Source organism: Anarhichas minor, unplaced genomic scaffold (genome assembly GCF_050575085.1).
Source record: "Anarhichas minor isolate MPS153535 unplaced genomic scaffold, ASM5057508v1 ptg000073l, whole genome shotgun sequence".
NCBI lineage: Eukaryota > Metazoa > Chordata > Actinopteri > Perciformes > Anarhichadidae > Anarhichas > Anarhichas minor.
Window position 1 is genome coordinate 9,301,918 of NW_027466519.1, and position 143,430 is coordinate 9,445,347.

Below are 143,430 nucleotides of genomic sequence, written 5' to 3' on the forward strand. Positions count from 1 at the left end.
TCCGGCAAGCGGGATGCCAAACCGTCCACTAACAGTTGTAAATCAGCATTTGGTGGGCGTGTCTGTGAGGTCTCGCTGTGCAGACCTGTTCAAGAGAAACAACACAGTTATGTGGCTCTCCATCTGCTGCAGTAGGAAAAAGAGTAGCAGGATTAAAATCTTTGTTATTAAAGGCATCAGTCGAGCAGTCAGTCCAGGTCAGTTTGTCATGCGCAGAAAGATGTTTACCATGAATCATGGATAGAGGGATGCCTCTGTTTCTGAGTGGTTTGGGATCCACTGTCATATTGTGACGTCATTCCTAAAAGGCTCATCATTTGTTTCTTAGTTTGTGGTTTAGGCACAGTTTAATTGTCTGTATTCTCTTGGGAGAGAGGGTTCTGCCCTCTGCTGTGATCGCATGTCCGAGATATGAAACTTTATAGAGAGCAAATTGCAATTTGGACGGATAGCCTTGTGACCATTTGCAGCCACAGTTTGAGGTGCTCGTGGATGCACCGATACATAAACTGCTTGTAAATCTTAGACAATCATCACTCAGTTGGTTCCCTCAAGTCTCGAATTTTCTTTACCGGAAAAATTTGGTGCGTGCACCGGTGAATCATCACATTCGATTATTATACCAACCTTCAATAAAGACTCAAGAACAGGTGTAATACCATTAATATCTCGATTGAGTGGATATTGCTTCTTGCATGAGCGGAAATCAGATTTTGAAATTGGGCGGATCACGATTTTGGGTGAACACTAGCAGCCCTCACCTGTCTTACATCACACATTTGAAACCCTGGTGTGTGTTTTCTTATCAAACATAAGTTGAGTTATTCCTTTCACTGTTGACATTGATGTACCTCTTGTTTGGTATACGTCACCCTTATCTCTGTAGAGTTTACCAGGATCCTCTGTGTTTCTGAGGTCAGTGAGTATGGGTCTGACTGTGGCCAGTCAGACATCCTCTCCATTCCTGGGCCTCATGCCAAGGACACACGTGTGATCTCCCCCTTAAACAACTCGTATTGTTTGGGAGACAGAGAAACAGAGACAGCAGCAGTATTTTCTGTCCAATAAATGTTCTTTATACCATTATACGTAACTTCTCCACTTCTCTCCCTTCTTTAAATAATACTTCCTCAAATCTTTTATAATCCACGTAATCAGCCTGCATGTGACATTCTGAACATTTTTACCTTTAATAGTGTTTGTCTTGTGGTAACTTTCTAAAACCTTAATTTGCGTACATCTGGTATGTGTTAGTAATATTCTATACTATACTAAATAGTCAGAATCTAAAGTTAACTCACCCTCTGTGTGTTAATGTGTGTGCGTCGGTGGTTCTCTCTGTGGGGTCCACTTGACCATGTCCCTCGGACAAAAATAAACCAAACAAAACAAAGTTTGGCAGTATATTTTCCTATTTTATCAATTTTATCTGTCTGTTCCCTGTTTTCTTATTTGTGTCTTTCTGACCTTTATTTCTTAATCTCTCCCTTAGACATTATTCCATATATTTCTGCTTCCCCTTTCTCCTTTTGCTTTAAACAAGTTTTGAGTTAATAACATTTTTGCAGGCTGAAACTACCTTTTTCAGGTAACCCATTTTATCCATTCTTTCAATTGTTTGGCAGTGTGATTATCTTTGTCCCGCATATATTTTAATATTGGAGGTAAGACCTTGGCATCAAGCTGCTCAGGCTCAGACTCACTTTGACTTTTACCCATTTTATCTAATTTGTCATTTACAGTATCTTCAAGACTTAGGTCAACTTGAATGGATATACCAAATCTTCTTAAATACTACATGTTAACCAGGACACATCTGTCCAATACCCTTACGAAACTTGAGTGCGAGATTACAAGTTTACCACTTCAAAGTGTCTGTTATATCACAAAATAATTTTTCACGAGTGGAATTCTTTTTTCCAGTTCCAGGATCAGAGCAGCAATCTCGAACCCCGTCTGAGGACAGCCTCTCACCTTCTGGGAGGAATCAGCTATTATTTGCGCCCTTCTGTCGTCCAACGGAGTTCAGATTACTCGTCTAATCCCCGGGTTTTACAAGTTACAATTGTGCTGTTACTTCTGATACATTATTGGATAGTTCTTATTATACTTGAAATAGTATTGTATGATACATATTTTAACCATGTCTACGTAGTTCAGGACTAAGTGTTTGAACAGCCCTTTTGGGACTGGGATGTGTAATGTGACTTTGACTATGTGTAAGCTTTATTGTTAATTGCTTGTACTCTTTTGTTAAAGAGAGATTCTTACTTTTGGGCTGCTTGTCACAGTTACAAATGTCCTCTTTATTTCACACGACCACTTTTCCACCAGAGGCTCATCAATTTTTACTCAGGGTTTTGCATAGGGAGTTATGTCTCTTCCCTTTATTCGTCTATGGATCTCTCCTTTATAGTATTACTTTATCAGTAATGTCAATAAGTTACAGTCGTGTGCACACCTTTTCAAACTGTACTACTCATTTTATTGTCTAGTTAGATATTACTTTTCCTGCTCATTAGATTTCTGCACAAAATTTCTGAGTCTCTTGTCAGCGTAGTGTCCTGCCTTAAACAGAAACCACTCTTAACAGATTCCCTATATTATAGTTAAACTATGTAAATCTAAGCCAGTCCTTTTGTACTTCTCTCGAGCTCAGAGAAGGCCCCCGTAGAGGGGTTTTTTCAGGACCTACGTATCCAACTCACAATGGAGTTCCTTACATTTATTTGCAGAAATTGCTTTATCATAAGCACACAAGTCACTTTGTCATCAGCGACTAAATCTCTTGAGCTTGAGAGATTCACGGAGCACTCCGAGTTTTCGCTTACGGCCACAACCAGGCGTCCGGCCACCACAGTGGCACGCCTCTTCTACAGAGAGCTCTCTTTTTTCAGCTGGAGGTCAAATTGAATCCATTGAACATTTCAACTTTGAGTTTTTTACCAGCAAACACCAATCTGCCTCTCTCCTCCTCCGCCAAAGAGCGTAGATTCCGTTGAGGGGACCCCAGACACTCCCTCCTTATCACACAAGCGAGAATCACGCTATACAGAAATAAATCTATGGTGAGATATGAACGTCTCCTACCTGATACGTGGCCTCTAGCGTGATTGTCGGTTGGCTGAAGAAGTGGAAGATGCCTCGGCCTCGACTCGAACACACGTTGGGGCGCCAATTATGTTGTGGCAAAATGACGAGAAGAGACGGCGAACTGATGTTGCAACCAGCGGGGAGTCTTTTAATACACACTTGCCAACATATTACAAGTTCAGCATATCGAAACAATCCCAATGTATTACTTTTCAAAGATCACTTTTATAGTCAAGATTCACCCCCCTTAAGTTACTTTCCACCAATCAAACCAGTCAGTTGAACCAAAAACAAAGCACATCTGGTCTCTTCATTTGTCATGCTCTCATGTCCTCGTCTGTGTCAAGATAACCTTTTGGCAGATCACACTCACGATCCATGTCCGGGAAATGTTTTGGTACGAATTGAAGAGATTTATTACAATTTGTCTGGCGCTCCCTAATCACTTCCTAAGAATGTTGTTATGAACCAGAATGTGTGTTACATAACACGTTATATAAACTGTTTACTTGTGAATCCAAATGTGTTCAGTTCAATCCTAAGTTATATGATGATTTTCTTCAACAGTTTCAAGTTACCAGTGTGTACACGTGCAAAAGGAAGACAGCCCGTTGGCCCCTCGTTGTCTTCTTCAACATTCTCGACGTGTCTGCATACAACTCATTTGTCCTGTGGTCTGAGATCAAGCCAGCCTGGAATCAGGGGAAGTCCAACAGGAGGAGGCTGTTCATGGAGGAGCTTGGGCGACAACTGGTGATACCTCACATCAAGCGACACATGGTCAGCATTAAGCTACATTTATGTTGCTCTTCCTTCTGTAGTGACCTCACAATTTGAACTATTTGTATTTGTACTGTGATTTGTTATAATAAAGTTTGACTTGACTTGACAGGTTATTCCCCGCACGCCAGCCGCTGCCAGAATGGTTATGGCTATCCAGCAGCTCTACTCCAGCTCTACCTCTGCAGCAGCTCCCCCTCGCCCAGCTGCCCCTCCATGCAAAAAGGGAAGGTGCCAATTCTGCCCTCGCCAGAGTGATCTCAAAACAACACAAACGTGCCAAAAATGCAATGCATACATCTGCAAAGGTCACGCCATTACTACCTGCCTTGCATGCATCTGAGGGCACATTCAGACTGTTTTTTTCTGAAAAGTTAGTTTTGAAAAGTTAAATGTTTTGGAAATGAATGTTGACATGTTTTATGTCAGTAATGAGTTGGAATAAAGTTGACTAAAAAGTTGAAACACAGAGTTGGGTGATAATTTATACTTTATAAACAGTCAAACCAGACGGGGTCATTTTTGACCCCAGAGGACAACAGGTGTTATTATTTGTCGCCATTAAAAAAATTCAAATGATTCAAGAACAGCATCCTCACTAAACTTTGATATATACCTCTCTGTGATAAGTCAAATAGTCAAAAATAATATAAAGTCAAACTAATTAATTGTTTCATTGTATTTTCACTCAAAAACAGGGTCTACTTTTATGTAAACAAGGTCTATTGGCCCTAAATTCCCAAATGAAGGTAAAAATGTGTGGTAATGTGTTGGACTGAAGTAAGACTAAAGGTGTAAAACAGAATTGATTGACAATTTATACTATATGCTTTAAAAACAGTCAAACCAGGTGGGGTCATTTTTGACCCCAGAGGACAACAAGTGTATGGCAATCGGGAGGACAACACAAGGGCTAGGTAAGAAGAGAGGCCCGAGACCTGCAGACTCACACGTGAATCCATGTGCAGTTTAAGTGAATGGGGACATATTGTTGATTGTCATAGTGTTCAACCAATCAGATCTTTAGTTTGACATGTTGGGCGTATTCTTTGATGTGTCAGAGCCTTCTAGCTGGCCTACAAGTACGTGATTGGTCAGTGGGCTAGCGTGACATGTTGGGCGGTGACAATCCCAATATCTGCTGCCTCTGTCAAGCGGACATTTTCAGCCCTCAAACGCATTAAAACGTATTCAAGAAATACAACTGGGGAGACTCGACTGTCTTCACTGGCGTCCATGAATCGAGAAGGACTTCTTACTGGAACTAAAATGCACGGATGTACTGAACAACCGTGAGATTAAACTCTTTGTTAACAAAGAAAGGAGGACTTTGTGGTAAGTTAAATGCGTTTGTTTTTACATCTACAGTAGCTTTAATATGCTTGTTTATATATTATTATTTGTACAACTTGTTTTTATGAAGATGGATTTTTGTTTGGTTTAATATGTGATCGGAACCATTGTTACATCTAATGTTGCTCTGGGGACATATTTAGCCGGTGCCAGTGTTGGCAACTTGGCGACTTTCTCGCTAAATCTGGCGACTTTCCAAACCCTCATGGCGACTTTTTTGTCAAAATCTACTAGTGACAAATCTAGCGACTTGTTCTGGTGTTATTAGAGAATTTTCTGGTGTTTTGACGTTAAAGCACATACGTTACGCAGCGGGTGCTGCCGTGAGCCCCCCCGCCGCAGCCCACAGAAGCCTCCCGCTGCAGTCAGAGAGGAGACGCACTCTCGGCAGTTAGTGTATCTACAGGTGTTGGCTTCATTTTTACACGAAACAAATAATAACCGTAGCTGTGTTTCAGCTGAAGGACAGCAGTGAAGGCCCAGGTATAAAATGCACGGCCCACCACTGCACCCTACCACGGAGGGTAGGGTGCAGTGGTTAGCAGGTGAAGGTGAGGTTGAAGAGGTGGGTTTTGAGGGCTTGTTTGAATGATGATAGGGAGGGAGCCTCACGGATGTGGATGGGGAGGGCGTTCCAGAGGGGAGGTGCAGCAGCTGAGAAGGCCCTGGGTACTTCTCACGTCTCTTAATTGTCGTTTCCTCGCTCCTCGATTGAACCGGAAGTTGTTTCTGCGCCGCCATATTGACGGCCGTCCCAAAGCTCTAATGTAGCTTGGAGGAGCGAGGATCGAGGATGGAGGAGGGACCTCGGAGGAGCCATGAGCGAGGAACCATGAGAACAGACTTCCAGGAAGTCTTTTAACGGCCGACACGCCCCCTCATTGTTCATCAGTCATGTGATTGGACGCTGCAGCCGATCGGACTGACTCACTCTGGAGTTTAACACCAGAGTGAAGACGGATCACAGATTAAACTCAAGATTTATATTTGATTAGGTTTCTGATTCACCATCTGGTTTAAATAAATGTTCATTGTAGACTGAACAACAACACGACCACAAACAACTTTCTTCATTTATTAGAAAGATTTGTGTTTTCATGATCTGATGTTTCCCTCAATAACTTTTATTATGAATATAATTAAAGTCAGAGAGAGCTGGAGAGACGAAACACGTTTTACATCATTCCTGAGTGTTTGATGAGTTTTATCATTTAAGAGAAACAATAATCATATTCTGGGTTATTTAATAATGACGCCACAGTCACAATTTCAAAACGTACAGACGCAAATAATTCATAAATAAGACGATCGCATTCCGCTGGTAGAAATGGATCCTGCGCTTACAAACGGAACACAGAACACAGTTTGTTAACAGACTACAGAGAGAAACACCTCTACAGTGGTGATTACTGTGTGTCTTTATTAGTATTATTAGTTACTATTATTAAGTACAGTGATCATGTGAACAGACACTAACTTCTCAAAAGTCTCTCCAGCTGTTAAAGCCGACTGACAGCTGATCCAGCTGTGATCATCAGCCTCCGTCATCAGAAACAGACGTCGCTTCACGTGACGCAACTGAGGAAAGGACGTCTCATGTATTTTAAAACATATTTCCTCGTTCCTCTCTCCTTGCTTGGTTTCCTCCATGCATCCCTGGTGGGAGGGACTAAGACGCAAGGAAAGGACCCAAGTGAGGGAAACGGGGATGCAATTAAGAGACTTGAGAAGTACTCCCTGTCACCCCAGGTCTGGCGCTTGGTCCTGATGGTCTTCAGAGTGTTTGCACCGGCGGACCTGAGGCAACGGGTTGGGGCGTGGAGGGGGAGGAGGTCTGAAAGGTAGGGAGGGGCCAGGTTGTTTAGGGCTTTGTAGGTGGTGAGTAATATTTTGAAGTCTATTCTGTATTTGACCGGGAGCCAGTGGAGGTTGCGAAGGGTGATAACAATACCGTTCTCTTTCTTTTCTGTTTTTTTTTAATGTAGAAAGTAATGACATTTTGGCAAATTTGTTAATATTTTTTACATAAACTGCACAATATTAAGTTTCCAATTAATTGAAAAGTATTATTTAAAGTGAAGTTTGTGGAATTGATAACTTCATAAACGTGAAGGAGACATGTCTTGCTCATTTTCAGGTTCATACTTGTATTTTAGGTTTCTAGTAGAACGTTTAATTCTTTTTTTTCTTTTTTTTTTTATATAAATAAAACGGTATATTTCCAACATTCCGTTTTAGCGCCTGTCTCTTTCAGAGCCCCTCCCCCAAAAGCCGAGTCTGCTCTGATTGGCTTGTGAGAAAAGTATGGTGCACCTTTGCAGCGGTAGCTCTCATCCTGTGGGAGGTGTATTCTAATGAGGAAGGAGAGCCAAATCTGAATGGCTTGTTGAATGTTTTCTGATCTAGAGAGCCCACAACCAACTGACTGGGTTGTCTTGTGATACTGAGAAGAGCTCAAAGGATATTAAAAGACTAAACCCACCCAGACACAACCTGTTCACCTGCTGCTATCTGGAGAGAGATACAGAAGTATCAGCTGATGAACCATCAGGCTTCAGAACAGCTTCTTTCCTCTGGCTGTGAGACTCCTTAACTCATCCTCCAACCTCCATATAGAATACAGGTTTATTTTCTTATGAAGCCAAAGGGGATGAATGTTGATGAACGTATCAAAGTTTCTATCAGCTGCTGCTTCTTCTTCTTCTTCTTTTATAGGAAATCACACTGACGGCTTTAAGATGAAATCACTGTTTATTTTGTCAACCCATTAACAATCATGAGGATGCCTGAACTCACAGCAAAATGAACAATGCAAACACATTAACATTTCTTCTGTCCTCATTCAGGAAAAAAGTTGACAAAAGTGTTAAAATGAGTCAAACCAATAGTCTCCTGAGGCCCTGCAACGTCATCAGAGCTTTAACACACACACATGTTCTACTTCTCTCTCACTGGATAGTGGACACATGTCATGCTCAACACCAACATTACTAAAACCTGAAAGAACTACAGTAGCTTCTGTCTTTCTCCATAGTGAACATGTTTCAGACCTCTAATAACATCCAGACATTTTATTATGAACATATTATTTGATAAGAACATGAGTACCAGAATGAATAAAACCTGAATGAGAACTTATTAAATAAAACACAGAAACAAGAGACAACAATGAATCAGTCCCTCTTCCATTGTCCCGTCATTTCAACTTAACTGGTAGTGCAGACCTTGTACTGTTCACGGAAAAATAGAAGTAAAACATTTAATATCTACTAGATCTGATAGAAAAATACACGTTTCTATCAATATACAATGTATGCATGTAGTTTGAGCCAGATGCTTGTGGTGTTCTGCTGCTACCTCTTATTGGTCTGGATTCCGAGAGTTTCTCTCCCACAGTAACAACAGCTGGCTGCCTGCTTGGGGCTCCAACTCCTGCATGAGACAAAAATAAAGATGGACAAAATGCAGCAATGATATTCCAAAAGCAAAGGCAGTGCATCATCCACTGGCAAAAACATAACAGTACCAACATGTGGTATTCTCTACTGACCAGCTAAATGGGACCTTTCCACTCACTATCATTGGCAAACCTTCTATAAAGTGTTTGAGGAGAAACATGAAGCAGACTGTAGAAACATATACATTCGAGCTGAAATGAAATTAGCAACAATTTGATTGATCAATTCATTGTTTAGGTCAATTATCAAGCAAACACACCAAAAGTGAAATGTTTCCCTGTTTTAACTAATTTGAAATGAAATATCTCCGTCTCAGTCAGTCGGTTGGATGAAACTTCAGCTTCATCTCTTTGACATCCCCATTTTCTGTTCGTCATTGAAAAGTGATCAATCGTAAAAAATAAAATAACTGATAGATTATTCATAAGTCAAAAGATCATTAGTCACAGCCCAAATATACAACAGCAACAGCTCAACGAAACCAGGAAATCATGTGATTGTCTGGATGGAGCAGAGGGTCTTTCTCATGTCATGATTTATTTTGTGCCTCCTCGACTCCTCGCTCCTCCGGAAATCCATCTCGAGGATCAAGGAAGCTTGCCAAAGGAGCTGAGGAAACACCGGTGTATCCTCTCTGAGGAAGTGTTTTCGGCACCCGTGATGGATAAAAGAGTCCCGACACACAGCTGAATAATCTGGAACCAGGACAGGACTCTACACGCATCTGTTCCTGTTGTTTTCATAAGTTCTACTTATTTAAGATGATCCGAGTTTGTGCAGCACCTCGTAAGGCTCGGTTTTACCCACAGTCCTTCATATTACTTATGTTTTTATAATGCATGTAGGCTGCACATACGTCAACTGGTAGAACCCTGACATGATGTTTACAAGTGACATCAAATGATGTCATTAAGAACATTTCTGTACTTTAGCTACAAATATGGAAATCTAAGACTCATTTCCCACAAAAATACCAACAACTGTCTTTGTGCTGCCTCATTTGAATGCACCTGCCACCTCTCTGTTCCTCTCTACCTGTGCACCAAAATACCTCACGGACCAGCAAAGATACTGTCACGGAGTTAGAGGCTTACTTAGAAAATACCAACCGTTGCTCCAACACAAGTACAGAGCCCTTTGACTGTGTTGAGTAGGTGTATGTCACCAACACATGACATGTAGCAAAATGGATTTTGATAAGACCAGTCTAGTAAAGACAGTTGACAGTGAATGAAGTGTTTTCAGTGTCACACACATAAGAAAGCATTGCTGATACGTCCTTGAGGAAGGTGACTTCCTGGTAGTGGCCAGGGACCCAGCATTGACCTCTTAAGAAGTACTGATCAATCAAATCAGTCGGGTGACTTCCAGCAACAGGCTGATATGAGGAAGCAGAGGGTAGCACCACGTAGCGGGATGATGGCCAGGGACCCAGAGTGAATCCTCCTAGGAATAGCGAGCATGCAACAGGTCATTCAGACCCGACATGTGCACTCCAAGAGACAGTTGAGAAGATGGCACATTTAATCTATAAATGAGTCATGGAAATGTTTGTGCGAGTAGGAAGAACGATTCATAGCCTTGTCTGAGAATGAAGGAGGCAGTGCAGGAAGGCTACAGACAGCCAGGACGTGGGCACTACTGTGCTGCAGAAGGAGCTCTGATCCAGACTGGCAACTTCAAGGAAAGCAGAAGGTCTTAGAAAAACAAGACGAAAAAAGGATGAGCAAGGGCAGCTTTTTATAAAGATCTGTGTAAATTTGCTAAGGGATTATTTAGTAAGTAGACAAGGGACACTGTAAAAGGGCCCACTTTCGAATGAGAACACTCCACTCTCCAATGAACACTCTCCACTCCCACTCCAGATGACTGTCCCTACCACAGCACATGCTGCTGTGGACAACAAGTTAAGAAAAAAAGCACAGCCCTACCACAGCAGCAACTTGTTGTCTTTGCGTCTCTATTAAAGGAGCGCTTGTGGCATTTGACAGAACACACTCCTCAACATTGGGGAAGGAAGCGTTGGGATTGGATTCATTTGTGGGGAGTGGACTTTGAGAGCATCTCTGCTCACGGCCGACCACCCAGCCAGACCTTCTGGACCAAACGCTAGTGAAGGCAGAGTCGAGAGAGAGGAGAGTCGAGATGGAAACTAAGCTAACCCAGCTAGGATCTGAGGCTAATTCACCACCCATTTGGCTCCTGTCTCGTGTTTGGTCGCAGGAAAACTCAGGCTAACCAGCAGCAGGAGGTCGGTGATCCATCGTTCATCCAGGATCAAGCTGCACTTGACAGGTGGACATCAGGACAGAGAGCAGGACTCTGGTGGACCAGAGGAGGAGGACTCTGTGTCTACATCATGATGCTTGATGCTGAAACAGTCAGAGTTGATGGTTAGTTGAACACCAACGTAAAGAGGGCTAGGCCAGAGAAATCAAGGACTATTTCAATTGTTAGGGGTGTATCATGAAGACGAGGAGCCAATCCCTACAGCAGCCGGCAGTGAGACGTTTAGGTAGGTGGTGAGATGCAGGAGCACATCCAGGGTCGAGACATGGCATCAAGGGTATGGAGATGTTCGGCCCTCCAGGACTGTGGTGCCTGCAGCTGGTCTGCTGCGTGTTGATGATGTACTTATTTCAAAGGAGAGAATGATTAGCTGCTTCATTAGACTGTAGCTGCTATCTCTTTCTATACCAGAGGCTGGTAAAGGAAAACAGCTCAAAGTTCCTCAGGAGCTAGCCTCCACTAACCCCAGCCCAGATCCTGTGCTCAGAAACATTTTGAGGACCTGACATAACCATGAGAGGTGAGGTGTTAAACCCAGCCACATGCAACGCTCAAAAATAAGCTCATATTCCATTTTCCCTCTCATAGGAACAAAAACAGAAGAAAAAAAAAGAAAACAGGAATTGACTGCAATAAATGAGGAGCAATTGTGAAAGAGATAATATATAGATGTGGCTGAGCACCCTGCTCCATCCACTATGGGACAAGGTATTAAAGTGTGTGGAGGATCCCCTTGTTCTCCTGTATTTCAGTTATGATTTAGTCTTCAGAATTATTTCTGTTGACTGTGTTCTCTGCTGGGAGCAGGATGCCACTGGGAGGCCTCACATGATTCACGTTGGCACAGCGTAACAGCTTGGATCATGTAGTGAAACAGCCTCTATAAAATAGCATAACTAGGTTCAGCTCAAAGAGCAGTACACTCAGTGATCAAGCAGGACCTCTTTCAGCCCTCTCACCAGTCCTAACAGCTACTGCCACCAGGTCGACGCTAGTAAGACCTGTAAAAATATCTACAAACAACCTGGAATTCCTTCTGTAATCATCACCCTGAACAAATGCAAATGGCTCTGACCAGTTTATACTGTTCTTGTCAAGCTTAGTTTTGACAGTTTCAGTCCTATTCTACATATGCGTGTGTGATGTTAAATATGCATTGTTGGTTGGGTCTGTCACTTTGTGACTTGTATCTAGACCAGCAGCACCGTCCTCTCACCTGTCCGTCCCTGCTGATCTGGACCTTCTTGTTGTCGTTCCACGGGTTGAGGATGTGCTGGGAGCACTGGAAGGGAAGACTCTCCTTGTGGATCCACTCAACACTGAAAACCCCTCCGAGTCCCATGAAGCCCCAGTCCTGGCAGCTCTCCTGACTGATGACTGATGTCATGCGGGCGTAGCCCTGTGAAAAAGACAAAATGCAGCACTTCTGTTTTTCTTTTAAAGATCCATATTGATAGTGGGGTTAAGATTCTGGCACACGTCTGAGCTCTATTAATAGAAACTGAAGTGCATGTAGCATTGGTCAGAGTGTTACCTGGAAGTGTCCAGAGCCCTGAACAGAGAAGATGAGGATGATAGTGTTCTTCTCCAGGAAGGCCTTGGTGAGTTTAGTCTCATTGCTTAGTGTGGTGGACCAGATACCTTTCTGCTGAGAAATGTCTATGTTCCTCACATTGCTGCTCTTCATGATGAAGTACCGCACTGAAGAGAAGACCAGCTGGGGGGACGGTGGCTTTGAGGTCTGCTAGAGGAAAACCACAGCATAGCTCACTCGACAAAGACCGATCTATTGATGAGCCAGTAAGTAGTACAATGAAACATGTCCATCCAAACACTGAAGGCTCTCGGGGTGACATGAGATGCTCTACAGAGGATTCACAACATCGTCACAAGATTTTGGCCGTGGTCTCGGAGACCTCCTCTGGCTGCTTCAGCTGTCCACAAACTGCTGACAAAGTGGTTCATGAAGTGGTGAGTTCAGGATGTTCCAGGATGATGCTCACTTTAAGGGGACAAGCAGTCGGGATTGTTTACTAAGCCCAAAACAAACTGCCGGATTTTTTCAGTTTAGGGAGACACTGATCATGTTGATAATGCTGCAATTAAGCAGATTTAAATAAAATGCACTAAAAGCCATCTTAAGCTGAGCTATTGAATAAATGGTGAAGTGAAAGCTACAGAATTTGAAGTACAGGTTGAACTGTTATTCTGCTGGGGAGAACCTTGTAGCAGCAGACAAACCCTCACTAAAGGGGAACTCCACTGGTCTCATACCAGCATGTGTTTCCATTTGGTCGGGGGTATCGTTCTACTGAGGGGCGGTAGAGCGGATCGTCAAGCAGAGGATCGGCGGTTCGATCCCCAGCTCCTCTAGTCCATGTCGATGTGTCCTTGGGCAAGACACTTAACCCCAAATTGCTCCCGAGTGCTGTGCCATCAGTGTATGAATGGGTGAATGACATGTAGTGTTAAAGTGCTTTGAAAGGCAAATATGGTACAGTCTGTATTGTCTCCAGAGGTAGCAGTGTGAAGTCTGATATTGACTCCTGTAAATAGAGTCAGTGTTGGGTCTGAAGACTACAAGTTTGAAAATAAAAGTTAGATCTCTGCAGCCAGCTCCTCATCCCTGCTTGCTTCAAACTGTCCATCATGAGGCCGGCATTGTTACACAAGAGAATTGATAAATAAACGCAGTTCTCTTTTAAAGCCCCCAGTAAATTCTAGTAGTAGTTTGAAAGAAGACTGTGTCTTCGCCGCAACACTTTGCCCCCCATGAATTCCATCAACACTGGGAAGTAGAAGGTGCCCTCAGTACAGTAGAGTGCAGATCTCAGTCAGGTGTCTCTCCCTCTCCCCTCCCAAACAGGAAGAGTCCAAACTCACTCAGGTGGCCCTCCCGGCTCCCTTACAGTCAAGATGGCAGGGAAGATAACAAAAAGAGGGATTTATTCTTCTCCTATTGTACCTAACGTCCGGTATGGATTTAGTCTGCAGATGCTCCGCTTCCAAATGAAACCAAACTTTCTTATGGATGTCAGTGAGCCCCGACGAAAGCCAAGATGTGGCCCGCAACAGACTAGGTAAGGCTTGTTTGATATCAAGCCTGACCGATATCAAGAAATGCAAAACACTTGTGGCTCCTTGTGGCCGGTTAAGAGGAGTGAGGAGTCAGCAGTCCAAAAAATAGTCCATCAAATATATGTGAATTACTACAACCATGAAAGGTCCTTGAGCATACTATCATAAATGAACTTTAGGGTGATGGGTCCAGTGGTATGCCATGGACGGACAGACAGACAACCGGACTCCCCACAGGCTTATGCCTGGTGGAAGTGGTGAAGGTCTAAAAACAACAGACTGCAACAGTTGTCACCTTTCACACAAAAACACATGCATCAATACGATTTGTCAGATGTTATTAACACACAAAGATTATACACAGAGAGGATTTAAAATGTCACAAAGGAGCAAAGGAAAATGGGGAGGATCAACAATGCTCAACAGACAGTGGATACCTTTTCTGAGGAGGAAGGACAGGGGCTGTAAGAGGGACTGTCCAGGGTCACAGAGCAGGAGGAGCTGCTGGAGGAGTGAGGCTCATCAGAGAGCTGCTTGATGGGCAGTGAGGCCTCCTCTCTGTGCTGGCCTTTCCCCTGTAGAAGGCTCCAGGTTGCTGGCATCCTACGAGACCTGATAGGAAGTGGAAATATAGAGCAGTAGTGTGAGCATGAAGTGAAACGTTAAAATATAACATGAATGATTATTATCAAACACCAGTGTGGGAGTTTATTAAGTTAAACCGCAGAGAGAACCAGGCCTTAAAATGAAACAGGCTTATATTAGTGAGCAGCCTTTAGTTCTGATTTCTACGGTTTTATATTGTAGATGTGTTCTCATATGTAGATGTCTTCCCGTTTTCTGGTCTGATAAATTCCAATTGGCTTCTATAGTGTTTTTTCCAGGCAGCCTCCCTCAATGAAACTCCCACCCTCACATCTGAAAACATGGAAGTCCTGGAGCGGGTGTTCCTTGTTATGTACTGAGTTAACCAGTGCACATCAGTGTTGCCAACTTTCCAAACCCTCATGGCGACTTTTTGTCAAAAGCTACTAGCGACAAATCTAGCTACTTTTTCTGGTGTTGTTGGAGACTTTTCTGGTGTTTTGACTCTGACGTGAAAGCACGCGGGAGCTGCCGTGAACAAGCAGCGGGAGCTGCCGTGAGCCCCTCCGCCGCCCCAAAGGACTCAAAGGCAGTTAGTCTCACAGTAGCCCCTCGCGCAGCAGTCCCAGCTGCAGAAAGAGGAGACCCACACTCTCCGTGTCCAGACTGCAAATGAATCGCGCATGCGCAAAGCCGCCGCTGTTCCCGCCTCTCTCCTACAGCGCTCATTACAATTATGCAGATTAGGCGATGACGTCATTTAGCGACTTTTAGGACAGCTACTTATAGCTACTTTCCTTACTGAGGAGTTGGCAACACTGGTGCGCATGTGTGTAACGCTTTCGGTTCTAGAGGAACGGAAGACGTGTAGCCATTGTTGTTGATGTCGTGCATACGTTTTAAGTAAAGTCTTAAACATGTACAGTTGTTGATGTAGTTATTGATTTAACATGGTAGCAGATGATGGCGGCTGGCAATTACAAAGTTCCGCCGCCGTTTGACGAGAAGAAGTCTTACGAGAGCTGGAAAAATGAGGTTGAAATTTGGAGGCTGGTGACGGACCTTGAGGAGAAGAAGCAAGCCTTCGCGGTTGTTTTATCGCTGACGGGAAGCGCGAGGGATTAGTGCACTAGAAATTGCCACGGTGGATTTGAACGACAATGAAGGAATGAATATACTTCTCACGAAATTGGACGCTGTGTTTTTGAAAAAGGAAACGGATCGCCAGTACGAGGCATACACAGAGTTTGACCGGATCACAAAAGAAAATGGGTCGATTACATTGTCGAGTTTGAGCGCTGGTACAACAGAATACGTAAATTCAAGATGGAGCTTCCAGATGCTGTGTTAGCTTTCAAGCTACTAGATACTGCAGAACTCAATGTTAAAGACAAACAGTTAGCACTTACCGCGTGTCCAAACCTTTCGTTTGTAAACATGAAGTCAGCCTTGAAGAGAATCTTTGGCGATAATTCTCCACAAGAGGGAGTTAATGACCTCCGTGTGTGTGGGGGTGCTGCCGACTGTGCCTACTACACACGGTTTACCGGCAAGCGTGAAAGTAATGTCAGGTCAAGCCCACACATCCATACGGCTGTTCAAGGGACGAATCCACTCGACAGATATGGTAGAAGATCAAGCTGTGCAGTCTGCCAAAGCACATATCACTGGACAAAGGATTATCCTCACAAAAATGAACGTGCAAAATTAACAGAGGATTAAAAAGTGACAGATGTAGAAGAATGCAACATTACTATATTGTCAAAAGAATGGTTGTCTGACACAGAGATATTCATGGAGTCTCTAGGATCAGCTGTCATTGACACAGCTTGCACTAGAACTTTGTGTGGAGAAAAATGGCTTGATCATTACACGAGTGGACTAACACAACGTGAGTTATTGAAAATGGGGGACACAAAGAGTGTAAGAGCATTCAAGTTTGGTGATGGGAGAGTTGTTCATTCTACAAAGAAAGTGAAAATCCCAGCCATGATAGGATAGACTGGATGTCAAATTGAAACAGAAGTGGTCCCAGTAGATATCCCATTGCTTTTAAGCAAGACTTCGCTGAAAACAGCAGGTGCTGTTTTAGACATTGAAAATGACAAAGCCACAATGTTTAAACAGCCAGTGAAACTTGAACTAACATCTTCAGGACATTACTGTGTGAACATCAGAGATGAGAGTAACCCAGATGAACATGAGCTCCAGAATGAGGATGACATTCTCACTGTGACAGAAAACATGACAACAAAAGAAAAACCAAAAGTTCTGTTCAAACTACACAAGCAATTTGGACACGCCTCTGTTGACAGACTGAAAAAACTACTGGCTTGCTCAGGTAATGCTGATGATGAATGCACCACAATCCTTAAGGACATTGTAAAAAACTGTGAGACGTGCATCAGATATAGCAAACCAAATCCAAAGCCTGCGGTGGGTTTGCCCATGGCCTCAACCTACAATGAAACTGGAGCTGTGGATTTGCATGAGCTAGAGCCGGGAGTGTGGTATCTGCATGCAATTGACCACTTCACACGCTTCAGTGCAGGATGACGGCAAAGACCTCTATGTACAACGTGCATGGCTTCAGTCCCTACCAGCTGGTATTTGGACAAAACCCAAATCTGTCTTCAGTTCTCACTAACAAGCCGCCAGCTCTGGAAGGTACTAATATGAGTACTTGGATAGCCCAGCATATCACAACATTACATGCTGCAAGGAGAGCATTTACAGAAGATGAGTGCTCTGAAAGGATCCAAAGAGCCCTTCGTAAACAACTGCGGCCCATTGATGACCGATACGAAACAGGGGACAAAGTCTACTACAAACGGGTGGATTGTACAGAATGGAAAGGTCCAGGTGTGGTCATCGGCCAAGATGGTGCGGTGATATTTGTGAGGCATGGAGGCACTTACGTTCGTGTACATCACTCCAGGCTTCGAAAAGTAGATAGCCCACAAGCAGTGCTGGGAGAAAGGGACATTCAGCAGGAAGGGACTGAACATCATACAACATTACCAGAACCTGGCTTTAACGAGAATAACTATGACACTGAAAATGAAAGTGAGGAAGAGAGGTGAGGAGAACAGTGAACCCCCTCACACACAGCCAGAAGGAGATAGCCATGGTCAATCGGACGCATCACAGAACAACTCAACCACAACTTGTGAAGGCCTTAGTCTGAAAACTGGACAGGTAGTTACATACACAGATAGGAAAAATCCTTAGCAGGGCAGGAAAAGCCACTGGAACATACAAATACTGGTATAATTTGGAGTACATTGAGCCTGAGGACATTTCTGGCACTACTAGTTCTGTTGACAGGACAGGGGTCGGCAACCTTTACTATACAAAGAGCCAGTTTGCCCTATTTTCCACCAAATAAAATTTGTCTGGAGCAGCAAAAGCTATTTGATATCACAGCTTATAAAGTTTTGTATATAGTTATATTATTTATTTAAACAAAAACTATAGTTTGTTGTATTTATGAAATTATAGAACAAGAATAAAGACAATTCTTGACATTTATTGCTATTTTACCTGTTAAAACTATATCAAACTCTTATGAAGAGGAGAGTTTGCTGCAGCAGTTGAGAAATCGCTCTTTGTCGCTCATCTCCAGCTTGATACTTTTCAGCATGCTGTGTGTTTGTTCTGGAAGTGTCTTTCAACATTACATTTTTTGCACATTTCAAGCATACAGGTAAGCCAGCATCGTTGGCAGTGAAAGCAAATGAATACGTCCACGCAGAATTAAACTCTATTTTCCTCCGTGACTTTTTTCTTTTTTTGGGATTTATCCACTGATAGTTTTGTTCAGGTGATATTCGATTTCAGGCGTTTAAGTCTGGACGGAGATCATTTAGAAAACGATGCTGAAACGCTGTGTGAACGGAGATCGTTTCAAACGAAAACGTATTAGTGTGGATGTAGACTCAGGGAGCCGCAACAGAGGGACTGAAGAGCCGCAGGTTGCCGACCCCTGACTTAGGACGAGTACACAATCTTCAAGTGGTCCCATCTGAGCATGTCGAGTTATGTGCTAGCTATCCTGAAGAAGACATACTTATTGTGAATGATGATGCCTTCATGTCTGCCAAACACAGTGAACTCAGCAACTGGAAAAAGAATGATGTGTTTGAAGAGGTGAAAGATGAAGGCCAGAAATGCATCTCTACGAGGTGGGTGTGCACATTCAAGGAGACACCCGATGGTGTTGTACCTAAAGCTAGATTAGTTGCAAGAGGCTTTGAAGAAATGAACACTCAGGAGCTCCCTAAAGACTCACCTACATGTGCCTCGGAGTCTCTAAAAATGATTATGTCAGTGATGTCAAAAGAAATGGCAGCTAAACTCTATGGACATTAAAGCAGCCTTTTTACAAGGCAAAGAGTTAACCCGAAATGTCTATATTTGTCCCCCCCCAAGAAGCTCAGAGCAAAGGAATTCTATGGAAGTTAAAAAAGTGTGTTTATGGCCTAGCAGATGCTTCTCTGTATTGGTACAACAGAGTGAAAGACACTATGGAGCAATTGGGAGTTACTGTGTCACAAGTTGATCCAGCAGTGTTCTACTGGCTGGATGACTCCTACAATGTGAAGGGACTCCTTGCTTGTCACGTGGATGATTTCATCTGGGGTGGTTCAGAAACATTTTCCACAACAGTCATCCCTCACTTGAAAGTTGCTTTTCAAGTTGGACGTGAAGAGCACAACAGCTTCAGCTACAATGGAATGGAGGTTCACTCTTTAGAGGATGAGATACAAGTGCAACAAAGTATCTACATAAAGAATCTACAACCCATTCCTGTGGACCCCAACAGAGCCACACAGCGAGAGGCTCCTCGAACAGACACTGAAACTAACATGTTAAAGTCAAAGATTGGCCAAATATTGTGGGTACCAAGGTACAGTAGACCCGACAATGTGTGACATATTCAACCTAGCATCAAGTGCAAACATGCTACTGTTCAGACTCTGCAAACAAACTTGTCAGGAAACTGAAATCAGAAGAGGTGACCTTTCAGCACTTGGGAAAAGACAGCTCGCTGAAACTAGTGGTGTTCAGTGATTCCTCAATGGGAAACCTTCCAGACGGAGGCACTCAAGGCGGACACCTGGTCATGATTATGGGAGAGAATGGAAGATTTTCACCCATATGCTGGCAGTCAAAGAGGATCAGGAGAGTTGTCTGAAGCACCTTAGCAGGAGAGACTTTGGCACTTGCAGATGGCATTGACAGTGCAGTCTTTTTGGCTACACTCTACTCAGAACTTACCACAGGTGATTGCACACGGAACAATTTGCCCATTGTGTGTGTAACGGACAATCACTCTCTTCTTGATGCTGTCAAGTCCACCAAAACAGTCACTGAAAAGAGACTCCGCCTCGAAATCAGCAGCGTCAAGGAGCTCGTCCACTCTGGGACCATCCAGCAGATCATATGGTCAGCCTCCAAGGAACAGCTTGCTGACTGCTTGACTAAGAAGGGGACATCTGCACTTGTTCTGCTGAGGGCTCTCAGCGAAGGTGTATGGCAACTTAAAGGCTAAACGAGCTAATCAACAAAATCCTTACTACCCTCAAACTCTAGTCATTAAAGTTGCAAGTTTAAACCTGTGTTTATATGTTTAAGGTTCTAAAAAACAAATGTTTGTTTTTTGTGACTATGTTTTTCTTTAAAGAGAAAGGGGAGTTTGTTAAGTACTGTGTGTAACGCTTTTGGTTCTAGAGGAACGGAAGACGTGTAGCCATTGTTGTTGATGTCATGCATAAGTTTTAAGTAATGTCTTAAACATGTACAGTTGTCGCTGGAGTTATCGAATTAACATTCCTGGCCCACCTCAGACCTCATGTGAGGCTCAGTGTCTGAACAGGTAGTGTAGCTCCTTTCCTCCTCACCCCTGACTTTCAACTCAGAGTCCCATCGTATGCAGAACTGTTCAGACCGCCCAGCAGTTGTGCATCAGCTATGGGCAAAGGAGGAGTATGGAGACATGACGGACCGCTATGTGGAGTGGTAAAGGAAGGAATGTGATGAGGTGCAGATCGGGAGACTGAGACAGCAGGAGTATAGAGACCTCAGGCCTTTATTATAAAAAGGAAAAGGGACGTGGGCATGATGTGACTGTGATGCAGGTGGATGCAAAGAAGTACGACAGGCTGCTTTTTCAGCTTGGATTTCTAGGGTAGCCAGGGGGGCGTGCTCTAGATGGAGCTCAGAAACAGAACTCCCTCGTTCTCTTTGCTTGGATTCCAGACAGCGAGAACGGCCTCCCCAAAATATAAGTGAAGAGGATGTTCTGGACGAGGAAACATTTGACAGTGGTTTGGCTGACTCAGATATTCGGCCATATATATTGGAGCCAGAGCATACAGCCAAAGAAATGCAGTGGAGAGGACGAGGCTGCGGCTGCATTAGCCAAGCAAGAGGATGTGGCCTGCAGGGACCCTCTGGGCGCCACAAGTTTGCCTGCAATGCATCCTGGTACATGTAGGCACTGCTGGCACGGCTCCACGAGCAGGAGAACTCTGCTTTCTGTGTCAATAGAGCGGCACTGCAGAATTGCTTCAGAATGTGACAGTATAACCAAACGCTGAATGAGAAAGCAGAGAGGATTGCTTTTATCTGTCTTTTTACAGCCCTGCCAGGGAGGACAGTCTCATGTCAATATCTTTAAGCACCACAATACATCACACTGCAATCATCCATCCATCCATCATACTTGTCATTGCTGGTGTTGGTGGGAAGTTGGGGGCTGTTCTTGGAGCTCTTCACTGAAGCCTGGGGCCCATCCTCTGATGACATGGGACGGGGCCGCTGGCCAATCCCTGTGGGCTGCTGCAGGCCTGCCGCTTGTTCCTCTGCCGCGAGCACCTGAGGAACATCATGGTAAATGGATTGTACTTGTATAGTCTTTTGATCACTCAAATCGCTTTTTACACTACATATCATTCATCCATTCATACACTGATGGCACAGCCTTCGGGAGCAAGTTGGGGTGAAGTGTCTTGCCCAAGAACACATCGACATGGGGATCTAACCGCAGGTCTTCTGATTGAGGGACGACCCGCTCTATCTTCTGAGCCACAGTCGCCCCATCAGTTTGAGTTCCAGTCATTTACCTGCACCCTGGTGTCCATATTGCAAACTATACTGCCAAAGGCATTCTATCCACATATCAGTCATTTTAACAAACAGATGGAGATCCAGACACCCCACCTCATGAATGAAGTGCACACATTAACATACATGTCAAGTCCGAACATGATCTATCCATCTTTACTCTTGTGGATGGTGAAAAGATAGACCGACTGTCAATCGTCAAACAAGGTAATAATATGAGAGACTTGCAAAGGGCACAGAGATCAGAGTTTGAGTCGGGGTCCAACAGTGTAGTTATGGAATGGAGCCACAGTTCACATGCATCCTCAGTCAGGAAAACACTGGAACTGCACCATTTTGGTAAGTGTAAATTCTGAATATTGACCAATATTTCAATCTGTCACTTCTATTATCCATATTACAAGAGTTACCCTTTGTTCTCTTATTACATACAGCTTACACATTGATTGTTGGGTTATTTTAACATGTATTACAACAATTAAGTGAGGCAGCCATTTGTCAAGTTTAGGCTAGAAGGAGCACATGAAGACATAAATGATTATTATTATTTAAAGGTTTCCTAAAAGCACTATAAATAAAACAGAAATCCTCAATTGTTTGAACGTGTGGCTGCATCATCAACTAATGCAATGACTATAGTACAACTGTACACAGCCATAGTATTCTAAAAAGAAGAGGAGGATGACAACTTGTCTGAGGCTGCTCATGCGATATTTGACACTTACATACACTAGCATTGCTCTACGTTGGTGTCGTTAAGTGAAAGTACGAGGAAGAAAAGAGAATGTGACATACAGAAACCAGCGTTCGGATGACGGCCTCGTCTTGTTGAGACCAAGGCTTTGAAGGACAACGGATCCTCTTGATGAACAAATTTTGCCACTTCTGCCTCAGTTCAAACACCAGTCCTGCAGCCTGAAAACATGATACGCAACATGAGATTAAATGGTATGTAAAAAGGAAGAGATTCAGTACAAAATGTCAAGGAGGCGGGGCGGAAACAAACAAGAGCAACAGTGTAGACCTAACAAAAGAGAAACCTTTATCTATATCGCCTACTTTCTCCAAAGTATTGGAGGGAATTGTTTCTAGCAGACGTAGTGATGTCCCATTACAACATCTCAAAGTAAAAGCATTAAATATGGGGTGTCCTCATACTGTAGATTAAGGATTTTGGTTCTCTAGCATTCTCCATTAAGTAAAATTTGCTGACGATACAAATATTTTGATCTCACACAAATGAAATGATCTGAAAAATAATCTAAATGAGGAACTAATTAAGGTGGATCCATGGCTTAAAATGCAGTAAATCATTCTTAAATAGAAGCAATGCAAGCTTCACTGTATTTTGCTCAAAGTGATCTTGAACATGTTCGTAACAAAATAAATGGTCAGGTTATTGAGAGAGATTCCTGGAGTACACAAGGATGTTTTTTAAAAGTGTTTCCAGGTTCATATTGATGAACTGGCAAAAACACTGTCCAAATACATTGGCTTGTTTTTAAAGTTAAGGCTTTTTCTTCCATTTAGAGCACTTGTAACCTTATACAAGTCTTTATTCAAGCCTTATATATATCACTGTAATGTTATATGGAGCAACATGTTTCACAACACCTGTATAATCTAAAGTGTTATATACGTATATGCTCAACAACAGACTGACTCATATCAAAATACTTTCCCTCACATACATATAAGACTAGGAGGAAGTATTTTATAAAGGGTAAAACACTTCAGTGTGGTTGGCAGAGGTTCACAAGGTATGGAATGCTTTAAAAAGAGCTTCAGGCAGCAGTTGCTACAAACATATGTTAACGCTTGAATACACTGACTTTAGTGTGTTCTTGAATTGCCATCTATCATCCTGTTTTACATATATTTAGTGTTTGCAGTTATGTTAAGTTGAGGATCTGGTAGCAGATATCGCCACTAGTCGGCGCTGTTCAGGCAGCTGGAGGTTTCAGGGTTAAGAAAGTTTGAGGAGAAGTGGGTTTGGGTTTGTCTGGTTCGGTGTTGGGACTTCTCTTAAGTTGTGAGGAAAACCCAGAACGAGTTGGACTGATTTATTCCTCATCACACACCCACGTCACTTACATCATCTCCACTTGCCATATGTCTCTATTCAATGTATCGTACCTTTGTAACCAATGTCTGACCTGATGTAATTAAGGTTTTGAGACCATTTAGCAGTGAGGGTGAGGCTAGTTAGATTATATTTGGGTCTTTGACTAGTCTTATGTGTGTTGTAAGTTGAGAGTGTTATGTTTTCAAAATTTGTATTGATTTGGATGATCACAAGTTATAAAGTAACTACTCCTAAATGTTGGGGCAAAGACAGCAAACATACAGTATGCCTTCCTTTTGGGAACACGCAGTAGACATTGGTTAGCCCACTAATTCTGTAGTCAAATTATAAAATATGTTAATATTTGAAAAACATTTCTTTATTGTAAAAAGCATGATTGTTCAAGTTTCTACAGAAAAATCGAGACAATATTAAAATGTGACACCTAAATTCTTAGATGCAGAGGGTTGCAGCTGAACCAGGAGCCTCTCAGCTCGAGGACAGCAAACCTCCAAGAAGAAAGTGGGACTGGAGCATGCTGATGATTTGAAGCCTTTAATAGTCCAATGATGTGACCCCAATGTGAAATCCTTCATAAAGTGCAGCAGCACGCATGCCGTCTACAAGCTGAAACGTCCCTGTGTCAAGTATTGAAACGTTGGTCTGTTTGCACAATTAAAGGCTGCAAATCAATTAGTCTGCTCCAGGCCCTTTTTACAGATGACTGATAGATTACAGCTTCCAGAGACTGAACAGACGTTTGAGGCAGATCAGAGATGCCATCGCCAACTGCTACTGATAAGCAGAGTCAAATAGGCTAAGACTTAGTCTCAACCTGTCAAGAACCATCCTGTGATCCTGTGTGTAAAGGGAGGCTGAGCTAACCCAAAACTTTTCCATTTCCTAATGTCAGGGATCCTGTCATGAACATATTTACATTTACAGCTTTGTAATATTTACTAAGCCAAAAAGTTTTGGACCACTAACATAGAACACACTACAAATGTTGTCGTATGAGGAAAGTCGCATCAAAATTCATAAACTAGGAAAAGGTGGAAAGGTCGGTGTCAGCAGCGATGTTCTCTCACCTCTTTGTCCAATTGAAAGATGAGCCAGTCATCTATCCTCATCTCAGCTAGGTCCTCTGTCTCACTGTCACTGAGGTCAACCGGAGGACTGTCTGAAAGGAGCAGGAAGGCTTCTGAATCAACCTCCATCATAAAAACACTCAGGAGAGAGTGCCATGACATTTCAAACATTAAATGTCTTCAAACGTTATTTTAATAATGGTCAAGATGTGAGAAATTTGGGAAGGGCATGTCTCCTTTCCATTGGCCTCAGAGAATAGTGAAAGAAATCCCATTGTTACGGGAGGAAGCAATGTTTGGGGGACTGAAGGGAAGCACGACCCCTCTACATCTCTCTGGGAGAGACTGTATCTGGATAGTGTTGGGATGACTTGGTTTACACCCAATTCAGTTATCAGAGTATGCTTAGCCCCCCGGGAAAGCTTATCAAAATCAGAATCAGCTATATTGGCCAAGTGTGTGTCTGAATGAGCTCTGATAACTTTGTCTTGTAGAAAGTCTCTTTACTAATAAATTAACAGGCTGGCATGAACTTTAGTAAAGCTCTTCTTCAGACTTCACCATAGAAACAGAAGGTTAGTGAAGGGTTAGCACTGTTGGAACATCAGATGAGCTAACTACAGTTTAAACCTCCTCACTCAATATTTACAGTTCAATAATTAAACTAATTTAACATCAACTTTAACAGGATTCTCCTGTCATGTGACACTGAGGAACTCCACTGGATGGAAGTTTGAGTTGTTTCACTCTTCTTCTTTTGTGGACAAAACTATTTCAAATGTAAATAAAACATTTGGTGTCTAAATTATACAGTTGTTTTTTTTAAATCTCAGTTAAAATAGTAATTTTTAAAGGAAAGAAGAAAACATCAATATATCAGGTGACCACAAACTTTTGAACGGCTGTGCCGATTCAGGAGGAAAAGTGCAGGTTCTGTCCTGGTCATGGAAGAGTGGAACAGCTTCACTTCTGGAGAAGTCGTGAGAGTTTGCTCATCGTCAGCCTGCATGTGGTTTGTGGACTTAGAGAAGGCTTGTGTCCACGTCCCTCAGGGTACTTTATTGGGGATGCTGGGGCTGACTCTATGAGTCATCATTGGTCTGTGTCCTCCTTTTTGGTAGGAAGTTAAGCATGTTATCAACCAGTGTTTGGTTCAACCAGGGCTGTGCCTTGTCACCCATTAGTTTGTGGACAGAATCTCAATGTAGAGCTTAGGACGGAAAGCTTTTTGCCAAATATTCACAGTGCACACTGGTCCGCAGTGTTAAGGTGACATCAGGAACCATGCTGATTTCATGGCAATCTGACTAATAGTCAAACTATATTGCTGTGGAAAACAGCTTTGAACAGACAGACAGAGATCACCATACTTAAATAAATATTCATGAAGAACAAAGTCCTGAGATTTGAATTGTTTGTTTACCAGTAGCTGTCTGTGCAGCAGGTTCCTGCAGGGCAGAGTTGGGTAGTTTGGCACACCCTCCAAATATAGCCACAGTGATGGCAGTCATGATGGAGCAACAGCGGACACTGGCCATCCTGTGGCCTCGGCTCATCTCGTCATAGATCAACCAGTCTGTGGGAAGGGCCTGGGCCAATTTAGCTGGGCTGTTCTAAACACACACACACACACACACACACACACACATAAAACCTTTTGTCTGTTAATCCGTCTGTCGGTGCTGTGTATAGGGGCTGCAGAGAAAGTAAAGAAAATATGCACCAAGCCATAGTTGCAGGGGATCCATGTGTACATGCAGTTCCCTCCTCTGTGGCTCACTAACTGTGTGGCTTCAGAGGACAAACCTACATGGATTTGACTCTTTTAAAAAGCTAGAAACCAAAATGCTTAAAGGCTTATATCCGTGTCCTTTCTTTCTCTACAGAATTTTTTGACAAGATATGTGTTCATAATGTGTGTAATAACTAGGCATGGATTCTGCGGGTCTTGTAAAGCTCTGACACCTCTGGACAGCGCTCAGTGGATAGAAAGGAGAGTTAAGATCCTTCTAGTGATGAGACCACAATGTAAAGACAGGATTACGTATTAATGAAATCATTTTTCCCCCTACCTCCTTGAACTGGGACTGGCTCAGGATAGATGTGGGATGAAAGTGGACCTTCTTCTCCCGGTTACTGGAGAGCAGGGAGGTCTCCTGGTTGATATTGACCAGGTTTGGATACATGCCAGCCATCAGAGCTGCCTTCACCACGGCCCAGTTCTCAGAGTTCAGATTCACATCCCGGATGTCACTGCCCCCACGGGCTCGCACGAAACCTGGGAAAAAACAGGCCGCTTTAAATCCAGTCTTCATTTATGCATGCGACAAAAACTACTTCAATAACAAATGTGTTTTCTTCCTTCAAAGTCAGACTTCCATGTTTGTACTTTTATATGTCGGGACGTATTTACTGGGAGTAGGGGCCACAATTGTCCAATCGATTCAAACTTTCGATTTAAATGTCAAGATTTGTTTTGGATCTATGCCATCGTTAGACTATGGGGTCTTGCTTCATAAAGATCAACAGATCATTGGTTTTATTTCCTGACAACTGTCATTTTCTTCTTTAAAATGAGAGGCTACGTGGTTTCAAGGGTGCATGTTTTAGGAACGTACCACACTAACGCCATGTGCTGACATTTAAATGATGTATTTAATATATGATAACAATAACTTATTTCACCAGCAAATTGGGAAAAACTGTTAAACAACAAAAATAAGATGGCAGGAGGGTTTACAACAGCTTGAGTTTACGAGGTGAACCTGAATGCACCATGAAGTCTCCGTCTCCGCCACATGCTTTACTGTACAAAGCGATATAGACACACAATGGATGTTAAGTGGATAACAGGCAGTCTGGTGATGGCGGGTCAAACCACACACGTGGTTGGTGTGGAATATAAAATGAAAATGAAAGTGGAACGGACCAATGGCTCGGAGCTGTCCCAGCAGCTGTGTCCTCATGCCGAGTATCATGTCCATGGTGGCCTGGGACAGGAAGTTCTTCTCACAGAAGGATCTCTCCCAGCCTTCACTGCGGGCCTTCTGCCATGCCTGACACCACACAGGACAAACATGAACTCCATTCAGCTGGGGAATATCACTTTATATGTGCATCATGATTAATTGTCACACATTACTTGATAACAATACTCTGACTAGACTGCGACCATTATGTCACATTTTGTGACCATTTTCCTCCTACATTTCATAACTAGGAGTACCAGTGTGAGTTGTTGATATTTCCCCGATTTTTTCTTCTTCTTTAAATCATCATATATCATGTGACACACACACACACACACACACACACACACACACACACACACACACACACACACACACACACACACACACACACACACACACACACACACACACACACACACACACACACACACACACACACACACACACACACACACACACACACACACAGAGAGGGGCAGACAGACACAGAGACAGAGCGAGAGAGAGAGACAGACAGACAGAGACAGAGAGCGAGAGAGAGAGATCCACACTCAGGTTTGCAGTGGTGCTACTTTCATTCATTGGATACTTTAAAATTAAAACAATACTGGGTCGTTGTAACTGCCCCCAGACAGAGTGCACCCGAGAGATGCTGAAGTTATACTTTGCAGAGCTCACAGCGATCTGTCCAATATCCAACTCTTCCATTGTTTGTTTTCCAGCCATGGAGTTGTGTTGTGCCAAACTTATGTGTAACTATTGAATCACACCTATCAAATAAACTAAAGAGCGCCTAACAAAGGATTGGAAAACCGTAGTCTAAATCAAAAAGAAAGTAACATCTCAGCTCAGCTCAGCACAATTACAATAGCCCACTTTTATAGGACATTCCCGAAAGACTTGACCGCACAATTTATTATTTGGTGTTCATGTTCAAAAAAGCACAATTTCACAAAATTTCTTCTGTTAATAGTGTATTACAAAGTCAGGGTCATAATACAGTTAAGATGGAAACAAATATGGGTGTGTTGCGTTACATGTCGATTAAGTGGTGCGACAAAATGTTGTTCTGGTGCTCCTAACATTTTCAGTAAGGCCCTAGTGGAAACAGTGAGTCGGGAGCCCTGTTTTGTTTTCTCCGTTTTGATTTCTTTGTCCAAAATAACAACTATATGACCAGTTGAAAAAAATATATATATATTCTGCTTAAAAAGAGGTGAGAATAAAGTATGTGATATTGATGATGAATGACTGAATGTCTATGCTATCTTGTAGCTTACAGCCTATTGTTTCAACTTCATTCTCTCCACCAGAAGGATCATGCAATCGGTTGCGTGAGTGAGTGTGTGAGTGACTGTTAACCTCTGTATCTGTCCACTAATCTCTCATTCTGCTGCAGCAAACTGCATCATATTCTGAGGGTGTAGTTATGGCTGCATGTTCAAGGACCTCTAGCGGTTAATGTGACTCACACTTTCATAGAAAAAGTTTTATACTGCCACTGACTGCCTGCTGCTCATCACTCACTACTCTTAAAGGCCCCCGTCTGGTAGGGGCCACCAGTGATGACACAGCTGAGAGCATCTACACCCCCCAGTAGCTGCCGATAATAAAGGACAAGAGTTTGCAGTGTGTTTGGCTAACAGCTAACAGAACTACCAGCACAAACAACGCTGTACTTCTCCACCACCAGCTGGCAGAGATCTGCACTATACCGCACCGCTAGATATGACTAAATCCTACACACTGGTCCTTTAAGTGGGAAAAAAAGTGGCAAACTAGGGTTGGGCGATATGATATGTACCGTGTGACAGTAGAAATGAGTCTAACAGTAGATATTTGGCAATACCGCTTCAACCGCAGTAGCTATTCTCCTGTGATACAAATGTGTGTGATTTTTGTATTGCAATAGGCTGGTATTTATGTACGTCTGTTAATTTTAGAAATCTGTTACAATTGAAATTATTATTCTCAAGAAATTTAAAAGCTTCAATTTTGAAAGTATTTTGGTTTTACTGTTTTGACTCTGTTGTTTTTAACTCAAGCTTTGTCTCATGTGAGTCAGTTGTTTTTGTTTGTATGGAAGTTCTAAATAAAAGTAGAAATTAATCAAATGTGATGAAGTACGTTATGATTATTTTAAACCATTTCTTAATTGAATTTACAGAACAACTACTGTATCGTCATCTAAAATGACATATACGGTGATAGAAGATCTTGACCATATCGAACATCCCCCCTGTCTCAAACAGTGTAAAAGGCCCAGATATCCAGCAGCAGTTATCCAATTGCCCATCTTGTTTTGAAAAAAGCAGCCTGATAATGGGTAGATAACAAGTTGCTGCTCCCTCTAAACCACAGCAATAATGCATGAGCAGTTTAACTAAACAATAATCAGGCATTCAGGCATGCTGTATTTTCAATTCATAGAGACCTGAGGAGGTAAAACTAGAATGTATTTCACAGGAGAAAAAAAGATAAGATTACAGGAAGCATCCCATTACATCTCCCCTCAAATCAAGGGCTTCCCATATTCATCCCCCACCTACCTGGAAGGCTCTCAGCAGGGCCATGTGGTCGCTGAAGGAGGTGGAGGTGAAACATTTGCGGTTGTGTAGTGCAGCTCTTTTCTGAGATCCCTGAGCGGGAAGGATGAAAGGGTCTCGGTAGGCCAGTGTACAGGCAATGGTTAGAATGGGGTCCAGACACTTGAGCACCACAGCGCACAGCACCATCTTGCCCAAGTGGGGATCCACGGGGAGATCAGCCAGGTGGTAGCCCAGATCAGTCAGGTCTTCATACTGGTCCATAGCATCTATTGTCTGCAGAGAACGGTGCTATGTATCGATACCAACTCCATGACTTTTTTTTTTGACTGTAATACTGAATGTGGATGTGTAGGCTTGTATGTGCTTGAGTAGTTGCTTGTGTCAGAGATCAGGAATAATTGAGGTACATAGTAATATTTGTTACCTTTAGCATCTGCACAGCGTTCCTGATGGCATGTGCAGCAGGAGGCTGTGGAGCTTTGGACAAGAACTCAGCTACTGGACAGGAGGAGGGGGCCAGCAGTTTGGTCTGCAGACACAGTTCCTTACACACACAACATATTATCACTATTACAGCCCATTACTAAGGCTACTGCATTCTAAGTAGGTCTCTGTTGGTGCTCATCAAGATCTACTTAATTCTATTACAATCCTCCAATAATAACAAAGAAAATACCAAACTTTGTCATGTTAAGCCCAGAGGAGAAACTGTCAGGGGACAGCTGCTCCTCTGGCAGCTGAATATGTATCTGCCTGCCACAGCCTGAGAAACACACAGTCACTAATAGATCCACAAAATTAAGTAACTCTATTAAACTGTATAATATATTTCATGTAATATATTGGACTGTATCAGTATAACCTGCATATGAATCCTGTGTATTTAATATGCAATATGTGTATTCTGTAAAATGCTATCGCAACATATTTTTGTTCATGCGAATAAAGCTAAATTGAATTGAAAACATATTAATAATCGAGGCAGTGAATGTAATAGAATGATAATAATAATAAGCAGTTAATGATGAACACTAAGCAGAGCATTCATTTTGTGGAAAAACTGAGTGTAAATCTTAAAACGCTTGCTGTGAAGAATGTCTTGAAAGCAAGTACGTCCACATGTAACAGGCTATGAAGGGTGTGTGTGTGTGTGTGTGTGTGTGTGTGTTTGTGTTTGTTGCTACCTGCAGTGGCATCCGCAGTAGCTGTGGAACCTGGAATTCCAGCATGTTGTTGAACCTAAGTCGACTGAAGAGGCGGAAGCAAATCCCTGGTCTGCAGCGGCCGGCTCTGTGGACAGGTCACACATTCAGTAGATTCTTTAACACCGACATTAAGAGCAGACATTGAGTGTATATGAGGTCAGATATAAGATCAAGAGTGTAGACATTGTTGGTTACCTTCCCTTCCTTTGCAAAGCGCTGGCTTTCGAGATCCAAACCGTCTTTAACATGGAGACATGACTGAGGGTATCAAAGGACTTCTACAACAGGAAAAACATTTAGGAGTTCATTACCAACCGCCAAGTGTGAACTTTTATTTGCTGTTAGACCTCATTTTACTCTTGTTTTGTAAATCCAATTCCAGTGAGTGTACCTCTTTGACCTTTCCTGAATCAATGACGAAGATCACATCGCTGATAGTGATGCTGGTCTCAGCAATGTTAGTAGAAAGAATCTGAAAGGAAAAAAACATTTTTAAATGTTATTCTTTAGTCTGATAGTGAGTTAGTATCCTACAAATTTCCTGTAAAGTTCCATTCGAAAGGCAAACCCTACTGGTCACCAGCTACTAGTCATAGTGTAGACAGGATGCAGCTTTGGGTGTCCTGAGTGACACCAGTGACTCACTATTTTCCTGATACCAGGTGGAGTGTTCTTCATGGCTCTCTTCTGATCCAGAGTCTGCATGTCTGAATGTAGAGTGAACACCTGGTACCTGAGAGAGGACACACCTCCGTCAAAGACACACTACATAATATGCTGCTGTGCTAAACTATGCTCAACACAATCAACTCAACACATGGCAATAAGGCCCAGATTAATCCAGGACCAAGTCTACATCTATACGTACAATATTTTGTTGATCATATATTTTAAGAATCCTGTATTTATCTGAATATTACAATACCATTAAGAACATCTTTAACTTATCATGACTTCAAGTCAACATATCTTAAAAACGTAGAATACTATAGATGTTGCATGATGTTCAAATGTCTTACATTCTTCTTATGGAAAGTATATGTTTCACCTTTCAGAGTGGGTGGAGAATCTCTTATCGTCATATAGGATGCGGTCCCTGAGTGTCACAATCTCATCATATCCAGGAAGAAAAATCAAGACAGCACCTAAAGACCAACAGATAAAAGCACAGAATGTAATAATCCTGAAATATCATCCGTGTTCCCTGAATCTGCCTGTGATTAATAGTCACGTTCGTCAGGCAACGGTTCGACTCGGTAGTGAGAATCATACAGTAAACAGCTATGTTGTTCAAATGAAGTGCTGAGGCTCACCATCACTGGTGGTGGAGCAGATGTTGTGCAGCAGATCCATGATGAGGTCCAGGTCCACCCGCTCATCGTCAAAGCTGTGGTGGTACAGCTTGAGCAGCTCCTGCTCTTCAGGGCTCAGCTCTGCACTGCCACACTGCATCAGAGTGGACTCATCCAGGCTGCTCACCTCTCCCAGAGGACTGCACAGTACGCATTTATAAAACCTTCTCAAACTGTATTTCAATTTAGACAAGCCTTTACTTTATGTGTAGCTTCTTTAGGGACTGTGCAAAAATGATTGGGGGCAGATGGGCTGACCATTGCACATTTCATGGAGATTCATTTCCATATAGCCACAAATGCCACTGCAGCAAAGGGAAAATCAGCTATTCCAAATGTATGTTTAATATATTGAGAATGATGCATTTTTACACTGAACATTCCAGAAACTCTTTCTGAAACACCAAATAAATGCTATTAACACTGCCTCTCTTTAGAAAAAAAAAGAAACTGATTACTCCTTTTCCCCTTTTTAGAAGAGTTAGATTAGTTTTGCACATCGTGGTCAACATTACACTCACATGGAAGATTTGAGTAGATCCATAGCATCTGTCTGCTGGAAGTGTTTGGCAAAGTCTAAGGCTGTCCTGAAATGAGATGAACACTGACACTCAATGCATTGGATTGGAGGAATATTAAAACAATACAATGTGGTATGTACAGTACATGTACTTCTGGCTCCTTCATGTCCATGGACAATGAGAGGAGCACTAATAACAATGGTCCTGACTCACAGTAAACATCACGTCATTTAACATAGCGGCCTAACGTCAGCTGGGTAACAACATGGTGGACGTCCTACCAGCCATTGGATGCCTTCATGTTGATGTCTGCCCCCATGCTGAGCAGCTGCTCCATCTGTGTGAGGAACCCTTGAGCTGCTGCCACCATCAGAGCAGAGGCCCCTGTGTCACTGTGCCTGTAGTCCACTAGGTAAAGAAAACAATACGAGCCTTCATATATCCATTCATTTTACACTACACTCAGGACAGCACAGGGCCAGCACTTCAAAATTATCAGCACAACATTTTGGGAAAACACTTTTTTGCAGAGTCTGATGTAGGGCTGCACAATTAATCGAATTTTAATCGCGATCATGATTTTGGCTGCCACAATTAAATGATCATGATCGTCAGCGATATTGACGTTTAAAATGCATGCTCTGCTACATATCAAATCAAGCGCTTCCTCAACTAACAGTCAGCCGACCACCAGGGGGAGAACGAGATGGGAGGTGTCATGCGCGCACCCTGCAGCGGCAGCCTCAAAAAAAGTTCTGTCTGCAGTCGACTCCGGTATTAGTAGAAGAGTAGCGAGACAGACAACAGAACAGAGAGCAGACAGTCATTTATATTTTGCTTCAGGTGAATAACAACCGTATAAGTTTTATTTTGATGCAAAGACGTGTACATTAGCTGGAATGTAGCACAACATGGAAGTGAAAGCAGTGCTCTGTTGATTTCATTTTGGGTAAAAAGTGTTGATACTATTTTATTCATATTTTCCTTCTACGAGATGCACTGTGATAGGACCAGTCTGATGCAAAGATTTGTACATTAGCCAGAATGTAGCACAACAATGGAAGTGGAAGCAGTGTTCTTGTTCATTTAAACGTGAAAGTGCAATAAAAAGATGTCCATAAAATTAATGAATAATCGTGATCTCAATATTGATCAAAATAATCGTGATTATGATTTTGGCCATAATCGTGCAGCCCTAGTCTGATGTTTTGTGCTGAGAGATAGAGGAGAAGATCAATACCATTATCATGTCTGTGAGGTAAATATGAAGCCGGAACCAGGAGACGGATTAGCCTAGCTTAGCATAAAGACTGGAAGCAGGGGGAAACAGCTAGCCAAAATTCTGAAATACACACACTAATACCTCAACAAGTTGCATTGGGGAGTTATTCGCTGCCAGCAGTTATGGGCAATAAAAGTAAGCTTATCTTGATATATCTATAGTATATCATAATGTAGATGTTTCTGGAAATTCAAACTATTGATGGATATAAAAAAACAAAAAACAGACAGGAATGTCTAAGGCCCTGTCCACATTACTCCGTTTCTCCTTGGATGCAGATTTGTCAAATAGAAACGATCTCCGTCCACACGGGAGTTTCAGCATCATTCTCGAGTTGATCTGCGTCCAGACGGCAGCCTTCGAAGGCGGACAGCACGTGACCATTTACGTACACTGGGCATGCGCGTGACGGTGTAAACAGGAAGTGGATTGCTTGCTTAGTTAAAAAAAAATAAAAATACGACAGAGTAATAAAGTAGTTTTTAATAATGAAAGGTTGTATTTGATACTTAAGATCTTCCTCTAAAATCTCCCTCTATAAACTCAAACAGACACAGTTCGTGGAAAGTTTTAGAAGTTTTATTTTTCAGACGTAGTTACAGCGCTGCGGGTCTCACTCTCTCTCTCTCTCTCCAAATTTACTTTAACATCAACACTTACACATAAACGTTTACTAGATTATGGGTCCATCAATGTGGTCTCTCACTCGTTTCCTACATGTTGTTGATGACTGTTCTCACTAGTAGAACGTCATGTCCGCCTAGCTAGCTTCTAAGCTATTTTAACATTACCGCCAATGGAGAAATGCTAACCGCCATTAGCATTTAATACAACACAAATGTTATACTAAACACGCGAATAGAATATATCTATGTACATCTTTTCATGCTTCATAAATACATACTTACAGACTAAGGTCTCTCAAGGCTACCAAACGGAAGAAGTAAAACGTTAGTGTAGCGTGTCTTCTCATTAGAATCTAAAAACAACGAGCTGCTCCATAGGGCTGATGCCGGTCACGCTGCTCGCTAATCACTCCAATAACAGCTGCTTCCTCCACAGATATGCAGACTTTTACTGCACAACAGCTGCTAGCTGCTGCTAGCTGTTGTGCTAGCAGCAACATCATGTAGCTGTTGTGCTAGCAGCAACGCTTGCAATTAGCTATCCATGTTGAAATGAATCGCTGGTAGCCCAGTTTGTTTTCTTCCGGGTACGGGTCACGTGATAGTGAGTGTGACGAATCAGGGACGGAGACGTCATGGTTGCCAATAACCAATCCAGTAGCGAACACAGGTGTGGGCGTAATTTTTTCTAAGCACCTCCGTATCCGACCGTCCACACGCAAACGCAACCCCGGAGTTCTCAAATACCTCCAACCTCGGCGGAGTTTTCAGATTCCTCCGTTTAGGGTGCTCCAAAACTCCGGCGTAGTGTGGCCGCTCAGTGTAAACGTAGCAAATACGGAGTAAAAACGGAGTAATGTGGACAGGGCCTAATCCAGTGAATTATATACCTGACAAATAAAGGTACATGATATGAGGGGTGTAAGAAATCACAGATGTGTATCACATGGATATACATCATCCACAGGAATTTGTATCTCCATAGTACCATGTGCAAAATGATTACCATTCTAATAGCATTTAAATGGCACATTTACAAAATTGCATAATGCATGAGTGATTTCAGAAAGGTGAGTGAGAGCAGAGATCAGCTCTGAGAGTCGTACCGTTTACACTTTCATAGAGGATGAGGTTGAAGAGCTGAATAAAAGCATCCTGGTCTTCATTGAGGAAAATGTTGGAAATGCATGAGTCCATCTCCTTCAGCAGCCACGGCTCCAGCTGTTCTGTGTCATTCTCAGCCTGCAACACAAAATAGTACACCGACTCAACCGGGTACCAAGCATCAACAGTCAGGTTTCATACAACACACCCACACTCAACATAACTTGTTTGGATGAAACACTTACCAGATAGAGATATGTTAAAGCTGTTGCAGGCCTTAATAATAAAAAACTAAAAAATGCCTTCTTAGCCACCTAGCCTGCTGACTAGCTCATCAGAAACTGGCCTGGGGCGCTTGGTCATAGTATACTGACATGGCAGTAAAACGAAAGTTACGAATGTTCTTTGAATCCTGGATGACCGCCAGAGGCAGTGCTTAACACTGGATATCTTCCGTCTCGCGCATGCGCAGGTCGAATATTTATATCAACAAAGTCACCTGTGACCTCGGATGACCCCCATCGTCTAAGTTCCGGTGTCATCCTGAGTTCAGTCCTATGGAATCTTCTAGCGAGTTCACGGGATTCCGAGTGACCAAGAACTCTGGCGGTCATCCAGGATTCATAGAACCGTAGTTACATTCGTAACTTTCGTTCTATTTTATCCTTACTGACCGCCAGAGGCAGTGCTTAACACTGGATGACTTATACCAACAGAGTCACGAGGAAGCACAGTAACTACCTCGTATAGCTCCGGCAGAGAAAATTGGCCAAAGAACCCTCCGCAGTGGGTGAGGGGTGGCAACGTTAACTCTGTAGTGTTTGGTGAATGTGCTCGGTGATGCCCGTGAGGCCGCAGCACATATATCCTCCACAGGCACACCTCTCAGGGCTGCCCTTGACGTGGAGACACTCTTGGTAGAGTGACCCTTCACCCCGGATGGCCGAGCGCAGTCGCTCGCCTTGTATGTATAGGCAATGGCCTCCACTATCCAGTGGGATAGGCGCTGTTTTTTAGAAGGAGCACAGCCCTTCTTAGGCTCACCATAACTGACAAAGAGCTGCTCCGACTGCCATATGCAGGCGGTGGCTTCCACATAAGCTCTGAGGGCCCGCACTGGGCACAGCAGCCTTGACCTCGCCTCTCCCGATGGGGGGGGGGGTCAACTTTGCCAGCTGGATAGGCTGGTTGATATGTGAACGTGTCAACACCCTTGGGAGAAACACTGCATTAGGCCACAAAGTGACACCCAAGCCATCTGAGTTCCACCTCAGACATGATTCCTTCACCAACAGGGCATGCAGCTCGCCCCCACGTTGAGCTGAATTGACGGCAAGGAGAAAAAACGTTTTGGCCGATAGCCATCTCGGCTCCGCCTGTGCCAGGGTTCAAAAGGAGACAAGCATAAGGTGTCCAGTACCAAGGGTAGGTCCCATGCAGGGGCCTTCGGGGTGCTCGGGGGACGCAATCGCATTTTGGGGAAGAGGGACATCAGTCTGTGGCTCTCTCCTGTGTCATTATCGACCTTAGTATGCTGCCCCGAAATAGCGGCCACGTATACTCCAAGAGTAGAGGGAGACCGGACCTTATCTAGGAGGGACTGTAGAAACTCAGTACAGCAGGCATGGGGCATTGTACTGGGACCTTGTTCTGAGCCGCACACCAGTCAGAGAACAGCTTCCACCTGTTTTTGTACTGCAGGCAGGTAGACCGCGTGCTGGCATTCAGAATAGTCAGTCTGACTGGTTCTATGCAGCCACTCAGCATCCGGTCAGGCCCTCCCGCGGCCAGACCCATAGTTGAAGGCGGCAGGGATTGGGATACCAAATTGCGACAGGAGATCCCTCCTGTCGGGGAAGAACTCTGACAAGCGTTAGCAAGATCAGAGGGAATGGTGGAAAGGCATAAAGAAGATCCTCTGGCCACATGTGAGCCAGGGCATCTTGACCCAGAGGACTGGTCCTCTCCGTCAGGGAGACCCAGTGGGGGCAGCGGGTCGACAACACGTCTGGATGCAGCCGCCACTCTCCCGGTGGAGGATTGTGACGGAACAGGGAAACCACAACCTGGTTCCGTTCTTCTGGTGGGTACATTGCCCGCAGGCTGGTCAGGCGAGGGGCCGCCCAAGTCAGAAGGGCACGGTGATCCCTTAGCAACTTCTGCAGATCTGGTGCCCCATTGATGGTTTATGTGAAAACACAGCAGAGGTGTTGTCCAACCGGACAAGCACATGCTTTCCCTTCAAATATGGCAGGAAGTGCTTGAGCGCTAGCTCTAGAACCTTGACCTGCCCCTGCGGTCTTTGAGCAGACAACTGCCCCCAAGCAGTCCTGTTCTGTCACACTGCACCCCGCCTTGAGAGGCAGGTATCTGTTGTGACCGTCTACCGGTGGAATGGAACCGAGCCCATGGGGACACTGTTTGCCAGATATGCACTCTCCCTCTATGGGGATAGAGTGAGTAGGCACTGTTTTGATACTATTATTGCCCTGTATCTGTGCCACTTGGCATCCAAGTGAAGGCTGTTCAGCCATCTTAAGCCCAAGGGAACGACAGTTGAGGCAGCTGTCAGTTTACCCAATAGTCGGAGAAGAGGATGTAGGGCAACCGTCTGCCCCCTAGGAAAGGGGAGAGGTTGTGGGGGTTGTTGTCCACATGCTGGGGCGACAGACAGGCCCTCATAGGGCCAGACTAATGAAGGTTATGCTCTGAGAAGGGCTCAGGTAGCTCCTCTCCATGTTCACCTTGAGGCCCCACCGGGCCACGTGAGAGAAGGCGAGCAGTGTCCTGTGGCGCCTGAAGCCAGGATGGCGCCCAGGTCAGCCAGTCGTCTAAGTACGGCAGTATGTTCACGCCCTGTGATTGCAGGGGGAAAGGACAGCAGTAACACCTTGTGAACACCCATGGGGAGATGGGAGAGTCTGAATGGAAGCACCCTGGACTGAAAGTGGCAGCCTTAAAAGGCGAAACAAAGAAACTGCCTGTGGTGATGCACCATGGGAACAGGCGTCGATAGACGTGAACCACTCTCCCTTGGAAATCTGCTGCTGGGAGAAAAATCCGACAGCCAGCCCGGAGAAATCTCCTGGCCCCCCTGCCTCTGGAGGCTTTGGGGGGGGGGGGGGGGGGGGGGGGGGGGAAGAGACTGTTAGTCCCCAAGTTCGGAGGTTGTCTGGAGGAGACGTTGGTAGGGTTGTATGGGTAGCGGTCCGGCCTCTCAGCGGGACGCTGAGGCCTGTGGCGGCTACTAGGGTAAGCTGGAGGCTGAAAAAACGGCCTTGGGGGGCCAAAGTGGGACCCCTAGGTCTGCGGGGTGCAGGCATGTCCCTGCAAAGACCAGAGAACTGCTGCCTGGTCTGGCTAGCTTCAACAATTCGCTGAAGCGCCTGGTCTGGCTAGCTTCAACAGTTCGCTGAAGCGCCTGTATAGCAGCTGACTCGAACAGCTCACCAGGTTCCACTGGGACAGTACGGAGGGTCCTCCTACATGTCTCAGACAGGGGTGACTGCGCCAGCCAAACCTGGCGGCGAGTCTGGACCAGGGTGGACATCATACGTCCAAGTTCCCTCGACATGAGCGCAAACGCCTGCAATGAAGCATCACTGAGGCTGGAGGCAGAAGCGTAGCCTGCTGCAGAGAAGCTGCGAGGGCAAGCATGATGTGGGAGAGGGAGTTGTCGATACGGTCCACAGCGCTGCTGTGTCATAAGCCCTGGATAGCAGGTTATCTTTGACCCGACGTTGGGGTTGAGGGCACCTGGCATCGGGCCTCAGAGTCTCCTCAGGGGAAACTATGAAGGACGCAATAGTCGGCTAAATGGCTGGCTTCCTCAGATATTCCTCGGAGGGAGGAACAGAAAAGGTGGTGAGGGCGGGAAGGCGCCTGAAGAAGGCACTCACAGGTGGAAGTTCCAGCTGCTGTGTATCCCACTGCATGCGTGCCAGCGCCATGCAAATGATCAGGGTAGGTTGGGCTGGATTCAGCTGCCCTGACAGGGGGAGGTAGACCTCACGCATCAGGTGTTCTACTTCGGCCAGCCTAGCAGACCTTACTGCTCAAGGTGTGATGCCGCAGGTCCTGCCTGGGTTCTCTGAGAGGCCCTCCCTCAGATGCTCGAGGCAAGAGGTCAGGGCCATCCTCAGGCTGAAGAGGAGCTATACAGGTCCTACAGCCGGGAGAGTTTAACATGGCCGCGATTCTGGAGGAACCCTTGTCCCACTAGTTGATGCGGAATTCTAAGTCAGTCTGAGCGGGAGCACTCTGCTGAATGTTGAGAGAACAGGCAGGGGGCAGTCAGAGGAGAGTGATCTTTTCGGACACTCTCTTCACTAGGACAGTCGCTGCGGATATTGGTGTCCCACCAGTTAGCTTGTGCGAGAGCACTCTGCCACTGTGGAAACAGACCAAAAAACAATCCTTACAGTGAGAGGGGAGCGAGGACACTCTTCACTAGGATATTTGCGGCAGATATTGATGACCCACCACTTAGCCTGAGCGAGAGCACTCTGCTACTGTGGAAAAAGACCCAAAAAACAGTCCTTCCAGTTAGAGGGGAGCGAGGACACTCTTCACTAGGACAGTCGCTGCGGATATTGGTGTCCCACCAGTTAGCTTGAGCGAGAGCACTCTGCCACTGTGGAAACAGGCCAAAAAAACAGTCCTTACAGTTAGAGGGGAGCGAGGACACTCTTCACTAGGACCGTCGCTGTAAATAGTGGTGTCCCACCAGGTTAGCCTGAGTGAGGACACCACCAGCTGCGTCCACAACATCAATGTTGATTTAGTGTAACTAGCATTCACCGTTTTAGCTTGAGCGAGGACACTCTGCTAACTGTGATAGTTGTAATACTACAAAGTCGATGGACACAGTCCCAGTATCAGCTTTGTCTAGCTAGCATCTCACCAAGTTAGCCTGAGTGAGGACACTGCTAACTGTGAAATATGTCAGATGAAAAAATGAAATCTCAATGGACACAATGCCAATGTCGATCTAGTCGAGCTAGTCTCTCACCAAGTTTGCCTGAGCGGGAACACTCTGCTAACTGTGATAGCCGTAATGTTACATCAGTGGACATAATGCTAATGACGAACTAGCATCTCATCAAGTTTGCCTGAGCGGCAACACTCTGCTAACTGTGATAGCCGTAATGTTACAAAACCAGTGGACATAATGCTAATGTCGATCTAGTCGAACTAGCATCTCATCACGTTTGCTTGAGCTAGGACACTCTGCTCACTGTGAAGGGCGGGCCGACAGCGTATATATTCTATGCTCTCGTTAGCGCGCCAATCGATTAGCTAGAGCGGAAGCGCTCTGCCAACCGTGGAAAACGAACAACGGTTATAGAAAACAATGTTGATCGATCTCAACGATTGCTGTCTTCACGACTTAGGTGGCCCTTATCAGACTGGTGATGACCGATGATAGGGGCATCCACCAGTACGGGGCTCGATGGTCCGAACGGCGAAACACACCTCTCCCTCCGAAGAGGGACAGCTTGTCGCAGCCTTTGGAGGGCGAGAGATCTGCAACTCCGACCGGTGGTCACAAGGCTACAGCGACAAGCTCTAATATGTCTTGATCGTAGACACATCTGTGTTTATGCTACCATGGTAGCTAACCTGCGTAGCGAGAAGATGAAAAAGGACTGAACTCAGGATGACACCGGAACTTATAGACAATGGGGGTCATCCGAGGTCACAGGTGACTTTGTTGATATAAATATTCGACCTGCGCATGCGCGAGACGGAAGATATCCAGTGTTAAGCACTGCCTCTGGCGGTCAGTAAGGATGAAATAGAACTCCTAACATGCTCACTCAAACTGTCACAGCTGTTTTGGATGTTCCGATGGCAAAAAGTACTTCTAATAAAGCGGGTCGTCCTTTAACCACAAGGTTACCGATTTGATCCCTGGCTCCTACTGTCTGTTTTACCAAGTGTCCTTGAACGAGTCGCTGAACCCCAAGTTGCTCCCCGGGAGCTTTACAGCAGCCCTCTGCTGCTAATGCTGAGGATGGGTTCATGCCTTTATGTATGTGACGATAAAAATAAAATAGAAGTATTCTTAAGCCTCACAATGCAGGTTTGTTTACTCTGGGATCACCATGCTGTCTCTCTGAGGCACTGGCACATCCAAACTATGTCATCAACGAGTGTGCTCATAGAATTAGTAGCAATCCCTGCGACCAGCAACAGAAGCATGTCAAATTTGTCTCCTCAAACACTCCCCAACAATCCCTCATCCTTTTTTTTATAAATGAGATTTTATATGATCAGTGCATTGACTTTTTAGGTCCCTGATTTACCATCTTATGGATGTTTAGCTGTCCAACTCCGGAACCCCAGCTAATTGTTTCTATTTACATCCTATGACTACATCTGCAATCCCCGTCCGTCTCGTTGCAGAAACGCTTTCAGTCTTATTCAATCAGCATTTAAAGCATTTCCAAGCATTTAAAGCTTGTTGCTCAATGACTATAATCCTCACTTACTGTGGACCCAAACTTAACTCATCTTTCCTGTCTGAACTCCTCACAATAGTTGATTTTAACATTCACATTGACCCATCCACCCACAAGTTTTCATCTGAATTCACCACCTTGCTTGACGATTTCAACCTCACTCACCATGTCACTTTCCCCACCCATGTCAAAGGCCGTATCCTTAACCTGGTCTGTTCTGTCAATTTACGAATATTCAACATCCACCAGTCTCTATTTCCTCTGTCTGATCATCACCTCATCCAGTTCACTATCCCACCCCCAACGCCACGTCCACAACTAGTCAAAAAACATCTTTCTGAAAAGCCTCACCAACTGCTTCAATTCCTTACTGTCCCATGGAAATGTCCCCTTGAAAACTACTATTTTCACCCCAATTCTCAAAAAACCTGGTCTTGAGCCATCCTACCTCAACCACTAATGGCCAATTTCCAACCTTCCCTTCCTCTCAAACACCCTTGAAAGCCTTGTTGCCACACAACTTCAAACCCACCTGCACTCTAATAACCTATTTGAAACCCTGCAGTTCGGTTTTCGCCCACTCCACAGCACAGAAACTGCACCGTGCTAGCTCAAACAACAGACACTCCACACGCAATTCAAAGCTTCTCAGTCCCTCCCAATATTCCAATCCTGCCTCAAGACCATCTCTTCTCCACTGCGTTCCCTGCCCTCTACATGTCTGTTTGTCTACCTGCCTGTCTACCTAACTACATGTCCATCTACCTACCTGACAATCTGCATGTCTACTAGTGGTGCAACGGATCATAAAACTCAGTTTGTTTGTATCACAGATCGGATCACAAATCAGAGCAGCACAAAAGACAAAAAGGAGTAAATATAACTTCCAGAGATCCCTGATCACGTTTGTTTTTGCCGCTGATACTATTTGCAGATCAGTGATGATCCATATTGTCAGATACAGATCTCTGTTGTTTGATTATAGAAGCTGGTCTACAAGGAGCCAGACTTTCTTTTCTTTTTGCCGCCATCCCAAAAATCATTTCAACCACTCTGAAGTCTGTAAACCATCAAAAATTGTAAATGTTATACTTTTATTTTGTTAAAGTAATTTATAGTGTTTTTTCATAAAAAGGTACACAATTCAAATAAGGAAATAAAAGATTGTATTTTCATTGATTAAATGAAATCACGTCATTAGTATTTGTAATGATGTATTATAATCTGCTTAGAGCTAGTGTTAACAGCTCAGTTATTTTTATTATTACATCCATCCATCCATCCATTTTCCACCGCTTATCCGGGGTCGGGTCGCGGTGGCAGCAGGCCAAGCAGGCCGACCCAGACCTCCCTCTCACCGGCAACATGTTCCAGCTCATTCTGGGGGATCCCGAGGCGTTCCCAGGCCAGCTGGGAGATGTAATCTCTCCAGCGTGTTCTGGGTCTTCCCCAGGGTCTCTTCCCAGTTGGACGTGCCTGGAAAACCTCCAGTGGGAGGCGTCCAGGAGGCATCCTAAGTAGATGCCCGAACCACCTCAGCTGACTCCTTTCGACGCGAAGGAGTAGCGGCAGAGAACCATGGCCTCAGATTTGGAGGTGCTAACTCTCATCCCCGCTGCTTCACACTCGGCTGCAAACCACCCCAGTGAATGCTGGAGGTCATGATCCGAGGAGGCTAACAGGACCACATCATCTGCAAACAGCAGAGAGGCGATCCCGAGACCCCCGAAACTGACGTTCTCCGCCCCCAGGCTGCGCCTAGATATCCTGTCCATGAAAATCACGAACAGGACCGGAGACAAAGGGCAGCCCTGGCGGAGGCCAACACCCACCGGGAACGTGTCTGACGTATTACCGAGAATGCGGACACAGCTCCAACTGCAGTCGTACAGAGCCCGTTGTAAGAGGTCCGGCACCCCATACTCCCGCAGCACCCCCCACAAGACCCCCCGAGGGACCCGGTCGAAAGCCTTCTCCAAGTCCACAAAGCACATGTAGACTGGTTGGGCAAACTCCCAGAGCCCCTCCAGTAGTCTTGCGAGGGTAAAGAGCTGGTCCACTGTTCCACGGCCGGGACGGAATCCGCACTGCTCCTCTTGAATCTGAGGTTCGACAAGCGGTCGGAGCCTCCTTTCCAGCACCCTGGCATAAGCCTTCCCCGGGAGGCCGAGTAGTGTGATACCCCGGTAATTCGAGCACACTCTCCGGTCCCCCTTTTTGAAGATGGGAACCACCACCCCGGTCTGCCATTCCATGGGCACTGATCCCGACCCCCATGTGACATTGAAGAGGCGTGTCAGCCAGGACAGCCCAACTATGTCCAGCGCCTTCAGCATCTCAGGGCGGATCTCATCCACCCCCGGCGCCTTGCCACCAAGGAGCTTTTTAACCACCTCAGCCAGGGATATGGGTGAGCCTCCCCCTAGGTCCTCAGGCGCTGCCTCCTCTGCAGAGGACATGTTGGTCGGGTTTAGGAGTTCCTCAAAGTGCTCTTTCCACCGCCCGACGATGTCCTCCGTCCGGGTTAGCAGTTCCCCCCCCCTGCTGAGAACAGCCTGGGGTAAGCCCTGCTTTCCCTTCCTGAGCCGTCGGATGGTTTGCCAGAACCTCCTTGAGGCCAACCGAAAGTCCTTCTCCATGGCCTCCCTGAACTCCTCCCATGCCCGAGTTTTAGCATTCGCGACCACCGCAGCTGCAGCCCTTCTGGCCTGCCGGTACCTGTCAGCTGCTTCAGGAGACCCCTCGGCAAACCAGGCCTTGAAGGTCTCCTTCTTCAGCTTGACGGCTTCCCTCACCTCCGGTGTCCACCACCGGGTTCTCGGGTTGCTGCCACGACAGGCACTGATGACCTTCCGGCCACAGCTCCTAGCGGCCGCGTCCACAATAGAGGCTTTGAACATGGTCTACTCAGATTCCGTGTCCCCAACCTCCCTCGGGATGTGTGAGAAGTTCTTCCGGAGGTGGGAGTTAAAGACCTCCCGGACAGGGTCCTCCGCCAGACGTTCCCAGTTTACCCTCACTACATGTTTGGGTTTGCCGGGTCTTTCCAACCGGTTCCCCTGCCATCTGATCCAACTCACCACCAGGTGGTGATCAGTTGACAGCTCTGCTCCTCTCTTCACCCGAGTGTCCAAGACATACGGCCGCAAATCAAATGATACGATTACAAAGTCGATCATTGATCTCCGGCCTAAGGTGTTCTGGTACCAAGTACACTTATGAGCCACCTTATGTTCGAACATAGTGTTTGTTATGGCCAAACCGTGGCAAGCACAGAAGTCCAATAATGAAACACCATTCGGGTTCAGATCGGGCAAGCCGTTCCTCCCAATCACCCCCTGCCAGGTTTCTCCGTCATTGCCCACGTGAGCATTGAAGTCCCCCAGGAGAGCTATGGAGTCGGTAGGCGGCGCCCTTTCCAGGACCCCTCCCACCGACTCCAAGAAGGCCGGATACTCCGAACTGCTGTTTGGTGCACAAGCACAAACCAGTCAGAGCCTTGCTCCCCGCAACCCGTAGGCGCATGGAGGCGACCCTCTCGTTCTCCGGGGAGAACTCCAACACAGCTCAGCCAGGGCTCATGAGTATCCCCACTCCCGCCCGGCGCCTCTCACCCTGGGCAACTCCGGAAAAGGACAAAGTCCAACCCCTCTCCAGGAGCTTGGTTCCAGAGCCAACGCTGTGTGTGGAGGTGAGTCCAACTATTTCTAGCTGGTATCGCTCCACCTCCTGCACCAGCTCCGGCTCTTTCCCCGCTAGCGAGGTGATGTTCCACGTCCCTAGAGCTAGTCTATGCCGCCGGCGATCGGCATGCCCAGGCCTCCCGCCCGACCCGCCGCCCGGTCTGCATAGCACCCGACCCCGATGCTTGTCCCCGCGGGTGGTGGGTCCACAGGGTGGCTGCTCCATGGTGTTTATTCGGGCTGAGCCCGACCGGGCCCCATGGGCAAAGGCCCGGCCACTAGACGCTCGCCTACGAGCTCCCCTCCTGGGTCTGGCTCCGGGAGGGTGCCCCGGTTTCCCTGGTCCGGGCGAGGTGGCTAAAGTCCGTGGGCTAACTATCATAGGGGTCGTTTTGAACCGCTCTTAGTCTGGGCTCTCCCCTGAAACCTGTTTGCCTTGGGAGACCCTACCAGGGGCTAATGCCCCGGACAGCATAGCTCCCAGGATCACTGAGCCACTCAAACTCCTCCACCACGATAAGGTGGCGATTTATTATTATTATACTATATTCATCCCGGAAGGGGAAATTTGTCTCTGCATTTAACCCATCCCTGTATATAGGACAGCTCTATTCAGCTCTATTCTCTCTGGTAACATCATTGGACAGTGAATTCATGCGTCAGGATTCTGATCATATTGGGCTCTTAGGTTTATTATCTGTGTCTTCATTTCAGATGTGAGTGGGTACGTTTGCTCAAAATGAGACACTGTTTTTAACCTGCCTGTGAGAAGAATTCACCTAAACGAGTCTGTCCATTCTTGGTTAAAGACTCTGGTCTCTTCTCTTTTAGGTGACCGTCTTGTGAAATTACTTCCCCGACACACGTTACTATTCCCCTGCTCTTCCTTCTCTTTCCTCGTCTCAGCCCCGTGTGTCAAGGTGTGTGTAAATGTCACTCGAGTCCGGAAACTTGTCATCATGTGATGTGATTTATAACGCATTGGTTGGTGTGTTTCCTGCACCGCTGAACAAGTGCCGTAAATGCTGGAAAAAATGCGCCGGTTAAAATAGAAGCGCTCCGTCAAATTTCAATAATTCTCAATTATCTATTGGTTTTAGGTCTTGGGTCCGGATCCGGACCGCGGTCCGCCTATTAGTGACCCCTGGTGTAGTTAATCCACGGTTCTAATGTGTGCTGAACCGTGAGGGGGATCTGTACGGATCACAGATCGACAGTGGTCAGTTACACCACTACCGTCTACCTACCTGTCTAGGCTGTCAGTATTGACACTTTCTAGGTTCGTTGCCTCAGGTCCGCCGGTGCAAACACTCTGAAGACCATCAGGACCAAGCGCCGGACCTGGGGTGACAGGGCCTTCTCAGCTGCTGCACCTCCCCTCTGGAACACCCTCCCCATCCACATCCGTGAGGCTCCCTCCCCATCATCATTCAAACAAGCCCTCAAAACCCACCTCTTCAAACTCGCCTCCACCTGCTAACCCCTGCACCCTACCCTCCACTACATGACCCATTCCGCACAGCTTCTCCAGTTTTTTTTTTTTTTTTTTTTGTTTGTTCTGTTTGTCTCTGCCTTGTAAAGCGTCTGTGTATTTTCAAAAGCGCTATAGAAAATTGATGTATTATTATTATTATTATTATTATTTGGATCTAGTGCTGCTAGCTACTTTAATTGGAAAAGAGTTGGCAACAATGAGTTGAGTTTTTCAGTTGGATCAGATAAGATAATCCTTTAATCATAATAATGATAATCAGATCATCAATTTTAATCTATTGTACTGTTGCTGGTTTCAACATAACCAACCCTAGTTTTGTTTAAATTGTATTCAGGATGGTTTGGGACAGTGTTAAAAAAGAAAAGTTAAGCTAGAGCCCTGCACTGTCGTGCAGGCTCCACTCGTGAAATTATTACATTTTTATGAAATATAATAGTAAACTTAGCTTCAGGGAAAACGAGTAGTGCTGCTACATCAGATAGCAGAAGCCCCACATTTAGTGAGTATGGCACTTACATTGTTTTCTTGTACCTACATTGATAACGAGATGAGTTGCGGAACACTGGACTTGATCTGTCCCACTGAAGCAGTGCATAGAGAGTGGTGTGTATGGGATTGTGCTGGTTTACCAGCTTGTTGAAGGTGCTGTCCCCTCTGTCCAGGGAGCTGCTATCCTGGAGGAAGCCCAGGGCAGACACAGGGGTCCTCTGTTTCTCCTCCTCCACTGCCTTACACCACTCCGTCAAACACTTCTGCTTCTTCTCCTCTGAGAACCAGGGCATATGATACACAGAGGAGATTAAGACAAAGCCAGATGGAAGGCTATAATGCATTTTATATATTCAGTCTGATTCTGTGGACTAATTAATAAAAGCTTCATACTTCTCTGTGTCTCTTCTTTGTATTTCTTCATGTCCTTATTGTTAAAGCCTGTCAGCGTCAAAATGTCTTCCAGAAAGAATTCCTTCACTTCGAACTGTCTTCCTATGACTAAACATAAAACAGAACTCGTAATTTATTAATAATTAACACCAAGTTCCACATACACAGATAACACTCCTACCAGATTACACTGCATTTGCATTACTTCAGTTAACAATAATAACCCATCTTTGTATTAGTATGAACCGTTTCTTGAATGAAACATGTTCTGACTGTAACACTTGCTGCAGTATTTATCAATCTATTAGTGCTACTTCATTGTAAAGGTGGTGCATGTGATATTTGCAATTTCTGGATAGCGCTGTCCCTTTATTTACCTGTGTACATTGAAGTAAATAAAGGTTTGAACCCTAGACCATTTTTGCTGTTTTCACTCCTGGTCATTCAGTTAGGCTAGCCAGAAATGGCATTGGTTTGCACGAGTCTTACCATACATGTTCTCTGGCCATTTGAATGAAAAATAAGAAATGCTATGCTACTTAAAAATATTTCGCCTTTTTTGTCTGCAGGTCCACAGGTTTTCAATACACCAAAAATATTTGTTATGAACAGACAGATTACTGTAGGGCAACTGTGGCTTATTGGTAGAGCAGTTCAATCAGAGGATCGGCAGGATGTGTCTGCGGGCGACATTTGGGGGTTTTCCATCCAACTACACTTCCAACCATCCATCCATCCATCTATCCATCCATCACTTGTAACCAGAGATCCATAGATGTTAATTCATTATACAACAATATTCCACAAGGATAGTTTTAATACTTTGTGATATTATCTGTCGAATGATATGAACCAAGAATTACTTTTGTTTTGATGAATCCCTTTTGAAATTGATTGTATATCTAACATCACCCCTGAAGTCAATACATTGATGATATTTTTCTTGTATTCAGTTGAATTTGGAAAAAATAAAAATCTTTTTGAGAGGCTTGAGACCAACTCTCAATTTTGATAAAAATGTCAGTTCTGAACTTAAACCTTTTAGATGTTACATTAATCAAACATGGTCAAAAACTACAGGAACACTATTGACTGCAAATAGTTTTCATCCACTGAAAGAAGGTCTTCCTGCCGTAATATGTGAAGCATACACATGTGACAAACATGTGATACATATTATGACTTGATTACCTATGATGGGATCATCCAATAGGATGCCTTGTTACATTTAAACATGTTTTGAAATGTATAAAAATAATAATAAGTAATAGCTGGTATGAGCATTCATTTAGTGAACACAGAGTTAGCAGGACGTACGGTGGATAACAGGGCAGGAGCCAAAGTACTGAAGAAACAGGTCTATATCCAGAGCTGCACTGGACAGGATCAGTTTCAGAGTGGGAATCTTCTGAAGCACATCCCGCATCTTGGTGAGCAGGAAGTCAGTCAGACCATCACGCTCATGCACCTCATCCTGTTAAAACACAGCAAGTCACTTCAACATGTTCAAACAACTGGGAGCTGAAACACCTTTATAGAGAAACTTAACACCCAATGAAAATGCTGTTTTTCCAAAGAACAATCCCAGCTTCTAATACATTCAGGATAACAGAGTAAAATGATTTTCTGAGACTGTATGTCCTGTTTATTTCTAGTCTTGATGCTCACCACAATGACATGTGTGACAGTTGTCAGGCTGGCATCTCCAGCCATCAATGTTCTGAGGAGCACTCCACTGGTGCAAAAGGTCAGCAGCGTCTTAGGCGAGACCCTGAGGTTTCAAAGTCAACAGTTACTTGAGTCATTCACATTTTAAACATTATTAAGTGTTACACAGGCTCGCAAACGTTAGACAGGAAAGTTAAATAGAGGACTTGGTGTCACCTGAGAAGAACCCTTTTCACACATTAGTTTTCAGGCAAAGACTGTACTCTACATAAACATACTGTTACTATGCAAAAACTAGTACTACCAACAGTAAAACATTACTTACTAAGACAAAAATAAAAACAAAAAACTCCAGCACATTTCTTTTTATTACATTCTTTGATTGTTATCTCTGATATTATATTACTATTTGGCAAAACAATCAGCAAATTGTGTGCATAATAGACCTTGAAAAGTAAATATAAAGAGTGTTACATGTTACAGTGTCCTTAAACTTTGTTCAGTATAGATGTCCAAAGTCACAGTTCCCATCACAGACAGACACAGATCACATCCAGGTCTCTCCAATCACATGAAGTCAATAAGATTAGAGTTAAAAATCTATCTCTTGTCTTTATGAAAATGTCTTATGTCAGATGACTCATTCAGGCTTAATGAATTGAATAAATCAGGACAGGAAGCAGCAGTAGAGTAGAGTAGTAGTTCTGAAGCATAATATACACTGACTGCTCCCTGTCAGCTCAGTGTCAGCACGGTCCTCTGATGTACTGACTTCAGACCAGCATTCACAACTGCAACACTGTTAACTCATCTGTAAATATAAGCTGCTGCTAGCGCTCTTAACATTAGGCTCCCAAGGATCTAAAAATGCGTGTAAAACGCCAGCCGTATCACTTTCCTCTTCTTCTGCTGTAGCTTCAGTCATGCTGTTATGAACAGAGGGTCATGAGCGGACTACCTGCCTCTAAACGGATCATACATGCATAAATTAATAAATACATAAAAGTAGCAAGACGAATGTATCCAAATATAAAGGAGTAAAAGCAATTCATTTTCACTAAAAATCTACTCAAGTGAGAGTAAAAAGTATGTTGCATTAAAACTACTCCGTCAACTACAAGTTACTCCAAAGAGTTACTCAAGTACATGTAACAGAGTAAATGTATCTCATTACTACCCACCTCTGGAAATGCGTAGCATTGCTGGCTTCATCTATCTAAGTAATGGCTTTTTATCTATTACGTTAATGTTCCTCACGGCTTTAATCACATATGACTACACTTTTAGTTTGAACTTCTCTCTCAAGCTGTCCTTTGTCCTTCTGGACACAACTACCTCTGTCACACAAGCATAACCTGACCTGTAAATCCGTCCCAGACCGGTCTAAACTGACAACTCCCTCCTCCCACCTTCATTGACATGCTCCATGCGGACCTGAGCAGACCACTGCCCCCGAGCATTGCTGTTCTGCCCCACCCTGAGAGGCAGGCATCTGTTGGGATAAACTCCCGGCAGAATGGAATAGAGCCCATAGGAATACCCTTTGACAGATTTTCTCCTCCTTCATGGAGGATAAAGCGAGAAGGCACTGCTTTGATACCTCTAATGTCCTGTGCCACTTGGCGTCCAAGCAAAGGTTGTTCAGCCATCTCTACAGGGGGCGCAGTGACAGCAAGCCAAAGGGAACGACAGCTGAGGCAGATGTCAATTTGCCCAATAGGCCTCGAAAGTGGCGCACTAATCGGCCAAGGTACACGCAGGTGTGATTGCAGGGGGGAAAGGGCAGCAGAAACGCACCTTGTGAACACTCTCGGGGAGAGTCCGAATGGAAGCACCCTGAACTGAAAGCGACGGCCTTGAAAGGCGAAACGAAGAATGTCTGCTGTTCTCAACATGTGGAATGGCAAGACCTTCAGGAACCTGTTGAGTCCCAAATCAGATCCAGGAGTGGTCCGTCCCCTCTCTTTTTTACGAGAAATTAGATTGAGTAGAACCCCCTGGGCTGTGACAGAGGGTCCACAATCTTGATTGCACCCTTGGCCAGGAGCGCAGCTAACTCCTGGCTCACAGCTAGGGCTTTTGCCGGATCAGTGATGGTCATTTTGACCCGGCTGAAGGCTGGGGGTCAGTGTCTGAATTGAAGCTTGTAACCCTGGGTTAGGGTGGAAACCACCGAGGGGTCTGAAGCATGAGCTGCCCAGTAGCTGATATGCTGCTGGGAGAAATAACTGACAACCGGCCTGGAGACATCAGTTCCTGGCCCCCCTGCCTCTGAAGGCTTTGGGGGGGCAACTGTTAGTTCCCAAGTTCGGAGGTTGCCTGGGGGGCATGCAGGGTGGGTGACGTTGGTAGCGGGTCGCTGAGACCAATGGCAGCTACTGGGATGAGCTGGGGAGTGGCCTTGGGGGGCCGACGTGGGACCCCTAGGCCTGCGGGGTGCCGGCATGTCCCTGGCGGTGAGTCTGAACCAGGCTGGACAACAGATGCCCAAGTTCCCTCGACATGAGTGTAAACACCTGCAGTGAATCATCATTGAGGCTGGTGGAGGAAGAGTCGAAAGCAGCCTGCTGCAGAGAAGCTGAGAGGGCAAGTATGAGTTGAGAGAGGGAGTTGCCTATACGGCCAATGCGCGCTGCTGTGTCATAAGTCTTGGAAAGCAGATCATCTGTGACCCAACATTGGGGTCGAGAGCACCTGGCATCGGGCCTCAGAGTCTATGAGGGAAGCAATAGTCGGCTCAATGGCCGGCATGCGGACAAAGCCAAATTTTGCCGCATCCTGCATGGCCGCCAGGGTTCGGCCATCTGATGTAAGATGGGAGAGAGCCTTGTGTTTCTCCAGCATGCATGAAATTCCCTCCGATTTTCTTCGGAGGGAGAAACAGAAAAGCTGACAGGAACGCACCTGAAGAAGGCACTTATATCGAACTGCAGGTGTGCCAGTGCCATGCGAATAACCGACCCCATTGAGCTTTCGACTCCCCCATCCGAAGAACTTAAGGGCTGAGGAACGGGAGCCAGGTCCAGAGGCATGGGAGGGCCACTCTTCACTGTACTCAGTAAAGAGATTGGCTAACGCTGCCACTGAGATAATGCACTAGGGTGGAGGGTCAATGAGCAAGGACACTCTTCACTAGGACAGTCGCTGTAAATATTGGTGTCCCACCAGTTAGCCTGAGCGAGAGCACTCTGCTACTGTGGAAACAGGTCAGAAAACAGTTCGTATAATGAGGGGAGTGAGGACACTCTTCCCTAGTACGGTAGCTGTCAGAATTAGGGCGCCCCCAAGTTAGCCTGAGCGAGAGAACTCTGCTAACTTTGAAAGCATTAATGTTACAAAAGTCAATGTACACAATCTCAATATCGACCTAGTGAGAGGGGAGCGGGAACACTCTCTCACTGACACGGTACATTGTCAATCTAGCCAACACCGAGCGGACACGCTGGCGTTAGCGCGCCACTCAATTAGCTCTGCCAACTGTGGAAAACGAACAAACAGTTTTTACTGTCTGATGTTATAAAAACAATGTTAATCGATGTCACTTATCGATGTTCACGGGGCGACTGTGGCTCAGTGGTAGACCAGGGTCGTCCTTCAATCACAGGATCGGCGGTTCAATCCCCTGCTCCGCTAGTCCATGTCGATATGTCCTTGGGCAAGACACTTAACCCCCACTTAAACCCAAATTGCTCCTGTAGCTGTGCCTACGGTGTGTGAATGTTGTATGAACGTTAGATAGTCCTGATGGGCAGGTGGCACCTTGCATGGTAGCCCGTCATCAGTGTATGAATGGGTGTGAATGGGTGAATGACGATATGTAGTGTTAAAGCGTTTTGAGTGGTGGGAAGACTAGAAAAGCGCTGTACAAGTACAGTCCATTTACCATTTACCAAATTAAGATTGAAGATAGGAGCATCCAGCGGTCCGAACAGCGAAACACACCGTTCCCTCTTAAGAGGGACAACTTGTCGCAGCCTTTGGATGGTGAGAGATCTGCAACTCCGACCGGTGGTCACAAGGCTACAAGCGACAAGCTCCAGAAATCTTTAATCATAGACAAGTTTAGCTTAAGCTAATGCTACAATGATAGTTAGCCTGCGTAAGCGGGAAGATGAAAAAGGACTGATCTCAGGAATGGCTGGGATCATCCGAGGTCACGAGTGACTTTGTTGATATAAAGACTCGACCTGCGTGTGACGGAAGATATCCAGTGTTAAGCACTGCCTCTGGCGGTCAGTAAGGATGAAATAGAACTGTGTATTTGAACCACATTGTATGGGTTATGTGTATGCAGCTCAAACTAAATAAAGTATAATACATGAGTTGTACAGTATAGGAAATTACTATTTGTAACAATATTTAACAATAACTTTCAGATTTACAAAGTTTTTTTAAATAACAGAAATCCTGAACATCTGATAATGTGACTATTTGTGCAAGCGGAGTTTTGAGGAGGATCCGAGTATCTGACAATAAATATAAAAAAAGAGTGGAACTGCTGTGCTTCAAATGCATCCAATTTTTCAAAATTCAGATGTATGTTTAAACTGTTGTAATGGTTGGAAAGCAAACACACAGAGTGAACAGATTTAATCTACTACATTTCACATGGATGTATTAAAAGAAATGAATGCAGCATCTTTTACAACATAACTTGCTTACCCACTGCAGACAGTATATCAATTGTACATCCGTTAAGAATACAACTGATTGAAAGTTTAATTTAAAAGTGCACAAAGCAGGGAAAGAAGTTAAAGTGTACATGCAATTTCAACTTCGATTGAACAAATCATACATTTCTGAAATTCTATTTAATCAAAATACTTTCACTTTCCCAACCATTCATAAAGATTCAGTAGCTTAAATTCAGTGTGTCCACATTTGTCTGTGTGTGTGTGTGTGTGTGTGTGTGTGTGTGCGTGTGCGTGCGTAAAAAAACATGATTAGTGTGCTTTCTCCCTAAATGGTTTTGTACTGTACACTTGTTTAAAGACCTTTGGAAAGAGCTCTGTAGCTTCGGCCTTGAATTTAACTAGTTGTTCTACTGTAGGTGTAAATGATGAACACATGAAGCGTTAAGATAAAAGGCTCTGATCTAATGTACCTGCTCTCTAGTCTGATGTGATAACCGACAGTCTGGCCCACACTCTCTCCTCTCTCCGCTGCCACTCTCTCAGCCACAGCGATGGCAGCCAGGCGTCTGGGCTGAGTGCAGAAGATCCTGCAGGGATCTCCATTCCTGCTGCACTCATCCAGCATGAACTGTGGGATCTGGACAATGCACAGTGACACAGGATTACCTCAGGCTCAAACCATACATACTACGCAATAGTTATCCAATATCAGTAGATTTACCCCCTGTATTAGTGTCACAATATTTCAAAAGAAAAATCAGTGAGACAGTTCCAAATTCTCTCATAGTTTCCTGTCTGTATCTTTTAACATTCTAGTAAGGACAATAATGACAAAAAACAACACATATGTAAAACAGGCAGAAACAAGACTAAGAGTGTTAACATGTTCAAATGTGCTAATTAGCACTGAACATCTGAGGCTGATTTGAATAATGTTAGTTTTGGCACTAGTTGAAGAGTCAGAGGACCACCAAAAGGGTTTATCCTCTGGGATCCATGAATGTTTGTACAAAATTCCATCTCAATGTGCTTTGTAGTGGAGATGCTTCAGTCGGGACCAAAGTGTTGTGGCAGACCCACCTGTGTAGTTTTTCCAGAGCCAGTCTCTCCAACCACCAACACAACCCTGTTTTCTCTGATGAGCTGGATGATCTCTTCCTGGCGTTCATGGACAGGCAGGGAGCTTCGAAAACTGTCCAGTTCTGATGGACTCCTTCTCCGAGGCACCATGGGTATACCTTTGTTTAAGCGCCCGCTAGCCCTGTTCCTCTCACAACTGCCATCTAAGGGAAGAACTGAAGAATGTTGCACAACCCTATACAACACATCTGTTAACTTGACATTGAGGTGATTTTTCCATCTTGAAATGCAACACTTTGTGCTGACTTTGTTCCAACTGTAGTTGGGTGACGTTGTACATCTTTTAAGGTTTCCCTCATGCATCCCAGAGGATATCCCAGTAAGACTACAATAGGTGGGCAGTATAGACAGCACCCCAGTGGAAGTAGGTTATGCCATCTTTTTTTTCATGGAATGGATATTAGCTGTAACTGCATCATTGTAACTCACTGCAGAGTCATGGTTTAGCCAGACACTGACACTCACCAGGTTCTGCAGCAACAGACATGCCACTTTTGTTGTTGGGCTGCATGTCTATGCGTTCCTTATTGCTGATAGGAAACCTCTGAAGTAGGCTGCGGATGAAATATAAGGAATTGTGGGAGACTGTGAGGGGCATAGTAGGCCGGGGTTTGTCTGAACCGTTCTTCTTCCTGATGGTGAGGAAGCGATTTGGTCCTTTCCTGAGAGGGAGGGAAATAAATTTCCTCCATTAACATACTTGTTAAAACTGATTCAAGCGACAAAAACTGTTGATGTAACTGTTCCAAAAATCTCAGAGTGAGGGTATTCTGTCAGAAATCACTCTCTGACCTCACCCCTTTCCATCTGAGCAGGTGTTTTTCTATATGTCAACCTTTTTGAGAGAGAGTGTAGAACATTATTTGATTAACGAGAATGACCAACCGTTCTGGAGACAGGAGCTCTCAAAGTTAAAGACACAGCTATCCTCTTCAAAAATGAACAGCATGTTTCTCTGATTATCAGACAGCTAACAAACAGGGTTCTGTTTCATCCCCTCCTGACTGCCAGTGGCAGTAAACAAAGTCACTCTTGACTGTCTACTTGGCTCTGAAGCACTTCTTGCCCTTTCTCAAAAACAAGCATGTGCTCATTCGAATGGACCAATCAACTAACAAGGAGGGCCCAGGTCACTGCAGTTCCTAAAGGAAGCTCAGAGGCTGTGGAAATGGGCTCATCCACAATTGGCCTCCCCTAGGGCGTTACACCTCTCAGGCAGATTGCCTCTAATGCTGAAGGCTGCAGCCTGGGGAATGGAGGTTGCACTCTCAGGTGGAGCAGTTGTTTTGGGATCTGAGAAGGCCCAGGTGGAGCTATTCGGCTCAGGGTGCACGACTCATTGTGATTTTTCTTGGCGGAGACCAGTGCCCCACTTGGGATGCTCTTGCCAACGCCTGGTCAAGTGGTCTTCTTAATGCATTATGGTCAATCTCACTGATATCGATCACGCTTCACAGAGTGAGCTTGTTGCGTCACATGGTCCTTCTAGTGGTCCCCAAGTGGCCATCGAGGATAAGGTTCTCCACACTCAGCTTGTTGTATTGGGATCCTTAGGATTGGCTTCCAATATGGATGGACCTTCTGTCCCAGCGAGACGGGAAGTTTTGGTATCCGTCTCCGGGCCTCCTTCAACTCTGGGTATAGCCATTGAGGAGGAGCAGTCACTCCTGGCTGACTTTGAGCCATCAATTTGTGAGACCTTGCAGAGTGAAAGGGCTCCTTCCACAAGAGTGGTGCATAGAAAGTGTTTGGGCGGCATTTTCTTCATGGTGCCGAGACAGGGGGTCAAATCCAGTCTCATGCCCTTTGCAGGACATACTGAGGTACCTGCATCATCTTTTAGAAGCTGGCCAAGCAGCTTCAACTTTAAAGGTTCATGTGGCTGCTAAATCTGTAAACAATGGCCAAATTGAATGAAGGTCATCACTTGGAGACACATTTTCTGCCTAGTGCCAGGAGGCTAGGCCCCCTCTAAGGTAAAACGGGCTGTAGAATGGGCCCTGCAACTCTTATTGCACGCTGTGAGCAGGTCACCCTTTGAGCCTATGGCAGAGGTGACTATGAGGAATATGTCAATGAAGTCGGCTTTTCTTCTGGCAGTTAAGACAGCCAAGCATGTGAGTGAACTCCACACTCTATATATTAGTCCTTTGTGCAAAGGCGGAAGGTGGTGGAAGGCGTAAAATTCTGGGACGACATTGTGGCCAAATATTTCCTTCCTAACAAAGGTCGTGTCCCCCAGCCATGTTAATCAGGCTATAGGGCTGGAGGCATACCATTCTCCCCCATTTAGATCTGAGATGGAGGAAAGGGCCAATTGGTTGTGTCCAGTTCAGGCGTTGCACTTGTATGTTGGGGCAACGCAGAGTATTAGGTGCTTAGAGCAGTTTTCTGTCTGCCATGGAGGGGACAGGGGATGTGCACTGTCTAAACTGAGGCTCTCCCACTGGGTGGTTGAGACAATCATACAGGCTTATGAAGTAGCAGGTGAATCTGCCCCCTGTGATGTCATTCTACCAGGGGTGTGGCCACATCCAGAGTATATCATCGTTTCAAAGACAGTCTAGGATGAATTGAAAATAAATCAATACCAGACCACCAACACGTTCTTTAACAGTCACTGTTGCCGTTTCTTTCCTTTCTTCACTGTGATAGAGAGTGGTGGTTGTGGTGAGTAGAAGGTTTGCAGACTGGTGACTGCTTTGTTAGATGTGCTTTACTTAAAGGAGAAGATTAGTCTTTCTTCAACTTCCATAATAAAGGGTTTTTCCTGGTGGTACCACTTTGATCATGAACACACATGCGCATGTGTACCATACCTTCAACTGGCTCAAACAAACGCTTTTTACATGCAACGTATTTTATAAGTTCACATATCAAGAGTATTCTATTAAAAATGTGAATCTCTGGAAATCAAATTTTCTGTCGTGGTCCCAGTAGTATTTACTAATATCTACTAGTAAAATATAGGGGTGCAACGGATCACAAACCTCACGGTTTGGTTCGGATCGGATCATTTTTCAGATCAGCAAAGAAAAGGGGAGGAGACAAATATAACTTTGCTTTCTATTTATTAATTAAAGAACGTCAAGAACACTTAAAGCAAATAACTAAAGGCTATAGTCTTACATACAAACTAAAATATTTAAGATGTCCAATGTGAAACAAAATGAAATAAATAACTAAATACAAATAAAACAAAGAATACTCAATTCTGTTACGTTTAAGTGCAACATGAGGTATGTTGATGCCCTCGTCCTTTGATCAATATTGAAAGAAAAAACAGCCAGTGTCTACAGCAGAAGTAGCCAACACGGTGCCCGCGGGCACCCTGTCGCCCGCAGGGACCACGTGAGTCGCCCGCGAGACATGTTCTAAAAATAGCACTAGTCACCATTGGAGCTCCGTCTAAAATTGTAGTTGCTGTTCTTTTTTAATCAAAAACGCTTGCATTAGTGTAGATTTTAAAATGACAATATTTCTTGTCATAAGAGAGTTGGGTACCCGGAGGCGCACGGCGGACAGCCAGGACGAGGCCGCCGCACCGCACTAGGTTTTCAGGTTCCGAATGGCGGGCGCTTCCCGTTGGCGCCAGACGCGCGCCGCGAGCGCACCCCGTCGTCAGGTCTGTAAATCCTCGGAACAGGCCGCGGGGCAACAACTCAGGGGTGGCGGGGGTAGAGGCGAGGCAACGCAATCCGACCGAAAAGGCCCAGACTAGAGGTTTGAACGCGGGCGCCCGAAGAAGCTCGCGCGCCTCGGAGGGTTGGATCCCCCGCTCGGATATAGACGAGACTCGTTACTAGTTTCTTCGTTGAGAAAAAGGTACCGTTGGAAAAGCTGGTGTCGGTGACAACAGACGGGGCTCCCGCGATGCCGGGCCGGCATGCGGCTTCATTGCGCAATGCAAAGGTGACCCAGACTTCGCAAAATTTCTACATTACCACTGGATCATTCACCAGCAGGCGCTATGTGCAAAAGTAACCGGCTTTAATCATGTGATGATACAAAAATATCAGAGATGTGATACCTCTGACTTTCAAATGTTGAAACAGATTAACAGAAATAAAAGTTACATGTTTAAATATATATGTGTAGCTATACCATCATTGTTGTGGAAATCATTCTTTATAATTATTGTGAGGAATAATTAACTGACATGTGATCAAACAGTCTCTTCACATATATTATTATTATTAAGGTGATCTGTGCAACTTTGTTATTCAGGAAGTTTGTATCAAATAAGTAGCCCTTCGTACTACTCGGTACCCTTGAAGTAGCTCTCAGTTTAAAAAAGGTTGGTGACCCCTGGTCTACAGCATCAAAAAAGAAAGAAAGCAGAGGAGACCGGAGCTAGCTTACACTGTTTCAACTGAACTGAACTGCTCGGCAACAACTTGGGTCTATGTTTACTTCCTGTCAGGTTATGTCATTCAAATACACTGCAATAATGTTTACCATTACTGTGAAATGCTCTACAACTTAGAATATCTCCATTGTCTGGGGAGAGGGTAGATCTTTCTGTGGTGACTGGGATATTACTATTGGGCCTGTCTAGCTTCCACTCTGCTGCTTCTGTCAGCACCTGCACCAGGTGTGTGTCTGTGTGACTCTCCCAGAGGGGGCGTGTCTACAGCACCTGTCTGTGTGACTCTCCCAGATGGGGGCGTGTCTACAACACCTGTCTGTGTGACTCTCACAGAGGGGGCGTGTCTACAGGACTATGAATCTCCCACTCCGCCGTGATGAAGTGAGCGGTCACAATCACGTAGCTCTCCGTTACCCTGGAGGTCCACCCGACTGGGGTGGTAGCGCTTCAAACTGTATTGCCGTTGTCGTGTGTCTTTCTCTTTAAACAACGCCTACATACCGTAACTGTTTTGTCCACCACCCTTATCCGTCATTATAAGTTACAGGGAAGACAAAATGCTCCCAAACTTGCTACTTAAATGACGCTGGGAGCTTCTGACGCTCCTCCGCTCGCCATGACTTTCACCGTTAAATGCTTCTAACACGCTCCGTTCACGTGAACACACTGCTTTATATCTGTTCACTGACACTCTGCATTGATATTCAGGGACTTGTTACTTGAAAAGGAACAGCAGCAGTAAAACTTAATTACACACTATGATGATTAAACTGTTAAAAAAAACGGAGGCTTCTGTAGCCACCGTAGCCCAACTGCAGTCCCACTTTTGAGCAGGTCCACGTCAGCTACAGCGTAGCCTACAGCAGCTATGTGCTTAGGCTCTACAGCTACACACTATCCCCCTACACAAAACTACAAATCCAGCTTTATTGTAAAAGAACGTCTAGCCCAGAGGTAGCCAACACTGGTCGCCCCCAGGGACCACGTGAGTCGCCCGCAAGGCATGTTCTAAAAATAGCACTAGTATGAAGGCAAATCACTGTCAAAATCCAAGAGCGCAAATAACATCCGTGTGTGTGTGTTTGATCACTGCTCTTCTGCTCGCAAAACTTTCACCTGCTCGCTTGCGAGTAGATTTTCTTTTTGACACTAAGTGGGCGGACCCAGTCACCATTGTATAACTACATTTAACTGGTTACAATCCTCGTCTTTGGATTGGCGGATATCACGCGAATATCAATCTTACATAACTGAATTTGTATAAACATGGGACAGAGTTCATGATTTGTTCAAAAATGTTACAACGGTAGTGGTTAGTACAAACGAGACATGATTTGAAGATATGACAGTTAATGATTTCCTAAAAAAATGTTAGAAGTGATAAGTTGTACAAAAATATAACAGGTGTGATTTTGAACAAAATATTGTTAATAGTTATTGTGAGGAATAATTAACATTGACATGTGATCAGACAGTCTCTTCACATATATTATTATTATTAAAAGGTGATCTGTGCAACTTTGTTATTCAGGAAGTTTGTATCAAACAAGTAGCCCTTCGTACTACTCAGTACCCTTGAAGTAGCTCTCCGTTTCAAAAAGGTTGGTGACCCCTGCTCTAGCCATTTATGAGAGTGCATGTACCTTTGTAAATGACTCATGTACTCGGATACTTACCCTTTGCTCTTAGAAATGTAACCCAGGGACTGTGCCATTCGATGAATGAAAGCCCTCTCAGTACTGGACAAGGAGGAGGGAAATTCCATCTCTGCCCAGTCAAGGAAAGGAAAGGGTAAATATTAATACACTTCACAAGACTCAACCATCGTACCTTCCTGCTCACACTGGGACGAGTAGTGAGCATGACAGTGGCGAACCTCTGTCATGTGATTTCACAATAATTAATGTTTACATAGGTTGACCACACAGAAGTGCGCCGCTTTTATTTTCTGATATAAAAGCAGTCGATACCTTTTTGATCACTGTAGTGAAACCTCTCCAGAGAGAGGTTCATCGATATCTTGACTTCTTCATCGATGTGAATTTCTTTGAGGCCTTTGGAGATAGAACCATAGGGCCGTGTGTTTTGGCGCTTGGCTGGTTTCTGTGATGCTGGACCAGCACTGGACATGATGCACTGCAACACAACAATAGGAACAGCAAGATTTTTGGTTGTGGTGCAACAGATCATAAAACTCACAGTTCGGATCGTATCATATCAGAGTCACGGATCTTATAAAAAGAAAGAAATCGGATCAGCACAAAAGAAAGAAATGGAGCAAATATAACTGATCCCTGATCACGTTTGCTTTTGCCTCTGATACTAATTGCAGATCATTGATGATCCATATTGTCAGATACAGATCTCTTTGTTGTTTGATCATAGCAGCTGGTCTACAAGGATCCAGACTATTTTTTCACCGTAACAAAAATCATTTCAACCACTCCGAAATCTGTAAACCATCAAAAATTCTAAATGTTATACCTTTACTCTGTTAGTCATTTAAAGTGTATTTCCATAAATGCACACAATTCAAATAAGGAAATAAAAGATTGTATTTTCATTGATTAAATGAATCATGTCATTAGTAGTTTTAATGATGTATTATAATCTGCTTAGAGCACATGTGTCAAACTCAAGGCCACATCCGGCCCGTGAATGAATTATCTTTGGCCCGCATGATAAAATCTATTTACTATTAGAGCTGGCCCGCCGGTATATCGCACGCACCACCATAATACTACAAATCCCACAATGCACTGCCCGTGTGTCGGCACGTCAATCGTGGGCCCGCGAACGCGCGCCTCACAGTCTGTATTACATACCACTTGTGTCAACTTTCAACTATCCCTCGCCCCAAAAAATGGCTAAACGAAAGGTGGAATTTGAAAACAGGAGTTTAAGACAGGTGGGAGGCATTGTTTTCCAGTTGCGTGAGGAGATCTGTGAGTTCATGGAAAGCAAAGGGAAAGGCACAACAGAGCTCCGAAATAAAATGTTTCTGTGTGAAGTGGCGTTTCTGTGTGACATCACGAGCCACCTGAATGTGCTCAACCTGCAGCTTCAGGGGCGGGGCCGTGTCATCACTGACATGTACGCTACAGTGAGGGCTTTTAAAACCAAGCTGCGCCTGTGGGAGACGCAGATGCTGCAGGAAAACTTGAGCCATTTTCCGCACTGCCAAACAATGAAAGAGCAGGTCGCTGCCTTCCCAACTACACAGTTTGCTGAAAAACTCGGCATACTTGGTGCTGACTTCACACGGCGATTTGCCGATTTTGAAGCCCAAAAAAGCAGGTTTGAACTGCTCAGTAATCCATTTGCAGCTGACGTGGAAAACGCACCATCAAACCTCCAAATGGAGCTGATTGAGCTCCAATCTAATGACACACTGAAGGCAAAATATGAGTCTGTGGGCGCTGCAGAGTTTCCACGTTTCATCCCCGACACAATGCCCCAGCTGCGCTCCCAGGCTGCTCAAACGCTCTCTATGTTTGGCAGCACATACTTGTGTGAACAACTGTTCTCTTTGATGAAGATAAACAAAACTTCACACAGGACTCGTCTTACTGATGAGCACCTTCACTCAATCCTGAGGATTTCCTCAGCTCAGAGCCTGACCCCAGACATTGATGAACTTGTATCCAAGATGAGACACCAAGTGTCTGGCTCAGACCAGTGAGCATCACAGAGCAGCAAACGGTGCTTTGACGCATTTTCAGTTTTTAATGCAGTTTCATTTTTGCATTTTTTTTCTCTTGCTACTACAGGACATTTGATTTTTCTTTGAAGTAAATTATTTTTGGCTGTTGTTTGCCTGTAGAAAATGTTTTCACTTGAAATTACTCTGGAAAAACTGCAGATAGAGCCATAAGCAATTAATGAAACTGATTTTATTACTTCTATTTTTATTTATTTATGTATTATTTATATTTCATTTATTTCATAATTAATGTTTTATAGGCAATACTCTATAGGCCTCGTTAGTTCCAGGTTCAATATGTGCACTAAGGTTCTTTCAATAAGTTTTCAATAAACATTGAACCCGTCTGGCCCTTGACTTGTAGCAATTTTTTAATTTCGGCCCACTGTGTATTTGAGTTTGACACCCCTGGCTTACAGCTAGTGTTAACAGCTCATAGTTCATCTCTAATATCTATTTATGTTGATGTGAAAACATCTCCTTCAAACAACTGCTTCTCACAAGTTTCTCAATAACATTACATTTTACGAGATTACATGTGAACGTTATATTTTACCGTTGCGCAATACTCATTTTCACCGAACAGAGCCTGAACGCATCACAATGTAACTGAACAGAACCTTCGTTCGTTGTCCATTAGCCACTTTACCAGCTCTCCTCCAGTCAAAACATGGATTAGTTGTTTACATTGTAACATTATCAGAGATCAGAGACTATAAAAGCATAAATGATGTCCTGATCACATATTTTACTGAATATTGGTGGATAACGAGGTCAGTAAAACTTTATTTCACACTGTGATGGTTAACGTTAAACTGTGTAATTAATCGGCAGTTCACATGTGTGCTGAACCGTGAGGGGGATCTGTACGGATCACGGATCAACAGTGATACGTTACACCACAAATTTTGGGTGTTTAAGACAAACATTGAATTTTTCCTGACTTAAGTCATTACTTTTCCAAATCTTATACTATTTAATTACATATTCCTGTATGGCCACTTGTTTAAAAATACAAAATTATAGCTTCTGTATTTGAGAGGTTGGAGAATGGATCAAATCCTCCATCCACAGTGTCTACTATTATATTGTGATATTATACAGTACAGTTTCTAGAAAATAATGAAAAGAAACTTTCAAAGAACAGGGCTCAACACTAACTGTTAAAATTGTCCATCAGCTTAAACTCCCCATACACCACAAACTCCATTCTCTGTCACCACAAACTGTCTCTGTCTCAACTCAAAGATGTGGCTCATGTGATAAGACTCCTATCGGCTCCCACTGGAAGGCATTCTGCTTTCTTCAGCGCTCCCTTCCAATCTGTATCTAATGTCTGTGACTAAAAGGCTACAATATAACACTGGGGAAACTTGACCTTTGGGCAATATTTAGCCATATAAATAGGGCGATTAGTGGAGAGCAGGGTCGTCCTTCAATCAGAGGATCGGTGGTTCGATCCCCGGCTCCTGTGGTTGATGTGTCCTTGGGCAAGACTCTTAACCCCAAAATTGCTCCCGTAGCTGTGCCTACGGTGTGAATGTTAGTTAGTCCTGATGGTGGGCATGGTAGCCCCGTCATCAGTGTATGAATGGTGAATGATGACATGTAGAGTGAAAGCGCTTTGAGTGGTTGGAAAGACAAGAAAAGCGCTATACAAGTACAGTCCATTTACCATCAACATGATGCCAGAATAAACAGCAGGGTTTCTACTAACATTTGAAGACCTGGGTGCAGCGCTTAAGTGCATTTTTCAGAGCAGAAAGTGTGTTGTTGACTTATAGCTAAAATGTTGTTACTTTGCACTTTAACAAAGGTCCTAACCTTGATAAACTGGATTGGCAGTGTACTGATTAGTCAACATACAGATGGGACCGTTTACATGCCATTTAGCTGCTGAAGTGACGGAATTAAGACACTCTTAAGAATGGCGTTCTGTGTATGGTGCAGTCAATACATGGTACCAGGAGTGAATCCGAAAATATAACAATAAATATTAAATCTAGAGTTAAAATGAACAGGCAATGTCCACGAGAACTGGAAAGCCTTCAAGCTAATTTTGACTTTTATTTGTTGCTTCTTGTTGTTGTTGACAATTGTCGAAGATAGGTTCTGTTGCCAACTGAGGCTGGCCATGCCGCACTGGATGTAAACATGTTCTTCTTTCGGCGGACGAAAGAGATAAGTTTCCCCCAGTACTGGGCAAGTTTGAGGACTATTGTAAGCCAAGGAAAATTTAACTTATGAACTATGTGTCTTCTGGAGCATAATGCAAAAATATACTGTATCAACAGAGCTGTATGTGACAGACCTGCATCTCAAGAATAAATCTTGTAACTATGGCACTCTGTGATATTCCAGGATGAGAGACCAGATAGTAATAGGAGTGCAGGACAAGTATACAGGCAGTATATTGCAGCAAGGCCGAGATCCTCATTGTGGCACTGGCACCGCAGTGGCTAGTCTGTGGCAAGCTTCAGTCAGGCGTCAGTCAGGTGTCACAACAGCGGCAAGCGAGCAGCACTCGTTCAGCAGCCGTCAATAAGCTGCCGAGCTGAGCGGGCGGAGCCACATTTCCTGAGAACACCCATTGTTGTTACGATTGGTCAGCTGCCATAAATCAGTTTTATCATCATAGTATGGATTTTAGTTGAGTCACCTGAGCCACCCGTTCTCTGTATACATCCTTAGAGTAACCACGTTGTACTTTTTTGTTTCTCCATTTTATTTAAGTATGATTTTGCTAGTTTTGAAACAAAAAGGGAACATAATACACTCTTTCCAAATTATTACTTTTGTAGGTCATTTACAACAATCGGCTGAAATAATGAAAATAAATCATCCGTTTTATTATCATTTAAAAGTATATAAAAACGTTTTAAAATGAAAACCCATAAGATGTCCAATCCAAAAATAGAAAATACATACATACTGAAAATATCTTCACTCTTCCTCTGCTTATACAGTGCCTTGCATAAGTATTCACCCCCCTTGAATGTTTCATCCTTTTGTTGCTTTTATACATGAAATCATGGTCAATATCATTTGGCTTTTTTGACAAGAATTTGCAAAAAAAACCTCTTTAATATCAAAGTGAAAACAGATTTTTACAAAATAATGTCAATTAATTAAAAATATATAAGGTAAAGTAAAGATTGCATAAGTATTCACCCCCTTCAGGTCAGTATTTAGTAAATGCACCTTTGGCTGCAATCACAGCACTGAGTGTGTTGTCTCACTCAGGCTGGCACATCTGGACACTAAGATTTTTCTCTATTCTTCTTCAAAACAGCTCAAGCTCTGTCAGGTTACTTGGGGATCGGGCGTGAACAGCTCTTCTCAAGTCCAGCCACAAATTTGCGATTGGATTGAGGTCTGGGCTTTGACTTGGCCACTCCAAAACATTCACCTTGTGGTCTTTGAACCATTCTGTGTAGCTTTTGCTGTATGCTTGGGGTTGTTGTCTTGCTGGAGAATAAATCTTCTCCCAAGTCGTAGTTCTCTTGCAGACTGAGTCAGATTATCCTCCAGGATTTGTGGATATTTTTCTGCATTCATGTTCCCCTCTACCTTTACAAGCCTCCCAGGGTCTGCTGCTGAGAAGCATCCCCAGAGCATGATGCTGCCACCACCATGCTTTACGGTGGACATGGTGCGTTTGTGGTGATGTGCAGTGTTTGGTGTTCACCAAACATAGCGTCTAGTCAGATGGCCAAAAAGCTAAATTTTTGTCTCATCAGACCAAAGAACCTTCTTCCATTTGACATTGGAGTCTCCCACATGCCTTTGGGCGAATTTTTTCGACAGTGTCTTTCTCTTTGCCACTCTCCCATACAGCTTCGACTGGTGAAGAACCCGGGCAACAGTTGCTGTATGTACAGTCTCTCCCATCTGAGCCACTGAAGCTTTGAACTCCTTCAGAGTGGTCCTAGGTGTCTTGGTGGCCTCCCTCATCAGTCCTCTTCTTGCACCGGTCACTCAATTTGTGAGGACGGCCAGCTCTAGGAGATTTAAACAAGCACCATACTCCTTCCATTTCTTAATGATGGACTGAACTGAACTCTGTGGGATGTCCAGTGAGTTGGAAATATGTTTGTAGCCATCTCCTGACTTGTACTTCTCAATGATCTTTTCTCTGAGTTGCTTGGAGTGTTATTTTGTCTTCATGTTGCAATTGTAGCAGGAATACTGATGAACCAGAGACTGGACCTCCCAGACAGGTGTGTTTATACTACAATCACTTGACACACATCAACTGCACTCAGGTGATCTCCATTTCACTACTTGTGACACTGCTGGCATCAACTAGCTGGACTTCTGTTGAATTAGGTCAGTCACTTTAAAGGGGGTGAATATTTATGCAAACACTTATTTTACACTATATATTTTTAATTAATTGACATTAGTTTGTAAAAATCTGTTTTCACATTGACATGAAAGAAGCTTTTTTTTGCAAATTCTTGACAAAAAAGCCAAATTATACTGACCATGATTTCATGTATAAAAGCAACAAAAGGGGAAAACATCCAAGGGGGTGAATACTTATGCAAGGCACTGTATGTAGCTGTCAGTAGGTGCCACAATCTGCCAGTGACAATAGTTGTCACAGGAGTGCCACCAGTAGTCAGAGGAGTGCCACCACTAGTCAGGGGAGTGCCACCACTAGTCAGAGGAGTGCCACCACTAGTCAGGGGAGTGCCACCACTAGTCAGGGGAGTGCCACCAGTAGTCAGAAGAATGCCACCAGTAGTCAGAATAATGCCACCAGTAGTCAGAAGAGTGCCACCAGTAGTCAGAGGAGTGTCACCAGTAGTCAGAAGAGTGCCACCAGTAGTCAAAAAGAGTGCCACCAGTAGTCAAGAAGAGTGCCACCAGTAGTCAGAAGAGTGCCACCAGTAGTCAGAAGACTGCCACCAGTAGTCAGAAGAGTGCCACCAGTAGTCAGAAGAGTGCCACCACTAGTCAGAAGAGTGCCACCACTAGTCAGAAGAGTGCCACCACTAGTCAGAGGAGAGCCACCACTAGTCAGAGGAGTGCCACCAGTAGTCAGAGGAGTGCCACCAGTAGTCAGAGGAGTGCCACCAGGCGTCAGAGGAGTGCCACCAAGCGTCAGGGGAGCAGACGATTGCCACCACTAGTCAGAGGAGTGTGCCCCCCTGGTCCGTGTATGTTTTGATAGTCTGGTTTATTAGGGCCCGAGCAACCGACAACGTCGGGCCAGTGAAGGCCCTATTGAAATTGTACTCGTTTAGGCAAACGTACGCATGGTTGGAGGACTTGCCATGAATGAAGACTCACCACATTTTGGGGACTTGTCAGGCCTGGTAAAAGTAGCCATCTGAAAAAGAATGCATCTTTCTGTGTAAAAAAATGGCTCTCTAGCGCCCCCTACAAGTCGGACTGGCGACGCCCCTCGGCCAGTATGTCCGATTTACTTGAAATTCAACACACATGTTCACTTGAGCTAGATCTACAAAAAAGCCAATCAGACCCCTAAGCTCCGCCTACTTAGATTTTCTGCTATATTGAATTTAGTGTAAAACACATTTTTGCGAACTCCTCCTACATGCCGGGTCCGATTACTAACAAATTGGCTGTGGATCATTACTGGATATGCGTCATCAAAAGTTATCAAAACCTTTTTGATAACTCTTTTCGTTTACACGATATGGACCAATAAACTTCTTAGGGGCGTGGCTTAATATCAATACACATAACTTCTCAACTGTTTGTCCTAAAATTACAAAACTTGCAGCATATGTGCACATCGTATCCTGTAACATACCCTGAGAATTGTTTTGCATTCAACAACTAGGGGGCGCTACAGTAAGCCCGCGAAGTTGTGCTTTTTTGTCACTTTTTGCATTTTTCAGTCTTCGCACTTTAACGAACTCCTCCTAGAGATTTTAAGCGATCAACTTCTACTTTGGTCAGGATGCTCTTAAGACCTTTGTGATTAAAAGTTATCAAAATCGAGAGTTTTCATTGAAGAACCTTGACGTGGCGTGGTGGCCATTTTGCCTCATTGTTTATGAAAAAAGAAGTTCTTATAAGTTGTTATAACTCCAAGGTACATTATCCAATCCGCACAAAACTTCTTATCCATGATGCTACTTCAAGCCTAAACATACTTCAATTGAAAACAATTCAATAACTCATAGCGCCACCTACTGGCTAAAGGAAATGTCATATTCTATACTTATATTTATACCTCCTAGCCAGGTGACTTGATGAGTCTCAAATTTGGTAAGGATAGCCTTAAGACATTGATGATGCATCATCATGAATTTTGTGAGTTTTCGTTGAACGCTGTTGCCGTGGCGACGCATCGTTCGCCATGAAAAAGGAAGCTGATGGTTTAGTGGGTTGGGATGCTCAAAAACTCATGGAACTTTGTACATGTGTCACAGGTCATTGGAAGAAATAGTTTATATGATTTTCTTTATTGGCCGTTTTAAATTGCCTCTATAGCGCCCCCTAAATATTTCAAAAGAGCAGCCCCAGCGCTACGTTTTGGCTACATATATGAAACTTGGTAGGCACATGTCTCCTATGAAGACTTAAAAAAAAGTCTCTTGGGACCATGCTCCAAACCCTACAGGAAGTCGGCCATTTTCAATTTTGTATGAATTTATACAATATTTCGACGATGCAGCCCTCGCAGTACGTTTCACTATCTATATATAAAATTTAGATGTATAACATTTGGTAAACAGATGTATCACATGTAGACTTACAAAAAAGTCCTTGGGGCTCTAAGCTCTAAACCCAACCGGAAGTCAGCCATTTTGAATTTAGTGAAAAAACACACATTTTAGCGAACTCCTACACGCTGAGTCCGATTTCTACGAAATTTGCTGTGGATCATAAGTGGATCTAGATCATCAAAAGTTATCAGGATCTTTTGATATCTCTTTGCATTTACAAGATATGGACCAATACACTTCTTAGGTGCGTGGCAAAATATCAATACACATAACTTCTCAACCATTTGTTCTAAATTCCCAAAATATTCAGCATATGTGCACATCGCATCCAGTAACATACCCTGAGAATTGTTTTGCATTCGACCACTAGGGGGCGCTACAGTAAACCCGCGAAGCCTACTGGCTAAAGGAAATGTCTGATGTAACTCAGCTGGACTTGTTCCAAACGGTCCCAAACTTCACATGCTTGATAACACTCATGGCCTGAGGATGTCTACAAGCTAATTTTCCCTAATATTCACAGCGCCACCTGCTGGCGAAAGGAAATCTGCGTTTTTTGACAAACACCATCCGATTTACATGACTTTTACACAATGTGGTTTACACTTGATATAGAGCTACATAATGCACATGTTCTGTAGCGCCAGGCAGCGGATACAGGAAGCATTGGACTATTTGCAAAGCATCATTTCCAGCATCAGGCGGTCCACGCGGGATTAAAAACATCTCACTCGCGGACGCGCTGTCCAACGGTCGCGGACGTTCTCGGACGCGCAGACCAGAGTCCCGCCGGCACCCCCGACGCGCTGGAGGATGCGAGGGCCCGTTCATCGCTGCTCGCAGCTTTAATTTGTTTTTTCTTTTGAAGAAAGCAAGACAGGTAGTCCGGAAGTAAGAAAATGTCAAAATAAAAGTCAAGGCAATAGTCTATGATGCAAGCACATACCAGGGTAACATTAGAAGATAAATAAATATAAATAAATAAACGTGGGCCGATGAGAGTATGTTAGCAACAATAGTTGACTACATGCGATTTAATATTAATTTATCCATGTACACAGCAAGAATCAACTTTTCGATTAATCTGTGGATGGTTTGATGCAATACAGTTCGTAATATAGTTTAATCAAAGTAATTTTTGTGTGTGCAGAAAATCCAATCGTAACAACAATGGGTGTTCTCAGGAAACGTGGCTCCGCCCGCTCAGCTCGGCAGCTTATTGACGGGTGCCGAACGAGTGCCGCTCGCTTGCAGCTGTTGTGACACCTGACTGACGCTTGCCACAGACTAGCCACTGAGGTGCCAGTGCCACAAGGAGGATCTCGCTGTCTCTCGTATATTGCCTGTTAAAGGTTTGGGTGTTTTGAAGTGGGGCTGTATGAAGAACCTCTCCATAGTCAATCTATTAGCTACAGTAGATGTTGAAACAGACAGGACCACCGGTACAGGAGCAGAGCACTAAACTGTTGAGGACGGGGAAGCAGCAAAACACATTTTAGACACCTAAAAAATCAATATCACTTAATGTGTGCACTAGATTTAGAATATTTCACCGCCTTAACTTACCATCAGTCAGCCCTTTCTGATGGAGAACTGAACTGAAAGTGAAACATATCTGTGATCTCTTCAAAGCCACCAGGCTTCATTTAAAAATGTATAGACTAGTTCCACTTTCAGTTCAGTTCCATGTCAGAAAAACATTCTAAATACAGCACTTCAATTTATTTTTTAAGTGTCAAAAGTAGGCTTTGCTGCTGTCCACAGCAGTACATTGGTAATACACAGACTATGGAGAAGAACCCCACTTCAAAACACCCAAGCTCTACCTTCAAGGAATGAATGACTCTCTGTACCTCTGTCACATGTTTAATAGTTATTTAAGTGCAATTGTTATTGACAGAGCCTAAGAGACCATAGTTATTAGGATTTTGTTTCACAATCCATTTCCAATGTCTGAGTATTCTCACAATTATAACTTCATTGCTCTTTGAAAGGGTGTACTTGCACTATTATATTATCATTGTATCAGTGGCATAAAATTATCTTAAAATGTCAATAATATTGTTTATTGCAATTATTTCTGGGACAATATATCATCAAACAAAAGTAGTTATCCTGACAGGCTAACTACTAACCCTACATTTCTGCTTAATATACAATCCATTATGTGTGCATTGTGTCATTCTTACCAGACTGGGAGGAATATCAGCTATGCAGGAGGAGCTGGCTCAGACTGAAGGGGTCAGAGGGCAGAGGGAGGAAGAGAAGTGATAGTTAAAGTGTAAAATAATGGTAGGCCACATGTTTAACAGTATTATGGCGCTTTTTCACTGGATGTTTATAGTAACGTTGGTTAAAGCTGTAGACTTGAGACTAGACAGTAAAACATCACAGTAAAGTTTAGTTTGACTGAATGTCTGCGCTACATGTGACACTAGGGACAAACTATAATAAACTAGACAATAAACTGGCAAGTCGGAGTGATTTCAAGTCGCTAGACAACGACACTTACACGAGCGACTAGCACAATCATTGTTGTGGTGGAACGTTTGCTAAGTTAGCTTTAAAGAAACCTTTCCACAAATGCCTTGTGTGTCATTTCACCGGTAACGTAACCGAAACACAGCACTAACTTAACGTTAGCTAGCTTTAAATTACACTTAGCAGGAGGGCTGAGAGACACATCAGGATAACACAACTGTAGCCAGCTTCATGTCCAACTTCGTCATAAAACTAATAAAAGCAGATAACATTACTGTACCGTGATTAGTGAAGTGCTCCAGCAGTGCTCTCAAACGTCAAGCATCCTTGTCAGATTAATGGGACGTGAGAGGTTCCGCGTGTTCTGCCCCTTTTCCTCCGTTCCGCCGCCAACAACAAAAGTACATCCGGTCCGACCCTTCAGAATAAAACGAAGCAGCGGTAGTCGCTATTACGAACCTATAAAGCTTAGTGAACCGTGTAAGTTTTGATAGTCTGTTTTACCATTTAATCGAAAAAACGAAAATAAAGAAATAACACGTTTTTTTCGTTTTCCGTTTTAAACCAAAAACGAAAAAAGGGAAAAGCACAGCCGTTTTTCCATTTTTGTTGTCTGAATCCAAAAACCAAAATACGAGAGAACCAACTCAAATAATGAGCCGATTTTGTTTTTTGCAAATCCCTCTTTTGTTTTTTCATTTGAAGAGAGACGCAAAGCAAGACAGGTAGTACGAAATAAGAAAATGTCAAAATAAAAGCCAAGGCAATAGAATGAGCATATGCAAGAAAAGTGTTTGTCTATGATGCAAGCACATACCTATACCCTATGGAAACCCATTTTTATTTTTTTAGTTACCTTTTTTTTTTTTGCTACGGGAATGGGCTTCCATACATACCAGGGTAGAAAAAAAAAATATATATATATATGGGCCGATGGGAGTATGTTAGCAACAGTATTTGACTACATGCGATTTAATATTCATGTATCCATGTATACAGCAATAATCAACTTTTCGATTAATCGGTGCATTGTTTCATGCAATACAGTTCGTAATATAGTTTAATCAAAGTCATTTTTGTGTTCACAGAGTTTTTGCTGTTAGCACTGATATTTAATTTCCACCGTATTCTGTTCCTTGAGTGATGGCAGAGCACAGCCTGTAAAGGAGAGTAAGTGTTACCATTTCTACCAGTAGATGGCAGTATAAGTGTATTTAAACCATAAGCTTTAGTTATAACTAGAAAATGCATTTCCTGCTGAAAATGCGTTGGAATGCTGAAAGCTGAAATTAATTGTAAAAACATTGCTGAAAATAGATATCCAATTCAAAAACAATTGCAAAAAGCTTAATAATTAAAAGAATTTAAAGATTACAAATATCAAGTCATATCACCCTCTCCTGAAAGACACCGTTTCAACTTTAAAATGTTGAGAAAACCCTGATCTATTGCAGCATTATTCAGCTTTTTGATATCTTTTATACTTTTTGAACTGTCCCATTTTAACTTTTATGATTTTTTCACTCCTTTTCTGACTTTATAATGGGTGTGTATTGCGCAGCTTAGAGTGCGTGATGTCACCGCTAGAGTGAAGAGCAGCTTGAGATTCTTGTGAAAAAAACATTTGTCTTTTGCCACTGTGTCCACAATCTTCACTCTTCATGCATAATTTCTGGATGTAGAAGTAGCTAATCTTGTCCTTGTCGTAGACAAATGACTGTGGAATCCCACAGATTTACACATTTGACACAGAAGCCTGTAATTGAGAGGAAAACCAACTTTCTGCTCCATAGAGACCAATGTTAAATTTTGCTTAAAAAACATCTTCCACAGAACACGGGACCCCATTTCTAAATCGCCAGTTCAGCCACATTTTTTACACTACAGACACAATTTTTACAGGATCTGTTCTTCAACTCATCCTTCCTCTCATTTATTAATATCGGAGCAATAGGAGCTACGGTTATGGGAGTTTTGAGGATTTGTTTGAGAGGTGTTTCCTTGTTTAATCTCCATGAAAAGGCTGCAAGGACACAGGTGTTTCTGATGAAGCTAATTAGTGATGTTGATAAACACACAGACTCACAGACACACGCACTCCTCTCTCTCTCTCTCTCTCTCTCTGTATGTCTCTCTCCCTCGATCTCTGTATGTCTCTCTCTCTGTGTGTGTCTCTCATACAGTCATTCAGGTCTTACAGCTTTTTACAGGACTCCCCTCCCCCCACTCCATTTTAAAATAAAAGCCCCACAGAATGAATTCTAACTGAAATGCTTATGATGAAGCCTGACATTTAACAACCTGCTTGTGTTTATCTAACATTATAAGTCCATCCCCCCCCCCCCCCCCACACACCCCATTTCAAAATAAAAGCCCCACAGAGTGAATTCTAACTGGAATGCTTGTGATGAAGCCTGTCATTTAATAACCTCTGTATGTGTTTCATACTTTCTGATTCTGTCTCCTCCTCCTCTCTCACCCACCCAGCCCCACCCTTTCAAAATAAAAGCCCTATGGATTAACTGTATTTAAACGTTAACTAGTACTTATTCTAATGCCAGTAATACTTCTACTACTAATAATACTTCTACTACAACTACAACTTCTAGTACTACTACAAATATCACTACTGTTGACATTTTTTAAGCCACAGAAACCGTTTGAAAATCAAAATATTCAGCTCTTTTCATATTTGTAATCATTAAATTCTTTGAAATATTAAGCTATTTGCAATTTTCTTTTGAATGGGATCTCTATGGAGAAAATCTTCAAATCCTGTTAAACTTCTTCAACTTTCAAAGCCTTCTTCTCATACTTTCAGCTACATATGACTTCATATTTGTAATCTTTCAACTTTTTGAATTATTAAGCTTTTTGCAGTTTTTTTTAAATTGGATATCTATTTTCAGCAATGTTTTTGAGATTCATTTCAGCTTTCAGCATTCCAACGCATTTTCAGCAGGAAATGCATTTTCTAGTCTTGTCCTTGTCGTAGACAAATAACTGTGGAATCCCACAGATTTACACATTTGACACAGAAGCCTGTAATTGAGAGGAAAACCAACTTTCTGCTCCATAGAGACCAATGTTAAATTTTGCTTCAAAAACATCTTCCACAGAACACGGTACCCCATTTCTAAATCGCCAGTTTAGCCACATTTTTTACACTACAGACACAATTTTTACAGGATCTGTTCTTCAACTCATCCTTCCTCTCATTTATTAATATCGGAGCAATAGGAGCTACGGTTATGGGAGTTTTGAGGATTTGTTTGAGAGGTGTTTCCCTGTTTAATCTCCATGAAAAGGCTGCAAGCACACAGGTGTTTCTGATTAAGCTCATAAGTGATGTTGATAAACACACAGACTCACAGACACACGGCTCCTCTATCTCTCTCTCTCTCTCTCTCTCTCTCTCTCTGTGTCTCTCTCTCTCTCTCTGTGTCTCTCATACAGTCATTCAGGTCTTAGAGCTTTTTTACAGGACCCCCCCCCACACACACACACACACCCCATTTTAAAATAAAAGCCGCACACACATGATTTAGAGATATACGTGATGCAGCTCAGCCAATCAAATATGGGTATTCTGATAAGTTTCCTGATTCGAGTGACATTTACACACACCGCGACACAAGAGGGAGACACGAGGAAAGACATGGCAGAGCAGGACAATAGTCATGTAAGCTGTAAATGATAAAACAGGACAATCTCCAAATGAGAAAGATTGCCAGAGAGATCAGAGTCTCTCTCTCTCTCTCTCTCTCTCTCTCTCTCTCTCTCTCTCTCATATACAGTCATTCAGGTCTTAGAGATTTTAAGAGGACTCCCCCCCCCCCCACACACACACCCCATTTTAAAGTAAAGGCCCCACAAAATGAATTCTAACTTAAATGCTTGTGATGAAGCCTGTCATTTAATAACCTGTTTATGTTTATCTAACATTATGATTATGTCTCCTCTCCCCCCCCCCGGCCACACCCCATTTCAAAATAAAAGCCCCAAAGAGTGAATTCTAACTGAAATGCTTGTGATGAAGCCTGTCATTTAATAAACTCTGTTTATGTGTGTCAAACATTAAGATTATGTCTCCTCTCCCCCTCTCTCCCCCACCCAGTCCCACCCTTTCAAAATAAAAGCCTCATGGATTAACTGTATTTAAACGTTAAACTCAAAATTAGGCTTTTTTGTTGAAATAATGAATGCTCTTACTAATACTGCGACAACTACTACTACTGCTACTAATATTTCTAGTATCACTACTACTACTACTGCTACTACTTCTACTGCAACTTTTGCTGTTGCTACTATTACTGCTACTACTACTACTGCTATTATTGATACCATCAATATTATTACTACCACTACTGATATTACTACCACTACCACTACTATTATTACATATACCACAACTGCTACTACTGCTATTCCTGCTACTACCAGTACTAATACTACTACAGCTATTAGTACGACTGCTACTAGTACTACTACTACTGATACTACTTCTTCTACTACTACTACTGTTATATTAAATACTACGACCACTACTATTACGACTACTGATACTACTACTTCTTCTAATTACTAATACTTCGACTACAACTTCTACTACTACTACAACTAGTACTTATTCAAATGCTACTAATACTTCTACTGCTAATAATACTTCTACTACAACTACAACTTCTACTACTACTACTACAACAAATATCACTACCGCTGAAATTTTCTTAAGCTACAGAAACCATTCGAATATCAAAATGTTCAGCTCTTTCAGGAGAGGGTGATATGACTTTTCATATTTGTAATCTTTCAACTTTTTGAATTATTAAGCTTTTTGCAATTTTCTTTTGAATGGGATCTCTATGGAGAAAATCTTCAAATCCTGTTAAACTTCTTCAACTTTCAAAGCCTTCTTCTTCATACTTTCAGCTACAGACACCATAGTGAGACATTTCAACTAGAAGAGTTTTCAGCAGTGCAGTTTAAATGCTTTCAAGCTTCAACATTTTTCAGACGGGTAGTCTCCCATTTATTAATTTTCAGCAATTTTTTGACAATTAATTTCAGCTTTCAGCATTCCAACGCATTTTCAGCAGGAAATGCATTTTCTAGTTTCATCTGATATTTGATGTTTAGGGTTAATTTGCAACCTGGTTGTATACATCATGTATTTACTTGTTTTTTTCATGTCATGGAAGAGTGAGCATGTGTAGTTCATGAAGCAATAAATAATGACAATTGAAAAATAAAGAGACATTTGGTTCATTTGTATTAAACACTAAGCATAATTTACCTGTCCTTCACTCTGGAAGACACATTCAGGTAGATAGAGCATTTCCAGGAAGACCCACCTCTCTTCTTGGAGAACAGCTGGGAGGGGGAGGACTCCGAGTTCAGTGACCCCACACTGACCCTGCTCAACCATGAACACTTCCAGGTCTAGAGTCCCAGTTTATTCACTGATTAATTTATTACAGGGCCAAGCACAGAAGCAAAGTAACAGATAGCAGGCATTCTTGTTTCTGTCTTGTTTTCTATTTTATGTCTATGGCAGCTAATAGAAGCAATGTCAAGAAATGTAGGTTCACATCTTCAGTTCTATAAAATAGTCTAAACTTGATGGTAAAATTGCATTAAAGAGGATCTGTGTTGCTTTATTGCATGATGAGGCATGGGATTAGTCAGAAGTAAATATATTAACAATGTACCTGTGTGCACAATGACAATAGTTTCCCTAGCACCATTATCATTTGATGTGATTCTTATTGGCTTGTTACTTCTCTTTTCATGTGTCAAAAAATACTTTGGGTTGATGCAAATTTAACAAATCATGTGGTCATGTCAGTTGATTAATGTAGCTCATCAACACAACTCTGATCACTAATAGCATTTGGCTGTCATATGTGAATTCATTTGGCAGTGTTTTCATTGTTTTCACTTGGCTGTCCCGTTACCTATTTTTACCAAACACATACAGCTGCTGTCGGCCGTCAGGGTACGGAAGTCGATGGCGTAGTCTGTTTGCAGTCATCTGCCTTGGAGCAGTCCGATGAGGGCTACAGCTGCCTGCTGGACCAAAAGCACTGGATCAAAGATTTTAGTGAAAGTCTCAATAAAAATAGACAGCGAAGACCAGGCCTCGGCTCTGCCAGAGAGTGGGTGGTGATGATGTAGGCTACCATGGTACCATCATTGGGGAAGGCGGTAGCCTGCATCTCATAATGGAGCCCCTGCACCAGAAACAACCGGCAGCTTCCTGAGTCTCCGAAGAAACCCTCTGGTCTGGAGAGATGCATAGCGAAGCCCGGGAGAACACTGTAAATGCCGGAGCTGGTGCAGGCACCAAGGCTGGAGCTGAAAGAGAACCGCTCATCTCATTGGCAGGTTTGTGTCATGTCTCATCCTGTCTCCTAAGTTATACGTTTCTTATTTCATCATTTATCAGTATTTCCTGTTTTATTTTGTGTTACTTACCTCTTCTCTCGTTTCAGATCACTTCACGCCTTTATTTGTTTTCCCGCCACTGTGATTGCGTGCCCCGCCCCTGATTGAATCCACCTGTCTAATCACCTGCACCTCCCAGTGTATTTAAACCCTGTGTTGCCTTTGTCTCTGTTCCAGTTAGTCTTTGTCCTTTATGTCAAGTGTTCAAGCAATTTCCTAGTATTATGTTACTGTTTTTTGATATCTCTGCTTGTTTTTCCTTGAGCACGTTTTTGCATGATCCCTGCCTGATTTGTTTGCCTGTTCCGACTGCCTACCCATGTACTGAACCCCTGCTGACAAGTAAAGACTGTTTTACCAACTCCTTATCCTGTGTCTGGGTTGTGCGATTGAGTCCTGTTTTTTCCCTGTGATTCACCAGTTGTTACCAGATTGGAAGCAAGAGTGACTGCAGCGGAACAAGGATCAAGGCGTGCCAGTAGTTGTTGCAAGTGGCCCGCCAGACAGCTGACCAGGGTGCCAATGGCCGCTGAGAAAATCTGTTGACGCTCTTACAGCTCCCTAAACTCCAAGCTAATGGAGGTAAGTTGCTTATCGTGGTAGTGTATTATTCCTTGCGCCTGGAGCACCCCACACACCAAACTGGGATTGGCTTAGTACATTTGTGAGCAGTTCGTACTTTTACGACTGGAGAAACCACAGGGAAAACAGGATTTAAAAGCACGACCCAGAGAGCAGGATAAAGTGCAATAAAAGTCTTTATCAACAGGTTCGGTAAACAGGAGATCTGTCAGGTAATCGGGTAAACAATACAGGCAGGGATGAGGCAAAAGCGTGGTAGAGAGAATCTGGTAGAGATCAGGAAAAACCAGGAACAATTACACAAGTCAAATCACTGGAATGCTTTACATGGGGGACAAAGACTAACTGACAGAGACAGTGGGTCTCTCATTTCCCACTCTTCGATCCTTTGGCTTGTGACCCGGATATCGATCTCAGCGCTTCATTTTGAAGGACATCCCAATTCCTAAAATGCATCTCGAGGATCGAGGAGGCTCGAATACGATGTTGCCCAATAGTTGAAGGGTTTTCTCTGCCCTCGAAGGATCAGAAATGTACTTTAAAGATGCCACCAGCCACAAAGATCCTGGAGGCAATGCTAAGTCTCTAAACACTTCAGTCTGCTATAACTTTCGGGGCCTCTAATGCCAACAGAGAACTCTTCTTGGAAAAGCATCTTCAGTGATCACAGAAGGATTATGCTTCACCTCACCTCCTTCAATAAAGTTTTTAAAAGGATCTGACTAAAATGCAATGGGAAGTGGAAAGAAGGAGAGTAAATTTTGCAGGGAAACGCCGAATCCAGCTCTGTTAAGTTTTGGTTATACTTGAGCGAGGCATCATGGCGCAAGCATCACAGATCACGCGCGAGCTGCTCTCACAAAGGCATTTAAGCTCAATGTGATGTTCGTTACATTCTCTGAAACACCAAATTGTGTACAAACAATACACTGAAGAAGCAAGAAGTAAACTTATCTCATATTCATGGCCTACTTTACTGCCTTTAAACAAGCCCTGTAAAGAAAGAAGCCTATAAATGCATTATAAAGAGACAAATGTTGAATATCCTTTAACCATATGAAGCTCTAGCGTAAATTAAGTCAGGAAGACTATATATAGTCTTGAATGCCTAAGCCTGTAGTTTATTTCTCATACATCTGCCATTCACTCCTCACACATGCTCACTCATTATTTCCTTGCTGTTATTGTTTGGGGCTGTCAATCATGATAGCAGCGGTTTAGATCAGCTGCTCTCCTTTATCCAGCAAGCACAATGAAACAATGACATGGTTAGCCTATCATTGTGCTGCTGTCTCTTTAAATATGATTGTCTCTCTATCTTCAGTATGTTCATGCTGCTGTTACTCACCCCTCCGCCCAGTCTTTGCAGATTCATCAGCTTCATCAACTCATCATTCTATCAGCCACCACCACCACCACCAGTGTCTGGACTCCACGGGGGGGGGGGGGATCTTGCTGCTCAGGGCAGAGGCCCTCCATTACAAATCTCCCTGTAGAGTCCAAGCGCCAAGACTGAAGACTTTATCATCACATATTTGTTTATAATAAACTATGATCTTTTCTTTATCTGACTTGTCTCTCCTGATTGAATTTGATTTGGCTGCAAAATATTTACTCAAATGTAGATTTTTAAGACCTCCGGTCTCTAATCTAATTCTCAGTAGAGTAATTAGTGAACTATGACAGTCATGTCTGAAAAGCCCCAAGTGTGCATGCAGCAAGCGCCTAGTTTTAAAAATTCAGAGGCGCACAACCAAGTGCCGTGACAACTTGTGGAGCCTTCGCGCTCGATGCACGAGCTGTGATGACGTCATTGTGAGTATAGAAAATGGCTCAGGAAACAACAGGGGGTAAATCTTGTGTCTGCTGCGTGGTAACATTGTCCATTTGTGTGTAGCTTATTAGTGTGCAGTGGCGACTTGTACACAATGCCATGCTTAATGAATAATACAAAATTATATTCTAATCATTAACAGTAGGAATAATTACATAATTGTATTAATATAAACTGTAATCAAGGCCCTCTCCATTACAAGCATTTGTAGCACTTTGTACACAGGACTGCTTCAAGGAATAAGACACACACTCAAAGGGTTGAAGGTTCTGTTAGATGTTGTGGCTGCCTCAGTTAGAATTGTTTGGAGGCTGGGCCTGTAAAGACAAACGCATGATTAGTTTGGCTATCTTTGCCCAAATGATGATTGAGGGTATAAACGGTTTGTTTGTGCAGTCAAATAACATGTAATGTGTATTGTGTTCAAGTCACTCTAGTGTACCTGAGCACCAATTTATAGTTCCGGAGGAACCATGTACTAATTAGAGGGGTGTTAGTGAAGTTGAATTCCCTGTTTGGGCTTTATATGACTCTATTGTGATATGTAACACAAACAGAGATCATGCAGATGATTGGCATTAGGGCGATAGGAATGTATTTGACCGTATTTGTTGTGGTTTAGGACGGTAATTGTGTTGTCAGGTGAGGGGCATAGTTACCTACTGTATATTGTAGTGGGGTTGAGGTCCTCGTCAGTGTCAGGTTATGCCAGATTCAATCTAGTGCTGTCCTGCCAGGACCACATGCTGCCCGTGGTCCACTGTATACAAAGATGACTGTCATGTTTTGTGATAATTGTTGGGCAAATAAACACCTGGTTGGTCTGCACCAAACCTCTGTGTCAGTCCTCCTACTTCTAAAGTCCAGCTGCTACGTGGCCATCCTAACAGAAACCTTGAAAATGCTATGTACTGTAACTGGTGTGGCAGTGAGCATGCTTTACTTTGCATTGTTAGGGACTGGCCATGTTGTTATATTGCTTGAGTGGATGCACCCGCTGTTGTGATTTTATGTACCTCACAGGAAAAGTCCTGTCAAGTGATATGCTCTCGCTGTGGGCTGAAAAAAGAGCTCATGGCCATCATGACAGTTAAAGGTGCAACATTACAACCCTCTGGCCCCACGATCTGATTCTAGTGTTTATTCTTCCTATAGAGCCTTTCTTGGAAAAATGTAGGCAACTAAACAAGACTTTTAAAACAGTTTGCTTCTGTTCACTCCAATAGCATGTTTCCCTGCTTCTATGTTTGTGTGTAATGTGAATGAAATACATTGTTCATCATAGAAAACATTTACAAACCTCGACTATAATCAATGTACTATCCTTCAATCTGAGCCTTTCTCCAGGAGAAAAGACACATTGAAATGTTTGATATAGTGGTGATATTGTATTTAAAATTCATGTTAACAAGCAAACAGCCACAAGTGGAAAAAACAACTTTATTAATATTCACATTTTAAGTCAAAACACCATTGAAGCCAAAGAACAACTTGAGATCACCATCTGTACACTTAATAACAAAGAAACCCCAGTGAGAATCACAAAAAGACATCTCACATGTATGCATGTTTATATAACCTTGAGAAAATATAAATTGTAAGACTGTGGGTTGAACTTTAAAGACTTCTAAAACTTTTATGAAAATAGTCTTATCATCTATAGTGGCTAGAAATCCCTTAATGTGGGCCTTTGAGAGAGTCATTCGTATTTGTCATTGGTTGAGAGAATAACTTATGTTCACAGTAGTCTAGCGCAATGGTCCTCCATCATGCCCCATAGCCTTAACAGTGTGCAAGTTTTCATACCAGCCAAACACTAAGTAGTGGATCATGAAAGATATGACTGAGAACCTCTATTTTACGAAATCTCGACAGGAATTTAAACCTGTGGAAGCTGCAGGATAGAACAGCCTTGAATTACAAGCCTGCTGGAAAATAACAACGGATGGAAGGCTGTTGCCAAAAACATTCCAACTAGCCTATTTAATCAAACTGAAAAGTAATTTTCCTGTTATGTGCATGTGATATATGACAGAATTAAAATGTTAAAATCTATTTTCCCATATGGTGTATAATGCACAAGGACTCCCAAAATGAAACTTGAAATGAAAACTACACTGACCATTGCTTGTGTGATCCTGAGCACAACCCTGCCACAATAAGAAACATTCATGGGAAATTGGGCATTTTCATAGTAGTCAATCTTATAATGGTTGACTTTGACAGTTTTTGTAAAAGAGACATGCAAGAATCCTGACATTATGGAAATGTTCATTTTCATTAGGGACAAGCTAACACCTGGACATCATTCAAATTCAAATTAAAGTTTCATTCAATTATCATTACGTCATATCAGTGATCAGTAATTTTTCTGGCCTTTATGATTGATTTCCAAACAAATCAATTTGATCTAATGATTTCCATAGAACTCAATACAGCAGAGCAACATGAATTTAATGACATTCAACTTGCAAAGATTGTTCTTCATTCCCCAAGTCAATATTCCATACTACATTCCTGGATAAAATCTTAAGAAATAATGGTAATAAAGCCAACAACACTGTAAATACATAAAGCCAATAACACTATAAATACCCACCTTTTTTAAGCATCCAAAGCATTTTTAGGACTCAATAGGAAAAATGGAGGAAATGACTAACCCTAATGTTATTGCATCTTAAAATCAGTACATAATAAACTAAATTTAACTTTGATTCACTGGCGGAATTCACTGAGATACCCCAACTGATTGTTTTTTTTATGTTTCTGTCACCTCATATGTGCTTAAAATCCATTATGTTCTCAAAACGTTTGATCTCTTGCCTTTAAAAGACTAATGGTTAACCTGAGCAGTCCTCTCCTTTTGGTCTTTGTGTTGTCTCCTGCAGATTGAATTTTGAATTTAGACTAACATTAGGATTCTGCCTCAGACAGAGGGAAAGCAGTGCTGTTAGGTTACCATACCTTTTATATAGTCTGAAAAGTTGGGCAGCAAAGGCAAACTACTTCTGTGAATCTTATTGGATGTGTTCAATGATAGATGAGCAACTCCCCACTGTAGATGTGTGCTCATGACAAGCAGGCCAAGAAGGAAAAGGACATGTTCAGTAACATCCCCTAGACTATAAGGTAAAAAGCCTCTGAGGCCATAGTTCCATGCATTTACAGGAGAGGCACAGCTCCTCATCAGCCATGTCAGTAGTCAAAACATCTCATGATGGCGTCTCTGTCAAATTTGAAATTGAGGAAAGCCTTGGAAGACTGCAGTTCCTCGGAGTCTCTGCTGTGGACAGTCTGGTGACCGTTGGAGCTGCATGGAGCCACATCTGTGAAGAGAACAGTTCATTTACATGTCTGGTTTGTGGGAGATGTTAATCTTTACTCTTAGGAAGGTCGAAAACTATGTTGAAAGAAAGATTTTTTTTTATTCTCCACTCAGTTTACTGTTGTCCTGGAATTCAACTAAATGTCCCCTTTCTGGACCACAACTGGTGCTCCTCATTCATTACAGAGTAATCTCCCCTCAAGGGCCACACCCCAAATTAGAAATTGAGTAATTGCAAATGTTAAAAATAATGTGTTACACTTGCTTCAAAAAGTCCTCTTACATTTGACTAAATCGTGCCCACAGTTAAGCAGTTTCCACACAAATATGTTTTCTACCAGATGGTCTCCGGTATTTCACTCTGTAAACGTTTTTTACATAATGGTCTCATTTCTGACAAGGGGACAGCATTGTGATTCTTTTAAGGCATCTAATAACTCAGGAGCCAGTAACATATCTTACACCTTTGCTACACAGTTCAAGTGTGAATTCAATGCTGTCACATTAGCAGATACAGTACAGTGCAGCAGTTGAAGTATTTTATTAAGCAAAGTTAGCTTAGCAAAGTGGGTGCAGTCTCAAGGTTACACATGGTAACTCGACAAACCATATGTGAAGGACAATAGTCATAGTTTACGAAATGATTTAGTCATTTACAAACATCTTGACTTGACAGTATTCAGGATATTAAAACTGAACAAACCATACCTCTCTCAAAACTGTCTTGCAGTCTTCTGGGTTGAAGTCTTTTATCTTCTTTCTGTAGAAATTGTACAAGAGTGCAAAGCTTGTAATTACACCATAACTTACAGAGCAGCCCCATGCATAAGTGGATCATTTTCAAATTCTACATACAGTGGCTTTAAAACTGGTCCACTGGCAAAACGTCTGTAGAAATTTCCGGTATGTCAATTTCCCTTTTTGACTGATGACTGGTGTTACGGTTTGAACTATTTTTTCTTTTTCTGAAAAGGTCAGAATCACATGTGGTCTCTATACTAAAAACAGCAATCTGAAAGTCAAGGTTCTGCACTTACCAATATGGTTTTCACCTGCTGGTTGTTGGCTCCATGAGGTGAGTCCTGACATTTCTTCCCATTGCTTTTCAAATGTGTGTTCTATAGAAAAAAGAACACAAGTTATGAGGTTACAGTGATGTAGCAACCAAGAGAGTCTCAGATTATATGTCCCATTTCAGGGGCTGTATCAGTAAAGCAGGCTGACCTGCACTCAACCCAAAATTAAATCACAAGGTGCCATCCCTCGTTACACAGACCAAACCTAATAGGGTGCATTCCAATAACCACACTACCATACTATTTAGTATGCAAGAAAAAATATTTAGTATGTCCACATAGTATATCAAATGCAGTATGCCAACAGAACCACATCATTTGCAAAAAGAAGAGATGCAACTCTAATGTCCCAAAACCGGACAGTCACCTACCCCCGGCTGCACCTTGAGATCCTCTCCATGAATATCGCAAACACAATCAGTGACAAGGGACAACCCTAACTGAGGTCTACACCCACTGAAAACATGTTTGACTTTATGTGGGGAATATGCACACAGCTCTCACTTGGGTTAAATAAAGACCGGATGACAATAACCCCGGTGCCACATACTCCCACAGTAGCCCCCACAGTACTCCTCTGGGGACACGTTCGTCTGCCTTCTCCAAGTCCACAAAACACATGTTGGCTGGATGGGCAAACTCTGATCAGCCCCAACAACCTTGCAAAGGTAAAGGGGTTTTGCTTTGGCGACCATCCTAACTGCAGCCCTTCTGGCCCCCCAGTACCTGTCTGCTGCCTCGGGAGACTTCTGGGCCAACCAAGCCCGAAAAGGCCTCCTTCTTAGGCTTGCCGGCCTCCTTCACCAGTTGGGAGTATCGAGTGCGTAGAGGTGAGCTCAACTATGTCTAGTTGGTGATGCTCCACCTCCCGCACCAGCTTCAGTTCCTACCTTGTTTCACGCCCCTCGAGCCTGTCTGTGATGCCAGAGGTCATCATAACTGGGCTGCTGCCTTTGCCTGTCGCCCAGCTAACATTGCAATCAACTCCAATGCCTAGCCTTGCAAGTAGTAGGCCCACAAGGAGGCGGCTGCATGTGGATCTTTCGTGCTGTGCCCGCCCAAGCCCCATGGCTCAAGACACGGCCACTAACTGCTCGCTGGCAAGCTCCCCTCCCAGGTCTGGCCCCGGTCTCACTTTTCCGGGTGAGTTGCTGCAGCTCTTTTTTTGAGCTGATTCACATAGGGTCTATGAATTGCTCTCAAGGCCTTTTCACATCTGCGACAAAACAAAAAGGAAATACGGACTATTCATTGACAATTTTTCACGTTGCCCTCAAACCTTTCACACCAAGGCCGACGTGAATATTCCATCAAAAATGTAAGGTTTGCATAAATTTAAATAAAATTCTTATTGTTGGTTTTAATTGACAACATAAACGACAAAAGGAAGGTTTGTATAAGAAGGTTTTACACAACATGACACAATTGTGGCAATACTTTTGATCTGGAAGTTAGTAAGGGGCTAAATGTTGAAAAATTGTAACTATCTGATCACTATTGCATTGAATTTAGTGTGTCGGTGCCCATGCCTCGGGTTAATGCTGAACTCATCTTAAAGAAAAGACATTTTAAACTGTGCTTGACCCCATACCTACCCTGTTTTTTAAAATACAGTTTCTAACACTTGGACGGAATTATTAAGTAATGTAACTCTCTTCGTTCAAGGCTGTTGCTTTAAAGTGCCATGGACTGCCATGGTTAGACCACTTCTCGTTAGTAGCCATTTAGATTCTTCAGATTTGAGTAACTACTACAATTCCTCGCTGCTGATTGGATGCAATGGCCACAAACAGAAGTACTTCTTCCTTTAGATTTCCGGCAGACTGGCTGCCTTGCGGCATGTTACTGCCTCTGACAGGTTGGGATGATAAGATGAAATAAAGATAAAATAAAGAGTAAAAAATACAAAGCCTTTATGTTAGTCAACATTAATGAGCTGCAGTGTCCTATGTTTAGCTGAGACGTGAGAGGATGTTCTTGTATGTTAAATGACATTTGAAATGATGTTTAGTTATTGTTTCGTGGGGAGAGAGTGGCGTTGAGCTAAATTAACGTTTGATAACGCCAGTCATGTAAATTGTTTTGCATATTCGGTGGCTGCACCCCGTCAGCCTACGCTGGGCTGCCCGGTGTAGATGACACTGGACTGCCTTCGGGTCCCCCACTGCTACTGGCCTCTGAACACCTTAAATATGGTGTTCCCTTTTACACAGTAAAAGGGACTTGCTGCAAAACCTGTATGGAATAAAAGATTAACGCAGGGAAAACACTGCAAAACAACTACTTTCAATTGTTGTACACTCTGAACTGCTATATAATACTTTTACATTTGCACTCTTTGTATTTGCACTCTTGCCACTTTGTATTGTAACTGCTGTAAAGCAATTTCCTTCGGGATAAAAATACTTATCATCCCAACCTGTGAGAGGCAGCAAGGCTCTACTGGAAAATCAAGAAGCAGCAGCACTTCCGTTTGTGGCAGACTGACATCCAATCAGCGAAGAAGAATCAGTCTAATATGTAGCCACCTTTTCCGGTTTGAGTCAAACCTTATTGTAGTTGTGTCTTCTGTGTTTCTTGACATGTGGTTGTGTTTCTTGAAATGACGTTGTGTTTTGACCCTCAGGTCCACTATAATTACTGTTAATAATAACTGTTGGTAACATGTAGCCTAAAGGTTAACTGTAGCAGAGTAATCCTATCTTTTCTAACCTGGTTGAGCTCATACTGGTTCAGCTGGTCCAGAGTCTTCTGCTGCTTGTGTTTTGCCCAGCCGTCTCCTAGAAGTGCATCTGCACCTGTGAGGCGGCGCGATTTTGACCTAAAAGATGGAAGAAAAAAACGAATTATACAAGGCGGATGGTCAACTGTTAGTGGTCCAGAAAGCAATATCTTAACTTCTGCTCAAGGGTTATTATCATACTAACACTGGTACATGCATGAACATATCAGTAACAGCTCTCCAGCTCTTGTTTGTTATTCTTATGAATAACAAATTAACAACAGTGGTTATTAGTGTGTGATTAGGTGTGATAAACAACAAAACTGCAATTTTATTCAGACCGAATGTGCAGATCCAAACATATTTTCATTGTGTGAATGTTGAAAAGACAGAGCCTACAGTGGCAGCTAGTAACCACTGCTAGCAACCTGCTCCGGAGCAGGTTATGTGCTCAGCATCAGTTACCATGACGATCTATCCCGGTAAGAAGTGAACCTCCGTCGTAGGACTGTAAACCCAGAGTTAATCCTGAAGTTACCTCGCTAAACTTAAATCCTGCTTCATAGTACAGGGCCCAGGTGTGAGAGCTGAGTTTGTGGAATGGAAAACCAAAACAAGCAGCTGACAGAAGCTAGAGAGCTCAGTGAAGCGGGGGGGAACTTAGAGGTGGGAGATAAAAGGGTTACTCCACTCACAACATGATTCAGCTCTATCCCCAAATTGCTCCTGTAGGCTGTTATACGGCGTGTGAATGGTAAATGGACTGTACTTGTACAGCGCTTTTCTAGTCTTCCGAACACTCAAAGCTATTTAACACTACATGTCATCATTCACCCATTCACACCCATTCGTACACTGATGGAGGGGCTACCATGCAAGGTGTCACCTGCCTATCAGGACTAACTAACATTCACACCCATTCATAGGGAGCAATTTTGGGGTTAAGTGTCTTGCCCAAGGACACATCGACATGGACTACTGGAGCCGGGGATCGAACCACCGGAAGAACGACCCTGCTCTACCACTGATCCACAGTGTGAGCTGAAACCAACGACAGTATGACAAAATCCATTTTGTGGCAGAACGTGACAGCGGTGACGGTGATGAACCCGGTATACCGGTTTCTCTGTGAGACTGGCCTTTATACGTTTCAAAAACGGGAACCTTTGACTGTAGCTTGAGAAGTGTATCTAGAGAAGTGTTGGTGAGTTCCACTGAGGAAGTATCTTTACCGAGTATTATCTGAAGGTTTGCCTGGAGTGGTGCCGCTGTTTGCAAAGTCCTCATCGCTGTCTGTGGACTCTCCTTTCAGCCTGCTGATCCACTCTCTCAGCGGCCTGTGGAGCAGGAAGTGAGCCAGTCAGTTACTATAATAAAACTATTTTACAGTATTTGTTTTATTATTTTAACATTTAGGCAGCCACACACACACATTGTTAGTTTAGATTAAACAAAGAAGATACCAGACATTATATAGGGAGCTTTGGAGGTATTGGTCTTTAGGTGAGCTATAGGCTCACCACGTCCTGACTCCAGATCTGTTCTTATTATGCAAATAATGAATTGAAACCTTCTACACACGCACCTTATGAACGGAATGGCCATGAAAAACCTGTTGGGGGCCAGTCCGAGTTTAGACTTCGGGGTCATGTCATTCCTGTGACATGGCAGCTTCTCGATAGGAAACCATTCAATGTTCTACAAGAAAAGAACAACAAGACTTTGAGACCTTTCTGTCAGCAAACAACAGTTTCAGTGTAACTGTTCATGAATACATTCTGGGCTGGAACAGTCCATAGTATAATAATAATAATAATAAGTTAAGTAAAGAGGTAAAAATGAAACACCAAAGTATGGTTTACATTTTGTACTACCATGTCATTTGCATTGTTAATTGTAAAAAGAAATGTCATTATGAAGCTGGAAATCTATGTGATGAGAAAACGTGTAAAAAGGAATTCCCACCCTGATCTCCTTCCTTGTTTTGGGATTGAACTTGGTATCCTTTGACACTCCTGGTATGATGTAGAGCCGCACCAGCTGGTCGGTGATTTTCTGCTCGATGTACCTGTCTTTACTGATGCGATTCTTGATGTCAAAGCCCGTCTCCTCCAACACCTGGAAAACAGGATTCTGAGCTGTGAACTACACGCATTACCTATTCATGGCTTCTAGTGCTTTCAGATGGTCAAAGTTGAACTGCAAACAACATGAGACTCACTTCACGAACTGCACAGTCATGAGGAGCTTCGTCCTCGTTCACTTTCCCCTTTGGAAAGCCCCAGCCAGACTTTGCAAGGTAGCCCTGAACAAGCAGTGCCTGAAGAGAAACGGTGCACCAGTTATTTAATTCAATTCAATTTATTTTGTAGAGCCCAAAATCACAAATCACAAATCCTCCTCAGAGGGCTTTACAATCTGTACACATGTGACATCCTCTGTCCCAGGACCCTCACATCGGGACAGGAAGAACTCCCCCCAAAAACCCTTTAACAGGGAGAAAAGAGGGAGAGACCTTAGAGAGAGCAGCAGAGGAGGATCCTCTATCAGGATGAAGTGAGATAGATGTCATGTCACAATGTTGATATCACAAATGGAAATGAACAAAAACATGAACATATAAACCAGAGATCTGCTTTAAATTACCTTATAAAGGCTGTCAGGTAATGCTGCGTTGTATGAGTGTGAAAAAAACTCACGTTTTCCAGCGCTTCATCCAGAATGATTGCTCCAAAAGTAGGAACACCCATCTTGTACTCCTTCCACTGTTCGAGGATTTTCTGAACATCCTCTCCATGAGGCAACAGAAACGGACAGTGATGGAAGAGTTTGCAGCTGTCAAGGAAAATAGCGTCTAGTGACGTCTAACATGAGCACCACATCTGGCTTCCTGTTCTAAACCTATAGAGGAGCTGCTGGTGAATCACTGATCATTTCTTTAGGGTGGTTGTTAATACAACAAAAAGTCTGAGGTAAAAAATGCATTTCAACGTTCAAAAAAGGGTATGCTTTGATATATGTGCAGTACAGTACAGTGGACATAAGTTTCAAAACTGATAAGGTAATTTAACATCACATGTAAGGATATCTGCTTTGGCAAAGTCTCTTATCCCACAGTGAGGAGCTCCTGGAGTGTTCTGCATGCAGAAGTCCAGGTAGAACCAGTGGGCCAGCTCGATCTGGAAGCACACCCGGATAGCGTTGTCCCTCTCCTCACTGGGGATGTGCAGGATGAACCGGCTGGAGACACACAGGAGAGATGGGATAGATCAAAGTGGGCCTCGCCATACAAATGAGCTGTGGGCTCTTGTTGAGCCCCCACGAGTGTTACTCCTAGGATGCGTACCGAAACGATCAAAGACCAGAGTACAGGTAAGCTCCCAGGTTATCAGGTCTTTTTTGTTTTGGTGGAATCTATAATCACACTGCAGCATTTCCTCTGCTGTGTGTCAGAGCTGAGCATCCTCAGTCTCTCATCCACCAGCACTACATTTACAGACACAGCACGCTAGCTCGGCTAATAGCACGTCGTTAGCAACAAGCTAAAACAACAGAGTCTGCAGTCTGACTGTTTAGTTTGTTCTCGTAAACTTCTGTGTTGGCTAACACAAAGCAGCCAGGAGGACAGAGGACAGGAAGACAGAGGACGGAAAGACAGGAGGACAGAAAGACAGGAAGGCAGAGGACAGGAAGACAGAGGACAGGAGGACAGGAAGGCAGGAGGACAGAAAGACAGGAGGACAGGAAGGCAGGAGGACAGAGGACAGGAAGACAGAGGACAGGAAGGCAGAGGACAGGAAGACAGAGGACAGGAAGGCAGAGGACAGGAAGGCAGGAGGACAGAAAGACAGGAGGACAGGAAGACAGAGGACAGGAAGACAGAGGACAGGAAGGCAGAGGACAGGAGGACAGGAAGGCAGGAGGACAGGAAGGCAGAGGACAGAAGACAGGAGGACAGAAGACAGAGAACAGGAGGACAGAAGACAGGAGGACAAGAAGAGAGGACATCAAGAGGAAAGGAGGACAGAGTAAAGGAGGACAAGAAGAGAGGAGGTCAAGAGGACAGGAGAACATAGGACAGGAGAAATGACTGATACTGATGGATGTTTATTCTTTATAAACTTCACTCAGGAATATATTACAATATATGTAATGATTAAGTTAGTGCAAAGTTAGTGGTTCCAAATGTGTTAACGTTGTCCTCCACCACTTATTTTGGACTTGCAGTTGTGAGAAATAGAAAACGTTAAGCCTGCTTCCTGCATGTTAAAGATCCTTTACACCTAATACGTGTGTGTGTGTGTGGCGGGACACATGTGTAAATGTGACCGACAAAAAAAAAGTGAAATATGGGACTTCTATTAATATGACAGTGGTCATCAGTCATGGCCGATGAGCTGAAAACCGCCCGGTTGGATCGGCAGCCGATCGATCAGTGCATTTCTAATTATGACATAAACTATCGAGCGGAAAAAATATGTTCAAAAATGTATGCTGTTGTTAACATAAACTTTATTCAAATTGTCATATACATACTGACACATACATGAAATTTGACCTCTGGATTTAACTTCTCCTAAACATTAGGACATATGACACAGAGACAGACAACCATTCACGCTCACATTCACTCATACGGCCATTTAGAGTCACCTGAAAACACTATATTACAGACCTGGCTTATTCACCAACCAGTTCTTTTCTTTTCCTTATTGAAGCCGTTTTGACCAAAACTCATCTCATAAGGCAAGAACCTGGCAGACGACCAAATCAGGGAGTAAAACATATCAAATAAATACCCACAATTGCGCATAACATGTAATGAAGTTGTCATGGTAACGTGATATGTTGCAGCAAAGTGCTGACATCATTCATATCTACACCATTTCAAGCCCTTCGAGTCTCTCACACTCAACCATTTGCAGGTGACGTAAGATAAGTCCCTGAGGGTTAGGGATTAAGGGGACACTGGGATTGGACCAGGCGGCAAACCTCCGGTTCTGCTGAGTGAAGCCGATATCTTAAAACCTGCATTCTCTCTACTGATCAGCAGGGGGCGACTCCTCTGGTTGTATAGAAGTCTATGAGAAAATGACTCTACTTCTCTCTTGATTTATTACCTCAGTAAACATTGTAAACATGAGTTTATGGTCTCAATCTCTAGTTTCAAGTCTTCTTCAATACAGCATGATGTTCATTTAGTATATTATGGTCCATTTAGAGTCAAACAGACCATAAAGCAGGGTATGCTTTAGGGCGGGGCTACACAATGATTGACAGGTCTCTACCAGAGACGTATACGGCGTCTTTACGTCACTCCTCCACAGTCCAGATATGGTGACTTCCTGTTCACTGGTTGCAAAAGAACAAGATGGCGACTGTGAAATCGCTGAACTCAAGACTTCAAAACGGCAGTCCACAAACCAATGGATGACGTCACCATGACTACGTCCACTTCTTGTATGGATTAGACCTTAAACTCAGTTTATAGTTGGCGCGCCAGAGAATGACGGCCGGTGTGTGGCGCACGTAAGCTCCACAAGTGGTCGTGTTGTTTGGTCGTGCACCTTTGAATTTTTGTAACTTCACGCACGCGATCACATAACTGTGACAAATAGTTCATTGATAAAAACACTCTCTACATGTCTAGGGATTATACAAAGGAGGACAATTCATTTTTAAAAGCTTTAGAAACAGGAAGATTTAAAAATCTACATTTTGCAGCCAAATCAAATAGTTTACAGGATATTCAACCTTTGTTTCTTTATAATGAATGTAAAACTTGACTTGTTTCTTTACAGGGCTTGGAAAAGGCACTAAAGTAGTTCAAGAATATGAGGTATGAGTTCACAGATAATTACAATCCCTCCTCTGCATTGTGTAGGTGGATTTATGGCTTTTTGCCTGTTACACCTACAGTCTATGTGCATATCTCTTGGTTACACTCGATGTCTTTTTGATTCCTCAGTTCATTTTGTTTGTACGCACTCTGGGGTTTTGGCGAAGAATGCAACAAACAGTGCAGAGAGTTTCAAGGCTTCTGTACAGAATCGGAGCTTGAATGCCGTCTGCAGAGGCTCAAGCTACGGCGCCAAGCTTTCATGTTGAGCAACTTTCATGTTGCTGTATCTGGTCCTCTATACATCCACTGCCCACACTCACCTTCACTGCATTGGAGCGTGTGGGACTGGAAGCACAGAAAAGAGCCATGCTATCTACCAGAGGACTGTTTCTGTTGCTGCTGTTTACATTCCTTATGGTGCAAATATAAAAAATGCACTACACAAATGTACTACTGTGCTTCTTTGGTTTGTCATGAGTTACAAATGAGATACAACTACATTTCGTTATGCATCTCTGTGTTTCATAATAACAATAAATGATCCTTGAATAGTGAGAACACAAAGGCCGACAAAACTTTAAGTATCTGTATTTATTTGGGTTTTATTTTAATTAAAATTGCGCCTTCTTGGCACAACGTATGCAGCTTGCCACCTGGCTTGACTTTATATTTACAGTGTGTTTCAGCGTAAATGTGCTGGTACTTCATGGCCCTGACATTACTGTGTTTGGACTTTCTGTGTGTTTGTTCCATGCATACCTATAAAGATTCGTTAAGGTCAAAAACAGCATTTTTCATGCACTTTACGAGATTTGCTTCCATAAACTGTGTTTCCCCAGACTATTGGAATGAAAACATCCAAAATACGGATGTGGGTGTTTATTTTAATACGTTGCCTGTTTGTGTCTGTAGAGTTCTCTGACAATAATCCAAAGTTAGAATTAGATAATGATTAATTTCTTTATTCAAACACAACATGTTAGGAGTGGGTCCGCCCCGTGATAGTCTGGAGACCTGTCCAGGTGAACCGGGCCTCCTCCCAGTGTCAGCTGGGGTAAGCGGTGAAAGATGATGGATGGGTTATAAGTTACAAAACTTATAATAGAAACAATAAAAAAATAATTGTCTTAATGTCAATAATCAACTGAAGTTTCGTGTTCTATCGTAATAACCCGGGGTGTCTCTTCTAAAGCATCGGTAGCTGCGTGCCTCGTCTGTCGGTAACACCGACCGTATGTACAATACGGTCGGTAAGCATTTTATGCGACATAACGGTGAAAGCATCAGGCAACAAACGCGGTTGAACATCGGCCGAGCTAACAGCAAATACAACACGTCATGCACCGCAGAGAGCGCGAGTTTTTGGTCTCGCTCGAAGAACGTTTGCTTTCCACAAAATACAGGTATGTCCCACTTTTATGATTGCACTAAAATGCGTAATGACGGCGGCAAAGGTCGCTATTTAAGCGTGCAGTTACCTGCACAGGTCGTCCAGTAAGCCGGAGGGGATCTCCACTCTTTTTGTTTCCATGTTGGTTGAAAACATCCCGACTCAGACTCTCAGAGCATTATTATTAGTATTATTATTATTGCCATAAGAGCAGCCAGCTACATCCGCATGTCCTCCTCTGTAGATCCCAGAGACCGTGCTGGATCCCCCGCTTAACTTCAGCTACTTAAAAGTGATGAGGATCGAATATAAACTCCTCTCGCTCCTCTTCCGGGGACCCGGACGGACTCTGTTGTTTATGCAGCGTTCAAGTCACATGGCATGGTGGTAGCGATGGAACCGGATGGAACAACCTCCGACATTAGCCTTGCGAGCGATCACGTGATTACAGAGTTGTTCGTGTGAGGAGAAAGATGTTGGTTGTGTGGGGAACACAATACTGCGCATTGGCATTATAACAGTACATCAAAGACTTTAGTATTTCCGTTTTCAGGCACTTCCATATCATTGAGTGCCAAACCGCACGTGGTGGAGTTTTCGGAAACATCTGAGTTTCATCATTTGTCATCATTACGACTTTGATGTTGACTTGAACACTATTTACAAGTCTGAAACTCGAAAACTCCGATGTCTTGTGAACGCAGCATTAGTTAAGACCGGAAGTTACGGTGAGTTAAATGACGGTGGAGGTTAACTAGAACGCTATTGGTTCATCCTTCTGTCTGTCAAATGACAGGGCGAGGAATCTAACAAGTTTGCTTGAGGCGCCTGTGTCACAGTGGAAGAAGTTCACACAAAATACTTAACGTGTTATACTATTTTTGAGATGTGAATGGTTATATTTATAGATATTAATTGGTATATCCAAATGGTTATGTTTCGTTGATATTTCTATCAGTTTCTATTCTTTGCCTTTCTAATGTTTTGGTGCTGGAGGGGGACAGTCAGTGTTCAGTATTTAACAACTAAATAACACTCACTAATGTTACAAGCTAGGGGTTAATTGGGAAGCGGTATGGGAGGGGACCTCATTATGACGCTACGGTTATTATTTGTTTCTAGGGGTGTAACAATACACATATTCGTATTGAAGCGTTCGGTATGCATTACGAATCAAACAATACGTTTGAATAATACTATTGCATTTGGAAAATGCAGAAGTTTAAATTGTGGGAAATATAATGTTCTCTCAGTGGAGCCACTGCGCTCAACATGGCAACCCACCCAACGTAACGGATAACGTGCTGTCTGACACGCCCACCACGGAAGAACAACGTACTCTGGTGAGGCTTGTCTGTTCTGAGAGGCGCGCTAGGCTAAACTAGATTAGCAGGAAAACCAACAGCAGCACACATGCTGAAAACTCTCCCCGCAGCGTTGAGCTGTTCCCTACTGATTCAAACAGGGCTAAAGCAATCACCACACAATCCCCATATCTCCAGACCATCATTCTTGCTTTGTAAAAGAAAACAACAGCCCAAACAGAAAATCAAATGTCCGAAATGTAAAAACACAAACACAGTTCACTTACCAAAGCTGCTGTTCACTTAAAGACAAAGTCCATCCTCCTTTCTTTGTGAACAAAGAGTTCAATGACGCAGTTGTACAGAGCATTTGTGCGAGTCAGCTCCAGCCAGAGGTCCTCCTGCGAATGTGTTCGTTGAGTTGTAGATCCACTCGGGTCAAGTTTTCATAAGCACCGTAGCTTGTAAGTGTCCTGCCGTGCTATGGTGCCGTGTTGCTGCCTTGGTTAGCCACCTCAGGTTAGCATAGCATAGCTCCAAACAGCTCCAAACACCAAGACGCTCAGTTGCAAATAAAACGCATTCTTAGCCATAAAATGTGCAACGCTTCTCCAATGCTGTCAGCCAGAAATACCGTTCGTACAAATCCTTTTCCTGGCTGAGTCAGGGCTGCTAGCTGTGGGGTTAAGTAGAATACATATAGTGTATTTATGAAAAATTATTAAGTTATAAAATAGCTATAACTTTGTAATTCTGTTTAGGCCAGCAGAGAAGGCTTTGCTGGCCCTGACGGCCCACCACTGGGATGCAGGAACACATCTCAAACCTAATGACATTTACAGGGTCATGGTATCAGCTGATTGTACAAAAGGGGTTACAATATTATGTAGACATAGCTTAAATGTATGAATTGAAAAGATTGGGTCCGGCAATAAGGGAACGTCTGGCATTTTGTTTCACGTCCATTCAGAGCAAAAAAGTTCTATATTCAAGGCAGAAATGTCCTTCAATTACCTCACAATTGTTGAAGTTAAGTGACCACCGACTATATGAGACTTTATGAACAATAACATCAAAAAATCTTCTTCAACTCAACTTCAAGTTCTTAAGAATGGTAAATGGACTGTACTTGTACAGCGTTTTTCTAGTCTTCTGACCACTCAAAGCTCTTCAACACAACATGTCATCATTCACCCATTCACCACCATTCATACACTGATGACAGGGGCGGCCATGCAGGGTGCCATCAGGATTAAGTAATCCATTCACACACCAGAGGCACAGCCTACGGGAGTAATTTTGGGTTACTAATTACTAAGACTAAACCCCCTTCTCGAAAATAAATACAATTTCTCTCGATTAAAGTATATACTTATATCCCTACTTTTAATTATGGGAATATCAAAAACACTAGATTGGCTATTACACGAACTCACTCAATATATGGGAATGTCCAGGTTTTTTTGTTTTTCGGGGGAAGGTTATTGTCACCCTTGCAGAACTAACAGAGGTACAATTACCAATGGAGCCTGCTCTACATCTTTTAAATAATGATTCCCACCATTTCATTTCCTGGAGAGCATTCCACAGTGTCAGAGCCACCACTTCAAAGGCCCGGTCCCCTTCAGTTTTCATTAGAGCCCAAGGAACAACCAGTAAGCCCTGGTCAGAAGACCCAAGTGACCTATGGTGATAGAGATGGAGCAGGCAGAGATATACTCAGGTGCCTGACCATGCAGGGCTCTATATGTGAAAACTAAAACCGTAAAGTGAATCCTGAACTTGATTGGAAGCCAATGTAAAGAAAAGAATATGGGAGTGATGTGAGACTAGATAGTCAACAGCCTTGCAGCTGTGTTCTGGACCGTTTGCCTTCTCTCCTTTACCAGGTGGAAACGGAATTGCAGTGTTCCAGGCAGGAAGATATAAAAGTGGCAATGATCATCTGTAACGCAGGACCAGACACGTTTAACAATGTTACTTAGATGGAAGAAACCTGTAGGGGTCAATGATTTGAAATGTTGATTAAAGTACATAGACTGATCAAATATAACACCTACATTTCTGAGGTTTGCCTGTAGAACAGAGCAGAGGGACCCAATACACTGAGCAACCTTGGAAGCTATGTTGTCTGAAGCTATGATAAGGACCTCAGTCTTATTTGTATTTAACTGCAAAAAGTTGTTAATTGTAAGCCTAATGGCAGTCAGACAGTTATGCAAAAAAGTCAGTTTGTCAGTCTCATCAGGCTTAAAAGAGACATCCAGCTGGATATCATCAGCGTAACAGTGATATGAGATACTTTTACATTTGCTAATAATAAGACGTAAGGGGAAGCAAATACAAAGCAAATAATATAGGACCCAAGACAGAACCCTAGGACCACCAGAGGAAAGAGCATCAGTTTCAGACATGTAGGGACTAAGTGAAACAGAAAAAGATAGGAGAACCAGTCCAAGGGGCTCCTAGGAACACCCACCCACTGCCTCTCTGAGTCGGGATTTTGTGATCCACAGTATGTAAGATCCTGCAGCACTAACACCAAGCATTCTCCCACATTAGAAAACATCATGTCATTGGAGACTCTGAGAAGAGCTGCTTTAGTGGAACACTTCTGACAGGAACCAGATTGAAATGTATCTAAAATGTTGTTCAAAGTTAAAACAGCAGTAAGCTCTTTGGCAACAACGTTCTCTATAATTTTGGAGATGAAAGGCAACATAGACAGTTCAAACCCCTCTCATCTGCACTCGGGGGTTTGAACTGCTGGTTTGAATGTTTATGATCAAGTGGATTTAGTGGACACTTATGCTACTGCAATTTATCAGAGGTGGTGAAGTTAATATTTGTGTGGACATTAAGACAAACAATAGGGACATTTATGGCTTATCAGAAGGGTTTTCTGGACAGGTAGACTGTTTTCTTTAAATATGACTATTCTCATTAAATTGCAACTTTATTCTCAAAATATTACATCTTAGAGAACACAAATATACGGGATGTTTTGAATGTAGATAAAGCTCTGAACATGAACAGAAATCCAGCTTAAACAAATATGGGCTATTCAATTTTAGTATTAATACATTATTATTTATTCATTGATCATTGAGGTAAACAGGTGCTCCATGCACATTTAAAGAGGTTAAAGGCACAACCTAGCTAATGTTATCATGTTGACTTGTCAGATAACATTAAATGAGAAGTTTTCCTAAATATTTGAAATAAATACTGAATGCCTGCGAGCCTGGCTGCATTATATTCTATTTTTATTTTGAATTGTCACCTGCTGCCTGGGTTGACTGTTTTCCTTTACATATATAAAGACTTTTCCAAAATAAATCAATGCATAAAAAAATCTCCAGCATACAGGCGTGTGTTTGACGCTCACACACTCTGGGGGAGGACCACATTCCGCTTTATGTATGTCCCACCAATTTTCAAACCAAACCTCTGCCCTTGGCAGCAGGGAGGGTATTCCACACGTCCCAGCAATGCTTTCCAGCTCTTCCTGGGGAACCCCAAGGCATACCAGGGTAGATGAGATTTATAATCCCTCCAGTGTGTTCTGGGTCTTCCTTGTGGACTCTTACCAGTTGGACATCCCCGGAAAACCTTTACACTGCCATCAGTATATGAATGTGTGAGACATGTATGTTACGTTCTATTTAGTGTGCCTAGGGGTATACAGGGAGTAACATAACGGGTGATAGAAAACCTTGGCAAAAGGTGAAACAAAATGAAGAGATAAGGCAGCTGGAACACTTAAGTAACAATCAGTGACATTTATTGACAGAGTATGGAGGAACAGAAACAAACCAACTAAAATGGAAGCGTGGACGTCAGGGTCTCGAAGGCCAAAATAATAAGCAAAACCCCCACGCTAACTAGAAAAGAAGAGTTCAGCTGGCCTACAGAAACAAACAGAAAAACAATATTAAGCTCCCTAACCAGCCACGAAACAGGAGATAACAGGAATAACTAAATAAATGACAGAGAACCCCTACACAACTTCCCCAAAGTTACCCAGGCTGGTTACTAATAACCTCCCCACCAACTAGCCAGCCAAGACAGAGGGTAACCTCATAGTTCTGTAGTCAGCAACAATCAAAAGCCCAGGTTCGGCAGTACCAATGCTCTCAGCAGCAGCATCAGTGAACCAACAGCTCCACAGGCCAAGAGAGAACACAACAGGGAAGCACTGGATCTGGGGGTTGATATCCAGCTCCACTGATGGACTGAGGACTCTCAGGTGTGGGTGCTTCAGCGATCAAAAGGGGCGTGGCAGACCTGAAACACAGACACAGCTCTCTTCCAAAAGGAGGCAGAGTTAAGTCGGTGGCCGTAACATAGTGTAAAGAGCTTTGAGTGGGAGTGATTCGGAAAGGCTTGATACTAATACAAGTCCATCTACCATTACCATTCTTTCAGTCACTACCCAAAGCTCATGACCATAGGTGAGGGTCAGAACGTAGAAAGACCGTCTGGCTTAGCTCCCTGGCAAGTCAACGTAACATTTAATGAGAAAAGTTTACCTAAACCTTTGAAAGCAATTCTGAATGCCTGTGAACCTGGCTGCATATTCTTTTTTTGAATCCTGTCCATGAAAATCGCAAACAGGATTGGTGACAAGGGACATGTGGCGGAGGCCAACACCAAGTGCAACGTGTTTGACTTAATGCAGAGGGTACGGCACAGCTCTCACTTTGGTTCTACACGGACCGGATGGCTCCCAGCAACGACCCCAACACAGAGGCGCTCAGCCGAGGGCTCATGAGTATGTCATATGTCTTCCACATGAAATATGGTTTTACACCTAACGTGTGCAAACATTTCATATCCAACTTGTTGTGAGTTCATAGATGTCAAACAATTGATTGTGCTCCTTGAAGTTTCTGAGATAGAGCCAGCTTCTTATCGGACTATATTTAGTCCTTGGGCACATGGGGCTACTCCATAGAAATAAAAGTTGCACAGAATCATTAGAAGTCATACCACAGGTGAAAACATTCGCTTGAAGAGCCATTCTTCATTAGTTTTGATGCGTTTCAATGAACTTTCAGGAAATATGTCTGTTTGCTTCTGTTAAACCTCAGAACATAACTGCTGCTGACTCTCAAAAACAAATAGGAACCCCTCTTTCACACAAACACACCGATAAGAAAAACTCTTTTATAAATGTCTTCAGATTTGTGCTGCGGCAGGAAACACTTCTACTAAAGGACATTCTAATTTTCAGTGGAAGGCACAAATGTGTAAAACATGATGGTGACATCATACAAAGAGGTACAATGACATGAATGTGTAGAAAACTAAAAACATCAGGTAGGTAACAGAACACAAGCGTGCAGTTTATTGACAAAATCAATTTACTTGAATGGAGAACAATATGTACACAAAGATCACACTAAGACAGCAGATCTATTATAAAAAGTAAAGTTATTCAAAAATGTATTCAAATACTGCTGGACAAGAATCATTTTCATATTAACAGTCAAACTCTTAAAAGGTGACTTCATGCGAACATAAAACCTGTGATGATCTGCCAACGTTTCTTTTTCCCAAGAAATCACAACAACACTTCTATTGAACAGATGCAACACAGCATCATAGAATCAGAACAAAGTGAAGTGGAAAGACTCGTTGTTTTCACATGTTGTCCACTCCACGGATCCTCCTGGCCAGCTGAATGTCCCGGGGGAACACGGTGACCCGCTTGGCGTGGATGGCACACAGATTGGCATCTGAGAACAACAGGACGAGAAACGCCTCTGCAGCCTGGGAGGACGAGGAGAAAGAAAACCGGATATTTGTGATGTTACATCGAAGAAATGGGCTTTGGCTCGTTCGTTGGGTGACTCAGTGTGTTTAGAACGTGGCTGTTAGCTTCTACTCTAAACATAAATAGGGTTCATTGTCTAGGACTTAAAAGTAGGAGTTACTGTATTCATCACACTGGTCACATGGGTCTATTTTTATGAATATTCATCACGATGCAGACGAGAACGATTCTGCATCGATGTAGTGACAGAACACAATGTGGTTCCATTTCAGCTCAGTGTGAGTCTTTCTTGAAAATGCTATAATTAACTAGAATACACAGAGGGCGGAGCTTACAATTCAATTCAATTTATTTTGTATAAGTCACAAATTTGCCTCAGAGGGCTTTACAATCTGTCCACATGCACCTTGTGTGCGGAGCAGAGTTGGCCCTCAGCAGTCCGCTAGCTTGCTGCTCTCACTAACAATATCAGCTGCTCTGTTTCAACAATGTTGGCTTGAAAAACGTGCATGAATGCTGAAATTCAACGGTGATGGTTGTTGTCGGGAGCTGCAGTGATGCAGTAAGAGTAGAAGACCTATGAGTAAGGAAAAGTACCGAACCACCTGCAGTGTGAAATGTCATAGGCTGTCAGTACCCTGTCTTAGAGGTGCTATGTGAAACCTTCAGCACTATTGTAATGCACTGCAGAAGGATTTCTGTTTTGCTTTGTACCGTTTATGTATAATGTTAATAGTGAGGGGGCTCACACAGATGCTGATGCTGAAAAGATATATATCATAGACTGTAGTAGTGTGGAGCTCAGGTCTCATTTATCCAGCTGTATTTAAAGCACTACTGCTTGTCCTTGCACGTTGCGAGTCAGTGCTTTACATAGGAAGGATTTTAGTGATGAATGCATGTTAGTGAAGTAGTGAGCATAATACTGGATAACTGAGACTGGATTATACTGCACCAGTTTTGTGAGAGTTTGTAAATGCATGTTTTCATATGGTTTTGCTGTTATTAAACGCTGCCCCCATTTACAATTCATCAAGGATTTACTCCGTTTTCAGGTTCACTGTGGAGGCATGACAGGAATTCAAGGTAACATGGTAAAATGGTATTTTTAAGAGTGAAGTATTCCTCTAAAATGATTATGAATGTCTAACGATCTCATTTAAACCAGAGACAAATGACACAATATGTTATACACAGGCAACCATGTTCTACTTTTATCCATGAGAGAAATCCTCCATCTGAATTGTGTCCGAGGTGTTTCGAGTATGCTGACCAGAAGTAAACACTACAGCATGTTAGCTTGGTGGTGGAGGCATCTGCTTACCTCCTGCAGGGCCATAAGAGCGTAGACCTGCCACCGGAGAGCTTCACTAGAGAAACTCTGGCACACCTCACGAACCTGAGACACGAATCAAGAGTTAATCAACCATGGCTGCAGTCACACAGGTCAGAGGAAAAGTAGTAGCAGCAGAAAATGATGCTTTTTCAGGCTTTGCATGCATTCCAAAACCATATGAATGCGTAAAAAAGACGCATATAAACCCTGTGCTATTCCTGCTCTGGGAGCTTTGAATGAAATCTGTATTACTTTGTGGTTTAGTTTGTCCTTTTTTCGTGATCAAAGCACTTATTGGGCTCTTTTCTGTATTTGGGCTACTCGCAGGAGAGCGAGTGTTGCCTCTTCACCACACGGGAGAGTTTAAAAAAACACAGATATTGTTGTCTGCCTTTAAGTGGTTGACGCAACATATTTTCCGACATGCGCTCTCTGTCCGCTGGTGGGAGTGTGCTCACCTGTCTGTGTGTGCACGTGTCTGTGTGTGTGTCTGTGCGCATCGGGGTGGAACTCCGTCGTGCGCGATACAGACAGCAGAGGAGAATTATAAACGCGCGACCATGTAGACAGAAATGACATGCCGTCATGTAAATAAGGTAAATAACAGGGCACGCCCTAATATAATGGTAGGGGAAACACTGAATTTGTTTTGAAAAATGTGTTGATTTTCAAGATATGTATTGGAAATCAACAGCAAACTACACAATTAAAAGCAAGACAAAACTTGAAAAGAAAAAATTAAACGTTAACACAAACCGCTCAAATACATCTCTGTATAGTAGACTGGGGAATGTGTTATGATTTCATAAAATTACATAAATTCTTGGATTTTACTGAAGGCCGCTGTCCATGATAGTGGTTTAGTGTTTCTGATCTTAAAGTGCACTAAGCCTGGTCCAGCTATCAGACTCTCCTCAAGGTTTACTCACTAGACGAGAGAAGGGTCCCTTCCTGAGCAGAAGATCCGTGCTCTTCTGGTACTTGCGGATCTCCATTAAGGCCCTGGTCCCTGGTCGAAACCGTCTCTTCCTGGGAGACACACGGGGCTGGTCTGGAAAACAGACACAGAGTGTTATTGTGATGGTAGGTCACAATAGGCAGACAGGTAGGCTTTCCTCTAAAGCAGTGGCTGGCAGAGTATTAATGAATCGACATGACCGTTGCAGGTGAAACCTGTTATGTTTTTTTATATTTTCTGTAAAAGACTTTTAGCTTCTGGAATATGGACCATGGTATGGACAAGTTTGTAAATACTAGTTTAGCTCAATGACCTGCCCTGTTTTGAACTTTTACTGGTTGTTAGCAGGAAGGATGAAACATACTGATTTGTTCTAAGGTCCCCTCCCGCTACTTCAATCCCTCTCACTTGTAACTCCACTGCGTCTTGGGGACCGGGCTGTCGAAGCGGAGGTTCCTGGGGCCTCCAGCGGGGGCCGATGTTGAGGGGTTTTCCCCTTCCGGCGGCTGGCAGATGAATCGTGACGCATCGCCTCCAACAAAGATGAAAAATACTGCAGCCAAGGTCCAACTGTGAAAGAATGAGAACATCACATGCTTAATCAATCACAAAACAAACCTTCGTGTCCTCTCTTCATAGGAGATGGATATGTTGTACTCCATTAATTCTTCTCATTTACTGGTTATACTTTAAAAACAACATACTAGATTTTCTCATCACGTTGGAGTTGTACTTGAGTTATTCCTCTCTCCATGTAAATGTCATATCAGCCATAGCACAAGGAGCAAGACCAAGGAAGCGCACAATATATACATTACATATGTTGTATTACTATCAATGTTTATCTGTATGGTCCGTGTTGAATAAATAAGTCACACCTCGCAGTTCTGAGAAATTAATGAGTTGGAGACGTATGTAGTGAGAAATAACCCTAACCCTCACCTACAACATCACCGACAGGCTATCATAGAAGTAAATCCACCACAAAGGATTTGAGGAAGCACTGTGCCGATAACAAATTCAAGCACTACTCGGTACAAATCAGCTGTTTTGTAAGAGCAGAATCTGATTTGTGTACAGAATCTCAGGTTTCTCATGCTTGTAATGATTAACACGTATTTTTAACAGACTGAATCTCCTGAGCATAAACGGCTTATACTGTATGCTTTAGTACGCACTGCAGCTGCCCTTACAAAGTATGTGCTGTATGCATGGGACATACTACTTCCTCATACCATTGCGCCTTGAACTTTGACCCTCTTGCGCATATATCCATCATCAGTCAATGAGCTGTGTTCCAAACGCATATTTAATAAACAAATAAGTATGATTTTACCAGCACACTCAAGGCACCCAAAGGCAATGCATTATGGGACAGTTGAGTATGTGCAGTAAAGTTCATGTAGTATACAGCCAGTCCTTTCTCGCTAAATCCACATACTATGCAGTGTGAACGCACGGCGTAGTAGACTACAGTCAGCATGTCACCTGTTTGATTTGACTTAGAAGTGAAGGGTCATCCTGTTGGACCCTTACGTCTGCTTTCAAAATAAAAGCTCGACAGTGGTGGGTTTTTCAACCAGCAGATGAAGACAAAGGGCAGAGTTTAGTGTCTGTATGATTATCTTAAAAATTGAAACGCATTGACATTAAATTACAAAGATCACATTAAAATTGTTGGCAAATGATAGCTATTTGTTAAGACATTATGGCAGAGTCAAATTCATTTGAAAGTAGCTACTAGGAGTATATCATAGTGGCTTCATGTTATTTCTCGTGTGATTTTCTGAACCAGATGTTGAGTGTTCTTATTTCTTGAATGAGACAGTTAGATTTATTGTGATGTGCTCTGACTCCATGTGGGATTCAAAAAATGATGATTGGATGCTAGCTGTGAGCGTTGAGTGTCACACATTACATTAACAACTTACTAAATTTACACCAACCCAATCACACATAGATACAACGCTGTGGAAATACTCCACTACAAGTAAAGGTCCTGCACCTAAACCTCACTGAAGTAAAAGAAGAGTATCAGTGTTATCAGCTAAATTAACTCACTCTGCAGAACAATAGTTTTACTATTATTTATGATCTTTAAATATTACTGCTGCATTAATGTTTATGTTGCATCTCATTGCTGGAGAATAGATTACCCAACATATATAATATATTAAGTATTTGAAATTAGCCCAACCTTAAACACCCACAGTGGTAAAATGCATCAATTCTATAAGCAGTGAGCGAAGGTTACAGATTACAAGCTACCCTGTTACAAATGTAATAAGTAATGTAACTATTTCACTTACTTCAACAAAGTAATGTAACTTATTACATTTGATTACTTTTCAAACAAATGTTTTAAACTTGGCAAAAAAGCCGAAGTCCTAAAACCATCAACTTAAACCAGCAGTGTAAACCTTTTATCACACGTTCTTCAGTAGAACTTCATTAAGACTGACTGAATGTTATTCTACATATAAGAATAGATTTGTAATCACCAACCTTTTGATTAGTAACTGTAATGTAATCACTCGTTTTCTCAGTAACTGATTGCAATTACATGTATTATGTACTTTAATTGATTCTATGGTTAATCTAATCGTAATTATATGTTTTTTTTTTCAATTACCAACTCTGTCTAGTTTTCAATAGCCAGGAATGGTCTAAAAAACGAACTTGTTACTAAAGCGGTCACGTACATAAACAAAGTAGAAAATGTCTCTCTGAATGTAGTGAAGTAAAAACAAAAGTAGCATACGGGCCGATGACCCCGCCCACTCCACCGAGTTGACGTCCGTCTGATGTCAGACAACTTCCATAGACTAACGTTACATAACGTTAATGTTAATTAACACTGAAAACAACAGTACGATGTCTTCACGTGAAGCCTCATGTGTAATACAAAACATTTGAAGATGTAAGCTGTAGAGCATTGGTTAAACAATGTTTCCCTTTAATGTTTGGGAAGTCTATGAGACCGAGTCACGGGAACGTTAAGGTCATAAACAGAGCTAATTCGAGTCAAGCACGACGTTACTGTATATTTCACAAGATAACAGCAGTATGCTTAGCTTACGCTCCCACGTTAAATTAGCTAGCGTTAGCTCCTAAATCGCTTTAACGACAGGCTAACTTTTAAATGCTAGTTTACGACTACAACGTGTTATTAACGCACTCTTTTTTAAAACGTTCCTAACCCAATAAAGTTATTAAAAACGTACCGTGGACTTGAAGAATATTGCCGAACTAAATGTTTTATAAAATACTGGAAACCGAACTGAATTAATTGTGCCGAGCAGTCACAACAACATCCAACGTAAATTCAAACGAAGCTTCAACGGCTTAACCAATCAGCTTCTTAGTCTTCTTCTTCTTCTTCTGGCGCTTCTTCTTCTTCTTCTTCTTCTTCTTCTTCTCTGATTTAATGGCGAATCGCAAACCAACGTATAGGTGCATACCGCCCCTCACTGTACCGAGGTGTTTAACATCAGGGCTATATACTGTATGCTTCAGGTTATATAAAAGTAAAAACAAATACATATGTTTTAATATTTTCCTTAGAATAAGGAGAATGAAGACGTTCCTCTCTGAGTTATACTTACTACATCTCATAATGATACAAACATTATATTACATTTATCTGTATGCACTCCAGTATTTCTAAATCTTAATCGTTAAAAACAGCACTTCCTCTCTTCTGCACTTTCGTTTTGAAAGTTTAGCTGCCATAATAATTATTTACGTCATCATTTTTACATATTATTTATTCTAGACTTATTGTCATGACTATTGATTTGTTTGTAGTCACACTAGATAGGAAGTATGGTTACGTCCTACTTTGTGAAGGAATATTTACATCCATAGTTTGTGTGTGATGCGAATGCATGCCTATTTTGTATACTGTAATGTATTTTGAACAGTTTGAACGGTGGATTTGATGACGATGATGTTGACTGAGGTGCAGTTACCCTCCACACAAATATGAGCAGGAACCAAACACAGTTGTACATTCATTCCAACTGTATCCTCAACATTATCGTTTATATTTTACATCAATAAATCACCTCTTATTGTTTCTTTTGAAGTCAAGGTCTACAGCAGAGTCTGGACAAATGAAAACTCTCTCAGGCCTGACCTCTTCTATCCATTGTAGTCCGAAAATTGTAGCAACTGTGTCTGCTGTAAATACAGATAGTCTGTCATTAATTCTTCTGCATATGAATCTATCAAAGTCAATTCAATTACATTTTATTTGTAAAGGCCAAAAATCACAAATCACAAAAATGCCTCAGAGGTCTTTATCGTCTGTACAACATACGACATCCTCTGTCCTCTGACCATTACATCAGAAAAGGAAAAAGACATGCAGCTCAGGTTGAGTGACGTCTCTAAATGGCCTGTAGTGATTGGTTGTCTGTCTCTATGTGTCAGCACTGTGATAGTCTGGAGACCTGTCCTGTTCAGGGTACCGATACTTTTTGTTACAATTTTAACGACCAATACCGATACATGACTTTTTTTTTAAATGGTCTTTTTTTTTAAAAGAAAGAAAAAAGGGTCCATTTACATGCAAAACATACCAGCCATTAATAACACATTTATTATAAAAGCAAATATGAGTGTAATTAAATAAAAGTGTTTGTGCCACTAGGTGTAAACAGAAATACTGAGACTAAATGGAGCCTGCCTGTAACCTTCAGGGTGTGCTGTTTTTAAATGTTTGAAGAGGTGACTTATAGAGCATCTCGCTTTATCTTTATCTGCTACGTTGCCTTTCTGCCATCCTCTGGAAGTGTGTGACTGTGTGCTGTTGTGGGTTATGATTTGAATCACATAGTATCCAAGTATCCGCCCATCCCTATGCAGAACACATTTAAGAATAGGCTAGTTCAACTATTATAATAATTCAAATGTATCAGGTCCAGCCATTTTTCAGTGAGACAAATCATTCACACATCATGCTTTTAATAAGCATTTGATAGTTTTTGAGCTCCTATTGCACTGAATGAGTTTCCACAAGAGACTTTAAAAAAATAATTTCTCTCATACATTCAATGAACATTGTAGCATATTTGACTACATGCTGCTGTGTGAATATTAGCCCATGGGTTTAAGTCCTCCTGCCCTTCATGTGGTCACCAAAATAACTTGCAAGCACCGATCATTTAACAAACATACATTTTTATTACGTTATTGTTTCTTTACGTCAGTGATGCTTTAGAGATACACAAGAAGCTGTCTTCCTTTATATTTCGACAGCGATGGATTATTACATATTGAAAAGAAGCCTCTTAATGTGTTTCATTCAGTGTCCATGATGTGAACAGATTCGTTGACCACATCCAGATAGAGTGGGGTCACCGTTTTGGTCAGGACGGCCGTGGTGCCGGGCTCATACTTGTACTGTCCCTCTCTGAAAAAGAGACAAGGAGGTTTACTGTGAGGTCAAGCGGTGGTGCAGACAGGATATCAAGTCATGAGTCCTACAATGTGGCGTTTTGCGCGTGTTGACGTATAGTTGCACTGGTAATTGAATTAGTCCAATAAAACAGCTGAGACAATTTTATTTCAACCACACCAATAAATAAGTAAATGAAGGAGTCACTGATCAGTATCCTGCAGACTATTTCCACACCAGCATCTCTGAAAGTTACTCACAGTGTTTGGCTGAGATTCGATCAGCAAAATACAGTTATATAGAGACCGAACCAGTGACCACAGAAGGAGGCTTTAAAAGCACTGTTCCATCCCACACAGAAATGTGCTCACTTTCTCCCATTCAACTCTCCACATGCAGGATACGCTTTCTGGACATTTACTGGGTGTCAATGGGTGCTTCTCAGATTTACATTAATTTGTTTCAGAGATGCAAATACAGCAAAGCCTGAGGTGTTATCCATAATGCACAAACACCTCTTACAAGTCTTTTTCTATTTTGATATATTTTGCATTCTAATGTCTGAACCCCAAATTTCTTCTTCAGAATTTTCTTTTTTCAGTTTACGTTTTACGCTGAGTTTCAACTCCCAGTCACTGTTTTGGTTTAGAGGGGAGGAGGTCAGTGGAGCGTGAATCTCATATAATCTGTATATAAGTAGAGAACTTGTCTTTTATTTTCAATGCCAAAATGTACAGTTACTGTCCTGTCTCCATATATAGCTGCAGAAAAACATGAATATCACTATATAATGGAGAAAACACATGATAAAAGGTACTTATGACTCACCTTTTGCCCTTCATCGTGGGCTTGTCGTAGCTTCGCAGGTACTCCACTCCAGCCTCGGTGATAACACACAAGTCCACGTTGCTGCCTGAACCCAGGTCACAGAAAATCCCTGCAGCGATGGCGTCCCGTACCAGCTGCTTCGCCTTTTCCAGCTGAAAGGGAGAGAGGAGAACGAGAAAAACAAGGTTCAAACAGTTATTAGACATAGGAGGACAGGATTGGTGCTGAACCTTGAATAACAGCTAGATCCATTCTCTGGTGGTCATAATGGAGGTCGGGCCACAACACACACACAAACACGTGATTCTTTTGGGCAGATTCATTTCATGCACTAACCCTAACCCTACAACAAGAGCTCTCACCTTCCATCAACTCACGTCTTCTGTGCATTACCAAGCCAACTATGCATTGATACAATGATCGTGATACGGTGATACACCGGCACACAGCATAACAAACTGACTCTGTGTTTCGCTGCAACACATTCAGCTAGCATTACATTACAGTCATTTAGCATATGCTTTTATCCAAAGCGACTTAGAATTCAGGATTCTATCACATTTCTACACCGTAGGCACAGCTACGGGAGCAAAGTGTCTTGCTGAAGGACACCTGATTGAAGGACGGCCCTGCTATCCACTTAGCCACAGTCATCCACGCATTGCTCAGAGTTGTTCCCATACCAGTTTTCCTTCCCCCGATCAGATGTATATATAAATTCTTTTACTTTGTTAAGTAGTAAGTATAGTGGTTATTTGCATAAAAATACACAATTGAAATGATCAAGAAATAAATGATTTTATCTTTCTTTAAATATTAGCTTTGATAAAGAAAACAATCTTATTATAAGTATTAACATCTAATGATGTATTATAAGCAAGTGAAACAGGTCATAACTCATAATTCATCTCTAATATCTATTTTATATTGCTGTGAAAACATGTCCTTCAACAACTATATTTATTCAGGTTGCTCACCAGAAACTACAGTTTACAGGATCACATTTGAACACATCATGATAACGTTATAATCTACCTTCGGCCAATACTCATTTACACTGAATAGAGCTTGGACGCATCATAATGTAACTGAATGGAACCTCTGATATTTATCATAGCAGGGCTGTGCTGCCCACTGGCTGCCAACAGCTAACAGCTAACGTTACTAGCACCAGGCGACTCAGTGAGGACGTAATCTCAGTTGTACTGCTGACACCGTTCTGTTATATTGTCAAATTGCCATGTTTTCTCTCTCGTCTCTTCCCTCTCCAGTCATGTCAGATCATCCTCTCCTCCCTGCCCTGCAGTAACCCCTGAGTTCCCGCCACTTCCCTTCACCTGACCAGCTCCGCACACCTGTCCCCACACTTCCCCGTTAGCCCTGCCGTAAATATATCGGTCCATTCCCTTTCTGCCAGATCGTCTTGTGTGCTCCCAACTGTTTTCTGCCCTCCATTGCCTGTGTGGTATTGACCTTTGCCTGTTTCTGAACACGAGTAAAACAGAACTATAGCTGGTGAGTCGGGCTTCTGGGGTTCAAACCAGGTAACTGAGCCGTTACACATTTAGTTCTACTGGAAAACCTATAGAATTCAATTCAATTATATTTATATAACCCCAAATCACAAATTAGCCTCAGAGGGCTTTACAATCTGTACAGCATAAGACATCCTCTGTCCTTGGACCCTTACATTAGAAAAGGACAAACTCCCCCCAAAAAAACATTCATTGAAACTGGACCCGGCTGCAGTAGATCCACTTCCAAATTCAGGATTCATGTCACACCTCATCTACTGCATATGTATCCCGTGTACAACATGCCGTCAGTACAAACCCTTTTTATTACAACACACCACATTCAATTACATCTGCCAAGAAAGAACGCAGTCAGCCTCACCTCCATGTTTGGTTTGAATCTGTCCTCAAATACAGAGACAGCAGCTGCAGCTCCAGAGCCTGAAACCACAATCAAATGTTTAATTCTGCTTTTCAGGGTTTCTGTTTCATCTGGCTTAGAGGGTGGTCCTGAGTGGAACTGTATTCAGCCTGTATAGAGTACTTTCAGCACGTACCCATGGTGACGAAAGGCAGTTTGTCGTAGGAGCCGTGTGGGTAAACACTGTACAGGTGAGCACCAGTCACGTCGACTCCTCCAACGATCAGAGACGAACCGATGTGACCCTGGTACCTGCAAAGCCAAACAGACATCACTGCAACATGCTGATCCACACGTCCAGTTAGCAACAGGCCTAACTGGACGTGTGGATGTTAATGAAAGCAAAAGAGAAAAGACACAAGTAGACTTGAAACTGAAGTTACAGATGAATAACTTCCTTCCATCACTATCTCAGTTACACTCACCTGAACAGCATCTGTTTCAGCTGTCGAGTTACCATGGTGACGAGTGGGGGTCGCCCAGTGTTGAGCATGTGCAGTTCCACGTTGGACGCCATGATCTGTGTGGTAATATCTGCATCTGCAGCCACGCCAGCACCACAGCAGCTACACAACATACGGAGTCAAACAGTGGACACTTTCATGAACACGTCTTAGTGGTATAAAGCTCTTTTTGACCAACTCTGTGGGCGATCAGTTTTAAATTTTTTTAAATTTTATTTATTTAAAAGGGACCATGTACAGTTTAAACATAAATGTCTCCATTCGATGCACTGTACCAGATTGTAGCTTAAGCTAATTTGCATCTGCAGTCCCTTGGCAGGTCAAACAAGGACAAGACAATAACACAGTAAAAGGAAAAGACATAATACAGAGATATACCACAAAAACATACAAGACACCCAATACAACGCTACACACAAATAGCACATGAAAAATGAATGTGTCAATAAAATCAAGTCAGAAAAGACCACAAGAATAGAGGTCAGTATGTGCAGTTTTTAAAAGACTTTAAGTTGGCTTTAAAAGTGCTAATAGAGCTGCAGCTCCTCACACCTTCAGGCAGGGGGTTCCACTGGTGTGTTGCTTTTACAGAGAAGGCTGATTGTCCAAAAGTAGTGCGGCGAAATGGTATTGTAGTCTCATGTAGAGGATATTCTCGCTGATCTAATGGAAGTTGCTGAGCGAGTATATACAAAGTCACGGAGTGGAGGAGGGGCCAAACCATTTAAAAGTCTATAGACCAGCCACAAATTTGAGAACAATCTAAAATTGTTAAAGCTCAGTAGATTCTGCTTCTCCAATACCCTACAATGGTGAAAGTGCAACGGCCTTTTGTCCAGAATTTTTATTGTTTGCTTCTATAAAGACTCGAGAGGTCTTATGGCTGTTTCACCAGCCTGCCCCCAACATGTAATGCAGTAGGACATATGTGAAAGGATCATGGCATGCATAAATATCTTTGCTGCATTTGGAGGGAGACAGTTTCTGATGTGTCTAAAATTTGCTAGGTTGTATTTTATGGTTTTAACCATTTTTTTTACATGTTTCTTAAATGTCAAATTTTGATCTAGTATCACACCAAGATATTTAAAATCAGTGACATCAGGAGGTTGACTGATGGTTTCAGAAAAAAAACATCCCTTTTGTCTTATACCATCTTATACCAGTTAATACCATACCTCAATATGCAGTCAAATCAGATCACATCCTCTAAAATACTTTCTTCATCCTTTATATACATCATGCATGTTACATGATTACAGTACACTTGTTGGGAGTCTTTTGTGGTTCAGTGTCTTTCTCAGGGACCCTTAAACACGAGCACGGGAGGAGCTGGAGACAAGTATTGGACAACCTGTTGTAGCACCTGAGCTACAGCTGCCTCAGCCTGTCCTGTGAGTAGTTCAGTTAAAGTGGGTTAAAGTGAGCTGGGAGGTGAGAGTTAACAACAGCTAAAGAAGAAGCACCTTCAGTTTTCAGCATTAACCTTCATGCATTTTTCATGTTTTATTTGAGTATTTTTTATAAAAGCAAAGGTCAGACGGAGGAAAAGGAAATAGATTTAAGGTACATGTGCAGGTGGGGGCTTATCTGAAAAACATCACTGGCTCATACAGCCAGCAGGCTCACACATGAAGGCTTGAGGCTCCTCACGAGGTCGGATGACACAACAACAACAGACCATAAAAGGCTTGCATTTCAAAAGTAAAACTTCTAAACCAAACTAAAGGTGACTAATAAGAAATCACGAGTAATAAGAAGGAGTTACACTGGACACATGAGAGGGTGGAACCGGTTTCACTCACTAGATCTTTGGAGCAATGTAGTGAATCTTCATGCAGTTCTTGTCGGCCACCACCATGTCGTCTGTAGCCCTGGTGTCTGCTCCCAGGATCACTCCATCCTGACACACGAGGACAGGAAATACAAGCAGAAATGAAGAGCAGCTACCTTACCTTGTTATGTAGGCAGTCATTTAAAGTAATGTAGAAAATAACACAGCATATTTCCAAAAACATCTGTCTTTCTGTGTCTCTTACTGAAAACACAGGGCAGATCCTCACCTTGTAAACAATCCCAGCAATAGTGGTCCCTGTCTTTCTGGCACTGGGAGCTTTATAGCCAAACTCTGACAAACTGGACTCCAACACTGCATTCCTGGCAATGATGAATGAACATGAGACACTTGTGTTAGTGTTGGTTCACTCCAAACCCTGTTGTCTCCTCGTATCCTGCCACAAACACCATCTGTACAAAGGAATATTACACCAACCCAACACCACAAGGAGGGACAGGGCTGTATGTGGAAAAAGAAAGCCATGTCACATTTCAGTGACTGAGTGATGTACTTTGACATTCTACAACCAATAAATCTGAATCACTGCTGTTCACATCCAAATACCTACAGTTTATTTTCTATGTGCTTCAATTGAAAAAGCACTACTGCTCGTTATAAATTCAAACTCGATCATTTATGGGGACATCTAACTAGAACGCCAGGAATCTGTGTCTGTCTGTCTGTCTGTCTGTCTGTCTGAGTGTCCTCACATATCTGGAGCACTACTCATCAAATCTACTTCACACTTTACAACCAAACTCCTGTTCCCTCTGCTGGAGTGAACAGGAGCAGAGAGCCCACAGGAAGCAGAATCAAACCGGAGTATTTTACCAGAGAGACTGTGAGCAGCTGTGACTGTTAGACTTGATACTAACTTTAACTCTGAAGTAAAACTATTATCTATTATAGTAAAACTATTAATACCGCACAGTAAACGTTCTGCATTGAAATGTTCACTTCAAGTGAAGAGTGAAAAAGAGGAATTATCAGAACAATGTACTTCATTTACTTAACGTCTGATCAAGGTGGACCCTTGAATGCTAATATTATTCTGGATAGTTTCATAAATAATAATGCAGGATATTTGAACTGTTCTATTTTCTCTTCTCGTATTTCTCTGTCTGGTAAATGTAGTACTACAAGCTTTTGTTTTGAAGTAGAAGTACACAGCAGGGCTTGACATGAAGCTTTTTCAGCTGTCAGGTGTTTTACTAACCCCATATAGGCCTATTAATAAATAAGTCAAATCAACTGAGATTTACACAATTGGACAAAAGTAATGTCAAATTCTAAATGTCTTCTTTTAACGTTGTTACTGTCATCTATTGTGGTTATCTGCATAAAAACAGACAATTTAAAGATGAGGAAATAAGTGATTGTATTTTGTCTTTAGATCCTAGCTTTGATTAAAAAGAAAATACATCTCGTCATTTGTAGTTTTGATGATGTATTATAACACTAAATTAGGAAGTTAAACAGCTCATAATTCTCTTTAATATCTCTTTTATATTGCTGTGAAAACATCTCCTTCAAACTACTGGATTTATTCAAGTTTCTCAGCAGAAACTACATTTTACAAGATTACATTTGAACACATCATGATAACGTTGTAATATACCCTCACCTAATACTCATTGCACTTTTTGGAGCTTGAACGCACCATAGTGGAACCGAATGGAACCTCCGCACATTTGCTGTTAGCTCTTTATTTAGCCAAACAGAACTTCAACACGTGTTGTTCACAGTGTAGTCTTGTCAGGGCTGGCAAGTTATTCCAGGGAACAATGAGTCAGAATAGTAACATAATCCATATTAGTCATATCTAAACATCATAGTACATCTAAAGCTGTTTGGGCCCTTTTAGTGTGACTTGAGCGTGTGACTCGACATGTCATGTGAGGTGTGTTGCTGAGGACCAGAGGAAGCTCAGTGTTCAGTGTCGACTTGTTCTCCAGAAAGCTGCAAGCAGCAACAGCACAGGTCAGACATGCAGCCCGTTGTCAACACACAGCTTTCAGCAGACACTCGGTATTATTTACATGTCAACCATAAAAGGGTGTGTTTCCCAAAGTTCCTACTATTTCAGCGTGTCTCCAGTTGTCGTTATATTCTACTACCAGCAGCCTATTTCCGCCTCCATTCAGCAGTCACACGACGCACGGCGCAGCGTTTCTTTACCTGCGGCTGTTTTCAAAGCAGAAGCCTCCACTCTGCGGCTCACAGGACCTCACGCTGTGGAGCATCTTCACTGTGGAGACGGGATGATTGAAGATGAAGATGAAGCTTCTAAACTGAAGACAGGATAAGACCTTGAAGGGAAGCCCCGTCAGGAGAAGTGTCAGCACTTTTCACAGCTTCTTTCTTTTACTTTTACTTTCACTTCACAAGCCCCGCCTCGCTGTACAACGTGTCCACACTAACCACGTGTCCTCAGGGTGAGTTTGAAAGAGAAAAGCTGATGAAATTCCACCTTTCTCCCAATTCTATTTCTTCTCATATTTTATTTCCTGAAACCAGAATCAGATTTGGAACACAGGAGGAATCTCCACCTGTAAGAACAAAACGACGCTTCATTTGTCATCATTTATGGAATAAGATTATTTGTATGAGAGCAAATTTACGTGTCATTCTGTATCTGACCATGGGTCACTCTCTTATATGATCCTAGACTTATGATCCACTAAAATGAACTGCTGAATTATATTTACCAATATTTCTTGCAGTGTATTATAATTTGCCTCCACAACAGGCTGGGACTTTGAAAAATGTGGAGCTGCAGTGCTTTAAATGATTAGGTTTAGATTACTAGAGAGGTTAACACTAGAGAGGTTAACACTTAACCCGAAACAATAATAAATATAATAATAATATTTTATATTGTTGCTGATGCCTAAAAAAATGGATACCACTACTACTAAACAATGGCCTATACAATCTAAAGGCTATTATAAATGTGTATTTACATAAATCAATCTACAATCATATCACAAATACTGGCACATACATTGGCGAACTATAATTGTTTTTCATAGGTGGTGTGGGAAATGGGATAGACACTAAATAAAGTCAGCCTTTACAAAGTCTGTAAGCAGAGGGCGCTCATGCGTTAGTGAAAGTGGGGGGGGGGGGGGGGGGGGCTCTACTGAACTAAGGCATTACATTGGGGCTCAAATGTATGAATCCACTGGTTCCATCAGTACACATATTGGTACGATGCTGTCTATTTTGTGTATTACATCACTGATGAAATGTTTTGTCACTCAGGTATCTCATTGACTGTACTTGTATTTCTCTTTTCTAGTCTTCCGTCCACTCAAAGTTTTTTAACACTACATATTGCAATTTGGAGTTGCCCAAGTTGTCCATCAATATGGACTAGCAGGGATCGAACCACCGATCCTCTGATTGAAGGGCGACCCGCTCTAACACTGAGCACAGAGATATTTGCCTGATGCAGCAGCCTCCTATGCATCAGGCGTAACCACCAGCATCATTTATCAATTTACCACACCGACAGTGACTATTCAACCTGGGTTCTTCTGTTTATTTGTTTTTCTGCTTATTCCTATTTCTCTCCTTATGTGACAGCACAATTCTTTCTACCAATAGGGGGCGCGCCCCTGCCTTTTGAAGACCTGATTACGGTCTGGCCCATCTTAGACAGGTGGGCATGTGATTGACTGAAAGGTGACAGGACGGTGTCACCAAGTCATGAAAAATGACATGAAATTTTAAAAAGTGACATTGGGAAAAAAGGCCAGTATGAAATTCACAGTCCAAATATGGTCACTTCTGTTCATTGGTTGCAAAAAGTCAAGATAGCGATACGCTTGAAAACCGATGTCCCCAAACCAATGGGTGACATCACGACACCTACATCCACTTCTTATATACAGTCTAGGATCCAGTGGCGGCTGGCCAATAGAGGGCGCTAGTGCGCCGCCCCCCCTTGAGCCACAGAAAATAAAAAATAAATTATACAAATTGTCAATATTTGTGTTTTTGAAATATGGAATGCACCCAGTAATATTTGTAAAATATAGTGGTGGGCCATCAGAGCCAGCTAAGCCTTCTCTGCTGGCCTAAACAGAATCACAGAGTTATAGCTAATTTATAATTTAATAATTTTTTCACAAATACACTACATGTATTATAATTTTTTCCCATTAGCTTATTTTGCATGTTGGAATAAAGGTTAAATATTTAACTGCAAAGTAATAATGCGTGTTTGATACTTTCATTTTGTTGCATTAAATCATTCTGGGATGTTTGCTGAAATTGATTGGATGTGGCACAGCCCTACCTAGAACATGTTCCACCAGCCGTCACTCCTAGGATCCCAATGTGTGCATACTGCGTGCAACAGTACGTACTAAAAGTGAAAAGAAATAGAATGTGATTTGGAACAGTCTTCCTCTGTCCAGCAGTGTGCTAATGTAACAGCTCTGCCGTAAACCTAAGCTCCAGCTGTCATCGTTTCCCTGCACTACTGTCAGATGGCTCTATCTTAAAGATGACCTTTTCTTTCCTCATGAGCAGCCTACTCCTATTATTTGAGTAAATAAGACTCAAGTGACATATTTCACTCGCTAGGGGGGCTAACATATGCTATCCTGTTGCATTATGGGACATGTAGGATCCAGTGTTACTGAAGCTTGCCCTGTGTACTAGGGATGCTTCCAGCTGGTAGTAACATGTTATCTGTATGTGGATACTTTTGTGGACAACGTCCGACCTACGGGTCTTTGAATTGACACTGTGTATTAAAATGTGTTACAGGTGACTTCTCTCTGCATTGAGATCAGATCTGCATGTAACTGGGGCGGGTCGTCCTTTAGGATGGTGGTTCTATCCCTAGTTCCTCCTGTTGAAGTGTTGTTGCACTGCACACTGAACCCCGAGTTGCTTCCCGAGCTTCGGGCTTTAAAGGCAAGGCAAGGCAAGTTTATTTGTATAGCACATTTCAGCAACAAGGTAATTCAAAGTGCTTCACATAAAACCATTAAAAGCATCAAAACATAAGGCAAAAGAAAAGGAGATTTAAAAACAATTAAGAACATTCATTGAAACAATAAAAACAGTGTAAGAAATAAAATACAGTAGTAAAATTCAGAAATGCAGGAACTTGATTAATATATTAATTGAATATGGTTCAATTAAAGGCAGCAGCAAACAGAAAAGTCTTCAATCTTGATTTAAAGAAGCTGAGGGTCTCAGCAGACCTGCAGCTTTCTGGGACTTTGTTCCAGATATGTGGAGCAGAACAACTGAACGCTGCTTCTCAATGTTTAGTTCTGACTCTGGGAACAGAAAGTAGACCGGTCCCAGACAACCTAAGGGGTCGGGATGGTTCATAAGGTAGCAGCAGATCAGAGATGTATTTTGGCCCTAAACCATTCAGTGCTTTATAAACCAACAGCAGGATTTTAAAGTCAAGTCTTTGTTGGACAGGAAGCCAGTGCAAAGACCTCAGAACTGGAGTAATGTGATCCACCCTCCTGGTCTTAGTGAGGACTCGAGCTGCAGCGTTCTGAATCAGCTGCAGCTTTCTGACTGACTTTTTACAGAGACCTGTAAACACACCGTTACAGTAGTCCAGTCTGCTGAAGATAAATGCATGGTCAAGTTTTTCCAAGTCCTATTGAGTCCTCTAATCCTTGATATATTCTTCAGGTGATAGTAGGCTGATTTTGTAATTGTCTTGATATGGCTGTTCAGGTTGAGGTCTGAATCCATAACTACACCCAGATTTCTGGCTTGGTTTGTGGGTTTTAACATCAGTGATTGAAGCTGAGCGGTGATTTTCAATCGTTCGTCCTTGGTACCAAAAACAATTACTTCTGTTTTATCTTATCCAGTTACCCAGCCCTTGTATGGGATTATAGTCCCCTGGTGACATAGTTATGTAGATTTGTGTGTCGTCTGCATAATTATAACACACTTTGTTGTTTTCCATAATCTGAGCTAGTGGAAGCATGTAGATGTTGAAAAGAAGAGGCCCCAGTATTGAACCTTGGGGAACACCACATGTCATTTTAGTCAGCTCTGATGTGTAATTAGCTACAGACACAAAGTATTCTCGGTCCTTCAACTAGGATTCAAACAAGTTAAGTGCTGTGCCAGAAAGTCCCACCCAGATTTTTAGTCTTTCTAGTAGTATGTCATGGTCGACCGTGTCGAATGCAGCACTGAGATCCAGTAATACTAAGACTGAACTTCTGCCATTGTCTGTGTTTAAGTGGATGTCATTGAAAACCTTAACAAGAGCAGTTTCAGTACTGTGGTGCTGGTGAAAGCCTGACTGGAAGACATCAAAGCAGTTATTTATGGCCAAGAATTTGTTCAGCTGTTGGAAAACCGCTTTTTCAATTATTTTACTTAACAATGGGAGGTTTGATATTGGCCTATCATTGTTCATTGTTGCGGAGTCTAAATTAGCCTTCTTTAGGAGCGGTTTAATAACTGCAGTTTTTAGGGCTTGTGGGAAGACACCTGAGAGAAGGGATGTGTTTACAATTTGTAAAAGATCAGTGGTCATGTAGTTTGAAATATTTTTGAAAAAGTGTGTTGGTAGAATATCCAAGCAGCAGGAGGATGACTTCAGATCTTGTATAATGTCTTCCAGGCTTCTAAGGTCGATTGAATGAAATTGTGTCATGATATTTGAATGGATGTTATTCAGAGAAGGGGACAACACATATCCTGTGGTTGGTGTGGAGGCACTGACTGCTTGTCTAATTTTCTGAATTTTGTCAGTAAAAAAGGAGGCAAATTGATTGCATGTCAGGTGGATTGGAGCTCAGCAGCTACGGACACTGGCGGGTTTGTTAGCCTGTCGACGGTAGCAAATAAGGCACGTGTAAAGCAGCCCACTGCTCCAAATGCTGAGGATGGGTAAAATACAGAGGTCACATTTTATGTTAAGGACTATTGTAATAAAGTTTAAGGTTAGGTGGGGCTGGCTGACTTTGACCATCTCAAGCAAAACAATGCTGCTCTGAGCTTTTCCTCCTTTGCAGGGGAAGCGATCCCCTTAGTGAGGAGGAAGAGGACGTTTCTCTGATGAATGTAGCCACGCTTACAGAAGGTTGAGATCACACTGCGAGCCTGGCCACCTCCAAATGTGGTCTGGCCACTCATGGACGTGCAATAATAAATCATTGGGTTAATAAAATCTCACTATTCCATGGTATTTGCTGGCATCAACCGTGTCAGTAGTGCATCAAGACGGGGCTGAAAAGCAAATGGTGCTTCACTAAAACCAGCAATAAGCAATAAGGCACAGCAGGTGTTTTGAAAAATGTGCATTTCATTTGGAAGTGTTGAACAATGGGAACGACCCATCACATGCTCCATATTATGCAGTTCTCTTGCTAGACTATCCTTCCATGATCTTCATTATGCTTTCAGAATAATTACACCTTCTGTATGCTATCCTGCAACAAGCATGATGAGATGCACACTGGCCAATACAAATCTGAGGAAGATTCAGATTCAATACAAATGTTTTAAGTAAACAATATGTGGGACATCACGAAAACAAGGTAATATTCCATCATTTCAAACATGGCTGCTTTAAACTGATAAGATCAATAAAGATCCTGTTTTTAAGATTCAATTCTGACTTTTTGACTGTCAGTTGCACTATGAAAAAAAAAGGAAGACATCAATACGGCATGTAATACTGCCACCCGTTAGGGGTCATGTTGGAGACAATTAAAAGGTGCTAAATTCAAATTTCAGAGCATATCTATGATGTAAGGATTGCCTCCACACGGTGTTATCGGCTGTAACCGCCATGTAAGATCAGTCCAGAGCAGCGGCCGTGAGGCAATCACGGCGCACATATTAATAAAAAGATTAACGAGCATAGATTTGACTGCAGGTCCAGTGTAGCAATCTGTGAACAGATTCATGAAGTGCGAATTGAAAGAACAAAAAACAAAAAGCTCAGTAACGTGTTCATTGCAGCAATAAATAAGACGTCTGATAAAAAGGAGTAGAGGATTAGATAGATATACACAATGTTTTATGTCATCTTTATACCCACTAAATAAAAGCTAAGATTATTAATCAGTATCAGAAAAAAAGGATAGAGGATGCTATAAAATGTGTAAAATCCACTGTACTGCAAATAATAGACTAACAGACGCACACACATACACAATAGACACAAGCCACTCAGACTACTGCACAAGCCTTATTGGATCGCTAGTGCATAGTTTACATGTAGCAACAAAGTAGAGGACATGAGACCTTCAACAGTCAGTGTCCGACATGCTGTGACGTACTTGTCTCCTGTATATACCGAATTGACTGTAAACTGTACATATCATGTATTCACTATCTATGTCAGCATGTTTGCACCCTGCACCATTATTATTATTAACAGAAAAGTCAGATTTGTAGACGTAGAACGTTGTTGTGCCTCGTTATATATGTTTATCTTCTTTCTTCTGCTCTGTTGTCCCGTCTTTAGCTGCATATCTACAGTGACGGATATCTACACACCTGGCCAATAAAGCAGATTCTGAGTCAGACTTCTTAAAGAGTTACAATTTTCTGGATTTATTCTGAATGTCAAACACACATCTTTGTTTCAAAATTTCCCCAAAACAGTGATTTCAGTTTATTAATCGGTTCACATGGATTATTAGTCTGTGGAGACTGGATCTGTGCACCCCTGTAGTGTTCTACCATGTGACCTCTGGCAGGCTCCACAACAGTGGAGGGCGAAGGCACAGAGGCATAAACTCATCAGGTGATTAGTTGATAATAAAATTATAAAATATCCATCTATACCCATTAACAAGATAATTAGAGTTACAAAAATGTCTGTAAAAGTGATTATTAATGTGATGTGCGTGAGCATTGTTCCACCAGAGGAACGTCAGGTCACATGACGACCAATCAGTAACATGTGGAGAAGACTGGCTCAGACTACCAGCTGGAGCTTGGCAGTCTTGCACCAGGTGTAGGGTTCAGTCATTCAAATGTCACTCAATCACACTAAGAGTGAGCATCCTATTAAAATGGGACTCAGCAGTTGATCACTGAGACTAGCCCCGTACAGCCTGGAGGACCTTCACAGTTTGGCTCTTGGTGTTTGTTCCAGCAGTGTCCTCATGTCCAAGAGAGCCCCCTCCACAGCCTGGGCCAGATGTGCTGCACTTGTGTCTTTACAGGTGTTAAAAGACGACACTGCAAAGTTGATGTGATCGCTCATAGGATTGTAGCACACACCGTATCCGTCGGGTACAGCCGGGCCGAAACACATGACGCAGTCCGTCTTGGAAGGTACCTTGTGAGGTAAAGAGAATGTAATGGGGTTAAATACATGAGGCATATTTTCCATCTATTGCTCTTTTAGGTCCAAGTGTTAGATCATAGGACAATATGCAGTGGTAGTGTCATCCCTGACCAAGAATGTGCGATATGACGATATCAGATGGATTAAAATGTCTTCACTGATTCTATTAGTTGCAGTTCTATGGTGTATGGTCTATGCTGCTGTAAAAACCTCTGCAAACACAATCAACTGGAAATAAACCAGAAACTTTAAGCAGCAGAGTCTAGGATTATAGATCCAACACCGCCAGGCATCACACCGTTGAGTCTCTTCACAGACAGGTGGAGTGAAGATAACATTGTCGGTAGCCCATGGCTACAAACAGTCTCGGCAGTGAAGAACACGCTAACATGCTGACAGATTCAGTGTTGTCAGCTGGACTAGAGAATATTCACTTACAGCTGATCCTCATTGCTCTCCGTGAAGTTAGCTGGAAGTGATGTAATCTACCGCCGGTTTGTTTTATGTGGAGAGTCAGCTGCTCGGTTTAAAAAAATAGCATTTTAAAAGCTACATTGTTTGTCAGCCACCGGTCATGTGGCAACTTGGAAGCAGTTTGGCCTTGTGTGTTCTTAATAGTTCAGCATACAGCTAACACAGCAGTCATAAAAAGCTCCTGGTGGTCTTCACCTTAGTTTTGGAAGAAGAGCAGAAACAGGCGAACCGGCTTTAAAAGTGACACATTTTCTTTATAGATAATTGACTTGTGTTAGATCTGATTTATGATGATGCGATTTCAATAAGTAACTGATACATTTTTAAAGAAAGTGAACAACAGATTTTGGTGTAGGTTTGGTTACCTCTGAGGGCTATACATTATATTTCTTAAAGTAGGGGAATCAGTTTGGTTGTACTGTACAATAATGTGCAAAATAGACTTAAAAACCAACGCGAAAAAGAATTGTAATAAGATCGTTATCCTGCCTGAAATGAATCATATGGCCCACCCCTACCCTTGAATATACCTGACTTGTAGATAACTTGTAGTGTAAAGCTTTGGCGTAGGCGGGGTCTGTGTAGATATCAGGAACGGAGAGCTTGTCCTCAACAGCCACCATCTTAAGGCCCAGGAGGTGTCTGTCTATGGCCTGGCCACTGATCGCCTGTGGGGATGGAGAGAATTCCTTCATATGTGATGTTAGTCACCAAATGTTAACGACTACAAAAATAAGGCTTGCATCATTCTATATTTGTATTTTTGCAAACAATCAGCAGTTAACACTATTTTCCTGAAACAGCTGGTCACTGTAGCTTTTATCAACCGTTACTCAGACAGGAGGAAAAAGAGTTTGTTGGGGACTATTTTCAGCAGCGGATGAATCCACATGTGTTGCTCTAGTGAGTGTTTGAGTCAGCAGGACGGTGTATGTGGGACTGAGTCTAAATAAAGTCATTGATGTGTTTTAATGGAGCTCTATGGACAGAGGAAGAAGAGACATCCACACACTCTACTTGTTAGCAGATACACTCACTGTTGCTTTGGGTCTGCTCATTACACTTATTGACAATAAGAAAAGTATAGATTATCACCAGGCTTATCCTCAACTCTGCCAATCCAGGTCCTGTGGATACTCACCATGGTAGTATATGACCTGTGTGCGTTTACAGCTTTCACCATTAGATCAACTTTCTCTGTGTTCTGTGAAAAACAGGAAGGAGACAGGAATGTTACAACACATCTTAGAGCAAGTTAATGTTGAACAGGGTTCAGATATGTTTGAAAAGGTGACTTGAAACTTTATGTTCAGGCTCAGCGGTCAAACAACTATGAGTTCTCTTTGAACGACTGTTGAACCATTTAGGCCAGACGCAGGATATGAGGCAGCCATCGAGTGCACGTGTAGTTAGAAGCAACTATACATCTCCAGCCTTAGTGTTCAGGCTGATTAATTAAGCCCAGCTTTACCATGTCAGACAGCTGGTCAGTTTAATGCCCAAATGGTTGCTGTAAATACTAATACGTCCCAAAAAATGTTGGCTCTCATCAGACCTGCTTGCTGGGGTCATCGAAGGCCTTGACAAAGGAGGCTGAGGCACTTGAGGCTGATCGTATTGTATCGGTACGGCCCAGTCTGAACATACGCTGGGAGGCACTTTCATACGTGGCACAGCAGCACTGGTACATCCTGCCGAGACAAGAGGAGAGACAGAGCGGCTACTAGCTACTTATCATGGATGCATGGATTCGGTTAAAGCAGCAGCGTGTAGGATTTAGTGGCATCTAGTGGAGAGGCTGAACTCCCCTCCCTACGATGGCCTTCAGGTAACGTAACAACTTAAATGTCCCTCTCTAGAGCCAGTGTTTGGTTTGTCCTTTCTGGGCTCCTGTAGAAACATGGCAGTGAACCATGGCGGACTCCAAGGGGACCTGCTTCTGATGTAGATATCAAGGACTCATTGTATGATAACGAAAACACAACAACTCTTAGTTCAGGGGATTATACACTAATGAAAACATCGTTAGCAATATTATATTACATTTCTGTCTATAAATCCCCTTAAATCTGGTCCTTTAAGAAAAATCAGCCTGGCAAACATTTTATGAGGGAGAAAATGCACTCCATGTTTGTTAGAGTGAAAGAATACACAACATGTGTATATTCAGTGTGCAATACTGAATATACACACACAACATCTCATCCCAGTTTATGGAAACAAGAATCGCAGCCTAACTGTGTGATAAAGGTTTTCTACATGCAGCACTCTGCTTAGCCTTGGTTTAGAATGTAAAGAGTAAAATGTCTGCATACAAACAAACACAGGCATATCTCCACACGACTTCTCAGCATCTCACCTGTAGTAAGCCAGTTGTAGCGCCATCTGTATGAAAGCATCAGGGCTCATCTTGTGGGCTTTTGGGACATTTTTCCCAAAGTGGCCAAATACTATGACCCTCATATCCAGGTCTTGGGCCAGTCTGTGGTGGAAGAAATGACAAGATAGGGAGAACTGTATGTATGTATGCATGCATACATACATACATACATACATACATACATACATACATACATACATATATATGCCACAGCTTAAATTGTAGGAAATATAATGTTTTCTGCACTCATGTAGGAGACAACAGGCTGTGTGACCTCTGAACCTGAACAAAAAAACCCAGAACAAAAAACAGCTGAGGCCCCGCACTTCTGGGAGGCTACGCTAACTAGCTTAACAAACAATAACTCCACGCATGACGGGATGCTTCGTAATTAACGGACTATGCATATAGTCCAAATCTATATAATTAACACAATGACAACAACAAACTCACAAGAACCAGTCACATATATTCATATGACAACAGAGCATGACAAATCAATCCAGCAGACCTGCAGCGGAACACCTACACACTCGAGGGTCATTCAGATATTAGATGTAAAAAAACAAACGCAGTTGACTGACCAAATGCTGATCACTTAAAACTCCATCCTCCTTTCTTTGTTGACAAAGAGTTTAATCCCACGGTTAAATCCCAACTCACAAATCCGTTTCTCCTCCTTCAGCCATTGAGATAAAAAAAAACAAAGACTAAGCTCTGATGGCTACTTTAAGTTTCGTTTCACGTTAGTCACGTGCTCGCCCACTGACCAATCACAGCGCACGCTGCACCTCACTGCAGAGCTGCACCTGAAAACTGAGCTGCACATAATGCTGACGTACTTGTAGGCCAGCTAGCAGGCTCTGACACGTCAAAGAATACGCCCAACATGTCAAACTAAAGATCTGATTGGTTGAACACTATGACAATCAACAATATCGTCCCCATTTACTTTAATCTGCACTGGCTGCAGGTGAGACTCTGCAGGCCTCTGCCTCTGTTCTTACCTAGAGACACAGAGGTGAGATCTGATTGGATAAAAGCTCTACTTAAAACAAGCTGCACTGGAAGCAGAGCAACTGAGGAAGACAGTAGCTGTGCAATGAGAAAATAAGATAATGGGGAAAATAATTATAATACATGTAGTGTATTTATGAAATTATTAAACAATAAAATAGCTATAACTTTGTGATTCTGTTTAGGCCAGCAGAGAAGGCCTTGAAGGCCCTGACGGCCCACCACTGGTATACATACAATCTACTGGTCACTGAGTGTCATATTCATATCTGCCCTCACATGTTCATGGCGTGCTTGGCCTTCTCAATGTCCTTCTTGATCTCAGGTGTGATGTTGAAGTGCAGTTTCTGGGGCATGGGCAAGGCCACCATGGGAGACGGAGTCATCTCTGGCTTACTCCTGTTATCACAAACAAGAAAGATGCGACACATGAGATGGGAGAAAAAACAAAGTGATACTTAATGAAGCCATAGTTGTCCAGGTGGGATTGTTTGTCTGTGATCAGTCTGTCCATGTCTCTGTGTACTCTCTGTCTCATTGCTGAACTTTCAAAGACAAGAGGAAATCCAAGAGGAAATCCAAAAAGACGCCTACGGAGTCTAATCAGTCCTTGACCTACTTACGTGTATTCTACAACATGGTCGATCAAGGCCACTATGGGTGGGCCCTCAGCTGGTGCATGCTCGTAGTTAGCTCCACATGTCCCGTCTTCTCCAATAATAAACTGAAAGAAAAATCAGAAACTTGCTTCAAAGGAATTTGTTGACACGGTCAAGTTTCTTCGTTACCAACTTTACATCAGTATTTACATTCCAGAGCTATTCAAAGTCTTTTGGAGCAAGTCTCCAGTCTGTTTAAGTAAGCCACGTTGGTGTTTCATAAAGCAGGGCATGTAGTGAAAAGCCTGGCTTCAATGGGACTAAAACACTGAACCAGGACTAAAGTGTTTCAGAGAGTATAGAGGACCTAACGGGATCAGTGAAACCTGTTCATTCATGAACGCAGATCATATTAACTCACAAGAAAAAAAACCTGATATGTGAAGACGAAACTGCAATGTCTGTGGCCAAGGAGCAGTACATATTAAACCTACAGTAGAATATAAATGAAATAAATAAACAAAGCCACAGCAATTAAAAGGGGATGAGGAGTCACATTAACATTCAGTGTTTCTCACCAAAACGCAGTGTGAGAGAGGTCAGAACATATTTCTTACCATGATAATACAGCCATGAGTGAAGTAAAGTAAGACTGTTGTTTAACAGCATTAGATTTAAAATCACACGTGGACTGGAATACTGTGTAGATAACTGAAGTAAAGTGCAGCAGTACTGAGGGACTGCTGTAGAGAGAAATAACACTGTGTCTGGCTCTTTTACACATGACACAGAGACTACGTCCATATTTTCTACAGTGGGTCATCTCCATCTTGACAGTGACGACACAGGCCGACTCTAAAAAGGGTCAAAGAGGTGGATCGTTGGTGGAGCGGAGGCGGCCGGGTGACGCAGCAGAGCAGACAGCTAGACTTAACTTTAAGCCCTAACATCATTTAAATGGGTGAGTTGTATAAAAGTTCTCCCCCCGTACAGATGTCATGAATGGAGATATTAGCTTTAGAGACCAAAACCGTGTTTGGTACCAGGCTGCAAACATGTTTATTTCTGCATTTTAACATCATGGATGGACTCGCTTTAGGAGCCAGGCTCAACTGTCCATCTGAGGAGCTTCAGCTTCATTTCTCAGCTGTGGAGGTTGCTGCTTGGTCTGTCAGCTTAACCTGAAACTGATTTTTGAACATTTCCACATTATCTTATAGCCAGACCTATTCAAACCTCTTTTATGAAACAGATTTAGGTAAAAAACCTGATTTACAGAAATAAGCCTGGTTTAACTGGTAATCTTGCGTAATGAAATAGCCCTTGTGGGACTATATTCAATGTGGCTTTGTTGGCATGAAAGTTAAAACAAAAAACAAGGTTGTCAAAGCACGACTATAAAGCCTTTGTCTTGGACTTAGTCTCACATTTATAGGCTAGGAAAAAGCATAAGGCAGGAAGAAACCTGAGCCTGTAGAGAGTCTGAGGGAAACATTAGTCCAACTATTACTAATAACTGCACTATGTGTGTGTGTGCAGAGATGGGCAAAAATACATCAAAATGTATTTTGATACAAAATACCCCTCAAATAAATGTATTAAAATAAAATACAAAATACTGGTGCCAGAAAATGTAACAAAATACAATACATGTATTTTGTATTTAAAATATAGGAAATACTTTTTTCTGGATTGTCCGTTTTCTCACAATTTGGTATAGCAGAGCATTCAGGTTTGGGCTATAATGTACACAAAGCTCTGGTGAACCCCACAAAAAGGAAGAACAGTCACAGAATGTCAGTGTAAAGGTGTAATTTAAAGGGGTCTGAATACTTTCCGTACCCACTGTATATATTCTTATTAATGGGACTCAACAGCCCATAAACTTTGGCTTTGTATCAACAAGAAAATATATCACATATGAATAGCATCACACATTAGGCCTATGTATACTATAAAAGCAAAATATAGAATACTTTCATAATATGCCTTTTAAATAAAATAGATATTCAATGTTTTTTAGTTTTTTTTAACAAATAGACATCTACTGTCATAGCCTGGCTAACTGTGAACTATATTATCTGCCAGTAATTGATATGGCATTATGACATTCACATTGAGAAGATACAGCATAACTTGTAATACAGTGCAAGATTAGATGGTCAGACGTCTCTTGATAAAGTTATCATGAACATACAAGCTCCCAATCTCCCTCTTCCTATAGCTAGCTACTCCACTGACAAGTTAACTTGCTAAACACTGGCTATGCACTAGCCTAGACAGCATGCTAGCGTCATTAGCATGTTAGCATCGATCGCTAGCTTGATATTATAACCATCACCATGTATATACAATAGGCTATGTAGCCAGACCCAGACATAAATTATACATCAAACTAGTTGACATCTGTCACACTCAGATAAAATATTTAACTTGACAGACAATCTGTTGAACTTGAGGATCTGAAGACTGAACTCGTGAACTGTTTTTTGATTCGTGGAGAAAGTATTTTGAGTATTTTAAATACAAAGTTACTCCACTCTAAAGTATTTTGTTACAAATTACGTTAGATTTTTATCGGCCCTATCAAATACAAATTACAAAATACTCAAAAGTAATTGAAATACGTATTTCAAATACAAGTAATAGAAATACTGCCCATCTCTGTGTGTGTGTGTGTGCGTGTGCGTGAGACTCAGTGGGTCACCTGCAGCGTCTTGTCAAACCAGCGGTTGCCACTGTTCCACTGGCTGCCTCCTCCATGCAGCATCTGGACGGCAGCACTGCTGCGGTACGTCTCATCGGACACTTGAGGCATCGCTCCATCCAAACACAAAGTGAAGATGCTCCTTTGGATCGCTGTCACGGATTCTTTGTTGGTCTTATCTGGACATATCAAGTACACACACAAAGAATACAGGATGTTCTTATGTAATCAGGCAATAACAGTTTAACTAAATATCTGATATATCTGTATATACTTAGAGTTGCTATATTAGGAATGCATCCCTGTGTTATTGTAATTTGTTTTAATGTCAAAACACTGTTACCATTCCTCATGATATGTATAGTTTTTGCCTTTTATTGGCCTGGCTATTTACTGCAGTCATTAATAACAATAATACTGTTACGCCATCACTGATTTAACCAAACTTGAAAGCAGCATATCTCGTTTAATTGACAGCTGATTGGCAAATCATTTTGTGTCAGAAGGGGGTGGGATGTCTGTGAATTTGATTGGATAGAAATTTAAAGAGGCTTACAGGGTGACTTTGTGTTATCAAATGTATGCACATATTGTTTGAGCCTTGAGCCAGCCACTCAGAAGCCAGCTTCTTGCTCTGGATCAATGGCAGTGGTCTTTTAGCTCACCCTGGGTGAGGGTTACATAGGCCCTGCCCCAGGAGTCACGATGCTGGGTGGTAAGGATGCCGACAGGCTCCATGTCGGTCTGTGGTGAGCAGCTACATATCCTCTCCAGCTGAACACAGAGCTCATCAGCTGTCAATGGAGTCCCATCACTGTTGTACACCTCCAACACATAAAACTGATTCCATGTGGAGAAAAGACAAGAAAGATTCCGTCAGGCTTCTCACTTTAACTCAACAGTTGTCACTTTGGCTGGACAACATCATCAGCTGTAGTTCATTCATGTTGATTCAATGAGTCCAAAGACTAAATAATAGCAGTTGTTGTCTGGTTAGTGTGCTCTCTCATATCAGAACATAAAGCTGTACATACATCAAAGGAGCTTAAGACACCATTGTGTCTCTTAAAGTCAAACTTGTGCAGATTTCTGTTCCAGGTATTTGTTAGAAATCATACAAGCACACTGTAGGAAATGATCTTAAGATGAGCTGGAGAAGATATTTAGAAATAGTCTACTGGACCCCAGAGCAAATACTGACAATCTCAGAAGACCTGGGCCTGTATCACCAAGCAAGATCAATGGGTTGTCCAACTATCTTTGGGTTTAACTCAGGTTTCGAAGATAATGATGGAGTATATCACCACGGTAACCTATGCAACGAGACTAATCTGCCCATAACAGGCTCAGTTCAGAGAACAGCCCGCCTCCTGACCAATCAGATCACTGGAGTCAAGTAATCATTCTTTAATAGATAAGTAGAATGACCTTGATTAAAACGATGTGTCCACTCTGGGCTTAAAAAAAAGACTTCTAACAAATAGAGACCATACAGATCATTCCCACACCATGAATGGAGATTACACCTCAGATGTGGAAGTGTTGCCATGTGTCATTTGTGATGTGAGCAGTAACCTGGCTGTTCACCCCAGAAGCGCATTTCTCTGTGCCGGTCAACAAATGGGCAGATTCATGTGGGAATTAAAACTCCACTTATTCCTAATAGTTTGTTCTTCATAAGACAAAGCACCCAGATGTCATTTTACTACTGGACTACTGACACACAGAATACCCGGAGCTGGTTAATACCAATTCTCCTGTAGCATTGATGTCAGGTAAGCCAGAGAGCCACACTCAGTTGAACTTGCTTTGTGAAACAGGCCCCTGGTCTTTGACAGGTGCTCCTCACCTCAAAGTTGTGGACTACAGTAATGTGTTTAGGGGGCCTGGAGCTCTTGGCGTGGTTCCCCACGGAGTCTCTCTTCAGACCAGGGACACGGCAGGACGACAGCACTTCGTAGTACTGGTTCATACACAGAGACTTCCCTCCCAGATATTCCACTGGTAGTGTCTCACTGCAAGACATACAAGACCTGCACTTAAACACTGACTGAGCCACAATATCATGTCATTACAATAGCGGGTCGGGTCTGTCTGTCTGTCTGTACAGTTGGTGGCTGTATTGCTGGGGAGTCCATGGAGTGCTTTGTCGAATTTGTTACAATTTGGACACTTGACACTTTAATATTAATAAACTCTGAATAAACAAGCACACAGCACTCTGTCCAGCAGCGGGGGCGGAGCGTCAGGCCTCTGCTGTCTGCAGCTTCAGACAGTGGCTCATTGACTGCAGTTCACTTTGGCTGCTGGATGCTGATATAGCCTGCTGGATGCTGATATAGCCTGCTGGATGCTGATATAGCCTGCTGGATGCTACATGAATGCTGAAGAATGTAAAGCGACAGCCGGGCCAGTTTCAAGGAGAGCTTTGGAGCCTTTTCTAAGTTATTTCAGGGTACAATGAGTTAGAACAGTAACATCATTCCACATTAGTCATTTCGTAACATCATAATAAATCTAGAGCCGTTTGGCCCTTAGTTGGGGCCCCAGGTCGCTACCTTACTTAACAGTACCTTGCCTAGTTAAGCTAACTTGGATGTAACTTTGCATCAAACATGGTGTATAGAATGTGATATCTGTGCTAGATGTGGTTTTGTCAGGCCAACTGTGGAGGGTGCTCCCGTCTTTAGGAAATGTATAGTAGGCAGAATCAATCAGGGCTGCAAATCTTTACTAAAAGCAGTAATAAACTGAAGCTAAGAGACAATACCAGAAATAGGACAATCAGGAGATGGTTATAAGCACAGTACTTACTTGTCAATCATCATCTTGAAGTCCAAAACACCTGCTATCAGTTTGGCAGCAAACCTAAACAGAGAGAACATGATCCATGTTCATTTAAAGGTTCACTTTTATCCTGATGTTGGTTGAATGATGAAAATATAGGTAGTATCTACAAGTTTTAAAAATGCATGTTTCTGAAAAAAACAGAACTGATCACGGCTGCATGATATTAAAGAAAAGTGCATTGTGTGCTGGTAATATGTAATAAATAGACACTGTGATAAACTAGAGTTGTTATAGAAACAAAGTGATTATCGTTGGGCCAAACCGTTCATGTATGTGCATCAACTTGAACCGTGTGCGTCCAAACCTGATCAGGTCAACTCCCTGTCTGACATACTGTGTAAAAGGCCAACGGTACCACAAACACTGCATCTCTGCCGTCGGTCTTCTGAAGGAGGCTTGTCAAACTGCTGTCAATGGGTTGTAGGGTTGTAAAAACAGAGCTGAGCAGACTGTATGTGTGATCACCTTATCTGTCCCTGCTTATCACTGAAGTTCATGCGAGGCAAGACCAAACCAGGACTTGAATGAACCACCACAGGCAACCGGTAATCCAGATAAGCAACCTGCACCCACCACTCTGACAACTACAAAGACACAGAGACATAGAAACACAGAGACACATCACATGGAGAATAGTTTATTAAAAGGAAAGAAGTCAAATGTCAGTGGGCTTTGTAATGAAATTGTGTTGAGAAGGAAAGCAAACGGGTTGAGTCAAGGAGGCATTATATGGTTTTGATGTATAGAGTCACAAGTCTCACCCAGTTCTCAGTGTTCTGTGCTCTCTTTTCCAGGCCTCTCTGAAGTCTCTCTCCAACCCCTCCTGCCTTCTGAAACTCATCCACCAGCTCTTTTGTGTGCTTCAGCTCATCCACCTCCACGATGGGCTCCAGGGCACTGATGTATCGCTCACAGGTCTGCTGCAGAGGGGGGACAGGCAGACTGGGCAGTCCCTTCTGGTGGGTCAGGTATCTGCCAGAGACCCGAGTCACCGACACAGGCTTCACCAAGTGACAGGGTTTCATTAAGCCACAGGGTTTCGCCATCCCCACCTTTACCTGAGAGACAAACAAGAGGATAATAAATACTTTTGTGGTCATTTTGTTGAAAGAGTGTGTTATAATTTCCCCAGGCAACTATGAGTGATTCGGAAGACTAGAAAAGTGCGATACAAGTACAAGTCCATTTATCATTTAATGCAAGGACTATGATAGTACATGTTGCAATCCCCTCACACACCCACAGCAAGAATGTATACAGTCTGAAGCAGAAGATGAAGACGCTCTGTCTTCATCTTGAGGATGAGGATAAGGTTTATAACAGTACAGAGTAGTAGAAGTGCAAGGCGCTATTGCTTGATGAAAGTTGTCCGGTTGTAACGCACTGCGTACCTGTGTGCATAAGAGTGTGACTATTTTGATTATAATTGCGTTTTAAGACTTTTTTCGGAATGGTGTTCTATCTCTGTTTAACCCACTTGTCTCTTTTTTGAGGATAATATTTAGCCAGTGATATTACTCTAGTTCGGTATGGTACGTCTTCGTTACCTACAAAACCCAATTGTGAATCACCTTAAAGTGTAGGCTAATACACATGTTCTGCATTGTTTGAATAATTGTGATCATAAATACACTATGATTTTTAAGCGAGTAGAAGTTATTTAAATTAGTTCAAATACATAATTAGCTTTACAATCCAATCGATTCAGTGTCCCCTAAAAAAAAATAAAATACTTTGTTGCGTCTCTTTACCCATATTATTTACTCTTTTCATTTTTTTTGAGAAACATTTGATTATTATGATCGTTTCAGCTTACCTTGAAACGATCATACTTGACATTGACATGGGAGTTTGAGTATGTGGTTGTCCGCCTGCACTATTTGGTGACATATTTATCCAACATTTTATCTTTGTGTATTATGAAGCTTTGTATGCTTATCATGTGTTTTTATTGCATATATAATGGTTTTACAGGAGTTTCAAGCAAGGTTATGATTTGGGCTGTTTTTTTATTGAATTGTGGTGTTTTTTAGTTGTGATCGCGCTAGAAAAAGTGAACGTGATCTGCCATCACTGACCCCGCTCCTTGGCAGCAGTTCTCAGAATAGCTGACGCCCTTTAAAAGCGACATGTCACCGGTAGAGGGCAGCCTGTACTCATGTTCAACTCGACTACAGAGTGGACAAATATGTAAACAAAAGTACGAAGAAGTAAATGGTAAAGTGAACATCAAAAATGAATTAGAGGATGACGTCATATTTAGAAGGTTAACAATGCACGTTCGATTTATAGTTAGTTTGCGGTTTCCCCCCCATCCATCGCTCAATTATTCTATTTTATAGCATCTGACGAACAAAAATTAAAAAGTTAAAAAAATTATAAGCAAGTCTCCTGCTGCATTATGTTATCCCATTAACTGCTGAGGAATAACCATCATTCACTCATCATTCTATATGAGTAACATTGAGTAACAATGAGTTTATTTTGCTATCATTTCTTCTATAGTATAATCTATAGTTAGCATCGTTAGACCAAGTAACATTAACATATGTTATTATAGTCTCGGTCAAGCTTGTCCTCAAGTGTCTTTTAGCTAACGTTGTATTGAATCTTACCGAACCACAACAATCACCTTTGACCCACTTAGCTTTGCTAACGTGAACTGTTAACTACCGCTATCTGCTTCAGTTCACTACGAGCTAAGTTAGCAAAGTTTGCTAACAGCTAGCAAAAACTAATTCACCACCTTGCGGTAGTTAGCTACCTAGCGTTAACGGATAAATCACAACCATTAAGGTTATCTTAAGTCCGGAAGTCAAGTATATCAATTTCAATAACTTTTGCTCAAGTTGGCTTTTGTAAACGAGCATAATCAGCTAAAAGTGCCCTACTCACCATAGTTCTGCTGCAAATGCCCCACATTGTGCATTCGGAGAAACGCCCCCAGGTTCAGGTCAGTCAGTGCTCAAAGTGTAGCATCAAGTATTGGTCTTTTAATGAATCTGCGTTATGTCAGACCCATAGATTGTTTATAGGTCAGACCCAATGGAGGCAGCACTCCTGAGTTTATACCGTACAGGTCAGCTGCTCAACACAGTTAGTGAGTGGCGCTCAGTGGTGGGTGTGACTTATTGATGGAGTCATGTAGTGTTTCCGGTATATGTTCAATAAATGACTACGGAGGGGAACAGTGTTACGACATGCGATGTTAGCGGAGCATATAGCGTTCTGGAAGAGGGACTAAACAGGACATGCATTTCAGTACTTTAATATTTGATACTTCCAATATATTTTTGCTGATCCATTAGAGTCGATGTATTGTTAGTAGGGGCTATTCGATAGAACCTGGGGCGCCATTAATATTTTGAACAGCGGTGGCAGTAATGCGCTGTGGCTAGTTTAAATGTGCCTGGAACCCACGAAGAAGACTGTTATCCTCACCATGGCGGAAACAGAGCAGCAGTCAGGTAAAGCCACGGCTGATAGCTATTGCTCAGCTTTACGAGGCACTGTATCGCTTTAGCTCTCTTGTGTTAAACTCTGAGAACGTTAGCAGGTGATGCACGCTGCCACATGGGACACTAAGTCGTGAATTAACTATTCGCTTGGTATATAAGCCTAGGAGGCATATTGTCGCTGTCCTCGTGCAAATACATCCCTAACGTTACATTTTGAATAACTTCAGTTGCCATTTGTGGTTGTTAATTACTAGTTTGTCATTGTCAAACTCTTAGAAAGAACTAACGGAAGGTGTTAGCTAGCACGTAGAGATAATTTGCAGGAACATCATCATGAGAGATTGTATTTAGAAGTTGGTTAGGGTTACATTATTCCACGCGGAATGGAGCCAAGTATTCCTGTTGTCATTGAGTAAGCGTTCTGCTTAAAGGTGTAAGTGCAGCAGTCACAGGATAAGGATTTAAACATGATTTGTCAAAAATGAAGCAGCAGAGGCCAAGATTTCCTGAATTGTAGTCCTTAGTTTGAGTCAAGCTCCAAAAATACTGGGTCCTACATTTCCCATCGTGCATCTTAATGCATTTTTCGTGAGACCTCTTCTGCCTGGTAGACATCCACATCTTTTAAAATCCAGTTTGTAATACTCTGAAAAATCTACAGTAGACAAAATGAACAATTTCAGATTGAGTGAATATTGAATTCTCTTATTTGAAAAAACTAAAGGTAGCTGCCAAAAACAATATATCTGCTGCATATCTGAACTGCAATATCTGCTGCATATCTGAACTGCAATATCTGCTGCATATCTGAACTGCAATATCTGCTGCATATCTGAACTGCAATTTCTTCTGAAATCTGTCTTTTCTTAAACTATTTAGGATCCACTCCTGAGGATGAAGCGCATGAAGTCACAGACAGCGTCACCTTCATGGTACCCAAGAAAGAAATCAGCATGGTGCCAGACATGGGCAAGTGGAAGCGATCTCAAGTAGGTTGCTGCATCAGCATGGTGCCAAGTCTTCTGTTTTTGTTTGACTCTCCAAGTACCAAACCACACCAAGAACATGTAGGCCGATCAGTGTGATACTGAGACAGGTTTCTCAAATCAGCCGTCAATAACCACTGGTTTCTCCAAGACTAAAAGGGAATCTGTCATTAAATTAATCTCTTTAATAATAATGGTTATCATCTGTGATTCTGCGCTTTGTTCACACCTGCAGTTTGTTTGCTGTAGTTGTTTAGAGGTTTTTTTATGATTGAATTCAAGCAAATAATAATGAAAACATTGGGAAGCGATTGAATTTATTACGTTTTTGAAGTGTACAGGTGAAGAGTTTTGTCTGATTGTAGTCCATCACAGTGGAACAAAGGCCTAATCTGGATCAATATCCATTTAGTAGCAATATTCCTGTCAAAATCAAGGTATTGGTTTTAGTTTTTGTAGCAGTTGGTCTGACTGCACATCTTAATACACATGTCTCCCTCTTACAGGCGTATGCTGACTACATGGGCTTCGTTCTGACTCTGAATGAAGGTGTGAAGGGAAAGAAGCTCACAAGTGAATATAAAGTGTCAGAGGTATGTTCTCTTTCATATCAGTCGCTTCTAAAAGCATGTGCTGGTAGCCTCTACATATGTTTATTGTTGGGGTTAAAGAAGATGAAAGATAACAATACTCCCATGTCCCATATTATTTTGAAAGAAAAACATCTACCGTATTTTCCGCACTATAAGGCGCACTTAAAAGCCTTTAATTTTCTCAAAAAACGACAGTGCGCCTTGTAATCCGGAGCGCCTTATATATGGATCAATTGGTTAATTGGTTGATCCATACTGGTTGTACACGGCGCTCTGTCAAAATGTTTCAGTACGACTGGTAAACTGCAAAGCCGCACCGCGGTAAACACCGGTACTGTGCTTACTCCTAGTCCAACACCACTTGTGTGTGTATAAAGACCCCAAAATGGCACCTTTCAAGAGACACGCTTACGACGCTGAGTTAAAACTCGTTTTATACGTAAGTTGAACAATTTCGAGAGTTACTATATTGTGAATGCACTAACGTTTGATTTAGTGGTATCAGACTGTTTCTTTTACGTGTTTACTGAATCAGGGAAAAGTTCCCCTCTACGTTTAAATTACCGTATTGTGAATGAAATCAAAAATCAATAAAGTTTGACTGAATGATTTATCTGACTGTTTTGTTGACATTCCCTTTAGCACAGCTCCATCTAGTGGATGCATAACGCAACCCCAGTCAAACGTTTGACTGTAGTAGCTTCTATTCTATGCGCCTTATAATCCGGTGCGCCCTATATATAAAAACAGTTCTAAAATAGGCCATTCATTGAAGGTGCGCCTTATAATCCGGTGCGCTTTATAGTGCGGAAAATACGGTAATATTGATCTGAGTGGTGCAGGTCCTGCAGACTATATTGGTTCATTGTGTGTGAATAAAGCCAGTCTGCATCTTCATGGACTTTGAATATGGAAAGGTCAGTGCAGTCTCGGATTTGTTTGGGGACTGGGCAGCTATGGAGAAGGCTCTGTCACCCCATGTCCGGTGCTTGGTCCTGAGCTGAAGAGACAGGAGGTTGGCATCAGAGGAGCGGAGCCGACGGGATGGAGTGTGGTGGTGAAGCAGGTCGGTGAGGTAGGAGGTATGGAGGGCTTTATGAGTGAGAAGAAGGACTTTGTATTGGATCCATTGTGGGACGGGGAGCCAGTGGAGATTCTGGAGAACAGGGGTGATGTGATCACGGGAGTGGGTGAGCAGGCGAGCAGCAGAGTTCTGGATGTACTGAGTTTATTTAGGATTTTGGATGATGTGCCGTGAAGAATACTGTTGCAGTAGTCGATTCTGGAGGTGATGAAGGCGTGGATCAGAGTTTCAGCGCCAGATAAGGAGAGTGATGGGTGGAGACGGGCCATGTTTTTTAAGTGGGAAAAGGCAGTTCTGGTGATTTGTTTAATGTGGTGTTCAAAAGAGAGGTTGCTGTCAAACATGACTCCGAGGTTGCGGATGTGTGGGGAGGGAGACAGAGTGGAGTTGTCTGGTGAGGCAGAAGTTGTGACTGGTTTTAGTGAGGGATTTGGGACCGATGATGATCATGTCAGATTTATCACAGTTGAGTTTGAGGAAGTTGGTTTGCATCCATGATTTAATGTCAGTGAGGCAGTTGGTGAGAATGGAGTGAGTAGCAGTGGTAATGGCTTTTGTGGAGATGTAGAGCTGGACATCATCGGCGTAGCAGTGGAAGTGGAGACCATGTTGACGTATGAAGTTACCAAGAGGGAGCAAGGAGAGGATGAACAGAAGAGGACCAAGTACCGAACCCTGGGGGACGCCTTGAGACAGAGGAGCAGTGGAGGAGGTGCAGTTGTTGATACTGATGAACTGTTGTCTGTTTGTGGTGGAGAGATAGAAAGGGTGGGGGAGGTGTTCAGGTTGCTGTAGTGTAGATGGTGTCAATTTTTGTTTGGAAAAATGAAAGGAAAGAGTTGCATTTGTTCACTGTGAAGGATGTGTAGGTGTTGTCCCTGGGTTTGAGAAGCTTGTTTATTGTGGAGAAGAGAGCCTTTGGGTTAGAGGAGCCAGAGTGTATGAGGTGTGAGTAGTAGGTGGACCGGCTGAGATGAGAGCGTCTTTGTATTGTTGAAGGTAGTCAGAGAGGGCTTGGAGATGGACTGTTAAACCTGTTTTCTTGCAGAGTCTTTCAAGCTGGCGCTTACAGGATTTCATATGGTTGAGTTCAGGAGTGTACCAGGGAGCTGAGTGTGTGTGAATGAGACAGTTTTGGTTTTAATGGGAGCCAGCTGA

General features: G+C 42.7%; 6 protein-coding genes and 1 long non-coding RNA gene across 15 annotated transcripts in view; 2 read left to right on the plus strand and 5 right to left on the minus strand.

Moving 5' to 3' along the window:
- Nucleotides 1–7,958: 7,958 nt before the first annotated feature.
- On the minus strand, nt 7,959–74,141 carry ythdc2 (YTH domain containing 2). 3 transcript variants are annotated; one of them, XM_076079494.1, is made up of 33 exons: nt 74,035–74,141; nt 73,463–73,506; nt 62,834–62,999; nt 62,540–62,630; nt 56,960–57,156; nt 56,435–56,637; nt 55,825–55,991; nt 50,721–50,823; nt 50,370–50,526; nt 49,053–49,160; nt 48,800–48,936; nt 36,531–36,666; nt 33,798–33,924; nt 33,517–33,582; nt 32,957–33,135; nt 32,692–32,788; nt 32,289–32,376; nt 32,035–32,115; nt 31,839–31,921; nt 31,623–31,728; nt 30,863–30,982; nt 30,439–30,711; nt 27,847–27,973; nt 26,990–27,195; nt 26,341–26,530; nt 24,918–25,009; nt 22,560–22,679; nt 21,364–21,515; nt 14,489–14,663; nt 12,508–12,717; nt 12,190–12,372; nt 8,584–8,658; nt 7,959–8,456 (listed from the first exon to the last, which is right to left on the minus strand). In XM_076079494.1, exons 3-32 carry the CDS (start codon nt 62,991–62,993, stop codon nt 8,587–8,589), a joined length of 4,206 nt encoding a protein of 1,401 aa, XP_075935609.1. In that variant the 5' UTR covers nt 62,994–62,999; nt 73,463–73,506; nt 74,035–74,141; the 3' UTR covers nt 7,959–8,456; nt 8,584–8,586. The 3 variants fall into 3 exon arrangements, with proteins under 3 accessions (XP_075935609.1, XP_075935610.1, XP_075935608.1); XM_076079495.1 differs by having other exon boundaries at nt 7,959–8,658; nt 12,508–12,714; XM_076079493.1 differs by having other exon boundaries at nt 7,959–8,658.
- Nucleotides 74,142–84,043: 9,902 nt separating this feature from the next.
- dcp2 (decapping mRNA 2) lies at nt 84,044–97,365 on the minus strand. Of its 4 annotated transcripts, none has more exons than XM_076079551.1 (11): nt 97,061–97,360; nt 92,829–92,980; nt 92,440–92,567; nt 91,962–92,060; nt 91,706–91,858; nt 91,326–91,438; nt 90,973–91,077; nt 89,731–89,839; nt 86,980–87,060; nt 86,651–86,702; nt 84,044–85,943 (listed from the first exon to the last, which is right to left on the minus strand). In XM_076079551.1, the coding sequence occupies exons 1-11, from the start codon at nt 97,126–97,128 to the stop codon at nt 85,813–85,815; spliced, it is 1,191 nt and encodes a 396-aa protein (XP_075935666.1). In that variant the 5' UTR covers nt 97,129–97,360; the 3' UTR covers nt 84,044–85,812. The 4 variants fall into 4 exon arrangements, 2 of the variants coding, with proteins under 2 accessions (XP_075935666.1, XP_075935667.1); XR_012947833.1 differs by lacking the exon at nt 84,044–85,943 and adding an exon at nt 86,798–86,907 and having other exon boundaries at nt 86,678–86,702; nt 97,061–97,365; XR_012947834.1 differs by lacking the exons at nt 84,044–85,943; nt 86,651–86,702 and adding an exon at nt 87,909–88,234 and having other exon boundaries at nt 97,061–97,363.
- A 4,678-nt stretch (nt 97,366–102,043) lies between these two features.
- On the minus strand, nt 102,044–110,058 carry cenpa (histone H3-like centromeric protein A). Of its 3 annotated transcripts, none has more exons than XM_076079649.1 (5): nt 109,574–110,043; nt 106,758–106,919; nt 106,321–106,442; nt 105,380–105,454; nt 102,044–104,051 (listed from the first exon to the last, which is right to left on the minus strand). In XM_076079649.1, exons 2-5 carry the CDS (start codon nt 106,876–106,878, stop codon nt 103,923–103,925), a joined length of 447 nt encoding a protein of 148 aa, XP_075935764.1. In that variant the 5' UTR covers nt 106,879–106,919; nt 109,574–110,043; the 3' UTR covers nt 102,044–103,922. The 3 variants fall into 3 exon arrangements, with proteins under 3 accessions (XP_075935764.1, XP_075935765.1, XP_075935766.1); XM_076079650.1 differs by lacking the exon at nt 109,574–110,043 and adding an exon at nt 107,838–107,925; XM_076079651.1 differs by lacking the exon at nt 105,380–105,454 and having other exon boundaries at nt 109,574–110,058.
- A 1,458-nt stretch (nt 110,059–111,516) lies between these two features.
- Nucleotides 111,517–119,188, minus strand: psmb10 (proteasome 20S subunit beta 10). The gene is made up of 8 exons (XM_076079648.1): nt 118,993–119,188; nt 117,041–117,134; nt 116,783–116,880; nt 114,939–115,079; nt 114,650–114,765; nt 114,475–114,533; nt 112,579–112,730; nt 111,517–111,765 (listed from the first exon to the last, which is right to left on the minus strand). Exons 1-8 carry the CDS (start codon nt 119,055–119,057, stop codon nt 111,654–111,656), a joined length of 837 nt encoding a protein of 278 aa, XP_075935763.1. The 5' UTR covers nt 119,058–119,188; the 3' UTR covers nt 111,517–111,653.
- A 776-nt stretch (nt 119,189–119,964) lies between these two features.
- LOC142935295 (uncharacterized) lies at nt 119,965–133,656 on the plus strand. Its single transcript, XR_012947832.1, has 3 exons — nt 119,965–130,476; nt 131,386–131,555; nt 132,134–133,656. It is a non-coding gene; the product is annotated as an uncharacterized LOC142935295 (long non-coding RNA).
- crata (carnitine O-acetyltransferase a) lies at nt 125,356–139,264 on the minus strand. Of its 2 annotated transcripts, XR_012947831.1 has the most exons (15): nt 139,047–139,264; nt 136,913–137,209; nt 136,617–136,735; nt 136,116–136,169; nt 135,151–135,316; nt 133,967–134,141; nt 133,302–133,480; nt 130,619–130,719; nt 130,275–130,394; nt 128,958–129,080; nt 128,154–128,289; nt 127,740–127,802; nt 127,129–127,266; nt 126,563–126,793; nt 125,974–126,115 (listed from the first exon to the last, which is right to left on the minus strand). XR_012947831.1 is itself a non-coding variant. In XM_076079546.1 (14 exons), exons 1-14 carry the CDS (start codon nt 139,071–139,073, stop codon nt 125,900–125,902), a joined length of 1,914 nt encoding a protein of 637 aa, XP_075935661.1. In that variant the 5' UTR covers nt 139,074–139,261; the 3' UTR covers nt 125,356–125,899. The 2 variants fall into 2 exon arrangements, 1 of the variants encoding a protein (XP_075935661.1); XM_076079546.1 differs by lacking the exon at nt 126,563–126,793 and having other exon boundaries at nt 125,356–126,115; nt 139,047–139,261.
- Nucleotides 139,265–139,458: 194 nt separating this feature from the next.
- The window catches only part of ptpa (protein phosphatase 2 phosphatase activator), a 34,320-nt gene continuing 30,348 nt past the window's right edge, over nt 139,459–143,430 (plus strand). Inside the window, exons 1-3 of the mRNA XM_076079592.1 lie at nt 139,459–139,618; nt 140,489–140,598; nt 141,102–141,188. Of these exons, the coding sequence (XP_075935707.1) occupies nt 139,555–139,618; nt 140,489–140,598; nt 141,102–141,188 (261 nt within the window). The 5' untranslated portion in view covers nt 139,459–139,554. The remainder of the gene's footprint in view (nt 139,619–140,488; nt 140,599–141,101; nt 141,189–143,430) is intronic.

What these genes read in the sequence shown, in the direction of transcription:
- psmb10 (XM_076079648.1), bottom strand. Translation starts at nt 119,057, where the DNA reads ATGCTCCACAGCGTGAGGTCCTGTGAGCCGCAGAGTGGAGGCTTCTGC. An exon ending in TTGCTGGGATTGTTTACAAG is followed by an intron (nt 116,881 to 117,040) that starts GTGAGGATCTGC and finishes CTCGTGTGTCAG; the next exon opens with GATGGAGTGATCCTGGGAGC. An exon ending in GATTCAAACCAAACATGGAG is followed by an intron (nt 112,731 to 114,474) that starts GTGAGGCTGACT and finishes TCTCCCTTTCAG; the next exon opens with CTGGAAAAGGCGAAGCAGCT.
- ythdc2 (XM_076079494.1), bottom strand. Translation starts at nt 62,993, where the DNA reads ATGTCCAGTGCTGGTCCAGCATCACAGAAACCAGCCAAGCGCCAAAAC. An exon ending in CTCCTGCCCTGTTATCCACC is followed by an intron (nt 49,161 to 50,369) that starts GTACGTCCTGCT and finishes TTTTATGTTTAG; the next exon opens with TCATAGGAAGACAGTTCGAA. An exon ending in CCCTGCTGAGAGCCTTCCAG is followed by an intron (nt 27,974 to 30,438) that starts GTAGGTGGGGGA and finishes GTGTGGTGTCAG; the next exon opens with GCATGGCAGAAGGCCCGCAG.
- cenpa (XM_076079649.1), bottom strand. Translation starts at nt 106,878, where the DNA reads ATGCGTCACGATTCATCTGCCAGCCGCCGGAAGGGGAAAACCCCTCAA. An exon ending in AAGACGCAGTGGAGTTACAA is followed by an intron (nt 106,443 to 106,757) that starts GTGAGAGGGATT and finishes TCTGTTTTCCAG; the next exon opens with ACCAGCCCCGTGTGTCTCCC. An exon ending in AGGGACCCTTCTCTCGTCTA is followed by an intron (nt 105,455 to 106,320) that starts GTGAGTAAACCT and finishes TTCGTGTCTCAG; the next exon opens with GTTCGTGAGGTGTGCCAGAG.
- dcp2 (XM_076079551.1), bottom strand. Translation starts at nt 97,128, where the DNA reads ATGTTTTCAACCAACATGGAAACAAAAAGAGTGGAGATCCCCTCCGGC. An exon ending in AGCAGGTGAAAACCATATTG is followed by an intron (nt 86,703 to 86,979) that starts GTAAGTGCAGAA and finishes CAATTTCTACAG; the next exon opens with AAAGAAGATAAAAGACTTCA. An exon ending in GCAAGACAGTTTTGAGAGAG is followed by an intron (nt 85,944 to 86,650) that starts GTATGGTTTGTT and finishes TTCTCTTCACAG; the next exon opens with ATGTGGCTCCATGCAGCTCC.
- crata (XM_076079546.1), bottom strand. Translation starts at nt 139,073, where the DNA reads ATGTGGGGCATTTGCAGCAGAACTATG. An exon ending in TCGATGACCCCAGCAAGCAG is followed by an intron (nt 127,803 to 128,153) that starts GTCTGATGAGAG and finishes TGTTTTTCACAG; the next exon opens with AACACAGAGAAAGTTGATCT. An exon ending in ACAAGTTATCTACAAGTCAG is followed by an intron (nt 126,116 to 127,128) that starts GTATATTCAAGG and finishes TTACCTCACAAG; the next exon opens with GTACCTTCCAAGACGGACTG.